The sequence below is a fragment of the Ammodytes marinus genome (genome assembly GCF_949987685.1).
Source record: "Ammodytes marinus genome assembly, chromosome: 18".
Taxonomy (NCBI): domain Eukaryota; kingdom Metazoa; phylum Chordata; class Actinopteri; order Uranoscopiformes; family Ammodytidae; genus Ammodytes; species Ammodytes marinus.
The window spans coordinates 8,634,046-8,777,016 of record NC_137222.1 but is presented as its reverse complement, the minus strand read 5'-3'; the positions used below and the strand labels follow the sequence as shown (position 1 = coordinate 8,777,016).

The 142,971-nt window shown below is 40.8% G+C and overlaps 9 protein-coding genes across 11 annotated transcripts; 2 read left to right on the top strand and 7 right to left on the bottom strand.

Annotated features, from left to right (window-relative positions):
* Nucleotides 1-6,732: 6,732 nt before the first annotated feature.
* On the bottom strand, nucleotides 6,733-14,584 carry smad7 (SMAD family member 7; the record flags this gene model as incomplete). The annotated part of the gene is made up of 4 exons (XM_080046599.1): nucleotides 13,104-14,584; nucleotides 11,988-12,041; nucleotides 8,059-8,130; nucleotides 6,733-6,839 (listed from the first exon to the last, which is right to left on the bottom strand). Exons 1-4 carry the CDS (start codon nucleotides 13,567-13,569, stop codon nucleotides 6,733-6,735), a joined length of 699 nt encoding a protein of 232 aa, XP_079902725.1. The 5' UTR covers nucleotides 13,570-14,584.
* A 13,760-nt stretch (nucleotides 14,585-28,344) lies between these two features.
* Nucleotides 28,345-72,451, bottom strand: dym (dymeclin). Its single transcript, XM_080046898.1, has 17 exons — nucleotides 72,251-72,451; nucleotides 69,523-69,731; nucleotides 68,624-68,676; nucleotides 68,378-68,471; nucleotides 67,037-67,173; nucleotides 65,886-65,958; nucleotides 63,477-63,602; nucleotides 61,684-61,820; nucleotides 55,845-56,030; nucleotides 55,532-55,710; nucleotides 53,843-53,968; nucleotides 53,596-53,709; nucleotides 53,103-53,197; nucleotides 49,649-49,748; nucleotides 38,088-38,270; nucleotides 36,003-36,116; nucleotides 28,345-28,754 (listed from the first exon to the last, which is right to left on the bottom strand). The coding sequence occupies exons 2-17, from the start codon at nucleotides 69,660-69,662 to the stop codon at nucleotides 28,605-28,607; spliced, it is 2,007 nt and encodes a 668-aa protein (XP_079903024.1). The 5' UTR covers nucleotides 69,663-69,731; nucleotides 72,251-72,451; the 3' UTR covers nucleotides 28,345-28,604.
* A 483-nt stretch (nucleotides 72,452-72,934) lies between these two features.
* c21h18orf32 (chromosome 21 C18orf32 homolog) lies at nucleotides 72,935-75,029 on the bottom strand. Its single transcript, XM_080046250.1, has 3 exons — nucleotides 74,918-75,029; nucleotides 74,034-74,229; nucleotides 72,935-73,481 (listed from the first exon to the last, which is right to left on the bottom strand). The coding sequence occupies exons 2-3, from the start codon at nucleotides 74,211-74,213 to the stop codon at nucleotides 73,416-73,418; spliced, it is 246 nt and encodes an 81-aa protein (XP_079902376.1). The 5' UTR covers nucleotides 74,214-74,229; nucleotides 74,918-75,029; the 3' UTR covers nucleotides 72,935-73,415.
* A 54-nt stretch (nucleotides 75,030-75,083) lies between these two features.
* Nucleotides 75,084-77,747, top strand: rad1 (RAD1 homolog (S. pombe)). Its single transcript, XM_080047274.1, has 7 exons — nucleotides 75,084-75,116; nucleotides 75,610-75,811; nucleotides 75,985-76,093; nucleotides 76,225-76,382; nucleotides 76,546-76,646; nucleotides 76,916-77,014; nucleotides 77,108-77,747. Exons 2-7 carry the CDS (start codon nucleotides 75,617-75,619, stop codon nucleotides 77,283-77,285), a joined length of 840 nt encoding a protein of 279 aa, XP_079903400.1. The 5' UTR covers nucleotides 75,084-75,116; nucleotides 75,610-75,616; the 3' UTR covers nucleotides 77,286-77,747.
* Nucleotides 77,748-77,880: 133 nt separating this feature from the next.
* Nucleotides 77,881-82,434, bottom strand: bxdc2 (brix domain containing 2). The gene is made up of 10 exons (XM_080047273.1): nucleotides 82,248-82,434; nucleotides 81,266-81,377; nucleotides 80,797-80,840; nucleotides 80,640-80,710; nucleotides 80,499-80,548; nucleotides 80,338-80,411; nucleotides 79,402-79,452; nucleotides 79,170-79,271; nucleotides 78,876-79,004; nucleotides 77,881-78,498 (listed from the first exon to the last, which is right to left on the bottom strand). The coding sequence occupies exons 1-10, from the start codon at nucleotides 82,383-82,385 to the stop codon at nucleotides 78,247-78,249; spliced, it is 1,023 nt and encodes a 340-aa protein (XP_079903399.1). The 5' UTR covers nucleotides 82,386-82,434; the 3' UTR covers nucleotides 77,881-78,246.
* Nucleotides 82,435-83,088: 654 nt separating this feature from the next.
* On the top strand, nucleotides 83,089-89,102 carry dnajc21 (DnaJ heat shock protein family (Hsp40) member C21). 3 transcript variants are annotated; one of them, XM_080046223.1, is made up of 12 exons: nucleotides 83,089-83,493; nucleotides 83,897-83,990; nucleotides 84,120-84,243; nucleotides 84,462-84,593; nucleotides 84,801-85,105; nucleotides 85,201-85,361; nucleotides 86,187-86,280; nucleotides 86,794-86,961; nucleotides 87,063-87,111; nucleotides 87,229-87,380; nucleotides 88,286-88,376; nucleotides 88,495-89,102. In XM_080046223.1, the coding sequence occupies exons 1-12, from the start codon at nucleotides 83,397-83,399 to the stop codon at nucleotides 88,654-88,656; spliced, it is 1,629 nt and encodes a 542-aa protein (XP_079902349.1). In that variant the 5' UTR covers nucleotides 83,089-83,396; the 3' UTR covers nucleotides 88,657-89,102. The 3 variants fall into 3 exon arrangements, with proteins under 3 accessions (XP_079902349.1, XP_079902348.1, XP_079902347.1); XM_080046222.1 differs by having other exon boundaries at nucleotides 87,226-87,380; nucleotides 88,289-88,376; XM_080046221.1 differs by having other exon boundaries at nucleotides 87,226-87,380.
* Nucleotides 89,103-89,508: 406 nt separating this feature from the next.
* Nucleotides 89,509-97,446, bottom strand: LOC307265028 (alanine--glyoxylate aminotransferase 2, mitochondrial-like; the record flags this gene model as incomplete). The annotated part of the gene is made up of 14 exons (XM_080046598.1): nucleotides 89,509-89,610; nucleotides 90,136-90,234; nucleotides 92,204-92,353; nucleotides 92,606-92,694; nucleotides 93,325-93,457; nucleotides 93,652-93,744; nucleotides 93,893-93,993; nucleotides 94,308-94,401; nucleotides 94,818-94,911; nucleotides 95,028-95,122; nucleotides 95,213-95,336; nucleotides 95,439-95,629; nucleotides 96,043-96,131; nucleotides 97,350-97,446. 14 exons carry the CDS (start codon nucleotides 97,444-97,446, stop codon nucleotides 89,509-89,511), a joined length of 1,551 nt encoding a protein of 516 aa, XP_079902724.1.
* A 6,232-nt stretch (nucleotides 97,447-103,678) lies between these two features.
* LOC307265027 (alanine--glyoxylate aminotransferase 2, mitochondrial-like) lies at nucleotides 103,679-112,846 on the bottom strand (the record flags this gene model as incomplete). The annotated part of the gene is made up of 14 exons (XM_080046597.1): nucleotides 103,679-103,780; nucleotides 104,447-104,545; nucleotides 106,441-106,590; nucleotides 106,734-106,822; nucleotides 107,057-107,189; nucleotides 108,150-108,242; nucleotides 108,450-108,550; nucleotides 109,217-109,310; nucleotides 109,511-109,604; nucleotides 109,989-110,083; nucleotides 110,171-110,294; nucleotides 110,437-110,627; nucleotides 111,725-111,813; nucleotides 112,750-112,846. 14 exons carry the CDS (start codon nucleotides 112,844-112,846, stop codon nucleotides 103,679-103,681), a joined length of 1,551 nt encoding a protein of 516 aa, XP_079902723.1.
* A 3,874-nt stretch (nucleotides 112,847-116,720) lies between these two features.
* Nucleotides 116,721-138,305, bottom strand: prlra (prolactin receptor a). Its single transcript, XM_080047195.1, has 9 exons — nucleotides 138,139-138,305; nucleotides 131,200-131,293; nucleotides 130,930-131,062; nucleotides 129,945-130,114; nucleotides 119,613-119,779; nucleotides 119,384-119,525; nucleotides 118,633-118,729; nucleotides 118,318-118,387; nucleotides 116,721-118,166 (listed from the first exon to the last, which is right to left on the bottom strand). Exons 2-9 carry the CDS (start codon nucleotides 131,273-131,275, stop codon nucleotides 117,087-117,089), a joined length of 1,935 nt encoding a protein of 644 aa, XP_079903321.1. The 5' UTR covers nucleotides 131,276-131,293; nucleotides 138,139-138,305; the 3' UTR covers nucleotides 116,721-117,086.
* Nucleotides 138,306-142,971: the final 4,666 nt, after the last annotated feature.

Below are 142,971 nucleotides of genomic sequence, written 5' to 3'. Positions count from 1 at the left end.
TCCAAGTGCAGGGCTCATTTAACTGAATTTAAATTTTTAACATGATCGTGCGTTTGCGTGCGAGGTGTCTGCTGCTGGCGCTGCTCATGTTACGCCTGACACTATTTCAGTGTGCTTCGTTCTCGCATAGGTGTGTGTGTCAGACGGTGTCGTCGGAGTGTCTGCACCAGTGTCCGTCTGTCCTTGGGAGAGCACTTGGCTGTGTTTCCGTGTCAGCTCCCAACCAACCCCTTCTGAAACACTTACAGAGCTGTCTGCAAGCCTCTGGTCTGTACATCTGTCTGTCTGTCTGTCTGTCTGCCTTTTTCTGGATGTCTGCCTATCGAAGCATTAGCCCAGTCTAACCCCCACCTGCTTGTCTGCCCTGTCGCCTTTCAGACCGTGTGTCTCTGGGCTTCTCCTCCTTCGCTGGAGATAAGCGGGCTAGCTGGCAGCCTGAGGCCATCTGTCACTCCAGCCCCCTCTCTGCTCTACTCAGTCAGTCAGTCAGTCAGTCGTCTGCTGCTGCTAGGCTGTCCCAGTCTGGTTTCGTCCCATGGGGCCCACACACGTAAAAAAAACACCCCCATCCAAAAAAATATAAATAAATAAAAAGCTAGACATGCTAGTCTATTAGGATGCATCCACACAGCTGAGAGCTAATGTGTTGATGGATCATCATAGCTAAACTGTACATCTATGTTTAAGTAGCTTTTGAGGTCGGTAGATAGTAAGAACTAATGTGGACGTTAGCCGTCAGCAACACTATACAAACAAACACAGCATATTGCCTCCATGCCATGATTTCTAGGTATTTACTGGAAGATATGCTTATGCTCTCCGAGGTAGGGGGTGGGAGGGTGTGGGGGAAGGGACTGTAAAAATATAAGTGATTAAATAAACCCTGCAGTGTCCAATGCAAAAATGTTTAAACCATAGCACAGGGAGGGGGGCAGAATCGTTAAGTAGACAACACACTGCGATGCACCACCCGTGGACTTTAATGGTCCGACGTCGTCCAGAGAGTGGACCAACGCTAGCTGAGACAATTGGACTTGGTGGAGGTGGAGGGAGGGCGGGGGGGCTGACAGTGAGAGGGGGAGGGGTGACGACAGACTGGGTGCTTCTCTCCCAGAGCCAGAAACACAGTCTGGAAAGGTTAATCATTACCTCTGTCTGACTCCACACACACATAACACACACACACACAGAAAAGTGCACACGCTCACACCAGGTCCCGACTATACTTAAAAGTCAACACAGCCACAGAGTAACGCACACACACACAAACACACATACACACACACACACACACACACACACACTTTTCAACCTTCACTCCTGGACACAACACTATCAACATCGGTAAATAGTGAGGAGGCTCCTGAGAACGGTCTCATATCGATCCCTGTGAGTGTTTGTGTGTGTATGTGTGTGTGTGTGTGCGTGTGTGGTTGCGCGCGCCTCTCTCAGCTCAGACATGTAATGACCCTGTCGTCATCAGACACACACACATGGGCTGAGGAGAGGAATGGGGAAGACATGAAGGAAACAGCTCGAGGGGGGAGGAAGGACTCTTCACACAGCGCCTTATTTTCTAAGTCAACACCCTCTCCCGAGCCGGGGGAAAGTCTATTCCAAAGGTCAAGGGTCACCCTGGAGGCATTCCTTTTGTTCACTCTGCCATGCCATTTATGTTCAGCCCTGTCTGTGTTTCTGTAATGGAAGCCCGCTATGCATATCTCTCTCTGTGTGTTTTGACAAAAATATAATTTGGCTTCATTGATTTTCTTTTGTATTTTTGTTGTTGATGAGGTGATACAGGTTAGAAGCCTTGACAGTGGGGGGCTTGTTGCCTGTTGGGTTCAATGTCTCTGTGGCAATAAATGCAATGAGCAACGTCTTGTAACAGCTTTAACATTGGATTCACAATGGACAGCTGAAACGTCAAGGTCTATACTGTTTTTTTTTAGTTCCACACATTGTTATTCCTTGTTACAATCCAAGCACCTCAATCACCCACAATTCAACTCCACCACAGACTGTTTCGGTTCCGAGACATGGCCTGTAAATACACTTTGATGTGTAAGAATTGGTGCGGTTCCCCTTGAAGACGAATCATTAGCACAGCCATCTTTGGCAGTTTTGGTTGTCTGTCAAGCAGTAAATTGCCTATAAGTGCATCCTTAGCAAAGCAACAACTTTTAAAGAAGAAAAGACGGATTGTTTTCCGTCCTAGCAGGGCGATAAATAGACAGGCAGATAGATGGTGGAGGGATTTAGTAACCGACAGAGGAAGTGCCTCTTTAGGGTGGTACGTTACGTAAGAAGATGTAAAGTCTCCCCCCCTCCACTTCAGGAAACCTAAATAAGCCCTGATGGCAGGAAACCCACACAGGGGAGTGGCACAGTTTTGCTATCTACAGATCTGACTCTTCGCAGAAAAAACAGATAGAGAGCAATGAGTTGCAGACACGCCATCTCTTAACATGAACCATCCGGCCCACGAAAACCGGGAGGAGATAAGGAGCAAAGAAATGGCGCATGTTTTCCCTAATGCCTCCATAACACATACAGTATAATTTTCCTCCGAGTCGAAAGCCGCTGCTATAATTACACCATCCACATGTCTTGATGTCGCTCAGGCATGGTGCTCTTCTCAGTTTGAGATAAAAAAAAACACAGGGAGCGTTTCAAAATGAATTGGGCAGCCATGCATCTTCTGTTTAGAGCCACATTATCGCAAAAACTCTACAGCCCCGCATTTTTTTCACCGAAGGACGTTTTATTCCCTTGTAACACCTCCTCTTCCTTGCTCCTGCTGAGTTATTATGCCAACACTTCATCACGCTGACCCTCACATGTACGCACACACACACACACACACACACACACACACACACACACACACAATGATCCCCCTCGCAGCCAAGATTTCCCAGGGTGAAGGGACGAATAAATACAAGCTAGTTTGATGCTAGGTGCCAGGCAGGCTGTGATGATGTCAGCTCACTTTTCAAGCGAACACACAATCAGAAGATCACTTGCAGACTCATTATCACTAATGACACACACACACACAGGGCGCTACGGACAGATGGACAGACAAGCAGAACAATCAGACACATTGTTTGGCCGCTAAAGACACTGCGGGAACAAAATAATACAAACACACTGCAAACAGACGAGGCAGACAACCAGCAAAGCCAGTTGTGTTCGGCTGGAGCTTTTTGTTGTTGTGTTCTTCTTGGTCCGCTGTTAATAATTATGGACCTCTGAACGTCTGTGAATGTGTATGTGTGTGTGTGGTTATGCCAGCACTGTGGTCTGTGATTGGGATGTGGCTACTGACTGGGTTGTTGCTTATATAAAAAGACACACACACGCAAGCAAGCAAGCAGACAAGCAGACACACACACACACACACACACACACACACACACACACACACACACACACACACACACACACACACACACACACACACACCTCTACAGTCTGGGTACACAAAAGACAAACTGGCTACATGAATGAGCAGACGGGAGGGTGGAGGCAGCAAGAGTGTGTGTCACATAAGAAGTCTGACACACACACACACACACACAGGTTTACAGGAATGCGTCTGCACTTATTTCCATTTCCGTCTTTATCCTGCTAACTGGGATTTCTCCCTACCTTCCCTCTTTCTCCAGCACACACACTCTTTCATATCTTCATAGATTGAGGTTATGTCAAAATCCACTTCCACAGAGTGACTGCAAACCAAAACGATGTTCATCTTGTTCTGGGCTTGACTCCAGCTCTGGTCTGGTGCCAAACCTACATAGCCTATACCTTTCAGTGGCCTGCCTGGCTATGCTAAGGTAGGCCAGTGTTTTCAACAGAAAAATGCTATTTTGATGCGACACTAACAAAACAAATCTTCAGCAAAAGCAAAACGCATGCAAGCTATAGGCTCACTAGCTTTCCTCTCTCCTCTCTCTCTCCCCCCTCCCACATCCTCTGCTGTCTCCGCATGCTGTTTTTTCGATTTGTGCAGCATAATGACACAGGGTGGGGAACAGAGGACGGCCAAAACCAAAATGAAGTCCCTTGCCAAGAGGCGGCTTGGCTGCCGCGCAAGGAGAGGAAGTGGGGAGTAATGAGAGATCCTGGCCCTGCACAGAGCGGGCCCGGCTCCGCTCAACTCTCTGGCTGAACACCGAGCCTCCAAATTACAGAGAACAGAGCAGAGCTGCCGGCCATCTCTCCTCCACCCAAAGCCGCCATCTTCTCTCCCTCCTCATTCCTTCCTCTTACTGTTGGAGCAGAAAAGGAAAAACTCAAGATTGAGCCGAAAGCGGGAGGGAGCGGTTTAATGGGCTTTAAAAAGTGTTCATTTGGTCTTAAAAGAGTTTCTGTGGCGAGTTGACCAGGCTGTAACAGGAGGACCCATACACGTTTCTATCTTTGTAGAAGTAAAACAAAATTTGTCATTTCTTTTTCTTCCTTTTTGATTTACTCCCTCCTGCTTTCTGGTTGGTGCACCCCAGTGTTTGTTTTCTGTCAAGAAGAGGCCTCGGCTGCCTTCGCTGTCCGCTCGCCTTTTCCTCAAAGACATGAGGTCATATCCTGTGCAGCCCTTTTCCTTTCCCTGCTAACCCAAACAAGGCAGGAATGCAGAGAAAAAGACGAGAGGAGGGAGACTGAGGGCGCTCTGTTTCCGACTCGAGCTTGCTTCCCAAAAGAAAAATTATAAGATTGCTTCTAAGCGTTGGTGATATGTAATTTAAAGCTCACTTCCTGTAAACAACTCAAACAAAGTCAAAACAAAAACACAGGCCTTTTTTTACCTTTCCTAGCTGGGTTTGCACCAAAAAGTGGGCCGTTTCTTCAGGGCCCTTCAGAACCTAGTTTTGATTTAATGAGCCGAGGTGCCAGGACTAAATTTAATCTCCGCCAGAGAGCCCGTTGATGAAGGTTATACATCCAGCCGATTCACTGGATGACTAATTGACTGACTGAAGGGCTGGCCGTCTGTCTGTCGAGGTGACTGGCTGGCTGCTGGTATAAGAATACAACGCAGCCTAAATTTAACCTGCAGTGGGAGGAAGCGCCTGTGTGACAGTCGGCCGTGCGCCAGGGCTCGCACCAGGTCATCCTATCCGCCTGCCTGTGTGTACATGTCTGTCTGTGTGTGTGTGTGTGTGTGTGAAAATGTGTGTGTGTGTGTGTGTGTGTGTGTACGTGTCACCACAGCCCGACTGGATCCTCTTACACGCAGGCACTCCGGGTCAGTCCCCTGATGGCACCAGCAGGCACGCCACCGACACACACAAACACACACACACACACACACACACACACATACACACCGATGCTATACATTCAATGAAAACGAGGCACGAACAGCCGTCTGTTGCTCGCCATTAAAAGAAGAGTACATGCATGTACACACCAGGCTGGGTATTGATCCTCCATACTTCTATGTCAATATTGCAGATAAACAAAAATAAAGTATATTCCGATTCAATATGCTGTTTAGATACTTTTTGATCAGACTCTGTCAGAACAATTTGAAATTATACCAAGCGCTGGTACACACACACACCAAGGCCACACTTTGTCTCACAGCTATGTCATGTCAAGCTTACAGATGTCTTTTATTCAAGAAAAGCTTCTAAAGAACTTGCCATCTTTGAGTTCACATGGGTGCTACCCATGAGCTGCTCATAAACTCTCACAAGTATAAAAGATGACTCAACACTCCAGAGATTTATAACCAACAATCGTCTCTCTTAAAAGCTGAACCGATCTCCCCGTTTCCAGATCTCTCTCTCTTCGACTCCCGGATGAACCTAAAGCACTGATCCAAGCCCTCGCCCAGGATCAGCACCCGAACACCCAGCCATCGACCCCCTCCTCCACCTCCTCCTCTCCTCTTTCCTCCTCTCTTCCCTCCCTCCCTCCCTCCTCCTCTCTGCCCTGTTCCAGGCTGATGACGCGGGCCAGCGAGAGGAGCTTTGGAGCTGCTAGCCTGGCAGGCAGCCTAGTTTGCATTTGCGCTTGTCGCTGTCGCAGCTCACTTAACTCCTTCCAGCCCGGATGCTCTTGGCCTTTTCCAAGATAGATAGATGATAATAATTAAGAAAAAAAAGGAAATATGGAAGAGGAAGATGTTATTCTAACCTCATCTCATAAGCTCTATCTGAACTGTTTTCCCCCCCAAATGACTGGATTCCTTCGGGGGGATTTTCCACTCTGGCTAAAGGTATATAAGCTCCATAGCAGGGCTCCTTTTACCAACATCCTCAACCACAAACGTCAACAAGAAGTTGATTATTCTACTACAAGGCAAAAAAAAGAAAAGTAAAGGAGAAACATTATAGGCTACAACTCTTGCAGACTTCCAAGTCTTTGCCTCCCTCCTCCCCTCCTCTCACTCTCTTCCTTCTTCCCCTCTGTAAATATGTCTGGAGAAGAACATAAAAAGGGCAGAGTGAGTGAATTAGAAGGTCAGCGGCGGGCCTCTGGGAGAGCCATGTTTCTTTTGTCAGGGCCCCAGAGGGAGGGAGGGAGGCGAAAGGAGGGAAGCAGGGAGAGAGAGAGAGAGAGAGAGAGAGAGAGAGAGAGAGGGGGAAGAGAGTGGGAGGAGGGGATGCCTGTTTTTCTCTTTTTTATTTTGGGCTTGCTAGAGGAAATCATGAGGGCAGAGAAACTTCGACCATCCCAACCCTGGCCTCCCCTATACTACTGTACCTCTACTGCTTTTTTCTACTGAGGAGGCCCATTCACTGAAGCGCTGGCCAACGCTGCCATGTCACCCTCGCCAGGAAGAAAAACAGGGGAGGAAGAGGAGGAGGGTAAGAATGAACGCCTCGCTGAGGGAGGAAAAGGAGTAAATGAGGGAGTATGGGGGGATGTCTGTTAAGACTCCAGTTCTTGGGTTTCACAGTTTTGAAGCGTTTCAGGTCTAAAATGTGTCTTTAGTTAATGCACACGGGATGGACTTTGGTGTCCACCTGAAGGAGAGGTAGAGGAGGAGAAAAGAGGTTGATTCTTGTAAGCTGTTTCCCCCTCCCCATCCAAGGACACACACACATGCAGGCAGGCAGGCTAACCCCCCGCCCACCCCCCCTACCACCAAACAAAGGAGGGGGGAAATGGGCAGCCAACATCACCGACTGACATAAAACAGGCTTTAAAGGCCCAGTAATGAGAACCATCTGAGGCCGAGGGAAAGCAGAGAACAGCACACACAACACACAGAGCAATCTCGGGCCAGTGGAGAGCAAACCATTTCTCTTTCGAAAAAAATAAAAAAGCCGTACTTTGCAGCCTGCGGACAGGGCTGCCGGGGCAAGGAGAGCAATGGTGCCAAAGGGGATTACGGGGAGAAAAAGCTCAGGAAGGCCCCAAAACACGTACTGCATATAAGGGATGCATGGAAGACAAGAAAAGGCGCCTGTGTCTGCATCCTTGTCCACAAAAACCCAGCCCGGAGGAGAGTGAACACACACAAACACCACCAAAAAAACACTTGCATACTAGTTGAAGCCTGTTTTTGAAGCTTCACCCTCACACACTCACACACAAAGACAATACTGCACGCACAGAGCATATTCTCCTTCTCCAAACAACGCTTTCATCGTGTTTGCTGCTCCATTACAACAGCACAACACGGAAAAGGGATGAGAGGAACGGAGAAGAGGAAGAGGAGAAGAGAGAAGCCAGCAAAGAGGAATTCATGTGGATGTGGGAGAAATACACCACCCTCCTTCGTCTTTTTTCTACGTTTTATTGCAGAGGGGAAGCAGGGGCCCCCACAATCACTGCCTGATCATCACAAGTATGGAGGGGGAGATGTGTGTGTGTGTGTGTGTGTGTGTGTGTGTGTGTGTGTGTGTGTGTGTGTGTGTGTGTGTGTGTGTGTGTGTGTGTGTGTGTGTGTGTGTGGTGGGAGGAATGCACAGACAAGGAGAAGGAAAAAGAAAACAGACGAGGAATATAAAATGACCGGGGGGAAGAGGGAGGTGACGGTAGAAAAAAGACAAGAAAACTGCCGGTATAAATAAGTAATACACTGGTAGGAATATTTACCTGAAAGCCCCACAGGGGCCGAGTATGTCGTTCCCCCAGTATCACTGGATGACGGTCCAGAGTCTGGAGAATCTAATGAAAAGAGAAAAAAGAGAGACTTTGAATTAGCACTGTGTGTGTTCCTCCTGTGTGTGTGTGTGTGTGTGTGTGTGTGTGTGTGTGTGTGTGTGTGTGTGTGTTAAGGGGAGGAGGCAGGCAAAGCAGCAGCTGTGAGACCGTCAATCACTCGGTGAAATCAATGCCTAATGAAGACGCTGACGACGAGGCTCACACTCTTACATACACACACAAACACACTAACACACACACACACACACACACGTAGAGGAGAGGAGAGTTTCTTACACCCCTGATAATCCCCCATAATCCACTGCTTCAGGAGGAACGTTAGCCTTGCATCTCTGCATAGACAGACAAGCTGCTGAACTGGTAAGAGGAGTATTCGTTTCTGCTAATGACTGAGGCGAGGGTTTGGGGCTGGAGACCTGTGATCCCTACTCAATAACCACATACAGATCAAACTTTAGAAGACTGAGATTGCAATGCTCTGTGTGCTTGTTCTCCTCTTTTAATAAGACTGCTCTGATAATTGTCTCTTGATATGATTCCCCCTCCTATACTTCAGCCAGAGAAACAAGCTGAAAACATCCCATCATGTAACTCATTCAGGCTGAGGCGTAAACCAGAGTGGAAAAGGTGCATCAGAAATGTTTCTACGTATTATGTGTCTGTATCGGTTTGTGTTTATTTGTGTGTTTTCGCGGCTACCTTGGCAGACGGACCATGGAGAGGCCTTGAAAAGCCGTTGACTGGAAGTTTGCTTTGTGTTGCACTGTGCGGACAAGAGAGAGAGAAAAAATAATTCTCTCTCCCTTTCTTTGCATTTGAACCCTTAACTCCCACGAAGACTTTTAAATGTGGACTAGTTTCAACACGACACCTGAATGGAGAGCCTTAGTGAAAAATAGCGCTGTGTTAGTTGAGCGAGGCAGCAGCACACCGCTGGGAGAAAGGCTAGCTCTGCTGCAGAGCTGCTTCTGCTGGTAGCTTGGTATTCGCTAATGTTACATTCTTCTTGCTGCACGTCAACACTGCGCTACACCTCAAATACATTGAGCCACAGTGGTGCGGCGCTGGTCACCACCACCCTGACTGAACTATGACTATAAAGTGCAGTTTTTCTGATGGTTACCTGCAAGCCGTGCATAATGGTTGCATTTAAAATCGCTGAAAACTTGTCGATGAGCTGGCGTTGGTCTAATTTGGCTGGCAAACTGAAAAAGGGGTCAGCATGCGTATGTTATGATCTACATATTTCTGTTGAATACTTCCACTCTCCTGCTAACAGCTATCACTTTCTCACTGGCCTCCTGCTTTGACCTGGCATAGCCGCAGCAGCAGCAGCCGCTATGAAGTAATAAAGAAACAAGTGACCAGAGCGGTTTAAACAGCGAGCCCTCCTCCTCCCTGCCCTAGTCCGCACACGCCCGTGCTGCTGTGGTCTCAGTAATGAGATGCGCGGGCATAGCCCAGCGTGCCTGGCTTTCATTGGCTGCCAGCCGCCTTTGCCCCCGCGGTCTCCCGGGCAACAGTTCACAGCTGACCACAGGGCTGAAGGGGGCATCAGAGAGAAAGAGCTAAACAGTGTGTGATTTATATTCCCCAGAGCTGAAACAAGGTAGCGTTTTACGTCTCGGGCCGGCTTTCATATTGACCGCCACCGCTGCTGCTGCTGTAGCACACTGACACACATAACCTTACTTCCTGTTCACCGGAGTCATAAAACCAGCATCATATAATTCCCTGTTTCTTCCATTTCATGAAGTTTTTTTTTACGGTGTTTGATTGCCTGCTAAAAGTTAGTTAACCATGCTGATTTTCTGAGTGTCATGATGATTTAACACAGTCTAATACAAAGCTAAATACAGAGAGCACTATAGAAAATTGTAACAGCCTCCGGTAATGGGAAGTAGCTGCAGATTGACAGCTCCTTGAGACCCCTGTCTTTCTGCATGATCAGCTCATCTGTCCTCTGTGCTTGCTTGTGTGTGTGTGTGTGTGTGTGTGTGTGTGTGTGTGTGTGTGTGTGTGTGTGTTGCTTCCATTGTCCTATTAATATATGTTGTCTTGCACCCTCTTTCGCCGATACACAGAGATACACATAGACAGAGTTGCCTTTGATTAACCACAAATGCAGCTGCACCGGCTGAAAGCTATACCAAATGAGGAAACAGCTTGGCAGTTACGCACTTTTACACTTAAAATAAGACTTTAGAGAAAGGCAATGCAAAACTAAGGCGAGACAGCAAGCGGATGATGCTTCCTTTTTTCTTGTTATTTTCTTATTGGCAGCATTCAAGTCCCACACAGTTAAACAAATCCATTTTATTTTTTTTCAATTTGCACTAAGAGAGAGAGAGAGAGAGAGAGAGAGAGAGAGAGAGAGAGAGAGAGAGAGAGAGAGGGGAAACAAACAGGGTGGTCACATAATTACATAATCATTTCCTTTGTGTGCATCCAGCTTGCATTTCCTATTTACTTTCTTGTTTTCCTTTCAGCACTGGAATGCTTCCAATTGAACTCAAGCATAGACATTCTAGCTCTGCCCAGAGACAGGCATCACACCAGAAGAAGGTTGGAACATTGGGAGGATTATTTCACAGCTGATCATATTTGTTTTTAGCATTATTGATCAATTCTGCGTGCACGTGTCTAAAAAAAGTCTCTGGGAAATGCTTCTCAATTAAACCTTGGTGAATATTATAGACTGTATTTAAAGGTGAAGATAGACAGATGAAGAGAGAAAGAAATGGAGGTGGAGGAAGAGGGTGAGGTGGGGAGCTTTGTAGAACCACAGCTGCAAACTGCAATGACTTCCTATTGTTTTTCCCCTCTCTGAAAAGCCACTTTCTCCTTTCTCATGAGTAGAACTGGCTGGCTGCTCGTCGGCTGACCGGTCATTGTTTAACTCTTTTCCTGCACTGACATACAGCACATAAGTGAGCAAAAATTTAAAACTGAGTCGTTATAATCGCGCCACACTTGCACAGACTGCACATTTGAATAGCTCTGTCACCCTCTCTGTGACACCAATACACTATTCTGGCTGCAGCCTGGAAATTTAACACACTTTCAGAACTGACTTAACAGGCGATGACATAACCTGATGCCACTTTTTCCGGCACCGGCGAGTAGAATGACGAGCACAGCACAGCGGCATGTGGCGTCTGGCACAGGCGGATGGACCAAACAATTAGGTGTAAAAAAATAAAATTAAAAATAAGCGTGTGCCATACACAAAACGCTCTCTCTCCCTCTGTTCCTAAAACAAAAACATCCCAAACAGAGATGTGGGACAGTGACACCCCCACGCAAGTCCTCAAGCCTAATCTGTTGATTCATTCAGATGATAATGGCTGGCTGGCTCCAGAGACGACGCTTGTCTGCGCTTGCTATTCACAATAGATAGCTGGACACACAAGCAAACACCCATACAACTATCCCCCTACCCCCACACACAAACACACACACACACACACTATGCCCCCCAGTGACGTGCCAGTCAGTCTATACTAGCTGGTATCTCAACTTTGTGCTGCTTTGCCCTGGCTGCCAGCCATGCTAGAACTGCCCAGCCAGCCAGGCGTGCCACTCCACTGCTATCATAAATCACAACATAACACGGAGCCGTTTCCTTCACACACACACACACACACACACACACACACACACATAAATGCACTGCAGGGGTTGTGTGTAAGGCTATATGTGTGTATGTAATATCAGACTGACAGACAACACATAAACATTCATGGATACAAGTTGGCATTTAAGATGTGTCTGTTGTGCAAAAACAAATGTGTTTCAGAAAATGAGAAATATAAATACATGTATGACTGTAGTGTACAGTATGGATGTATCAAGCTCACCTGGTGGTTTAAGATAGTCCATGGGATAGCGCGAATATGGAGGAGGGGGGGACTCTGCATGGAGGAGAGAAAAAAAACAAAAGGGAAAAAAAAGGAAAAGAAAAAAGCAGAGCATGAGAAAATAAACAAATGAGAGATCTACACTTTATGATAAGAGTTGTCATTCTTCAGGGAAAATGGGTTTGTGTCTGTCAGCTCAAGCTGGAGAGGCAGGCAGAGAGGCCAGCCGGGCAGCTATTGCCTTTCATTGGCAGGCAGATAAACAGGGGGCCGCCTGGCGCCAGGAGGGCCACTATCAGCGTCTAGGACAAACTGAGATACGGGCCTCTTTTGGCCCGGGACGCCAAGCAACCACACACACACACACACACACACACACACACACACACACACACACACACACACACACACACACACACACACACACACACACACACACACACACACACACACACACACACACACACACACAAATACACACAAACACACACACACAAGCCCTGGAAACTTCACCGTGGAAAGACTGTAAAGCCCGGGATGAGTCGCTTTGCACTTTGGAAATGCCAATTGTGAAATGTTGAAATGCCAGATGGGCTGTTTGTTTATAAATGATAAAGTCAAAAATATCCTAATATATGTCGGAAAAAACAGCTCCAAAGTGCCAAAACAATGATTAAACTAACAAGAAAACCTGTTTAAGTCTGGATGCTGTCTAATTAAGACGTCGACATATTTAGCATTTAAAAAGGCACAATGGCGACGTGACAACATCATGAACAAGTTGGGGGACATTTTGAAAATATTATCTGCTGTGACTTTTTAATTAAAACATTCAAAATTGAATGACACCGAAAGGATGAAGAAGGCCACTTGGTACGCTTTCAACATCGGTCAAGTTTTACCTTATGGAAACTCAAGACAACTGTGCCAAGAGAGGTGATGTCATTTGAATTAGGCTAATTACCCCCTTTAAGAGTCTGGTAATTCTTTGACACAATGACACGGTGTCTGAATGTGTGCTTTCCTTCAAAATTAGGCCCCACCACCAGAGAATTGAAAGGCAGTTTCAGAACTTTTTTTTAATATGAGGTTTATTATCATATTAATCCAGCTCACCGAGTTCACAAAGTCTGCTCATGTGGTGCGGGTTGCAGCAAACGAGCTCTGGGTTGGTTTTCCCGTAGGATTCACAGCAAGACAGCCTCTTGAGCTCCGAGGAATGCCTGAGGTCCGGCCACCTGAACACTTTGTAGAGCAGCATGGGGAGAGAGTAAGACTGTTGACCCACTTTGGTGTCCACTTTGCTGGGCAAGAGCAAGCAGGGGCTTCGGGCACCCCCCTTGGACTCCACCGCCTGCAAAAGCACCTCTAATTGTTTCTCTTTGATCTTTTTCAGTATCGAGTGGGTCAACGCCTTGAGTTCAGCCTCCGACCCGGCGTTGGACTTGGCCACCTTTGTCGCTTTGCCCATGCAGCAGCCACCGGAGCCATGCGTCCCTCTATCCGCCTCCCCGTCGCCCTCCACGGGCGCACGGCTCCTCCAGAGTCGCCGGACGAGCCCCGATCGTTTGGTCCTAAACATGCGGGACGAAAAGAGGGTTCCCCGGCTAAAAAACGAGCATGGTGTCCGCAAATCATGAAGATTCCGGGATCCGAGTCCAGGCAATGACAAGCAGCCTGAGAAAATCCGGTGGAAAAACTGGGCGCTGGGTAAGCAGAGGGAGTCTGTAGCATACGCCAGTCTCTGTCGCCGTCTCCTGCAGACTTGGTCACCGAAAAGCAGTCGAGGTTCGCGGCACAGTCAGCTCTTCCGCCGGGTATAAATCACCATCACTTCCAAAAGGCGTTTAACACCAACGTATGAAAAATGATTCTAGCAGCGTTTTACACCAGGACGGCAGCATGTAGCCTGCATGTGTTAGAATTATTCACTTGGTGATGTGCAGCGTAGGCTATAGCGCCGTGAACTGACCCCTTTAATAAAAATACACTCACTCCGTGCCGATTATTCAGCATACAAACATTGTCAAAACATCTTTCGATCTGTGCGCATTTAGCCCGGAATGGGAATGAGACAAACTGGGGCCTAATTATGCCTATAAAACGCGTTCACAATTATCCCATGAAAACCGAAGCTCGCCGCCGTGCCCTCAAGAGCATTAATCCACAAAATCCTTGATCCGACTGCACAGAGTAGGCTATAGGGCTCTCCGTCAGGGTAGCGGAGGCTTTTTATTCTATTTTTTTTTAGTATCCGCTATGTCTAAATATGCCAGCCGTCTGCAGAGGATGTGGTCCACTGACAAGAACGAGCCTCGTCCAAAGAGCTTAGGAGAAAAAAAATCCGGGACTGGATCTCTAACCCGAGTTGAGTTGCGTTTGAAAAGCCTGCGAGAAGAGCGAGAGAGACCCTCGGGTTTACGTCCACGCACCGAAGAGCCTTGCAACCTATTTTAGTAGACGAATCCCTTTTCAAGATACAATAATCCAAGCAAGCTCGTATCTCACACGAAGTTTCCGTGTCTTGAGAGTGTGTGTGTGTTGAAGAAAAGCGAGCCGACGAGTGATCTCGAGGGGGGTAGTTCGGCTCTCTGTCTGTAAATGAGGCGGATGGTTTGGGTGCCCTTGCTCCGTCTCCAGTCTCCAGTGCGCATTGACGCGCCCGGTCACGTGTGTGTCTAGACACCCTGTCGCTTAAAAGAAATGTGATTGTGTTGCGCAAACAACAGATCAAGCAGAGCCCACAGCGCACACTCCCGCAGGCACGCGCACTCTCTCTCTCTCACACACACACACACACTCACGCGCGCGCGCAACGCATATGCACACAAAAAGTAGTAAAGCAGGGGTAGGAAAGTTAACATTTCACACAAAAAAGTTGACAACGTGTAACGTGGAAGGGTTGGGACATTATGACAGTTAGTTCACAAGTTATTTATTTTAAACTTAGGCTAAATAAGTGTGAATAACATATAATAGAGGGAAATAAATATAGTGCTGGCCATCTTCGTGTTAAAGCTTATTAAAGCTTTGCAGGGGTTACATGTGTAATGCAAGGGTAAATGTGAGCCTTTTGGTCATGTTTGTGCTATTCATTTTTCATCAATGTTCTATTAGAAGTCCATATTACATCGAGCACATAGCCTACTAAAAGTGTGTGTGACTGTATTTGGAAATCAACCGAATTGATATGTGGACGTCAACAGTCCCTTATCCTATAATAAAACATTTTGCTATTATCATATCATGTTGATCAATCAGGATAGTTATCCCTTGAAATATATAAAGTTAGTTTGCCCTGGTTTTACCCTGTCAGGCAGCACGTCCGCCAAAATGAAGCACCAATAATAAAATAGCTATTCAAGTTTGTGTTGGATCTGGTTCGATTAAGGGTTTAATGTCTGTAACTTGGGTGTTCTACTTCAAGATTGTACGCCAGGAGAGAGGAGTTGTGCCTGCAAGACTAGTTTAGGGCAAACATCTCTCAAATGACCAACATTTCCGAAACACAGATGAGAGCGCGCTGCTGCCGCCCTCTGGGCGTTTATCTTTCAGGTGGGACAAACCCAATACAGAGTCCTTTGAGTTTGTCTTAATTATCAACACAACAGTTTCCACCCTTTCTCTATTTATCCAGTGAAACGGTCCATCGATCGAGGATCAATTTCCTATTCTTGCCTGACAGTAGATCTGTAACAGGATCTGCCCACTTTATTTTCTTTATAAGGTGAATCCATATTTATTAGGACAGGATTTTATCAATTTACGGTAGGCCTATTATGAGACAAAGACAGAGAGAAAGACAGACAGTTTAGTTTGTTTTCCTTTTTGATTCATGGCTATGTTACCAAATTAAACACAAAGGTAATGCTTAATAATCTTTTGATTTGACAAATTCAAATTGTAGAATAGGCTACGCACACTTAACGTATACCATATAAAACGCACCAAACCGTGCTGATAAAATACCATTTTCAACAACAGACCCACAACATCTGCAGCCTTTCAGGAGAACTCAGACACATTGAGCGGCATTAGCATGATTGCCTTTTTTCCAATATGTATAGTGTGTGTCTCCTACGCACCCTAATTGTGTTCTAGACAGACAGTAGTCCGGGGGAGGAGGTGCAAGCAGCAGCAGTATGTTAATGTGTAATGTGCCAGTGAGCCGGTGTCGCTGCAGGGCAGGGGGGTTGGGGGTCTGGCTGATAATGATGCGTGTGTGTGTGTGTGTGTGTGTGTGTGTGTGTGTGTGTGTGTGTGTGTGTGTGTGTGTGTGTGTGTGTGTGTGTGTGTGTGTGTGTGTGTGTGTGTGTGTGTGTGTGTGTGTGGGTGTGTGTGTGTGTGTGTGTGTGTGTGTGTGTGTGTGTGTGTGTGTGTGTGTGTGTGTGTGTGTGTGTGTGTGTGTGTGTGTGTGTGTGTGTGTGTGTGTGTGTGTGTGTGTGTGTGTGTGTGTGTAGGGGGGAGGTATAGAGTCAAGTCAATAGCTCATCCCCACATTGTCCAAGGATCCCCCACTGGCGCCGCGCAAGCGCGCAACGCAGGAGCCCAAACCGTTCAGAGGACTGCGCCGCTTTTTAACGTAGTCTGGAAGCAATCAGCCAGGGGGGGAAAGGGTCTGTCTGAGCAGGGATTGTGGAAGTGACTGTAGACGCATGCCGTCCCCTCCTCCCTTTCTTTATTTCGCTCTCTCTCTCTCTCGCTCTCTCTCTCTCCATCTCCCTGCCCTTCCGTTTGTGTGTCCGACTATTCTCCAGACTCCAGGAAGTAGCCAATTTTATCTAACCGTTTTTCATTGCAGTCAGTCAGTCTGCATAAAGCTGCAGGACGCGGTTTTAATTTTCCATTTTTCATCACCATCTTGGAGCCACAACACGTTTCTTTACTTACTTCAAACCCTCACATTCATAAAACATACAACAGAATATTGAATGCTGCTGAATTCATATGCATTACCCATTCCTAAAGTGCTGTGTTTTTGAGCTATGGGTCTTGATCCAAAAGGGGTTGTTGATCCCCACTCTTTGTGGGTCTCTGATGTAGGCCTATACTGTACACACAAGGGGCTGAACACATTATGATTCCCTTTTTGTGCAAAAGTAAGGCCCTGTCCACAGGGTAACTTATATTTTCTTTGAACCCTGTTAATTACACATTCCCATTCCTCAAACATGTCAAAATAAAATAGCTGTTCAATTGGTTAAACGTTTACACCAATATCTAAATGGAAATTCTTATTTCGCCTCTAACAACAAACACACAAGTGTAAGTCATTTTTTTGAAGTAATCAAATACAAATGTTGGATAAGAACAAAACAAAAATGGGCCTGGATGATGTGACAGAACATTCTGTATGGAAAGTAGCCTTATTGCACTAGGGCTGAAAATCAACCAGTGTGCTCCGGGCTCCTTTTATTTTCCTTTGGAAGGGAGATGTATCCATATTGGATCATGCAAGTGCATATCTATAATTAATTTAAGATGTTATATTTTCATTGATTTAAACAAGTTGTTTGTCAAGTGACCCACAGATATGACTCAGAAGAGGGCATGAAATAGAGTAAAACAGCAATATATGGGGGGAAAGGATGATTAATATTCTAGATAGCAGTACTGGCCTTTACTAAAATGTATTGACACTGACTGCTTCCAGACAAGGGGTCATGCATATGCAATTAAATATGCTTATACTGTCTGAACCACAGGGCTCGGAATCGGGGCGAGGTTGGCACTCGGGGAACTCTTCCTCGCTATAAGATAAGAACAATAAAAATAAGACAAGTTTAATTAAAAAAAGATAAATGCACAAGTGAAAAAAGAAAAACACCCACAGAAAAATTATCATTATGTCAATGTCTTCGACGGTTGTTTCACTATAAAAAAAGAGAGAGAGAGAGAGAGAGAGAGAGAGAGAGAGAGAGAGAGAGAGAGAGAGCTTTGTCTGGTGGAAAGCTAAGAGAGTTTTTATATTTCAATCAAAATATATAGTTCCCGGAAGTGAAAATGAGTCAAATATATTCACAATAATGAGATGCCACCAACATCTTTAGATCTGCCCCATGATGGTCTATAAAGCTTCTCTCATGAGTTGGCAAAGTGAAAGCTCCAGAAAAATATTGGAAAATGATATTACACCTCAGGGTGCATGGGGGAGACAGATACTATGGCTACAAATCACAGAAATTGTCTCAACAGCAGGGGAGGCATTACGAGAATAGCAGTAGGGGGTAATGATTACTTTCATCTTCGATTAATCGTTTGGTCATTAAAATATTGTGAAAAAAAGCCTATCACAATTTCCAATAGGGGATGTTAAATGTACTCACATTGTCACAGGAACACAGACATTTTGTCCAATATCATTAAAAAGGAGTAAATTGTAATGTTCAACGGATGATCAACATTGCATGCTGACAGCATAAGTTTTATTTCTGAGTAAAAAAAGAAAATAAAGATATACTGTACATATATTATGTATTATTATATAGGGGAGAGTGGGTTGAGTTGTGCCAGCAGGGAAGTAGTAAAACCCCTATTTCTAGAAAACCATAGAATAAATTGGAAATGTGACCACATAGTTAAGAAAAGCCATCCATTTGACTCATCATATAAAGAAGGGAGACGCATGGAATAAGATAAAAGCACATTTAAGCGAAAAAAAAATAAGTGTTTTGCCTTCCAAGTAAAATTTCTATGATCAAGGTTTTTTGATTATTTTGTCTGAACAATTATAGACAGTTTGAAAACATTTGACACATGTTTTAGTGCTTTGCTACACTTTGAGTCTATACAGTTAGCACAAATCTATTCCTAAACTGCTGCATCATGCTAATTATCCAAAATGCTGGGATTGGGTAGCCTGGCATTCCCAGACCTGCCACTAGGCGCTGGCAAATTAAATTTGCTGTTGGTCTGGAAACTCTCCGTTGAAGCTTTTTCAAAAAGACCAGAAATCTGGGCTCACGTTTCAATTGGTTCTATCTAATATTGGCGGGCCAGAGCCCTTTGTATGGTACTCTGGGGAGGACGTAACCGGATGACGACAGTGACGTGCATGCGACGTCGAAGCCGTGATAGTAAACATCAAAGATGGCTGCGGATATGTTGTGCGAGTTTGAGACTGCTTTGGCCTCGACCCTTTACGATTTGGAAGATGGCACTCAAATATTTAATTAGCAAGTAAGTGGAATGTTCTGTTTTGCCGACCGACCACGGCAAACGTTTAATTTAACAGTTTAACAGCTGTTCGCTAAATGAACGGGGCTTACGTCACCTTGTGCATCGCTCTGATTGGTTGTAGTGCTATCCAACTGCGTGCAGTGGCATTTGAAATGCACGAGTAGGAGCCGCCCCTTGAGTTGGAAATTACTATTGATCGTGGCCAGACCCTCTATCGTTCAAGATATCAGGGTCTGGATTTCCAGGCTAGGGATTGGGGTGATTTGTACCAAAGGGCCTGGGTGAGTTATAAGTAAGTAAGTAAGTAAGTAAGTAAGTAAACATTTTTTATAAAAGCGCATTTACAACAGTTCACACTGACCAAAGTGCTGTACATAGTGCATTAAGTAGGCAACAAATTAAGGTAAAATAACAATAACAAAAATAAAAGACATAAAGCCCAGACATCCACATATAAACAAAGATAGTAGTGCAGAGGTAAGAGAGTTAATGGAGGAAAAGCCAGGGTGTACAGATGGGTTTTGTGCCTTGATTTAAAGGCAGAAATGGAGGGGGAATCACGTGTCAGGTGGCAGTTGGTTCGGGAAGCACGGAGCAGCTACTGTGAAGTAAATTTCTGAGAGTTGTGCCAGTAAAAGCTGGTCACCAAAAAAAAAGTGATTGTCTACAGTAGCTCAGAAGAGACTGACATCTCTATTCCACTTAATGTCACCATTGATGAGAGTTGAGATCGCCAGAAAGATGATGATGGTGACTTTGTCATTGTGAGCTTTACAGGTAAAACCACCTAGATCTGCTAGGCCTTGTTTAAGAAAATTTACCTTAAATCTTTGTAAAATATTTACTTTATTTACTTTAAATAAACCTTAAATTAGTAATTGTCTAATGGATTTGTCTTACATTACAGTTTATGAGATATATATCAATGGCACAATTTACCCCATGGTATTCTCTCAAAATGCACAACAAACCCCGCACTGGGGGCAAGTTGTTCCACAAGGCAACTTTTTTTCCAAAAGCTATATTTCTTAAACAATTTATTTCAGATCGAAAGTTATTGTTGCCGGGGATGCACCACATCCTGAAATATACGTAGGGGAGAGTGGCCTAAGTTGTGCCACTTTTTACTCAAAGTAACTAGTGAGGCTTTGACAGTAAAGTCTCCAACTCAAATATGTACATATATTTCAGGGTGTTGTGCATCCCTGGCAATAAAAACTTTGGATCTGGAATAAACTGTTGAAGAAATATAGCTTTCGGAAAAAAAGTTGTCTTGTGGCACAACTTGCCCCCTGTGTGGTGTAAGTTGTGCCACAAGAGAGAATACCATGGGGTAAATTGTGCCATTGATATATATCTCATAAACTGTAATGCAAGACAAATCCATTAGACAATTACTTATTTAAGGTGTATTTAAAGTGAAAAAAGTAAATATTTTACAAAGATTGAAGGACAATTTTCTTAAACAAGGGCTAGCAGATCTAGGTGGTTTTAGCTGCTAAGCTCACACTGACAAAGTCACCATCACCATCTTTCTGGCCATCTGAACATCAGTGGTATCGTTAAGTGAAATGGAGATGTCAGTCTCTTCTGAGCTACTGTATACAATCACTTTCTTTTGGTGACCAGCGTATACAGCCATGCCAATGGCACAACTCTAAGAAATGTACTTTGCACTAGCTGCTCCACCCTTGTAGAATCAACTGCCACCTGGCATATGCGATTCCCCCTCCATTTCTGCCTTTAAATCAAGGCTCAAAACCCATCTGTACACCCTGGTTTTTTCTCCACATTAAATATCTTACCTCTGCACTACTATCTTTGTTTATATGTGGATGTCTGGGCTTTATGTCTTTTATTTAGGTTATTGTTATTTTACCTTCATTTTTTACCTACTGAATGCACTATGTAAAGCACTTTGGACAGTGCAAACTGTTATAAATGTACTTTTATAAATACATTTTACTTACTTACTTATAACTCACCTAGGCCCTCTGGCACAAATCACCCCATCCCCAGAATTTTGGATAATAAGCATGATGCAGCAGTATAGGGCTGACATTGTGCTAACTATATAGACACAAAGTGTAGCATACTAAAACACTAAAACATGTGTCAAATGTTTTCAAACGTGTCTATAATTGTTCAGACACAGTAATCAAAAAACCTTGATCATGGAAATTTGACTTTGAAAGGCAAAAAACAGTTTTTTTAGCTTAAATGTGCTTATATCTTATTCCATGTTTCTCCCTTCTTTACAGGATGTGTTAAATGGATGGCTCTTCTTAAATATGTGGTCACATTTCCAATTTCTTCTATGGTTTTCTAGAAACAAGGTGTGGCACAACTTCCCCACCGGCACAACTTAGGCCACTCTCCCCTACATACTTTAGTTGGAGACATACTGTCAACGCCTTACTTTAAAGTCACTTTGAATAAAAAAGTGGCACAGCTCCCCCCACTCTCCCCTACAGTATTTTCTTTTTTGCAACTCAGTCCGACAGGCAACATCCCTCTTTGCTTAAACTCACGACTCAAACCTACACCTAATGATAAGAAGTTTTAAAGCTACACTATCATTTTTGAAAGAGGAAATAACACCGTATTCAGCATACAAATAAAACATCACGTGATGAGACTTTTCTTCTTGTGCTACTAATACACACATGAACAATTCAATGTTTTACATTCACATTTCTTTAGTCTGGTTTTATTCCGGTATCCAATTTCCATCATTATCAGAGTAGCTGGAGGCCTCGGTGACCTACTTCTCTTCATAGGCCATTAATGCGAAACAATTTTGATGATCTGCATACATGTAATTGGTCTACACACACGAGTGCCAAGGCCAAGCAGTGATAGCAATGTCAGGCGGTCTCATTGTCCATCCAGCACTTATAATGTAATGGTGAGATGCTTCTAAATGGGCTAGATGTTAATGGGTCCCATGAGAATGTTATCAGTGGTTTTGGTGAACTCCTAAACATTCCTCTGGCTTCACCATCATGAAGAAATATATCTACTGGTACACAAGAAAGATCAAAATGTACTTGGCAGCTTTCCATGAAATATAACAAGCACATACATGCTCCCCAGAGGATAAACCTTTCCCAATTTGTAATACAGGCAAAAAGGTCAAACGAAAGTTAGTGTGTTGTTCGTTGAGAAACCTTGTGGGCCTTTTGTATTTTCATCATGTTAAATTAAAGTTAACACAATCTTGAGCTAAATTCAGCATGCTAACACAGTCATACATACAGTCCCCTACAAAAGTATTGGAACGGTGAGGCCAATTCCTTTATTTTTGCTGTAGACTGGAAACATTTGGGTTTGACACCAAAATATGAATATGAGACAATCAATCCACATTTCAGCTTTCAATTCCAGGTATTAACATCTGGATCTGATTCACAACTGAGAAGATAGCTTTTTTTGTAAAGGAACACCACATTTTTAGGTGAGCAAAAGTATTGGAACAGATAGACCTAAAATAAATTAAAATTAATAAGACTTAATATTTTGTCACAAATCCTTCGCTTGCAATAACTGCATCAAGCCTGTGACCCATTGACATCACAAAACTTTTGCATTCTTCTTTTGTGATGCTTTTCCAGGCTTTCACCCCAGCTTCATTCAGTTGCTGTTTGTTTTGGGGGGTTACTCCCTTCGGTCTCCTCTTTAGCATGTAAAATGCTTTAGCGTTTAAGTCTGGAGATTGACTTAGCCAGTCTAAAACCTTCCATTTCTTGCCCCTGATGAACTCCTTTGTTGTTTTTGCAGTTTTTTGGATCATTATCTTGCTGCATGATGGAGCATCTTCCAACCAGTTTGGTTGCACCTTTCTTTAAATAGGCAGACCGAATGTTTCTGTAGACTTCTAAGTTCATTTTGATGTTGCCATCATGTGTTACTGTGTTGTTGTCAAGATGAACCTTTGCCAAAGTTATGGAAAGGCTAAAGTTTGGAGAAAGAAAGGATCTACTCATGATCCCAAACATACAGGCTCATCTGTGAAACACGGTGGAGGCAATGTCATGGCTTGGGATTGCATGGCTTCTTCTGGGACGGGCTCATTATTCTTCATTGACGATGTAACACATGATGGCAACAGCAAAATGAACTCAATGAAGTTTACACAAACATGTTTTCTGCCAATTTAAAGAAAGATGCAACCAAACTGATTGGAAGATCCTTCATGATGCAGCAAGATAATGACCCAAAACGACAAAGGAGTTAATCAGGGGAAAGAAATGGAAGGTTTTAGACTGGCCAAGTCAATCTCCAGACTTAAATCCTGTAGAGCAGGCATTTTACCTGCTAAAGGGTTGTAACCCCCAAAAACAAACAACAACTGAAATAGGCTGCAGTGAAAGCCTGGAAAAGCATCACAAAAGAAGAATGCAAAAGTTTTGTGATATCAATGGGTCACAGGCTTGATGCAGTTATTGCAAGAGAAGAATTTGCAACAAAATATTAAGTTTTATTCACTTTAATTTATTTTATGTCTATCTGTTCCAATACCTTTGCTCACCTTAAAATGTGGTGTTCCTTTAAAAATATTGCTATCAGATCCAGATGTAAATACCTGGAATTGAAAGCTGAAATGTTGATTGATTGTCTCATATTCATCTTTTGGTGTCAAACCCAAATGTTTTCAGTCTACAGCAAAATAAAGGAATTGGCCTCACTGTTCCAGTACTAATGTAGGGGACTGTAGCAGGAGCATTCACCATGTTCACCATCTTTAGTTTAGCATGTTAGCAGGCTAACATTATTAGAACATTCACACAGGCTAACATCAGCACATTCGCATTCCAGGGCAATTCATACACTAGATAGTTATTTCACACATATTTCAGTCTGTGAGAAGTCTGACCAAGAGGCTAACATTGTTAAGTGTCTGTAGAACCACGTTGCTATAGCGCTTTAAAGATGGACCTATTATATTTCCTCTTTGCTCAGCTTCTTCATTCCCTGTCTTAGACAGCTGCTATCTTGTGATATGTTTTGCAGTTCCATGTAAACAGACTAACAACTGGTGACCTAGAAAGAGCTTAAGCAAAATAATTTGATAGCTCAAAAATAGAAAATTATTTCAGTGTAACATATAAACAAGAGATAATCTACAGTTGAGGTATGTGACTTTGAAAGTATTTCCTAAGGTGGGAGGATGTTTACTCCCTGTAGCCTACTAAACTTAGGTTGGCCGGTATCTTGCAGACATCAAGGGCATTACACGATAGTCTGTCTGTCTCTTCTTTATATCTCTTTGTTTTTCCATTGACAGTCCAGCCCATTGGAACTATGTTTTCATTCCACTGAAGATTTGTAAGAAGTAATGGCAGTGGGTGAAACTGAACTCTGTTGATTTGTATGTTTACATCCAGGCTCCGAGTGCTGCTCTAATGCTGTGAGCGAGCGTCCCTTGTGCTGTGACCTAATCCTAAAACCGTTGAGCCTAACGACCTTCCATCGTTACCGTGGTGATCTGTCATATTAATGAGTTTTGTGTCACTAGGGGCAACCAGTACAGAGCCACTTCAGCAAACTGGTCTCCTGTGCCCTATTTTTTACCTCACACAATAAAAGTTGATCCAGAGAACCTCCCCACACTGGTAGGCCTACCCAATCCCACCTAGACCTTGAGGGAAGGCCTGTAGAAAATATATTTAAAAAAATAGAAAACTACCCATCCTAGAATCCCTTGCTCCATCCATCTTCCAGCTGTCCCCTGAAACTGGAGCCCATGGTAAGGGGACCCTAGCGCCATGAAGGAACAAGGAAGGCCATGTCAAAATGTGAAAACCTCCCCTCCACCATCTGGCATCGGGATAATAGAGCTGGAAGCAGGTGAGAGTCGGTGCAGAGGGAGTGGAAGAAAGCCTCAGTTTGGATGGTTTGTCCTCGAGCGTGCGGTCTTACTGTAACCTACCGACGACCCCGCGTCTAAAATGGGCCATTCTTTACATCAAATTGCATCCATTATAATGTCCTTGAGAATGAGAGAATTTCAGGCATGAAAATCAATACAATAGAAGCCAAAGGCATGAAATTCTCTAGGGAAGTGGGAGCGCCAGCAACACAGTGGGTGCCATTGTGCCCTAAACTTTTCCCCTCAAAGTGCTTTCATAACTCTGCCTCTGCAGCTACGACCACAACAGGCAGCAAAAAGACAAGAGAGACACATACAGGGCTAACTTTTATTAATATTCTGTGATGCAGATATACACAGCATTTGACAGTTGTCATTTTGCAGGATGAATTTTCTGTTGTATTTGCTGTGCAAGGAAATACATAACTAATAGTTAAAATGAGCCAAGGAAGCACTGATTAAGTGCAAAATAAAAAATATAGCGATGTGTACAAAGTACAAACTCTGTTCTGGTCAACTTACCGTAATAGAGTAACAGAATTATTTCTGACTGAAAAAAATCAATTTCAATATCATCCAGATAACCTATTAAACACAGAATGAAGCTGTTTGCAGTAGTGGCTCACAACCAGGGGGTTGCAAGAACAATGTGCAAGGTTGTGAGATTATTATTAAGGTAAAATAGATAGGAAAAAAACTAAAGAACACCATTCATGCAATACACTATGACGTTTCCCAAGAGTTTTCTCTTTTGTTAATTGAGGCCTCTAGACTACAACTTTCTGAAGACACTCACTCAGGTTGAAGTAGCCAGCACACATCAAGGAGTCACCAACATATATTGCATTTCTTTAAAGGAACGGTTGGGCATTTTTCAGAAATACACTTTGCTTTCTTGCAGGGAGTCAGCTGAAAAGATAACTCTACAGTAAATATGAACCTTGACTTAACTAAGCATAAAGACTGGAAGACAGGGGAAACAGCTATCCAGGCTCTTTCTTAAGGTGAATAAATCCATCAACCGGCACCTATAAAGCTAACTGATACCCCTTTTCCGACTAGCTCAGCCGTTGCACAATCAGGAACCAATTATTTGCTTTTCCACCGCGACTGGTTCCAGAGACGCACCAACTCTTGATGGTCTGGAACTGGGAAACCCTTACGTCAGGAGCCGGGGGCGGGATTATCGTGACCAACCAGGCCAATTTAAACTTTTTGACCGCTATATTTAAAAACACAGCTACTACGAGACGTAATCAAAGTATAATCCCAGAATTTAGCGATCACAACGAGCGGTGCAAATACGCTCGATGCATGTTTGGCTAACAAAGCAAAGCCAGAGGCAAAACCTGTCTAAAAATTATGTATCCGCAACGGTTGTTGTTGTTGTGCCACAAGGTAGCTTGTTAGCCAGGAGAGCGGCAACTGCGGACGACGTACACAGGCGTTTACAGTGACATCAAGACTTGGCTCTCCAGCCCGTGGAAAAGCAAACCGGTTTTAATAGGTCCCCAAGTTGAACTAGCTGCTAACCAGCACCAGCACCGGAAGTTCCGGAACAGAACTGGAACCATGTTCGCATTGATGGAAAAGGGGTATTGCTTGTTTAGTCTGTTCAAAAACCAGCATAGTTCTGGGAGTTACTGTAAATGCTGGGCTATTTCTCAGCCAGGCACGGTGACTTCTTGGAATATCCACTGTAAAACCTCACCGTAAAAAAATCTTGATATACTCCAAATGAGATAGAACATGTTGAATTAAATTTATGTAGTGCTAGGTGGATTATTGTTACCTTTGGATAGAGCCAGGCTAGCTTTCTTATGCTAAGAAAAGCTAACCATTTCAAGGCTGAAACTTAAAGTATTTCCCAAAATTTCTATTTTGCTTTATAGGTGGTGAACTGTCTAGACTAGAGGGTCACATTACTGGGAAGTATGAAAGAGAGATGGGGCAATTTTTGCTTAAGTTCAACAACAACAGGGAGCAGAGGTAGACATTGTTAGGGACACAAAATAAAACCTTTTTGTATAAACTTAAAATGTGAAGTTTGTTGTATGTATGTATGTATGTATGTATGTATGTATGTATGTATGTATGTATGTATGTATGTATGTATGTATGTATGTGTGTGTATGTATGTATGTATGTTCTTGCCTGAATGGAACATTATTTCACTGCTCAATAACAATGTGACACTGGTTGCTTTGATTTCATATTTTTATTTAAACTCCTATTTCAAAGTAATATTTGCCACAAAATGACAGCTTTTTGTCATATAATATGTAATAATATAAAGCCAGTTTTCCACGTGGGAAGAATCAAAGAATAGTACCACTTATTTTCTGTCAGTAGTAGATGCATTTCAGTTCTACCACCGTTTACATTTTGGAAGGGGAGTGAGTGTATATAGATATATAAAAACAATATACAAGAAAATAAATAATTTAATACAAAGCCTATATTTAAACATGCAAATAAAGTAACAAATCAAATAGACAACTGTTATTAAGCACAATAGAACAGGAGGTTTAATGACTTATCCTAGTTTTAGTTTAAACTTGCCTTGGGTTACCATGGAAAAATGGAAACGACAAAGACAAGTCAAAGGTAAAGTCAAATAAATGGCCTGGAAGCAACAATGAAGTCACATGAATCAGAACGATGTGGTCTGCTAATATTATCCAGGGACTGAAATGAAGCATTAATTAAACTGTAATTCAATTTGGGTGATTGGAGGCGGCCATTGAGCAACACTAATGGACATTTTTTTGTGGTTTTCTTTCTCTTCGCTTTTTTTTCCTTTTAAGTTAATTTCACAAATAAAAATCTTTCATACTATCCCATTGTAGTCAGCGTCAGTCAAAATAATATGCTATTTTATGAGATAACGCAACCTAAAACTCAATATCATATCATTTAATGATGAAACAATGTTGCAAGACTTGTGGCCTGAACATTTTCGTGGTACTATTTCTTAGCTTTCATTGCAGTTGTAAGTTAAAGTTCACCAGAGCAGTGTAACACTTTGGTGCATGTGTTTTAATTGACCTTTTTTTCTTTGAAAGCAAAAAAACAAAAAAAACGTTGGATTATCCATCGCCCATGTCCTGAGCTCCTCACAATAACAAAATGCTTCTATAGAAGAGGTGTAACTCGGCGTGTGCTGTGGAACCAGGTGAAGCTGCTCAAATGTTAAATAGTTTTTTTGTTACAGGACTGACTGTACATGACTTGGTGAACTGTAAATGTACAGATGAAACTTCACAGTGTAGAAGCAGGGGAATTATTATGATACGAGGGTTCGGAAAAAAAGAGGTTGTGCTGCGTAAAAACAAAGAAAACCCCTTTCTGTACAAGGTCGAGGCACTTTCAAAGCAGCGTGCACATACTATAAAGGGCAATGCGCACACGCATACACACACACACACACACACACACACACACACACTCACTCGCTCACACACACACACAAACACAGACACACACCGTCAGTCTTTTTTTTTTTTTTTTTTTTTTTTTACAATGAACGGGGAAGAAGAGGAAGGTAGTCCGCTGCAGCAGAAGTTTCAGCCGGAGTCCATGCTGAACAACTCAATGCCATGCGGGCTCCAGTTGAGGCCCACTCCAGAGTTGAAAACCAGGGACCACACGTATGGGATGAAGAAATCCTCGGGCTGGTCCTCCTCCACATACTTAAACTTGAGCTCTGGGAATTTCTATTCACAGACAAAGAGAAAGAGAGATGCAAATTGAAGTTGGCCATCATTTATTTTTTATGTTTTTTACACCTTGGTTTTTGCTACTGTGAAAATGTATTCCACGGAAAAGATCTACTGTTGACCACAAGTCCCTGATTTCCATTTTTGAAATAAGAAGAAAACTGAAAAGGCTAAAGCATTCGCTCTGCAGTGGGTCATTGTGTTACTTCAAGTTCCATTCAAATGATGAAATACGATCCAGGAACATACATTACATAATATCCATGCATTCTTAGGGCTTGTTAGATGACCAAACATTTCACAACGGTTGATAATAATAGAGTAGTTCAGTAGGAGGGGCAATTTCCGGCACTCCTGGGTGCCAAAAGTTCTCATTCAGATTTCCCATAGACAATGTAACATAATTCATCGTTGGAACATTTCTAAAGCATTGCCGTTAAGCACTCCTTGATGAATCATCCTTTTTAAAAGGTTAATAAATGTGCTGTTATTCTTTGATAGAAAGCCAAAATGTGCAATTTGTATAATTGAATAGCTTCCAATGAGCTTTTAAGAAAGAAACATTCAGTCAAAGAGCAAGAAATTGTGTCCAGTGCGTTGACCAATGATGCTACATTGCGGGTTTTTTCAATGTTACCCCTGCAGCATCTCATTGAAACTAACTTTGCCTAAATGTAGACATGAAGACAAAGAAGACATTATCCGCATCCACATTGGATGTTTAGAAATCTTCTATGACCCTGTGGAGTGACATCTCCGTTAGATGTGTCATTGTACAGGTAGGTTAACAATTTCAGTATCTATTCTTAAAGACCTACTTCAACGGTTGGAATATGAAGGTGTATTGAACTCGGAAATCCTATGTAGTGTAAATGTGCAAAGAAAATTTAAATCGGATCATCCTAGCCTGAGAAAAGGCAGATAGAGTGTTTTATGGTCTCACTGTCTAACCCTACATTTTCCTTCTTGTGACATCACAGTAAGGGTCAGGATTAACAGGACAGCTGGGCCAAGGGAAGACTGAGGAAAGAAAAACCTCATTCATTATATTATAATAGTGATTTTATAATGATAGAACGCTGGTTCAGTATGGGTGAAGTATTCCTTTAAGGTACAGTAGCTCAATGGCAGGTGTAAATCGCATACATGTTTTAAAGGTACAATTGCTGAGCGCTGCCTGCATGATAGGTATCCCACTGTGGTTAGGCCGCTGACCTCTTAAGGACTGGTTAATGTTCTTAAGTCACCTCCAGACCCCGGCAATCGGCTGGATATTGACAGCTAACTGTTTGGGTGAATAAAGCAGCCGACTGTCACTCATGGCTTGTTCAAGAAACGATCCGTAAATGAATGAAGAAATAGCTCCGTTACAGAAGGGAGTTGATTTGCCTGACATCAATATAAAACAAAGTAAATACATAAAGAACAATCGGTAATAAACTGGTGGGTGTAATTTTACAAAGCTAAGCTGACCTTATTTTTCTGAAACGTGGAGAAGTGCTGAGTAACCCGATGACTTGGAAATAGCCAGTGGACCTTCGAAGCCTCAGCTTGTTTTGACATGGCTTGTTAAACGGACAATACACTCACTGAGCTGGACCGGGACAAGCGATCAGGTTTATACTACCGGGCCTCAGTGTTGAGTATGTCTGAGTGTAACTCACACAGTATAAAAGAGACAACAGACAGCTCAAGCTGTGGACTTTTTTTTTTTTTTTTTTACAAAAAACAATTTTCCATGGAGCAATAGATAGGAATTTTATTTACAGCAACTATTTTGATAGGGAATGAATTGTTTTAATTTTTAAAAAAATTTTTCCCTTTATCCTCTATGTTATTAATCAAACATGTTTTGGTTTTGTTATGCTGGTCAGACATTACCATCAATTAAGAAATAAGATAGCTTGGGCTCTGGAGACCTGTGGGTTGGAATCTCTTTTTACTACTTACTGACATTTTATGAATCAAACAATAACTCAAGAAAATAAATAACTGATAATGAATGAAAGAAAATAACTTTTAATTCCAGCCCTAATGAGTTTCTTAAAATATGCTTTTAATTCTATTCTATTTATTTTTTTAATAAATAACCCATTTACAGTTCTTTGTTCTGTGGATTAATTATCATTATACCTTAAACTAAATAAAATAATAGAGCCTTATAAACAGAGCTTACCAAAAAAGAAAGACAAAAGGAGAGAAAATCTATATTAAAATCTATTTTTCATTTGAGAAAAAAAATCATCGCCTAATAATTGCAGCACTATTTGAAACAAACCCCCCTTTTCATAATATATTGAGCTCCTCTGACGTGTGTGCGCATAAGACATACTAGAGTAATTCATTGCAGAACCCTGCTGGAAGCAAACCCAAGCCCACCTAACAGCAGGTAGGTAGCAAAAAAGAAGAGCATCAATAATACAGGGGCTACCTCATTATATCCTCCTGTCTACATGCAAGTATACGCACACAGGGCAGCCAGTCATCGGTCTGCACTGAAAGACAGACGCTGAGGGCCTTTATGCGACGCTCCCGGCGCTGTCTATTGAGTCCCTGGCTGGCTCTATTCACAGTCACACTATCTGTATCATTATGACACAGACTGAGGGGCTACGGGGTCACAGGCCATATGCCAGGCTACTGAGGCTAAACCGCTACGCACACGCCAACGCCATTGTGATGGCTAGACACAATACAGGAGCTGTATTATATGGCTGGCATTTGTGTGTAGGTGACTCTCTCATAGACAAGCTTACCAACTCATCAAATGTTGATGTGACACCAATGCTGACAGTTACTCAACCCCGGGCACACTTTTACTAGCTAGTAATAGTGTAGTGTAGTATCTTTTTTTAATTCAGAAGCACAAAAGAAAAGAAACGCATAAAAGAAACATATTTCATCTTTCAAAGAGGCAGGTGCCTACTGTAGAAGAAACTATGAACCTAAACTGCAGGAATATACAGTCCCCCGTGCACTTGCGAGCGCTTTCACTAGATCATGAGCACAAAAATTATCCTTGAATCACAATGGCCAACATTTTTCTCCTCCTACGTCTTTATTGCACGGAGCCACCAAGATATTTTTCATAAAATGAAAGAAAGAAAAGAAAGTCCCTTCCATGCTGCAGTGCTTTCTGGGGGAAAAAAAATCAAGAGCATCTCCGGAACTGCCACATCTCTCCCCCTATTATTATTATCTCTGTCCCCGATTCTGTCTATACTGTGGCTTCCTCTCGGTACATACATCTCCTCTGGCGTTCTGTCGCCTTCTCTCCTTCCTCTGTTTTGTTCTCGGTCTGGCAGCTGTCTGGGCCCACTTGGCCCGGGCTCATATCAGTTAGTTATTGGTCCTGGCGGGTCGGGCCCTCGCCCCTGAACACAGACTGACTGGCTGGCCTCATATCTTCAGCTCAGGACTCTGTGTTCCCTTCACTCCTCTGCACGCCGCTGTGCTTTCAGAGCTCGGGCCAGACAGAGAAGAATGCGGCTAGGGAGCAAATATGAACTAAACACACTCGCGCAAACACACACACATGAAGACACACACACACACACACACACACACACACACACACTTAGCTGCAGGTACACACACAAGCCTTGAAAAGGTTATATTCGATCAAACTCATGATGAAATTACAATGTGTTGCTGTATACAAACTTTACTGCAATAGTCAATCCCTTGTAATAACTTCAACTAGTGATTTAAGGCCATGTTTTTCTCACTGTGTGATAAAGAAAACCCACCCTGGATTAAACCCAGGGGTCGTAGATCAGTTTAGACAAGTTGCATTACACACCCATTGACAGCCTCTCAAACGTGTGTGTATTAAAGTTAAGTCCATTTGTCTGAAATTGGCTTTAGAGTGAGCATATGCGTGTAAACTCAGTGTTGTCAGTTTGTGGTAGAGTAGTGCTGACCAGCCATCATACATAAGAAGGCCCAGGTACTGAGTAACAGCTGGTGAGTCTTGTCCAAATCCTCCCCACCCCCTCCGTCTCATCCTGAGGAGCCATGGGGTCTGTGGGCTATCACTGTTCAATGAGGCAGATTTCAGCTGGTCAGGCTAAACAACACATTCCACAGGCACTGCCCATGAGAGCCACTCAGCACTCACACACCCTGAAACAACACACACACACACACACACACACTGAGAGGGAGACAGTTGAATGACGAAACACTCAAAGGGTCGCCCCCAGGGCATTTACCACCTTTCTTCTAACCCTTTCTTTCAGTTGGAACCTCATTTGCATGCCTGCTCGTCATTGTGTAAAATGCTCTTAAATCCTTAATGGTAAACAGGCTTTGTGTACTCTTGTGTCTACAATGTTTCCATCGCCTAAAAAAACGACATGGTCTTGTTTGGTCAGTTAAATCCAAGAAAAATTGTTTACGTTACAAACTGCTGGCTCCTCAACAAACGGACCTCAAGGAAGCAAATGTGAGCTGTGTCGAATTTTCTGCATGCACTTTTGTCAGAAGTAATTTGGTCAAGACCTATGAATGTTACCAGTTGACAAAGGCTTAGAGTGCATCCACATAAGGACATCAGACCTTTGTCTAGATTTTATTGACGTTTTTCTCACCCCACAATTGAGCTTTCCCTAAACTTTCTCAAACATTCATGGTGATTCATGGTATACAGGGGAAACAGTGCTTTTGAAAAGTATTACATAAGCTTCCCAGTGAGGGCTGGGGGCAGTGTGCGAGGGAACTGTCCGTCACCTCTAACGTTCTTTGTGATTAATCACTTTAAACATCAATATAGCCCAACACACAGCGCAGCTGTCATCACCAACCTGTATGATCTTATCATGGCAGTTTGTGTACGCCGGCTGGTTAACAGGTAGTATTTATGAGCAATGGCCATGTTAATATTTCATGCTCGCTTCAATGTTTGACTGCAGAATGATAGCACAGCTGCTGTCATTAGCGCATAGTTATGTTATTTTAGCAGACAACATCACCACCGTTAAAATAATAATTTTGTCATCTGAGCTGCCTGTACCATTAGGGTGTTGGCTGTGTTGTCTCTTTATTGTTTCACAGCTGAAGACGTTTGTATTTAATGGCAAATGGACTGCACTTATATAGCTTTTTTTTTTAAAGCACTTTCCAAAAAGTTTCACATTGTTTGTCTCATTCACCAATGCACACACAGCAGCAGCTACAATGCAGGGTCCAAGCTAAGCACTGGGAGCAAATTGTGATTCAGTGGGGACACTTCGACAGGGAATCGAACCGCCCAACTCTGCAATCAGTGGACAACTGCTCTACTTGCTTAGCAAAGCCGCTGATGACAATGTCAATGTTGAGTTATTTTATATATTTGTGTCCAAGTATATTTATGTGGATATCTCAAAGAAGATAACCAAATATCTGTGCCATCCACACTACAAACCAACACGAGCGTTTCACAATTGGCCTTCAAAGAGCTCAGGTTTTGGTCGGGAAGGTTGGAGGGCCTAAACAGACATAATAAGAAAAAAATTTATAATAAAAAGGGAACATGGCAACAACTTCAGGAATTCAACACACATTATCAACAAAGGACTTGTAAGAGTAACCATTAAAGTAGTAGAATTAATGGAATGGAATAACTTCACTAATGAAGGAAAAAAAACAAGATCCTTACAACTCTTTCTTGTCAGCAATCTTCATTGCACACAAGACTGATGGAGGCTCCAGTACTTCTCGTAAGAGCTTTACTGAGTAATTACCAACTTGTCGATGATTCCACACAACATTAATCCAACCTATGGACTGTCGCGTTGGGAGTTGAACTGCGGAATGAGCTCACAAGATGAAAGCAAGCGAGAGGTAGAGAGACGGCGGTTTGTTTGAGTGATTGTACCATCAATCGACGGGGATTCTCCCCGAGGAGACATTGCCCAGATATTGTGGTTGCTTCATGTCACAGTGTAGAGCTGAAACACACTTGGGCGGGGTTTGGAGAGTCAACTCCAGACAACACAAGAATGGCACGAACAGGCTGCACACTTCTTCGCACGAACGCACGCGCACACGCACACGCACACACACACACACACACACACACACACACACACACACACACACACACACACACACAGTTACGTGTGTAATCGCATCAATACACATACTCCAACTACAGCAGGCTGCATGAGTGTGTGTGCTCCAGGTAAAGCACCCTTGCTGAAGGACATATCAGGGTTAACCACATGGGCTCCGTGTGTAATTCTATGGCCCTATGGTCGATGCATTAAGGCCTTTCCAAGGTGCAGAATGAAAGTGCACGTGGACTGGCGACCACGCATCATCCCTCTTTTCCCACATCGACTAGCGAGACAAATGCCTCGCAGCCAGCCGCCAAGTATAGAACATGAAACACATGATGAAACATGCAATTAAGAGCTTCTAGCGCTGGTGAGGAGACCGCCGGTTACATATTTCCTTGCTGATTAATGGAGGAGTATGGGAAGGGCGGGGGTTAGCCAACCCGCCAGGAGTGTTGGGAGTGTTGGGTAACGAGGCACAGTGGCAGATTTATGTTACCCCACCCTACCCTGCCCCCCCACACAGATCGTATGTGCCCATGACAAAGTGCCCCCTAGTCCCCCATCTTATCTCCTTGAAATGTCATTACATGTTGCATGCAGCAGGCCAGCAGAGATGGAGATGGGCAATAATGCTGATGAGAATTGGGCTTTAGCCTTTTGTCTCATGGTCTCCGTGGCTTTTTCCATCTTTGGCCACAGTCCGCATCCCTTTCCCATACCTCACTCACCTGTCCAGACAAACTAATCCACCTTCCCCCTAGCACTGATCCACCACACCCTTTGAAAACACACAAAGGAACCTCAATATCCAAGCCTTTCTTGAATTTTGTTGGTGTTTTTTAATTTTTATAAATGTATTTCCTTCATGCTATTTTTTTTGGTTATAGTTATGTGTATATGTGGTATTTCAGGGGTCAGGGGATTGTTTAAGTTTGTTTGTCTTTTCTGTACAATGTGAAGACGTATAAAAGGACCTTGATCAATATGTTCTTCGCCTATTTTTTTTCCTGCAACCAGTTTTATTAGTCATTATTCCTCGGCTCCACGCGCTCCCCATTCCATCCGTCCCCCCTGCTGTGTGTCTGTGCAATAGAGATAGAGAGAGAGAGAGAGAGTGAGAAAGAGAGAGAGAACAAGAGAGAGAGAGAGAGAGAGAGAGAGAGAGAGAGAGAGAGAGAGAGCGAGAGAGTGAGAGATTTACCTTGAGTCTGTCGGTGGGCAGCGCCTGTGCTCCTTTTATTATCACCTCCTGAACCCTCTCCACTGACAGGTCACTTCCCGCCTGCTCCAGACGCTGACTGAAGAAGCCGATCACCTAAAAGGTGACAGGAGACAGAAAATGAACCAATCACAATAAAGAACCCAAAATACATCTCTTCTGATGCAGATGATTTGTAATGCAAGGCTTAAGAAGGAACATAAAGTTAGCTCGTGTTATAATTTAGAGTAAGACAATTCAACATTTATACAGTATACACACAATGTTATCGACCAATATTGGGTTATGAAAAACATTTAATAAAAAGAAATTCAATTGCAGAGTAGAATTGAATGTGTTTCTCAATTGATGTTGAATTGGGATGTTATATTTTATGGACAAATATTATGTATTTAAATTCCTCTTTCTGAATATACAGGATCTCACTGAGGTTTGATATCAACTCCCAGTCGTGTCATGAAGCTCCATTTGACTCTTTTAATCCTGCTGTTTGGAGCCGTCACATTGAAATTGCAGCAGCCACACCCTATATGATGACACTGGATGCAATATGGAGATCTAAGTTAGAACAATGTGGCATCATGCAACATATAGGGGGCTTTCATTCTGTAAATGATGCCACTGGTGAATGCTACAACATTATGGGTCGTTAACCTGAAGTGCTGTGAACTGCGAAACATGCAGGCTTGAGCTGTTTGATTTGAGACCACATTTGGTAACTTTTGCATGGGCAGCCATAAAGACGTATCCATGGATTGTCCTGTTTCATAGCAATAGTAAGTCGCTCTGAAAATGGTGCTACATACTGTATAGTTTAATTTATATTCATATTTATATGTATGTCACTTATTGAGAATCTTTCCAAATGAGTGGAAACATGTTGATGAAATGGCTTTAAATCTGTGTGAATTCTGCTTTCAAAGAGTAGAAATCACTCGCATGCTAGTAGGTTCAAGAATCAAGAAATACATACATACAGCCTATCCGATTACAAAATTCAACATAGGGCTTGAGCATGTTTCACCCACTTATAAATAAGCACCTCGCTGGAGCTCAAATTATGTGACGCCTTCAGGGTAGCCCCCCCCCCCCCTAAAAAAAACAGGGGGGCTAGGTTGTTCCCAGGAGAGATGTTTGATATTTGATAATTAAAAAACTCTTGGTATTACAGATTCTTTTTCATGCTCTTTTTTTTGTCAAACCAACAGTGAAAAATGCTTCTGCAGGCTATGTTTTCTCTCTGCTGGCGTTTCTGTGCGTCATTGCTGCAGAGAATTCAAACACATCAGAGCCTGTGTGTGTGTGTGTGTGTGTGTGTGTGTGTGTGTGTGTGTGTGTGTGTGTGTGTGTGTGTGTGTGTGTGTGTGTGCGTATACATCTATCTAATACTAATCACTTCATTAACTCCGGAGGCCTCCCATATGGGGTTAATTTAGAGGGGCAAAAAAGCAGGCCTTCATCCTGAATCTCATGCTCACACTCACGGATTTGCAGGCACGGGGAAGGCTTGGGAGAATCGCCTCGGGGAGACTGACTTAACTGAGGGATTCTAGATAGCATGCTTTCCTCATACTTATGGATAACAGCAAAGCCCACGGCAATGTATGCAGCAACCCCCCATCCCTCGCAAAATACAGTACACATACCCATACACACACCAAAGCATCCTTTCCTCCACTGTATAGGACGAGCGCAACCATGAATGAAAGCTTTCCCTCGCTCTGTTCCTTCCTCTTGCCCCATACACCAAACACTCTCAATGAATATTTCACACGAAGCCTCTTGACACAAGGGGACTGATTAATACATCAATACTACTTAAGCTCACAGAGAACTCTAGCTAGCATGCTGTACAGTATATGACTGCACATCTATTGCTAACGATGCAGTTCACATATGTTCCGGCGCTGCATTGCCTTGCCTTCTTAAAACTTGCAGAAGTAAAATAAAAAATAAAAAATCTGTATAACCTTGATATATTGAAGAATAACCACAAGTAAAGCAGCTCGCTATCAGGTTGGAGCTTATCTTATTCTATTGGGGGTGGGTTGGGGGGTTTAGACTGACCGTGTCTAGGTTCTGCATGATGTCCTGGAAGCTTGGGTGCGTCCTGAACTGCTCAAAGAGTTCCCTCTTGTAGAGCAGTGCGTACACCAGGTTGGGGTTGTGGTGTAGAGAGTTGCTCAAGCAGGAGTTGATGATCTCGAGCATCATGCGGATCACTTCCTCGATCACATTCAGGTCCTGGGCCTAGGGGGGAGAGAGAGGGAGGATGTTAAGGTTAATTGTTTTTCCCACTACACTGGTTTCACTTATTATGGTGTTTTTAATGTGATTGCTTCCTGACAGATTGAATAGAAGGGGGTGGAGGGGTAAGAGAGGTGTGTGTGTGTGTGTGTGTGTGTGTGCGCGCGCGTGCGTGCGTGCGTGCGTGTGTGTGTGTGTGTGTGTGTGAGATGGAGGAAAGAAAGTTAGGAAGGAGGAATGAAAGATGTTACTAAGTTGTCAGCCAAGGTCTTACAGTGAGCGACAGACCGGTGACCTTGTAGGCCACAGATCGGGTCGTGTCAGTGTTTGTTTCCTCTCGGGGTAAAGACAACTGTCGCTGGTGACAGCTGACAATATGGGAAGAGAGAGTCGTGGGAATGATGGTTGAGTGGCTGTTTAACATGATGACTTAGTCACAAAGTTCTTCACTCTTGACAGGCTTGTCAGAAATGAAAACCAAAAGTTCATAACTTGGCTGTTCAAGGCAGGTATTTGCCTGTGGCGTGTTGTAGTAACCAAGGATAAACCCATATCTCAAAAGGTACTTTAAATAAATAATTAAGGAAAATACACATTCTCAGACCATTCAACAACACTTCCTTCCAAATCATCTCAGTGAGCCAAGTCTATACATTCCAATGGAGAGAAAGGTTCCCTGTGGAATATTGTAGTAACATTTGCCTGTAGGGCAAAAATTTACAGTATTTTAAAAATAGAGACCTGATCCCAAAGGGACCAACGACAATCAGACCTGGTTCCAGACACAGTCAGACTCCAAATAGTCGACCCATACAGAACCAAAAAGAGGAAATCTAAGCTGATAGATATTTTTAAATCTAACCAGACCATCTGCTCTATTTTGGGAACTTGCAACGTAAGAGCAGAAATTCTATCATGCATTGTCCTTTAGTTACTGGGTTCACAACAATGTGTCTCTAGACACGGACAGACAGGCAAACAGATAAATAGATAGACAGACGCCAGCGTGATGAGATAATCTGCCATTTTCTATGTTTGCACAGAAAGGAAATGGAATAAAGACTGTGGGAAAATGACTTATCTTTAAAAGAGATTATAAAAAAACAGGCAGCAATGAATTGGCGATAAAGTGCAAGAGATGATATGTTTTCCCACGGTGTGACAACTGTGGGCAGAGGTTTGCAAAATCCATCATGTACAGAAGGTATTACAAATAAGATCCTTTAATCAGGCGGTAAGTTTTAAAAACCAAAACAATTGAAAAGGAGCATGCTATTTTCTCAATTAAAACAAACAATGCTACCAATGCACAAGGTCTTGTTTTTATTTTCCAAAAAGCTAATAATTATATTATGACTGCTATATCATTCTGTCCAATATATTGCGACAAGGTTATTTTGAAAAAAAAAAAGCCTACCACTAGCTGCTAAGAAGCTCAGCAGTGTATCTATGTTGAGAGAACAGCAGCTATGAACAGAGCGTAAAGACAAACAACTGCTAAGACGACGCTCAGACCAAAATACAGACAATAAGAATGCAGGAGTCAAGAACATTCAAAGCCGCTTAGCTTAATGCCATGGTCTACTAATGAAATAAGTCCACTGGTGGAATGACAACACTGTAATGCCCATGGCAAAGATTCAACATCTTGATCCTGGGTCTGTATGATTAGCAGAAAAAGCATTTATATTTGTTTTGTTTTTTAAATAAACACATGCCGTTAACAATACAATATTGATATGCACTTTTCAGGACCAAGTTAAAAAACGTACTTGTAAATGCGTCACTGTTTTTTAAATGACCTAAAACATCATTTTGGCATGATACTTTTAACCCTAAATAAAAAAAATAAAAGAATAATTAGAATAAATCGACCGCCTTGTTTGGAACTCATCAAAAGCAGACATTTTGACTTGTCATAGTAGGAAAAGCACAGGGGTTACCAATAATATTAATGATCCTACATTCAATTAATGAAAATCATTTTGAGGCTTTAGGTTGTTTCTAATCTAAAAATACCCAAAACATCAGATCCTAAGAGAAGAATTGACATGAAGTAAGTATTTTCTTTTGCATTCCAGGCAACATTGTGCCTTTTTCTTCAGCTCTGCATTAGAAGTCCAGTTCAGGAGACTGCATGATTATTTCTTCAGTTCAATGTAGATGGATGGCTTTCCCGCATTGCGAGAGTATCAACTTACATGCAGGCCAACGCTCTTCAGCTACTACAAAAAAAGAGCAAGACTGTGTACAATCGATCAAGATGTGGCAGTAGCTCAGATAAGAACTGAATACCAATCATGGTCCGGGACATTTAAAAGAAAGTTTAAAAAACGCCATCTTTGCCTTACAGGAAGCCTCGCCTTAGACAGTACTCATCAGCAACTTCCTCTGGGGTTACATCCTGCCTCATTTCAGGCTTCAAATGAAAATAAAAGTGTATTCCCCTGGAGCTATTGCAATTCCTGTAAAATACATTAGAATAACGGGCTGAGCAAGCCAGTTTATTCTTTAATGTATATATCCTTAAATCAGTTTCTCAAGCTCTATGATAATAAAAAAAACACATTTAAAACATTAGAGAGTATAATAAAGAATATCAGTTTAGCCATATGTAACAGCGAAAAAATAAATGTATGTTTGCCATAGCAGGACTTGTCCTTAAGGCTTGATTTTCACGATGAACATCATTGTTTTGATGATGACCTCTTTTGAGTTTTTGATTTTTTTTAATACCAGCTAAGACCAGATTCTAATCATCGGTTCAGCGAGACTGCAACGGCAACTGAAAGCTGATTGGAAGTCGAGATTCCACCTCCAATCTGGGCTAACCATCTCAAACAGAACTGCATGTGGCAGCATTTTATATTCCATCTTCGGTGCCCCTGCTTCGGAAACAAGTCCTTATCTCATAAATAACTTTGCTTGCTGTGTGGCCCTTTTTCTTTTTTTTCTGTAGCAACAAATACACACCATCACATGCACACACACACAATCACCCTTTGAAAGTAGGCATGGGGATTAGGACGATTGCATTCAGTATTGCGCTGTGCGTGGACCATGAATCACAGATGTAATAATGCTTTGCATTTATTTCCACAGGCCGTCGTACGAATGTGTGTAGCTTTAACATGCAGACCTGAAGAGGCAAGTGGAAAGGCTGGGGAGCCCGGCTATAATGAAGATTGATAGTACGCGTCTGGAAGCAGATGTGGCTCTCGGGGCTCGACTCCACTGCCTAGCTAGACCTGCTCCACTCTGTTCTGCTGTGGCAGGCCATAATTAGACAGAGAGCTGGGACAGATAAGACAGACAACTGAGTAGGAATGGAGACACCAATCAAAATGGAAGCGTAGAAGGAAAGAGTTAGAGGGGAGAAAGTGATCGTGATGAAGGGTAGACAAATGGAGAGGAGAGGAAGGCTGAGTAGGAGTGAGGGATGCCTAGTGTGTTTGTTCTCTATAGCTCTGCGCCCAGCTTAATGAGATTAGCCTGGCAGGGGAAAAAATGCCACACTGGGGAATTCAGGTCACATGAAAATAGGCTAGCTAGACGTCTGCCTGGCAGTGTGTGTGTGTGTGTGTGTTTGTCAAGTGGATGAGATTAAGGAGGTCCTTGGTCTACTTGAAACCCAGACAGGATTTAAATATACTTGGTCCTCCTCTTCCACTTCTCCTCCGTTCTATGCACTTGTTGTTTTCATCCCCAAAATGTATCCGCTGGATAGTCATAAAAACACCTGAGATGTTCTTGTATGGCTGCATGAAATCATTAAAACCTTCCCAATCCTTTCTTTCTTTCTCTCTCTCTCTCTCTCTCATTTTTTCCTTCACTCCCCTCCTGTTCTTTTTTCTGGCTCCTTCTCCTCTATGTCATGAGCTATTTTCCAGCCTCCCGCATTGTCATTTAGTCACAACCACTCATGCCGCTATTTAATGTCTCCTCTCCACCCAGGAAAACATAGGCCTCAGACATGAGCTATATCATTAGTCTCAATGATCCTGCCCCATTTGACTTGTTTTACCCTCTTTCACAAACCTTGCGGGAAGGCTGTGAGTGTTTGTGTGTATGGGTGTGTGTTTTTGTAAGCTTTCCATCTTTCTGATTGCCACTAATACACACACAAATGTGTTATGTCTGCAGCAGGCATGTTTGACCTTTGCTATCTATCTGACAAGGAAAATGATAGAGTTTACAGATGTAATCAGTATCTGGTAAAGGACAGTGCAGGCAATACACTATTAATGTCAATCTTCTAGACGTCCTGTCATACTCATGCATGTTTTATCATTATGCAAGAGTGTTTTGTGTGGACAGGGTGTTTAGAGACACAGACATGTAAATCCCTGTAAAGTAGGAGTTGGCATCATTAAACCAATAGCTTAGTGATTCCGTGGCTGGCCCCGCTGCTCACTGCAGGGCTTGTTGCAGGGCAGACAAAACCAGACATATCAAGAAGGAGTCCAGACAAAAGGCAAGGGCACGCAGATAAACACAGACAGACACACGGAATGACAAACAGTTAACAGTCAAGAGCCACACTTAAAAAGACGGCGTGAAATCGGCTTTCACAGCGTCAGAATAAACAGAAGAATATTTATATATTTTATCCTTGATGCGTTATGTCGTAATGAGCAAAAGGAAAAGAGAGAAGGTTTGAAAAAAGAAAGATAGATAGAATGATGCATGAAGAGAAGAAAAAAAACACGACACCATACCACGTGGACAGACAGAGAGCGTCAGACTGGCTCAGTAGCAGAAGCCTTCCCTGTCTTTTCGAGATTTTTTTCCTTTAAAAAAAAATAGGTCATTGTCTGACCTGCATTATGGTGCCACAGGCGTGTCATAATCACACCATTTTGTTGAGCGTTCTGCCCAGGTCAGCCTCTTATTACCCCATAGCCTCACAAAACGTCCTTTGTTGCACACACACAGACGGAAGGAGGCAAAAAGACAGTGATGGCCCCCAGAACTACAGCACCAACAATGCAGTGAGCCAGGCCTGATCCGTTTAGGAAAGACTGTGTTGGACAATCGCCGCATCACAATTTTTTATGTGGAGGGGAAGTGCAGCAATATTTGCAGACAGACACCTTATTATCAGCTTAAATAAGCACACTACCTCACCCGAGACTTGGCAAGTCGTGTGAACAGCAGGGGGACTGGTGGGGGGGTTTGCAAAAACAGCAAAGATGTCGGTGATCATGCGAGTGTTAATGATTAAAAGGATGATGCCAACGAATGAAACAGGGCTCTGGCAGAAAGGTGGGCAGCGCTAATTGATCCGCTGCCAGCTGTGCTCAGATGTGCTGCTGTGTCTCGATCAGGAAAAGATCAGGGCACAGCGGGACTGCCCCAATTACCATTTGGAAAAAGCAGACAATCATTAGGAACCCCAGAACACCTGCTGCCTGCAAGGGGTGGCGCACTCCTACCACTACCGCTGAGCATGAACACAAAAAGAGTCAGGGAGAAAGATGAGAGAAGAGATGAGGCTGACAGATATACAGGAGAGACGGGTTCACAACTAAACTAACCACTAGGCCTAGCAACAGCTTTACCAGGGCAGGTGAGGTGAGAAAAAAATAATTCTGAGGAGACTTAAAAGAGACTTAAAAAGAGGGGTCATGGAGTGAGTCAGCTCTCAGCGGGATACTGCCTTAATGAATGGAACACAAGGACACAGACTTGACATAGGGAGCTACAAAGAGGGAGAAATAAGTTGTAGAGGTTACTTAGAATTCATAAATGTCTACCTCATTATAGACTTTCTTCAGTGTAAACTTTTAAAAAGACAAACCAAAGACTGGATTATATTAACATTGAGTTTGGTTCATTTAGAGCAGGGGAAAGCGATGGCTTTATCAGACAGCATCTGTCAGGTCCAGTTTGAAGGCAAATAAAATAAAATAAAAATCCAGCTCACGGTTCACTTACTTTTGCACATACAAAAGTTGGTGAATATTTTGTTTTATTTTAGTCTTTTAACTAGAAAATTTATTTCCGGAATTTTTTTTTGTTGAATTCATAAACACCTGTTATTTAATATAAAAAATGCTGGTATTGATAAAAATGAATAAATAGTGGTTAAACTAAATACAATTCCAAAGGGCTCAAAAGGTTGACATATTTTGAAGCAGCACTGTATATGAGGAAGAATTTAGCTTCTCTGGAAAGTTATCAGAATTGCAATCATTTAATCTTTCTTCTCAGCATTAAGTAAGTCAGAGAAAAGCTCACGTGAAAAACAGGATAATGTAACATTCACACTTCAATCAATCAACTCCTTCTTTCAGTTTTGGCACGTATGAAGACAGACCCTGATCCCTGCCTTTGCGTATGATGTTGTCCAAGAGTCTCCATCAGCACCGTGGAATAAGATTAAATACACACGGAAGAAAAGTCAGCATAAGGCCAGAAGAAAAATTGCCATGTTTAACAATCTCAGAGAAGAAAAAGTTGAAAATACATAAGATTCCCATTTGTGATTTAGCCGTGTGGAGGCTTTTTTTAATATAAAATTGGCCGAAGACACAAAAATCAGGAGAGGACATTGAAGTATGGGAAAGGTGACTGGGAGTGAACCCTTACACTATTCTAGAAACATTAATACATTTAACAAGTAAATCTCCAGCGATGGCAACAAGTTACTTCAAATCCCTTGATATGACATTCATAGAACATTAAAGCTGGGGTATGTGATTTCTGATTGGTCAAAGTTAACATGAGCTGTACACTTTGACCAATCAGAGCGAGGCTCCGATTCTCTGTTCTTATTGGCTGTTGGGACTGTCCATTCACTTTGGCACGACTTTGTTGGTGTTGTAGAGTGTGTCAGGGAGGGACCATAGGGGAGGGACCAAAGAGAACAAGTGGAGCGGTTGAGGTATTTGGATTCAAATCTCTATCCCAACTGCCATTTTCTCCCCAAATCCTCCACCCCAGCTTTAACAATATAAAATGGTTAATCAAAAACTATAAAGTAGACTTAAGCAGATTCAAGTGTTTACTAATGTATCATTATATGTGTTAACAATGCATCAACAACTGTATACAGTTGATATTTAATGTAAACTAATAACATAAACAAAAATCTTGAAACAGCAACCTTAGTACATATGACCTCGAAGATCTCAAATGTATAGGCAGAGGCAGAGTACTGTATGTTTTAGTCCTCAACTGACAATGTAAAACACGCTTAAGGCAATGAAAAATAAAGCTGTAACACAGTAACATAAAAGATGATCTGGATGTATGCCACTATAATAAATACAAAGATAAACATAATAATTTTCAGCACAAACATGAATGTCACTTGATCCGCTAACCTTCAGAAACTGCACAGAAATCTAGGGCTGCAACTAACGATTATTTTGATAATCGATTAATCTGTCAATTATTTTCTTGATTAATCGATTATTAATCGATTAGTGTTTTGGCCCGTAAAATGTCAGAAAATGGTGAAAAATGTTGATACATTTTCCAAAGCCCATGTTCACTTCTTCAAATGTATTTTATGTCCAAAACACAAAGATATTTCAGTTTACTGTCATATTAGGATTAAAGAAACCAGAAAATATTCACATTTGAGAAGCTGAAATCAGAGAATTTGGACTTGAACTTGAAACGATTAATCGATTATCAAAATAGTTGCCGATTATTTTAATAATCGATTAATAGTCGATTCGTCGATTAATCGTTGCAGCTCTAAAATCAACACAATTTTTTGTCGAGTAAGACCTACAGTAGCATGAATGGAAAACTGTGGATTTTGCTAAACAATTTTGCGGGCAAATAAGTAAGTGGCACATTCCTGGACGGCCTGATGATAAACAGAAGGCATAATGTTTATTATCTGTTGATGTGCCCCTGGGCTGTGCGTTTTCTTTAAACAAGAGGAATTGTGCTACAAAGCTAATGCATGTGTCTACTGTGGCTATTAAAAAGAGATCACAGATTGTGACTCAACTAGCGCAGATAAACACATAGACAGGGTGGTCCAACATGCTTCTGGGTGCGTATGTGGGTGTGCGTGTGTGTGTGTGTGTGTGCACACACGCTTGGAGTCTCTTTCCCAGAAATGTGCAACAGTAAACAGACTGAAAGGCAGAGAAGTAACATTACCACTGCCACTGGTTGGGAGCATAAACACTGACATACAACGCAACTCAATGCAACAAAGCACAGCACATACTTCCTTCTTTTTATGTTTGTTTGTTTGTGCGCACGAGCCCATACTGCATGTCACTGCACATATCTCAAAGGGCAAGAAAAAAAAACCCCATCTGCAATCAGAGGCTGAAGAGATCAACCATGGGGCCCCCTGAGAGTTGCCCCTGCTCGGACTCAGAGCCTCTGGCTGTCCCCTGGGGGCTCAAGGGGCCCTCACCCTTCACTCTTTCCTCCCTGACACTAACCAGACACAGCAGCAGAAACACACACAAGCGTGTGTGTGTGTGTGTGTGTGTGTGTGTGTGTGTGTGTGTGTGTGTGTGTGTGTGTGTGTGTGTGTGTATGTATATGAGAGAGAGACAGAGACCAAGAGGAATACATCAAGGGGGAGAGAGGGAGGGAGACGGACGGGGGAGGAACGTAGAAAAAGAGGGAGACATTAACACATAAGCAAAATGTACTGGGCTTTAACCCACAGCTTAGAGCATTTGACAACGTTTTTTCTTCTTCGTCATATCCTCCTCTCAGTCTCTCCCTCGTAAAGAGAGCAATTACATGTCCAGGACAATCCCACATTAAACAAACATTAGTTCTCTCTCCAGAGCCAGACTTCCAAGCCAAATTACATTGTTTCCAGATGCCCGGGCCGTCGCGAAACCCACCCTCTCTCCAAACCCCCCTCCATCTCCTCTCCTACTACTGCTTGTTTCTCCTTTTTCCATTGTTCTGTTCCCCCTTTTATCTCTCCATTTAGTTCCCTAAACTTCCTCCCTCAGCAAGTTAAGATGAGGGGCTGTGGATAACAACAGAGCAGGCTGTTTTCTATTACACTACTACTGGAGGAAAAGAAGAGAGCCAGAGGTAGAGAACACATCATCTACAAGCTCATTCCTCCATTGATATGGACAAATCAGACAGATATTTGCTTAAAGTCTACGAGCAGGGATAGTTTAAACAGCTCATTGTTGCAAACAAACATTAAGACATCATGCAGTGTTGCATCCAGAACAGGATCCAGAAAAAATATATTGTGATATTTTCATTATTTTAGACTTTTATACAAATTATTGTGACAGAAAAGATTTCTGATTATTTTTGTTTTATGCGATGTGTTAATTAAATATCTGTGGGTTTGTGGAGTGTTACTTGGACAAAATGAGCTATGTATAGATGTCAAGCAAGTGTATTGTAAAATGTTCTGACCTTTACAAGGCCAAACCATGAATAAATACCCTAAGAAAATGCAGAATAATTGATGATGAAAATGAATTTTGAGCAGAATCCGCGTTGACCAGGACTACATTTGAAACCCTCCATTGATGCCATACTTCTATTAAACGTATGCCGACATTTGCATCCTGTCATCCACACAATGACAATGCTAACATGTTAAGCAGGTTTCACCATCTTTAGTTTAGCATGTTAACAAACAAACGTGTGCTAATTGAGGCTAAACACAAGGTTTTTTTTCAAACACTCCAAAACACCACTGAGAAAGATCAATACGTTTACTACCAAAAACATGGGAGAAGCTGATTGTGCACTTCTGTGTGAGCTCCCATGAAACTCACTTTCTGTCCTAGACACAGTAAGCTGATTGTGATGTATATTTCTAGGTGGGTGTTTTTGTGCACATGATCAGGACATAAACAATACAATAAGTTCCTTTGAATCAAGAGATGTTAATAACTGTGCGCGGTATCCACGGGAACCAATGTCACATTGACTTAGTATAGTCTAAGCTCAAGGATAACAGTCGTATCAGAAAATTTGACCAGCTCAGTCTCAAAAAGTCTATGACCCAGACTGGAAGTCAGACACTATTCTAGGAAAAAAACACTCAGTGTGAAATTCCCATGAAATAATCATACTGGAAATCTGGCTTGTGCCCTTGAGCAACACAGTGAAACTCTGTGACCTCTCACTGTGTGCGTGTATTTGTCATCTGTCATTATTTGTATCTCGTTATTTTCTGTCACTATTATTACATTCAGTCTGAGTGCACTCTCTGTGGAAACAACTGGCAGGATTGACAACTTTAACAGAAACATAATCCAGGCAAAGCAATCTCTTTTAATGTTTTTTTCTTTCTCCATGTTCAGTGTTATATAGACGGCATTAATGCATATGTGCAAATAAGCCAGAACATTAAAATAAGCCCTGAAGGAAGGAAGCATCAAAACAAGCTGAATAATTGCATTTTATATATGTTTTTATGGATGTGTGCATATATGTGTGTCCACGGATGTCTGTTTGTGAGGGGCCTCATCAGACAGTCGCTACACGGTTGAAGGAGCACTCAAATACACTCACGTTCCCCAAACACCTAGGGGCATCTATGGGGACCTCCTAATACATCTCCAGCCCCCCCCCCCACACACACACACACACACAAACACAAATATGTTTACGCACACACACTCTTATCTAGGACTGTGTGCAAATCTAATGAGATAGCCAGACAAAGCTTGAGGCATAGGTGTCTGAAAATAAATACAGACGTTTATAGAGTACATAGTCAACAGAGTACTTATTGGTAAGGTGTGGCTAAAAGTAAGATCCATAGAGACTCGATTGCATTATGAAAGCATCATGATGAATGTAGTTTAAGCCTCTCCACTTTGTTAAGATTTCAATTTCAGATTTTATAAACGCTCAATACTTTAATATGTTTTTCTACTAATGGAGGCTCAATTTTCAATTAAATGTGCCAGCTAGGCTGGCTCCATCCAAAGGTAACATAATCCGTCTATCAGCACCTCTAAAGCTCACCCATTAAAATATCATATCTGTATGAAAAAACTGAAGTTTAAAAATGTCTTTAAATTGTATGGTGTTCTGAGCTTCACACTTTTTATTGGGAAGGAGATCTTTTCACCAGGCCAGAAATAGTTCTGAACATAAGCAAGAGCTAGCTGTTTCCAAAGGTTTCCAGGCTTGAAGTTAGGCTAACTGGCTGTGGCTTCATATTTTAAAAAGGACCAATGCAAGTGTGGTATTGACAATAACTTGAAGACAATATTTCAGGATATGCCAACTACTGATAAATACAATACAACCCATTCATTGGCCTATTGATAACCTTTTTTGGGCACAGTCTTACGTTGAAACGTTTAAAACTTGAAAATATAAAAGTCAATATTCATGCAACATCACACTGCCATAGTTTGGCAACTAATAAACAGAGTGAGTGAGTGGGTGTTACTCACATAGTCTGGCAAGGCTGTGTTGTCCCCCTGTCTTCCTCTCAGAGACTGTGTTGCCTGCTCCAAAACCTTGTTGTGCTTTTTGGAAAGCAAAGCAAACAAACTGCACGGGAGACATGGAAAACACGAGAGGAGTTAGAGCAGCAACGACAGATGAATGATACACTTCTACAAGGACCAAAGAACCTAAAATATGCAGTCGTCACACTGCAAATGTTGACCAGTAATTGATGTGCATTAAATAGTTCCAGCAGTGACCTTTGCTCAGCTTCACTGAAGAGAGAAGCTTTTATTGAAGACAGGTCATTATTAGAGCCGGGCCTGTTTTGCTTTCATAATGAGGCCTTAAAAATAATTAATAATAATTAGTGTTGGAATAACAAAATAATCATGAGTTTGGCAGGAGACACTTTTAGAAATTCTGTGTCAAAGTACTAAAAATGATGCTTCATTTACCATCCATTTTACAATCCTGACTTCTCCTGGCTTTTTATTAGCCTGAATTGGTCACATATAAGACACAAAAGGTCCTCGTTAAGTCCTCATACATTCTCATACATGTACGTGTTTGCTGCCATTGTAGGCGACAGTCTGCCACTTGACCCGCCGGGTAACTGACTTGCTTGGCCCTTCTTGTGTTTGTGTGTGTGCGGTTGTCTGGATGGGATTGCGTGATTGCATGTGATGGCTGGACATAGACATGCATGGAGAGTCCCAGAGTATGCTTGAACGACCTTGGGTGGCAATAGGGTGGGTCAGTACACACAAACACACATGCACACGCTAGCACACACCACAGTCAACCGATTCACTTAACATGTGTTGTCACGCAAGAAAACGTTTATTAAAAAAAGTTTTTCTGGGTTCAGCTTTGCAAAGAAAAACTTGCTGTTATCGGGAGTGATTTAAAAATAGTTTTTATAACAATTTGAGGTATTATATTATTATGTTGTGTTACCGTTCTATAAAAAATAATAAATTCTCCTGCTCATCTCTTTATTACTATCTTTTACAGAGTTTTTTCTTAGAGTCATGAATCTAATTTATTGCGGTATTTATTATCATAATTATTAGGGAACTTTTGTTTTAATTACAACTTTTATGGGGGAGCCTAGAGAGACTTAATAGTCTTTCAATGCCCCTAAAGGTGTTGAATATTTAATTTGTGTGTCAATCAAGAAAGAAGAAATTGCAGAATAAATTAAACTCAATGACAGCAAAGGACTAAGGAAACTGAAAGGCATTAGAAGAGCTCAGCTAAGCCCCTTAGAGCTACACCTGTCCATCTGTCAGCACTGGAAACCCCCCCCCCCCCCCCCCACACACACACACACACACACACACACACACACACACACACACACACACACACACACACACACACACACACACACACACACACACACACACACACACACACACACACACACACACACACACACACACACACACACACACACACACACACACACACACACACACACACACACACACACACACACACACACACACACACACACACACACACACACACACACACACAGATCTCTCAGCATTGGTTATCCAGGCTAATTGGTCAAATGATGGCTGAATGGGGATAAGTGAGCAGCTTTGAGGAGGTCTACTTGTTATCTACAGACCCAATGTCAAAGGCCCTATTAGCCCTGACTAGCTAATAGGACCTGTTGTACTATCTAGTCCCTTCTTTTCTATTTCAAATGAGGGACCACCGACCGAGTTTCACCTGGGACTTTTGCCCACAAGAAGGAGCCTTGACTAGCTGCTCTGTCATATCCCTCGTTGATGCCGAGGCAGTGATGGACACGGCTCAGGAGAATGGGGACACAGAAGGATTTCCACACTGCTGGCCTGATCCCAAAATCAGTTACGAGGCCCAAGTAATGACAGACATGGTCCACCCCGACACATTGATGATGTAAAAGGTGCCCCTGTCTCTTCCAGTTCAAAAGGATTCTTTTTTGTATCTGGACACACACAGTGAGTGGTTGTATTTGTCATGTTTTTATTTTTTAGGCAGATTCTCTAGTTTAAGCTTCTCAAATGCAAATACCTTACTTTTTTTTTGGTATATTACAGTGTTTTTGGCTTTTGGTCAGACCAAACAAGCTATTTTAAAATTTCTCCGTGGGCTCTGGAAAGTGGAAACTTATGCTTTTTTTTGTTGCTATTTGCAGACATGTCTTTGCCCAACCAGTTAAAGAGACTGTGGATATGGAGAACACAGTTGAAAGATGGGGAGGAACCGTCCAGCAGAAGGGGAATATTGATGAGGATGAATGGAAATCAGGAAGGAAAGATGCAGGTGGGCGATTTAAAATTCAAAGCCACTCCTGCCTGTAAATTAACAGCACCAACTGTGCTTCTCCCTGGGACTCAATTTTGAGGAGCAGAGTTCAGTATTGCCTGGCAGACATTTGGAAATTCCTGGCAGGAAATTCCCTTTATCTAGCCAGCCAGCGCGCCAGCCAGTTTAGCCCAGCCCTGGCCATCATAGTCATCATCATTATCATTATCGTCAGACATGGAGTCAGTTGCTGCACATCAGTACATGGATGGCAGACATGTAAGCATTCACAGACAGTGTTCCTCTCTGACTCCAAACAGCAGAGAGTCACAGATATTGAGAGGGGGCGCAGGCCGGGGAGATAAGAGGATCCTTGAGTGTGCGTGAACGTGTGCACATCTTGTGCATGGGAGGAAACATTCCCTTCCCGTGTGCCTGGAGTTCACAAACAGACATGAATGACTTGATGGTTGCGTGGTTTGGACCTTGTCCTCTTTAAGTCTTCCGTCTCATCGTTGGCCTTTTAGCTCATGTTACAAAATGTTCTCTTCCCTACACAGGCACACTACTTACTATGTCAATATTTCAGTTCCTAGGTTCCTCTGCTGCAGCCACTGTCATGTTGCTATAATGGTAAGCACTTCGTCCTGATTCAATATGATTCATTGTAATGAATGGGTGTGCTTGTGTGTGAATAAGATTTTCCACTCTTGTCTTTTGGCGTCTTTGCTTGCCTCACTCAGGTGAAGATTGCCTCTTACTTGACGCAGTAATTAAAGAAATCAAAATACACGTCAAGTCAGCTGCTAAGTGTGAAACCCAGTACTTATGCTGTTGATTACAGTAGATGAAACAACAAGAGACTTTCTACAAACTGGTGCTTTGAGGAAGGTGTGCCACCATTTCTTACTCTATTACCAAATTGATATTTTGAGCAGCCAGTTCCTGGCTCTGGAATGCACCCTTGTTGTCTTTTTTATTTAAATTGTCAGTCAGACAAGGGAAGCAATTTCAGCACAATTTAGAGTGGGAAAATAGATAGGCAAAGAGAGTCTACTGTAAGAGATGTCGCCACACTGTTTATTCCTGCGGTAGTCATTATTTAAAATGATTCTTAAGTGTATCTAACCTACACCTTCAGTATGTCCTTACCTGATGATCCGTTGGGCAGCGTACTGGTGGAGACATCGAAACTGGGCAGACATGTTGGCAAGTGCAGCCAGACAGTTGGTGTGGAGGTACTTATCCTAAGGTGGATCAGAACACAAAAACATATAAAAAATGTCTGATGTTAGTGTAAACAAAGATAATCACCCTATTATTAAATGTTTTTATTGTTCCATCATGACAAATGACACAAAGCGAATGTGATTATTAGTCTTTGGGTAGCTAAACGTGTCTACAATTGATGGATTTCTCAATGATTAACTATTGCACAAACAGTTTAAGTGTGTCTCTGTGTCTGTGTGTGTGTGTGTGTGTGTGTGTGTGTGTGTGTGTGTGTGTGTGTGTGTGTGTGTGTGTGTGTGTGTGTGTGTGTGTGTGTGTGTAGGTGTGTGTGTGTGTGTGTGTGTGTAGGTGTGTGTGTGTGTGTGTAGGTGTGTGGGTGTGCGTGTGCGTGCGCGTGAAGACATGTCAAACATACCCTGGTCCGAGTCATGTTGAATTGGATGGTGCGGATGACCACCAGGATGAGCAAACTACCGAGTGAGATCTCTGTTAAGCATCTCTCTGTGTACCATGTGACATTCTTTAAAACCTGTGAGAGTGATAGAGAGACACAGGAAATCAGGAAGGATTTCACAGTTATCCTCAGGCCATTCCAAGTGTTGGATGTATACAGTGCTGATACCCTGCAATGGCAACTGTGTATTCAAACTGTGTCTACTCACCACCTCATGGATAGAGCGATTGAAGGCATCGTCCTCTGTCAGAATGAGGAGGATAATGAGGGCCATGTAGACGTGGTGAGAGTTCCTGTCCTCCACGTGGTAAAGGATCTCCAGGATGGGCAACACCTAACGAGAAGAATGGCAGAGTAGAAGGAAGGGCTGAGCATTATGGGTAAGATGTTCATTCATTCAAAATCCTACAGGATTTCTCTGAGAGGATCAACCATTGCAGTGTGTGCATTGGTCAGAAGATGAAATTAAATGTCCAGGCTAAACATTAGCACACACTTCTAGACTAACTGTGTTGTTTAACGATGCTTTTCTTTCTTTATTCCCTTGTTGAAGTTTTTAATAATTATTAATTAATTAACCAATGTTTTTGTTTCTCATTCTGTTGCTTATGACTGTGGAGTCAGAATGTGTGGAGGTTCTGGCAATTTACCAGGGGGACAATCTAACAGGATGTGGGACAACCTGCAGTTCACAACAGTGAACAAAAATGTAAACATCAATCATGCATCAGATGTCACTGAAGACCAATTCTCCATACCAAAGTATGCACATTATTTAAGTAAGGGACTGTATCAACTATCTGAATTAAATCATATAAAGCCCTGATACTATAGCAGTATTTCCACCTATAGTGCAAGACAATAAAACAGGAAACGCAGCATTGCAGATGCCATTTGAGCAGCCATGATAATTCTACATTATAAAGGGCTGCATTAATATAGGCGGAGGGCGAGGCAGATGTTATACATTCAGATAAATGCAGCACGGATAGTAAAACGTGATCAACTAATGTAACAAACGGTGTGTGAAACATTTCATTCTCGGATTTATACGGTCCGAGTGAACACGCACAGTTGCAGTGTCAGCTCATTACGCCGTGGTGGATTGGTGCTTTACTGCTCAACAGATAAAGTGGCCAGACTCATTAGTAGCCCTCTTACATAAGAAGCTCAATCCAGATCGGCTAATGAGGATTTTTTATTTTTTATTATAGCAGCTACAATTGGGGAATAACACCAGGGATCAGACGTTAAGGGATTCAATTGATTTGCAGTTTCCAAATGACTGTAAATGTAAGTTGTTTCCTTCACATATTAGGCTATCGTCATGAATTTGTAATGGTGTTACGTTGCCATTAGATTAGATGTCATTAAATGGAGTCTCTTTTTAAAGCTGGTGCAAAGGATAAAAAGATACATACTGCTTTAACTCCTACTTCGATTTGTATCCAATGTAAACCACATCATTTTCTGTTACACTGTGTGAAAAAGCCTTACACATGACTGTCTTCAAAACTCATATGCGATATCATCTGACACTCTCAGCGAGAGACTGATTTTCATTCACTAAATGCATCGGTACATTCACTCTGCTGTAGGGAATAACTGGCACTGGCCCACATGGACAGAATAGCACCAGCTGCCACTGCATACATCCTCACTGTTTACCGAGCCATAGCATTGGTCCTAGATGAAAGGATTTCATGGCCTTACCCAAGTATGTGGAGGAAGGGCAGCATGCATAGTGTGTTTTTTTGAGGATTAGCCAATCACACTTTGATTTTTACAGAGGTCTTTGCTTTTGTCCACGAACTACACAAGGATATGAATAATTAATTTGCATGCGTCTGTGTAGCACACTCTGTAAATGAAATGCCTTCGATGTGGTCCTACCCACCAGATTGTCCATGTCCGTTCTGGAGAGCATGTATGTCCTCATGTTGGCGTTCTGATGGAGGAGGGTGTACAGTAGTAGTGTGGCCTGGTCAGAGCGCTGCTGCTCACACAGCGCTGTGTACAGGCTGTTGAAATTGATCTGGAAAGTGTGAGGTTGCTCCACTGGCAGCGACGATGTGTCTACATAGGCAAGAGGGGTAAATAATACCAGGATTATAATTTTATTACATCACTATTACATTACCCTGCGGAATGTCATACACACGCACAACTTCTCAAATATGTAAAGCGGATCAAAATAAACAAATCGTTACCTTGTGTGTTTCTGAAACAAGTGATAGCCTGGCGGTAGGGGTTGGGCCAGTCGGGCCCGTCTGTCAGATTGGCTAGGACGAGCAGTAACAGAAGGCTCTGGTTGGACAAAGGTAACGGGTTGTGTTCCTGCTCTACACCAGCTTTGCTGCCAGCTCCACCCAATGTGAAGACACTCCATAGCCCACCTGGAGACAGACACACAAATAGTACACAGATAAAAAATAAACACATGCCACTCAATAATGTGTTGATTGCTCATAGTTACTTCCCTTGGTTGATTGAACAGACTGAACCAAAACAGTAACACTATGTGTTAGACAATTAAACAATGAGCTGCAGATTTCAGGTGATAATTGTCTGTAGGATCATTCCTACGTCGACCCCTTTTACAATATTTTCACATTTTCGAGTATCAAAAATACTGAATTCAGCCGGTTTAAAAAGGTGGAGTCAGCAATTCTGGAGAAAAAAATTGTCCGTCAAAATCAGTGAATATCTCCTCAGGATCGACTACCTGTACTGTGTGTGCGCTGGAAAAGAATTCCAGTGGTAATAAACAGCCTAGGCTCTGCAAACTGGCATGTTGCTAGCTCTGGTAGGCCCCCTTTGTTTACATATCCTTTGTTTACACACCGATTTCCAGACCCTTGGCTGTGTAGGAGATATTCACTGATTTTGCCAAAACAATTATAATTTGACAACAAGCGTTCTCCAGAATCACTAACTCCAACTTTAAGCTCAGCAAACTATTCATGTCTATCTTCTGTAACACGTCTCTCCTGGTGTTCTCTAGGTCAGACTGCACCCCAGAGAGTTTCAATACAACAGATGGGTAATCTGTGCAGGATCCAGTAATGAAGAGCAGTCAGGTTGTGCATGTCAACCTTTTTACAGAAAGCACCAGAGTATTCTCACAACTTGCAGCTCTTTAGCCTTATGACTGATTTATGCTTCATAGGGAAGTGGATGCAAAAGAGTATGTGCAGTCAGACTGATGTAATCAAGGCCAAAATAGGCACAATGGAGTCACGCACGGCGCTTTGCGGCACCTGCAATTTGAAACAACATAGACGGCGCCACAGAACAAAGAGAAACTGGAACCACTGGCCAACCAGAATGGGGTTCCTTTTTTTTATTTTGTTGGGAGACAAGAGGGAGCTGAATTTCCTAGGGAGCCGCTGAAGTGCCGGTGCTTTCAGGCGTCACGAGAAGCGCGAGAAGTATGAAACACCAAAGTACACACAGATGACAGTCTCTGGCTCCTGTGCGTCTAGCCACACAGAACGCACCAACCAGAGCACAAGTGAGAGATAAGTGTGAATGTGTTGCAGTTCCACACGGATCAGCCTACTGGATTTGAGGAGAAGCCGAGTAGATTTGTTGCCATCTAGTGGTGGAGGACGGAAGAGCCGGCTCAATTCTCTGACCCGAGTACTGCCAAAAAGCCATCTTGATCCTTCCAACTATGACACACTGACATCATCTGTTTACTTTGTCGCCGAACCATAAAACGACTTGAGTCAAGCGGTCAGGGGTACATTAGTTCAAAACATTATATGCGTGAAAGCCATCATGCAAACACTGACCTACTACATAGAAAAATGAAGTCAAGGAGAAAATGGGAGATCACATCTCTGTGTCTGCTCCTTGTTATGAAGGGAGTGGGAGAGAGAACAAAGGAAAAACTGGTGATGCATAAAGATCCTGTGAATTTTAAATCATTATGCATGACTAAATACTTTCCTCCTTGCTCTGCCGAAGAGCTTCTTCTCAACAAGTTCTGACAGTTTAAAAACTTCAGAAACATCCACGGTTTATATGTTGGTTTTCCTGTAAGAGCTACTCCAACACTATGTGGGCATACATGTGTGTCTAATTCCAGTGAGGAGGGGAATTCATTTGTTTATATTTTGGGCAGAGGGACATCAACAAACTGCATCCACAACAAGTCAAAACCTCTAAGAAATAAATGACTTCATTTGCAGTGGTCAGACTGTCTCTCTCTGTCCACACAAATGATACTGTTCTATCCTTCTACTGCTCAGAACAAGAAGGGAGTGTGAGAGTGTAAGAGAAAACATGATCCCAAGGGGGAGAGAGAGAGAGGGGGCCAAGTTGTGACGGAGCCCTGTTCATCTCTTCACTGGCACCACAGTGACTAGCCCAACAGTGTCAGCGAGCCGGTCTGGCAGCCACATTTCCTGCACGCACACACACGCACACAAACACACACGCTCAATTTTACCTTAGTGGGTGCTGTTTGTTATCCGTCTGGCTCGGTTCCCTCTGCCTGTCTGCCTGCCCACCACATAAACCCAATAATGCTACGCTGCTTAGGCTGCTCCGGCTCTGGCCGGCCGCCCAGTGGAAAAAGAGGAGGAGGAGGACATGAAGAGGAGGAAAAGGGAAAAGGAAAGGGGAAAGTGAGGAAAAGAGAAGGTCACGCATGGACACAGACGCAGGCACGTCGAAATCAGAATCCGGGCTTCGGGAGTTGGTGGCAGCGAACGCATCACACAGTGAGACACAACTGCACCCGCAATGTCTTACTTTACTTCTGTACAATCCTGTGCCACAGCAACCCTTCAAAATGTATGGTTTCATCGCTTAAAAGTTTTCACGATCTACAAATGTCAATTGTTCCCAATATGTAGATGCTTATCAAAACCATTTAAACTGGCAGGAAAAACAAGTCTCTGAAACAGAAGATTAGCCTCAAGTCTTTCACTAAGCATTGGGCTTAGGACAGAAGTCCAAATTGTTATCTTAATAACGTTGGTACGTCAATTTCTGTTTTTCAAATTAAAATATACCACCACACAATCAAATATCTGCAGAGAATGTTTTCTGACGCAGGCTGAAAACCAATCTCCTCTTAATCCCCCTGACATCTACTTCACCCCAGCGTGACCCCATGCCAAATCCAGATTCATATAATGGGTATCATCAAACAAACACACATGCGCTCCAGTGAGGCCCTTAATGATGCCTCTGTTATTAGCCTGTTGATTGGGGAAATATTATTACTTCTATTACGGCTTGCACTGCAGTAATTCCTATTTTCAGTCTGAATAAGGTTGGTACGTACCCCGTTAATATTTGAGGAATGTCATTTCATTATTTTATTACTTTTATTTCTACGATGCATTAATTCACTCTATGCATCTGCTAAAGTCACAATACATTCTCAATAACAAAGAATCACAACTGTGTCTATGTTTGGTTCAAAGTGGTGGACCAACATTGCCATCAATGCTAACAAATATACCGTGTATATATATATCCACATCATCAAAAGAGTTAAAACCTCTGTAAAATACATGAAATATCTGCTCTTCCATTTCACCTGTGCCAAATGCAACATAAACTTGAACACCATGTTGAACATATCCTGACACGGGAGGCAGGAGCTGAGGTCGGAAATATTTTCTCAAGTTTTATCTCAGTGCAGACAGAGAGATGTGAAAGCCCGCTGAACAGAGACAGACAAAATGTGCTACTTACTTATTTACTTGCATAACAGTGAATGAAATATGACATCAGGGCTTCAGGCCAATGCCTTGGCCAAGCACGCAAATAAGTGCACGCACGCACGCACACACACTTGTGATGATTATCCAGAAATGCACATGGGGGAAACATGCCGAACAGACAATAAACAAACACACTATTCTGATAATCTCACACAAATCCAAATATATGCACAAAGACCTTTTTTCCCAAACCCCATCCAAAATCCTTCTTACATAAACACATAAAAAATATGAGAACATTCCACAGACTTACAATGATTTAGTATCGAACTATCGTAATGATAATAAAAAAGATAGGGCTAAAACATGAATCTTCTAATACCCTTTCACAGTGTGGCCAAAAAAAGGAGTGTAGGGTAGAATGAAGGATATCAGGATAATGGGAGAGGAGAGGAGAGGAGAGGAGAGGAGAGGAGAGGAGAGGAGAGGAGAGGAGAGGAGAGGAGAGGAGAGGAGAGTTTTGCCAGTCTGGGTGATAATCCCCCCAGCAGACACTCGCTCAGACTCAGACGGCAGTGTGAAAAAGTAGGAGAGGAAGAGACTCCCTATCTCTGCAGATATAGAAATGGCGATGTAAATCTAGCACCATTTTGCTCTGCCAATGACAAGCATTTGGTTCTGTGTATTAAATGTAGTATTTTTAGGACAGATCCAGGCAGCCATTGAGTTCCACTCAATATTTTCAATATGTTGTACTAATACCACACAGAAATGTATGGAAACCAAGGATAGAGAATGATTTTTTAGACCATTATTTTATTAACGGTTGAACGGCAACATGCAACTCATAATGTTGGGAGACTCAAATTTAAAGAAGGGCAACTGCCACAAAATGCAGGATCCTACATTTCCTATAATGCAACCAATAGCATCTTTTTGGTTTTCCTTCATTGCCTTATAAATGCCCAGTTGCTAACACAGGATTTTCTGCTGAGATAACCCTAATGATACTATAAGGGGTTATTATCCCATTCTTGACAAAGCTCCTCCATTATACAGATGTTTTCACTGGCGTAAAGATACAAACCATTGACCAGCAACAGACCTGAATGTGTACAATGGTTGGAGTTTCCCACTCAACACAATTAATATTTGCTCAAGGTGCAAAGTAATAAAAATGTAATTCAACCTATATTTACTTTTACTTTGGAACAGCAGCCTCCTTTTCAAGATTCAAATGAAAATGTACTTGTCTGTGTCCTCGGTCTGTGTGCATACGAGACAGAGAGATAGAGAGACAGGGAAAGAAAACAAGTGTTGTTTCTGGGCTGCGAGTATAAGAGAGCTTGTGTCTTTGTTGGTCTGTGCGTGTGTGTATAAGGGAGGCGGCTGCAGACAGACAGGCTCTAGGGGATTACAGAACAGGACAGGGCACCATAACTCATCAGACCGATCACTGGCCACAGACAGACAGGCTGGGTTTGAATGCTGATGGCTCACTGATAGGAATCTGCCACCAACAACCGACAAAGAGCATTTATCTGAGGGGGGAAACCCAGCCCTATTCTCACACTCAAACAAACATGCAACACACACACATCCACACACACACACAGCCCATTACCAGTCTAATTCACACATACTAATTTTTGACTCATCATCATCATCATCCACACTGCGGTTGCGGTCGGCATGTCTCACACTTTCATTTCTCAGATGAATCATGTTTCTCTCGCTCGTTTTCTCCAAGGAAAAAAAACAAAAAACAAAACAGACACTCTTCCTAATTTTTTTGGTTTGACCTCAATTCCTGTCATTTCTGATATTTTTGTTATGGGGGATGTACATGAGAAAGATTAAAGTCAGACCCTTGGTTTCACCATATGCTCTAAGCCAATGGTTCCTAAACTTATCGTGGCACTCCGTATGGGGGTCCAAGATACATCTAACAGGTCACAATATCTTTAAAAGGGTAAGGAGCTTGTGAAATACTGGACTTATTTAATAATTTTTCTTTATGTTTATTGCTGAGGCCCCTAAATTCATCAATCAATTAAATTGAACAATCTTAGAAGAAAAGGAAATAAAATAAAACAATATTTGATTAAACTGCATAACAATCATCTCCACACTAAGGCCATAAGTAGACATTGCTTCATTTGGGTGTTGAGTGTTTTTTGAGATGTCAAAAATGCTGGGATCCACTGATGAAAGCCAAATAGTTTGGACGAAAACACACATTCTGCAGACATAGAAAAATGCCTATTTTAAAGTCATCCAACGCAATACGAAAAACGGATGCTGGGTCTAAGGTTAACTGTCTTTATTCTAGTTTTTATCTTAGTGTGAATGCGTGTACACGTACTTGCCACCCCTGATGCCAGGCCGTAAAGTAGTCCCCCCTCGTCTTTGGGCTCAAAGATGTGTGTCGGAGGTGGACATTTCTCCTGCCTGATGAAGTTATAGAGCAGCGTCTTCACCAGCCGACTGGTTAAACACAAACTGGGGGAGAGAGAGAGAGAGAGAGAGAGAGATTAAAAAAAAGACAACTAAAAAACCCTACTTCAGTTCAATATTATCAAGAATGTTACAACATGTAAGTAAATATATGTGGCACTTGAAAAGTCACATACAATTTCTGATTCGGTTGCACTTAATTTATAAGATTTCTCTGAAATCTTGCACCACAAGGGTAAACTGTTTCACATTTCTGAGCAATACGTTTCATTGCTTGCTTTTGGGTTCATTGCCTGGTCTACACGGTGACACACTGTCTAGAACTCTTCAGTGTGACAAAATGTAAGAAAACGCAGCAGTGGTTTTAGTTTGATCCAAAACTGATCAATACATGTTACAACTGCATCCTTTATATTAACTGATAAGTGTTTTTCTGTAGACTTGCTGAGCCACTGAACAACAATTGTTTTCATTAATATAGGGGTTAAGGGAAAATCTCTTGGTTTCTTAGGACATGCTCTTCGGAGGAGGTATTACCATATATGTGATGTCTTAAACAATTTCCGGAATTATTTGAGTGTTTATACATTCCAGAAAAATAGGGTGCAACACAAGTGCAAGCTCAGCTGCAAATATTCACAAAATAAAAAACACTAATGTACACGCAGGGCTGTATGTGTATGTGTGTGTGTGTGTGTGTGGTGTGTGGTGTGTGGTGTGTGGTGTGTGTGTGTGTGTGTGTGTGTGTGTGTGTGTGTATCCACTGGTGTCACCCTTTCCTCATCAAACCTCCCAATGAGTGAAATACAAGTAATTGCTGGTGTGTATAATATCATTGCTTTTCTACTTTAGACAGCCTTGCTTTCTCAACACGCCAGATGGTAAAACCATTTTAGATTGCCATGTTATCTGTCCTCCAAACGTCAGCTACTTGGAAGCGTTTCTTCAGCTCAGTGGCAATTAATCCAAAGTGCTCTCGTTTGGCTCTTATGCTGCGAGAGCCCTAAAAGAAAATTACTTCCATCCTCTGTCGACCCATCTCAATTTGCACTATTAGACCGAAAATACATGTGTGTTAAAGCATTTCTCTGCATTTAGTTATATTCAAAATGACAATGAATTAAGAAAAACAGGTCAACATCAGAAGGCTGGCAGGCTTGCTGGTTTACTTTTTCCCACGGACTACTAAGGTCACAGTAGAGACGAAAGGTTTTGGTCGACTACATTTGTTTACTTTTTTTCCTTCTAGTATCAACTAAATGCCACATGAGGACATGTGTTTGGAACTAGATGAGATTGACTGGAAGGCTAACTGTATCAGTCTGGATAGAGGAAAGGTAGTCTGGCTCAGATGGTGTCACATTGGATAGAAGAAGATCCAGATGTGATGAGCTGAGATCGGTTCAAATCAAAATCAACAGGTTGTGTACAGCCCCAGTTTCAGAAGCAAGTGAGGGAATATCATACAGCAATTTACTTAATAATTATTCCAGTTATTCCATCTGTTACACAAGAGTATGTCATTTGTACCTCCGTATGTTAACTTGAAGTTTAGAGTAAATGTCTTTGTTAACAAAATGGTTAATTTTAATTGTTTTTTAATTGTTATAATTACTGAATGGTGTATTACATTGAAAACGGTCTTGTGTGCGCGTGCGTGTGCGTGTGTGCGTGTGTGTGTGGGCGTGTGTGTTTCCTCACCATCGTCCCTTCATGATGTGCTGGTAGATTAATGAATCTCGGAGGATGTCTTTGTGGAAGAGCTGATAGGAGAAGAATACCAGCAGCGTGGTCACTGCTTCAAACAGGATGCTGTAAGTGATGTCACTACAGGGGAAGAAGGATGCATTTTCAATTTGTCTAATATCCCAACTTCAATAGGTATACATGATAAGACAATGTTTAGATATGTTCATTCTGTAAGCAACAACATAAAAATGATTGATCTAAAAAATGTGCATTACACATTGCATTTTTGGGAATTTTGGGTCATACTGTATGTCACTTGCAATATAATGAAGACAATGTGATTCCTGAAGTGCCCTCACTGCAGGCGGGTATCCTTCCGGACACCTGAACACTCGGGTTTCACTCAAGTGACCGGACTTAAAAACATGTGTCAAAGATGATTTCCTTTCACTCACTCACACAGTCACACACACACTGAATGGTTATAACTCGACTACATATGACACAGATGCACACATAAACTATACACACTCTACATAATTGATGAGAAAAACGGAACCATCTGAGATTTGAATATCAATGTGCGTCAGCTGCCTACATAATACAACAAACTACCACAACTCTATCTTTCTCTCGCTTTGACACATCTCCCTTAATGCATTCGTATAGGCCCTGTTTGTGCATGTGTGTATCAATAATAACAACAGAGTGAACAAAAATTAATTTCCAATTTCTCTTCTTCTTCCATGTATAATTAAGGGTTCCTCTCAAGGTTACAAGTGAATGCCAGAAGTCTGATTTTGGGGAGCTGTATCAAATGATCAGTAATATTTCCATCTAAACCAGGAGCACGTACAGAGGAAATGGGCCCACGGCCACAGAGCGGCGGAGGAAAGAAAAACAGGTAGACCCATGAAGCTCAGAGCAATGAGTATAATGTTGGAGTGCTGAAAGCATTCACACAAGAGCCGTGGTTTAATGTCCGCAGACAACAGAAGACAGACAGAGAGAGAAAAGTTAAAAGATTGTGCGTCAAAGAATGATGGCAGCTGTCAGTCATGTTTCTGTGAACGTGTTTTGACACTGCAGAGACTATATTGTCTAGAGAGAGACGTACAAACTGTAGACTGAGATTATTCTACCATTGATAGGTAAACACATAGACATTCACTCATTATAGCAGTGCAGAGTGCGTTAGCGTGCACACACACCGCCCACTGTGAGTAATGGCTTATACCATTTTTCAAATCATCGTGTTCCCTTCCTCTCCCACTCACTGGCACCGCTCCTCATCCACCTTTTTTTTATAATTTCAAGCCTTTCTTTTCTCTTCCAAACACTTTCTCTCTCTGTCTTTAATCCATGTAGTCATGTCCCCTTTTTTCATCACGTAGCCGGCTCACTGCTCCAGCATGTCATGTCTGGCTGAGGAAGTGAAACATATGGACATCCGAGCCCATCCTTGTTCCATAATGGATTTCAGATTCTCTGGGTTAGCGAATAAAGGAGCAAATGAGCCAACGGCACACGCAAAGAGAGAGACAGAGAAGAGGAGAGTCATACAAATACAAACTGCTTTTCATTAGCTGCTCAATGACTAACATCCTAGATACTTTGACAACCAACAAATAGCAATAAAAACAAGGAACTAACTGGTGCGCTGGGCTGAGAAGATGCATAAAAGTCGCCAATACTAAATGGTTTACGTAGGGGTGTCATCGACAATTTCCATAGTTGCATTTGATTGGTCGAATCTTGCCTTAAGTCGACTTATGTCATAATCATATATATTTTTAGTTTTTTTGTTTTTTGTCTGCTCTTTGATCCATATTCTCATTTTTGACATTGGCTTCCATTTTCTCACACCAGCCAAAAGGGCTGAAAGACCCAATTACAGTTTGTCTTCTTGACTTGGCATAATAATTTATTTTATTACGGCTTAGTCTTCTATTAGCAAACACCAGGAATATTGATTCAAAGCTCATGAGTTATTTATCAGGATTTATAGGGAGAAACTGTCAGTCATTCCCCCTCATATAGCGAGAAAAGAAAGATCCTTGTTTTCCTTTCGACTGCGAGAATGGCAGTCGAATCGGACTCCTGTGATCGAATCGCTAAATAGTCGACAATTCGGGGTCACCCCTATTCACGAGAATATTATGCTGATAACATAATGTCAAACAAGTGAGCTTGAACAATTAGCACTATGACATTAACACAATCAGTGTGGGGGCTGTGAGGACATCCTGACTGTGTAAAATGGCACTTTACAATATATCAGAATCAGTCTTGTATGTGTGACCTTTTTATTGTATGCAAGGCACAATGGGGTGTTTAACTCAACCTTTCTCCACACAGCAACAAATGAATACATACATACTGGGATATATACACACACAAACAAACAAGGGAGATACTTACAGCAGGGGCACTTCAACGATCAGGTGAACGAGGTTAGACAACAGCTCCTCAAGGAGGTCCTGGCTGCCGGTTTCTACACAAGGGGTTTGAGGGAGTTATTATTAGGAGACATATATGGAAGCTCTCTGTTAATTATAATCAACAAGGAGCTTCCAACTCCCACTGCACTTATCCCTCTCTCTGTCCTTCCCATCCTTATTATTCTGTAGGCTTCACCAAGTTAACATTTTTTTTAAAAGGTGCAGTGTGTAATATAGGAGTATTTTGCTGTCATCTAGTGGTAAAAGTAAAGTGCAACGCTCCGTCTCTACCCATCTTGTTCACAGACGCTACAGTGGCCTTCAAGGACAAGAAGCTAGTTACAAGTATTTCCACAATATCAAGTGATGTGGTGAAGATGCATTTAGTTATTCATTCTATAATACTTTTTCCTCTCGTCTTCCCACCCATTTTATCTCAAATCTCCTATTTAGATATAAAATGCTCTTTCCAAGGTTAAAAAAAAATCTATTTTTTTATTTTCAAGCGAAAATAAAGCAATTAACAAATACTGACATGCTTTATATTATTATGCAACACATTTATACTTTTTTAAATACCAAATAGAATGCAAGTTCTAGAACTGTTACAAAGTCTTACTGTGTAAGTAAGCACCAGAAAGGAATTATGTTTTACACATTTATCAACGTAGTCAAGAGTGTTTATCTGGGGCTTAGCTCAGACAGGGCCAGTGTTTGAGGCCAAAAGCAAAAGTGCAGCCGGTGGAACCAGACTTTTATTAACAGAGTCTCTCGGAGTCAGCTGATCCAGGTCAGTAGCCAGGGGTATCTGTGCTCAATTAAAAAGACAATTTCTTGTCTCTCTATTAGGTATGAAGGTAGGTGTTACACAACTTACCCTTGTGACTGTATTGTAATAACTCACATAATATTTATATTTATAATATTTCGATGTAGGTTTTGTCTGATAATTCGGAACTGACTTAAAGCACTTTTATTTATGTCCAAACAATTAATCTTCTAGTCGCTCCAAAAGCACAACATGAGAGTCTTGTGAAGCTGAATCCTTTCTGAAATGTGTGGCCCAACAATATCCACCTTCCCTGAGACAATCCTTCCTTTTCCTAAACATCAATCTGTGATGAAGCTCACCTCCACAGGAGCCTGGCGCCCTCTCCTGGTAGGAGAACTGAAGGTGCAGCTCCTCTTCACTCATCTCCCTGATGAAGACCTTGAGCAGGCAGCGGATCATGAACAGTGCATTGTGGGCCTGCCAGATAAACAGCTGACTGCAGAAGAGAAACACCAAAAACAAAAAAGGCTTCACAATGAAGGTGACAGAATTCAAGTGCAATGAAGTGGCTGGCTATGTGCCATCCGCAGTTTCATTATTTTAAAAGCTCCACAGGATAACTACTTTGAATGTGACCCTCATTCAGAGCATTCTCTACGGATTCTTCTCACTCAGCAGCCATCAGCTGAGGATGACGATTACAGTGTGATAACTTTATGCTTGATATGTACATTGCCATTAGGGAAATTAGTTTTAGGATCCAATTTATAATTTCAGGAGGCAAAATACACAAGGGCTTTGTTACCAGCCTCGTCTTGTTCAAACACGGAAGTATGCTGAGCAACTATTGAAAAAGGATTTGTCAGTGTCGACATTTAAAGCAACAAATTAGTGAAGAACATACGTGGTCCGCCAAGCTTTCCTTGGTAAATTTAAGACATTACCCCAAACTTCACAAAGGGTTTTTGAGTTACTGTGCATCATATATTGACTATTTAAAATTATGGTGAAGGAAGAAGTTAAAAAAGACAAGCACAAGTAAGATAATGGTTGTTTTCCCTGTCCAAAAATCTTTCAAATTATTTATTGATAAATGCAATACAACTCTTACTTGTGAAGAAAACGCCTTCCCCGTAGCCTATAAGGATACAACCCTCAGTACTACCCGTTTTAACAGAGACAGAATGGGGACAGAGTTGGTAAAAAACAAATTAAGAAGAAAACAAGAAATTATTGGAACCATCCAGTGCAAGCCACAATGTTTCCCAACCGCTAAACGGCAACATGGGGGCGTCTAATCAGTCCCACAAATTGATAATTTGCACATCCCAATTATGTCACGCCGAAAAAATGTCGGTGTTGTTCACGGGACAAAATCTGTTACAAAAATGTGAGAAAAATCAATGGGAGTGGATGGTGGGAGAAATAACTCCTAACCTCTAATGAGGTTTAATAGAGAATGAGGTGTTCCATCCCGAAACGTTTTGGTGACTTGGGCAGGGTTTAATCTGTGTGGAAACGGAGCTTGGCAGTGAGTGCAGGGATAATGCCACATGTGTTGATGGTTATACCTCAGCAGTTTTCTCATGGGAAACTAGGACTAACTAAGGATGCCCGTGATCAAAACAATGACTAGCAACAGGGTCATTACTGAATCAGCCATCCCTGTTCATTCTCTCCTCTGAAGTTCACATACTCACTCTTGGCATTCTGTGGAGATTTTCAGCTCTTTGGTTCTTCCCAGGAAAATTCTCACGAGAGCGCCAAAGTTCCCCGTTCTGGGATTGTTTTCAACTGGGATGAGGGACAACAACAAAAAAAGAGGGGAGAATTTATCAGCAGGATTACAAACCCACAAAAACATCTATAACATTCTATTCATTGATTGTGACCAAGGTATTGAAAAACGTATATAAAAAAGCACAAGGCATATTAAGGTAACGTACTGAGGAGCTTGGCCAATGGGATGACAGCTTCTTCCAGCAATTTGGAGTCTCCACTATTTTAAAGGGAAAAACAGAGAAGAAGAAAGTTAGAAAGAAAAGGAGAAGGCACTAAAATATATGGAAGGGATGTTGGTTCAGAGGAGCTGACCTCTTGTATCATCTGTCTCTGTTGTCGAACTTGAAAACTGTATAATCAGACACTAAAAACATTCAAATAGTTTGCATCTGTAGGAACGGAAAATCAAGTCTTATAAATGGCGGAATAAGTCGCAATGCTACTTGGATCCATAAACGTTACTTGACAGCACACTGCTAACTATTCAGATCATCAATGATATCGATTGTTGTAAATATTTTTAAAGCAAAGAAGTTCCGGCTTCTCCATTCTCAATTTCCTATTTTTCATTATTTCTTTAATGATGATAATTCAAATATCTTTAGGTTTTCTAGACTGTGGGTCAAAGAAGACAATATTGTCAACTTTAGCTCTTGGAACTAGTTATAGGCAATAATTGGCAGATCAATTCATCCTCAAATTCGTAAAAAATTAAGAGAGCAGAATAAAATGGACATATTTGTATCATATCAGAAAAGCATAGCTCCATGATGAGCAGAATCGGTGCTAAAGTGCAGAAGCTTTGTTAACAGCTAATAAATTAAACACTCCTACAAGATGAGTGGATTATTAACATCAGTCACCTGTCTTGCTGTGAGAGGGAATGCAGTGTGTGAACTCTATTAAACTTTAACTTTTACTGTGTGTGTGTGTGTGTGCGTGTGCGTGTGCGTGTGCGTGTGCGTGTGTGTGTGTGTGTGTGTGTGTGTGTGTGTGTGTGTGTGTGTGTGTGTGTGTGTGTGTGTGTGTGTGTGTGTGTGTGTGTGTGTGTGTGTGTGTGCACCTGCTGGTGGGACTGATGAAGGTGAAGGAGATGAGCTGGTTCCAGAAAGGGTCATTCTCTGATATGGACTCGGTGCCCACCAGAGCCCTGAGGCTGGGGTTGTCGGACAGGTCGCTGACCTGGCTGGTGTTGGCTCCCATCTCTACGGGCTCCACTCAGCCAGACTCACCCACTCTGCACTGCGTGCTCTCCGGGCATGTGCCCAGATCCTGGGGAAGAGGAAATGCTGCAAACTTAAGTTCCATATAGAAAATGGCTATTTGCTATGTAGAAACAAGCCATCAAAACAATCAAACACTGATGACCATTTCCTTCTCTCCCTAGTTTGCATGTTATCTCTCTCTCTCTCTCTCTTTTTCTCTCCCTCTTTGTGTTTGTCCTTCCAATATGTGATAATGTTGTGTTTCCTTTTTTCTATGGTTGTGTGATCGGTCCTCCTCTAACCAGGTCTCCATGTTGGAGAGGAGGCTATGTGGGTCAGGTCCTACCTATTTGGCTTAACCTGATGTTGTTCAATGTTGTATCCATATTCATCACACGTAACTGCAATGTATCATCCTAACTTGTTCATGACTAGGGTTGCAAAGGGGTGGAAAGTTTCCGGTAAATTACCGGAAACTTTCCGGAAACTTTCCACGGGAACTTTCGCTCGGGAATTTTGGGAATATTCAAAATTGGAAATTATAGGAATTAACTAAATGTCGGTAATTTAAATTTTTTTTTTTTCACATGCAAACATAAATCTAAACATCTAAACACTATGTTTGGTCATAGACAGACATCCATGCAAAATAATACAATTAAAAATCATTACATTTGAACAGATTTATTTGTAAGAACTTTATCATGTTTTGATTATTTTATGAACAATTTAATTTCACTGAACAACAACAAGATGAATGTTGAGTTAAATATTACTCATCTGTCTGACCCAACCTATTCAATAAATAAAGTCAAATGCCCCCCATGTGATGGAGGAATGCACAGAGTATGTAGAGGGCATGGCTTCAGTACCCCTGCAGTAGGATGTGTGCTATGTGCAACTTGCCAAGGTTACTTGCATAAAATCTGGTTATTTTAGTCAAGATTTTGCTCAAATATATTTTCCCCAACTATATTTATAATCACTGTTTAAGCCTCTGTAAACCTGGTCTAGTAAAAATCAATATATGAAATCAAGTTGGGTGTCTCAATAAACTTAAAAAAAAATCTGATTTGAAATTAAATGTTCATAAATATATAAAAACTTAGTTGAAAAAACTGCTTTTTACTCTCTAGAACGTTTGCCAGGACTGAAATAACATAGTTAGAAGGATTTAGTGCATTTGGTTTGCTTTAAATTGAGTAAATTCCCGTTAATTCCCAAAATTCCCGTTAATTCCCATAAATTCCCGTTAATTCCCATGGAAAGTTTCCAACTTTGAAAATTCCCGGAATTTTGCAACCCTATTCATGACTAATTTCTTATTGGTCTATTCTGTGAAGACGACAGCGGTTTCTTCAATTTTTCCCCCAGGTCTTCCTTTGTTTTTGTGGAGGGAATTCTTCCTTATCTGAATCAAGGGTCTTAGTCTGCAGCGTACATATTGTAAAAAAAAACCCTGAGGCAAATTGTGATTCCTCATATTGGGATATGAATACAAATTAATTAAAAGGCCAGTAGGAGTTTTAACTGGCACAGAAGTTAAATGTATAATATAACATGTTATTCTTTAAATTATTAATATGAACCATTTATTTCAAACCATATTATTGCTCTGAGCTCATTCTTACCTCGCCATTAGCAAGACATTTATTCATGACAGACGCTAAGTTCCCTACAGGATGACGCATTAAGAAACAGGATGTGCACCTTGTATATTGAAATGGCACACCTTTGTCACACAGGTGTAGCCAGCTTGGGAACATTTGCCCAAGTGAACTGGAGTGCATTAGAAGCAAATTAGCACACAGATGTAAATTCTAAAAGGACAGAGAAAAATTTGGGAATGGTTATACAGGAAGGGGTCAACCCTTAGCTAAGAGGGGGATGTTATGTACACATGCCATGCCACCAAATCTGGTTTTTGACTTACAATTTACATCCATACATATACTGCATACATCTTTCAATTACAATTATATCATGTTATTAACATTACATTCTCTTTTATGTATACTTAATAATAAACTGTCTGCATTTAAAATTATATTTGCATTCTGTCTTTGCACTATCTTTGTTTAAGTAGGTCCCGGATTTCTATCTAACTGGTGTGTTACTTGCATTGTTACCACAATGACTGCTCTTTTACTGTTGAGCACATGACAAAATAAACGATCTTGTCTCTTGAATCCATTTTTCTTATGTTTGGACGGTCACTGGTAAACAGACTACTGGGACCTCGCCCGAGCAGAAAGGTAAGTTCACAGGTGCCGTGTGCAGGTTGATGCGACTTCATCTGCATCTTATCTTAACATGACTTGCATACTTGTGTCTTCTGCTTCACTTCAGCTCAACTTACACGACGTTTTTAGCTAGCTCGTCTTGTTTCAGGTGCAGGAAGTAGTATGTACCTCGGCGGCTTTGACAGCCAACACGTCAACACTGCCAGTCCTTTAAATAGCATGGAGTCACAGCTGGGCTAATAACTGATTCACGCGCGTGACCCATGGTAAAATAACTCGCTGTCTGTCCAGAAAGAAGCTAACGTCCACTGCTTGTTTGCCATCAGCTGGCCGCTCGGCTTACCTGTCAGAAAACGCTTCTCGCAGTTTCCACAGCTCTCCCAGCTTCCAGGACCGTTAATGGACGAACGTATTATTATTATGTTGTTACAAGTATTAGCAGTTTTGTAAAATGTGTTTACCAAGCGTAAACTCCAAACGAAAATACTAGATATTGTTAGGAATTCGAGACCATTAAGTTTACTCTACATACTCCTTGCGTCCATGTTTTCCACGTCGCCACCCCTCGCGTAATGACGTCGTATTGGCGTAGAATACGTAGGTGACGTTGCAGATAGAAATAGGGCCGACAGACCTCAAAGTGCCTGATCTAGTTTTTCATTTTCTATCAAGTATATAAATAAGAATAAAGAAAAATTATGTATCCCCCCACCCCCCTCCATAAATTATAAAGAAATTTGAACTATTAAAAGAGACCCCTTGCTCTAATTATATTTATTTTTAATTGTATGTCTTTGTTTGGTTATCATTTGTAAATAGTTTGTGCTCCATTTTGTAATGAGCCCAATACTTATACAATGTTTCCATATTTTGTTTTATGATTTATTCTTTAATAAAAACAAAACAAATTAAACAAAGTTTAAGTCTATATTCAAGTGTATTCTCTATACAAGTATTCTGAAGTTATTAAGACACCCCAGGGGCTTACACATGCACATATTTTTTAAATATTTATATAAGGCTAGTCATGGCAGCCACAAGAACATTCATTGTTGAATCAGTCATCATATTATAAACCATTTTTTGATATGTAAAAAAACGCAGATAATCAGAATTATTAAGTAGCCTGTTAATCTTTATGTATTTAGTACAGTTGCATTGAACAACACGTGAATACTTACAAGTACCAATAACTAAATCAAAGGTTAATTAAAGGTTTCCTTTATTTATTAATTGAACTGCAAGTTTGACCTAGAAAAACTTTTCCATTGAGAATGAATATACAATACAGTTAAAGCTTGTGTTCTTGATTAACAGGGGAAATATATTAGCAATTACAAATTCATTAAAATTACTGTAAGTTAAAAAATAAAAACAAGTTGCACACAATGTGGAAGGTCATTAAACCCACTCCATCCAAAGAAGACTAATAAGTTAAATTCATAGTTTCTCGACATTATATTAATGGAATATGTACACTGTTTTAGATGCGTTAACATTTGGAGCTGTCAATCCGTCTTCTTGTCTGCTACTGTTGTAGATCCATTGGCAGTGATATCACCATTGCTTTCAGGCTGAAACAACAGAGAAAATAAGTATTTAAAAAATTCTATTATGGACAAAAATAACTTACAGAGATAATAAGCATGATAAATGTGAAATGCAAAATTAAATCCTTTTAAATCACATTAACTATGACAATATAATGGATCAGCTGTGTTAAGTGGTTCCTGTTAGGTGAGCTGTGTGGATATGTTATTTTTCTTATTTAAGCATTTATCGGAAATCCCTGCACTAAAGCAGGGAAATATGATTAAAATAAACATCAGAGATATTAAGATATTGATATAAAGTATACCCTGTTATCGCAAATGCATAAAAGAGTGCACAAAAAATATGTTCACTGTTATACTTTTCATTAGTCCACACACCCTCTTTTAGACTAATACAAAAACCTCAACCATTCATTTTCTTCAATTGAAACGGAGTATGATCATCACAAAATAATTCTACCGATATTCAAGATACAATACCGAATGAATAAATTAATTAATGATTGAAGGATAAATAATGAAAAGGGGGTTTGATCGTTAAAATATAAAATCATTGCATTTCCATTAACTTACTTTGCAAGTTCCGTTACTCATTTCACTAGCTTTGGGGTCACTGGCGGCCGTCTCCTGCACCGCCTTCTTGGTCCAGAATGTGTTTATGATGGGTGAAATGAACGGGTAGAGATACGGCTCCAGGAACCTCTTGTAGACCCACAACAGGACAGGAATCACAATACAGGGAATGCACACCATGACTACAGCTCAGGACCTGAAGAAGAGAAAGGAGACAAGAGAGTTTATTTCTGAATCCATATTATGTGATGTTTAGGATTATACACTAAGAGCCAAAAGACGCGAATTAGCCTAACACATGATAATACATCCAGCAGCCAAACCGATTGCCATGTTGACAGATCATTACAGGGGGGCAACAGACTATTTTAAATCCACTTGGAATGCAGTTAAAGAGCAACTTTACTATAGCCTAACCAAAACTGTAGAGAAAAACAATTTCAATGATTTGGGGTTAAGGACATGTTTGCCTAAAACATGACTTCTTTGGTAGAGTAAAAAGTAATATACCATGTTAACTTTCCCAAACGAGTACACAAAGCAGCAAGGTTTGTCCAGGCGAACTGACAGTAAAACAGTAACAATACAGTGAAGCCGTAGCAAAATAAAGACTGTTTTATCTGCTAGTTGGCAACTTTTAGACCTAAAGTTGACTTAGTTACTTAAAGTTTTTTTCAACTTTACTGATTCTCCATAGCCTTGTAATTGACCTGTCTCGTTACTGATCAGCTTGAACCTGAACCATAATCTTTACGTCACCAGAGCATCAGAGCTACTGTAAGCCAACGCTAGCTTCCTAACATTGCTCGTTGGTGAACGTAACGTATGACGAATTATATGCTTATTTTTTAGTCATGGGACTTACACTAAGAAATAAGTCTCACCTCTGTGGATCACAAAAGCCCACTGTCGTCTCGTAGTGTCGATGTAGAGCGGATATTTTCCAGGTGTTTTGGACCCTACTGCTCTAATGCTGCCAAGTCTCCGGAATGAGACGACTGCACATGCGCAGAACACACTTCCGTGGAATGAAACGGAAGTTGTTATACACCGACCGGGGGCGCCTTTCTTCAAAACACCACTGTAAGATTTTCTGAATTACTACTTTTTAGGGGGACTGAAACAAAGTCATGGTCACAAGTGGCATTATTGTATCAGCGTATTCACCGGGGACGCTAAAAACTTGCACTACATGGCGCTGATATTAGCGGTTATTTGTTATTTACGTTGTTTTCAACTCTAGCAAGCTACATGTGAGCCGCCTAGCGTGTAAACAACAGGCAGCTAATGACAGTTTTGTGCCTGCCTTGTATGGGAAAGATGGACCTCTTCTCGCAATGTGTATGGTCTTCGTTTAAAAATTAAGGGATATATTGAAAAGGAATGAGACATACTTTAAATACATTCGTCAACACGTTTCTTGTAAACAGGGTTCCTACTGATCCTTAAAAAGTAGTTGAAGGCATTTAATAAGTGAAAGAAAACCATGCCTCGCATTCTCTATAGTTTTGGTCATTGTCAAATTGGTCTTTGTGGCATTGTGAAATGTGTAATATTATTTGTGTCTTCTTTTCAGCGCCACGATGCCTCTGTCAACCCAGTCCCAACCCGACGATGAACAATACGTTTTAGTGGCCAGTTTGGATAATGCTCGTAATCTGTCCAACATATTGAAAGCCATAGCCTTCAAGGATCATGCCATTTTCAGCGCCACCCCCAACGGCCTGAAGGTCACTGTGGAGGACTCCAAATGTCTGCAAGCCAATGCCTTCATTCAGGTGTGTTTGCTTTACATAGATAATCATCATCTATGCCCCTATTTAGAGTATACACAGAATAAGTGATCTAGTCGAATGCAGTAAAGTCGTGTCTTACATTTTAGTTACTGGTTAATGCATCCCCAATGATGTTGATACTTGAGAGAACCGATTTATCATCTTTTCAATTCCAGGCTGAGATCTTCCAAGAGTTCACCATAAGAGAAGATTTGGTGGGTCTTCAGGTCAACCTCACTGTTATGCTGGACTGCCTCAATATATTTGGAGGAAGCACATTGCCAGGTAAACACAACGTTGAAACCAGATGTTATTCTATTATAATCGTTGTTCTAATTTGTTTAAAAGAGTATAAGAAATTCAGCCACTGTATTATTATCCATCCAAGTGACATGCCTCTTTTTGTAATGTTGCAGGAGTATCAACAGCCTTGCGAATGTGCTACAAGGGATACGGTTATCCTTTGACCCTGTTCCTGGAGGAGGGCGGGGTAGTGACGGTGTGCAAGATCAACACACAAGAACCAGAAGAGCCCATTGACTTTGAGTTCTGCAGCACCAACGTCACAAACAAGGTGGACTTTTACTCAGTTGTGTAATTGTACAGAAACAAACAGTAAACTATGTATATTAAATAGGAATCCTTCTCGGTAGATGCTACACCACTTTGACAGTAAAAAACACCTTTTTACTAGTACTTAAATGATTATTACTCAATAACTCTGGCTTCTTTCAAAGGTGATTCTGCTGTCAGAGAGTCTAAAGGAAGCTTTCTCTGAGCTGGACATGACCAGCGAGGTGCTACAGATCACCATGTCCCCCAGCCAGCCCTACTTTAGGTGTGTTGTCAAAACTTATTCAAAAGTTTTTTTTTTTAAACAGTCAGTACTTGTTCTACAGTATAATGTTTGCAGGACATTTGGCTCATGATCAAGAACCATGTGTATTAAAACATTCATCCTTTCAATAATATAAACAGTCAAATCTATCCAGGGTGAAGGAGGCACTTTCTCCAGAATTCTTGAGTTTTATTTTATGTACTGTAAATATTTCTTACGGACACCTACCGTTAAGCTCCATTGTGCTTTTGTTTGTTTCTGCATTTCAGGTTGTCTACATTTGGAAACTCTGGAAATGCCCATTATGATTATCCCAAGGACTCTGACATGATGGAGCTCTTCAAATGCACCAAGACACAAACCAACAGGTCAGAAATCAGAGAAACTATTCCGTTACAACGCTGATGTGGACCAGTGATAATGTTTTATGAAACCGCTGTTTTCTTTCTTAACTGTGACAGGTACAAGATGTCCCTGCTGAAGCCGTCCACCAAAGCCCTGGCTCTGTCCTGTAAAGTCTCGGTGAGGACAGACAGCAGGGGCTTCCTCTCTCTGCAGTACCTGGTCAGGAACGATGACGGACAGATCTGCTTCGTGGAATATTACTGTTGTCCTGACGAGGAGGTGGAGGAGGAGTGATTACAGTTTAATCCTTTAACTTTAGTGGCGGCCAGTCACTTCCAACGAGTGCAAGAGCATCTGCCAGAGGGAGGCAGTGCAGTCTCGAGGGGTGCACATAGGAATAATATGAATGCTGGACTTCAGTGGCAGAATGGATAATGGTGGATCACAGTGGGGGGAAAGTTGCCAATAGTCACATTTGAGTGGAGCATGGTCACTGGACTTGTGGAAAGATGACATGACCTACCTGGTTTTATGTACCCGAGTGGAATTTGAACACTGACATACTGAGTTCATAATTTCATAGATTTGAAATTATTGGTTTGTTACTATAGCCAAGTATTGAGTCAGATGTCCCTGCACTTTCAAATAGTGCCTGTAACTTCAGCAGTCTAGTCCTTGTACAGTATTTGATCTTGTGTTTCTGCTCATCTTCTCCTGATGTTTTTTTTTTCCTTTGATGCATGCAATTAGCTGTTTGACGGTCTAAAAAATAAGACGTCAATACATTTTCCCCAAGTCATCTGGTGTAGTGTGTACAGTGTATACTCTGCGGCACTGCACATACATTGACAAGCCTTTGTTTAGAGTATACATAAAATTATATTGACAGTAAGTTTTAATTATTTTATTCCCATGACATATACAACTGTCATTCAATAAAGAAGTTTATTTTTTTACACTGATGGAATATTTACTTTTATCAAAAAGGACAAATATTGTTTGCGTTGCAGTATTGTAAAATTCCGAGGCCACTAATAACCTGCACAAACCTCTTGAGCGAGGGAGCAAAATATATATATACCGAGTCCACAAACTTTGAACACAAGACATTTTTCTCTAGTGCTGACAAACGGGATAAACAAATGATGTGTTGCACAGTCTCATAAAGTTGGACCTTAGACCACATTTTCTGAAGACAACTGAATCATGGCAGTAGTAAGCCATTCGCTCAGCTGAATCGAGTCAGTCCATCTGGTTACAAGCGTTTCTTCATCATCATCCTTTGTCTTCTGAGCGGTTTGTGTTTGTTCTTTCCCTCTTTTGGTTCAGGGGCCTCTGTCTGGATGTGAACAGCGTTGGTGTTGTCGGCTGGCGTCTGGAAAACGTCGGCCGTGACGTCGTTGCTCAGATCCGGTTTAGCTTCGCCCTTCTTCAGTTTCTGTAGCTCCTTCACCATCTGCTTCTCACGCACCCTGGCCGCTGCCGCCAGTCGGATCTCTCGCCGGTGCTGTGGATGTGTGAAGAGAAAGGTTACTGACACGATCCGGAATTGTATGTATAAACATGGTCATGTATCATCAGGCCCATAAAAAAAAATGGAGTCAGCCATTCTAGAGAACGCTTGTTGTCAAAATCAGTGAATATCTCCTCATGATCCACTACCTATCCGTACTGTGTGTGCTCTGAAAAGAATGTGGTGTAAAAAAACAGAGTCTAGTGACTGTAAACTGGTATGTAAACAAAGGGGGCCTATCGTAGCTACCAACATGTCGTTAACCATGGATTTTTTTTTACAAGCATTCTCCAGAATTGCCGACTCCACCTTTAAATATGAATTAATGACATCAAAAACTTAAAATGTAAACTTCCATGCACTGGATTTACCATGTTTGGAGACTGAAAGTCTGGGTTTTCGTAGAGCGTGGGTCCTCCAAAGCTCCCCTGGAAGACCTTGATGAGGTTGAGCACAAAGCGAGGCCCGATCTCCACTAGAGCTGCATCTTCCTCCATGATCTGAATGGAGCACAGAGAAAATTATTGCTTAACAAACATTGCAAATGGGAATAATAAAAAAAAAAATCTTAAAAAAAACTGAAACCACAACCTTATAATAATTGCATATGTACAAAAAGGCTAATGTATGCTCGGAGGACTTTGACCAGAATAGTGAAACATTACCTGGTAGTTTCTAAACCATATCCTGTTGTCTGCAATGGTGAATGTGAAGACGTGATCCACAAAGGGCTGACTCTTTGGGTGGTAGCGTGGAGTGGAAAATGTCTGCAACAGGAGAAATGAAATGAGTACCGCCTTACATTTTTTAATGTAAAGTCTAGACATAGCTTAGTCTTTCAATCACAGAAAGCCTGCTTGGCATGATGTCATCAGGATTAATGTATGCATTACACACCTGGGTGAAGAGCTCCTTCAGTAAAGCCAAGTGAGGCTCCGAGTCAAATTTCTGTAGGAGCAGAAAACAAAGTTTAGCTATTTTTCAGGTTCTGACATTCGTACATTTACTACTCATCATGCAGACTAATGATAAGAAACCATGTACCAGGAGGGGAAAGAGTTTGAAGGTTTGTATTCGCACACCACAGTGGGATAAGAAGCAAGTTTGTCTTCTCAAGTTTTAAATGCATTAAATATATGGAAAAAGGCTGAAAATGTGCTACCGTGAAATAGAAAGAGTCCTTCAAATATTATGATTCATCCAATTATTAAGTGTTTATCCCATGTCCTAGCATTTTGACTTGATAGCTATAGGTTTAATAATGGATTGGATTTTTATAGCGCTTTTCAAGGCACTCAAAGACGCTTTACAGGGTTCCAGGTTCCATTCATTCACACACAGTCATACTGGTGGTGGTAAACTACCATAGTAGCCACAGCTGCCCTGGGGCAGACTGACGGAAGCGTGGCTGCCATTCAGCGCCTACGGCCCCTCCGACCACCACCTCAAACATACAGCAGTCATACACATTCACACGAGGCAAGATGGGTGAAGTGTCTTGCTCAAGGACACAACAACCATGACACTGGTGGCAGAGCGGGGATCGAACCGCCAACCCGCTTAACCACCTGAGCCACGGTTGGTTAAGGTTAACATCACCTTGGGAATTTGGAAATGAGTAATTTCATCTTTTTTCCCCGTTTTGTACATCAAGGAAATTTCAAATCGTTAAATTATAATTAGTTGCAGGCTGCCATACCTACTATTTAAATCATCTGGTGTGATGTTTGGATGGAATAACAGGTCATTGAAACAGCAGCCTATAACTGACGTACAGTTCTAATATAATTACATTATTGACAGTGTTACTGATGACGTGCCAGTGCTACTCACAGGATCGAACGAGAGCAGCGGCCTGGATCCTTTGAGGCAGTTTCCTGTCATCTTGAGCTCTGCTAGTGTATGAACTGTGGAGGAGACCATTATGTATTATATACATCAGTTACTCTTGTGGCATGTGATTTTACTGAACTATATGGAAAGAAGCAACTCACTGTTTTGAACCAGAAACTTTGCAGAAGGTCCATGAGGGCTGTTTGAAATCCTGCAAGACAACAACATTGTTATATTTACTTAAAGTATTCCAAAAGGCAAACTTAAAAGTTAAGATAATGTAACAAAGATCAAATACTGACCACATATAGAGGTCCTGCTTCTTCTTGGCCTCGAAAAAGAGGCATTTGTTGCAGTTTTTGATTTCACAGACCTGGGAACAAATGATCATCGTTAGACACAGTGTAATGCATACAATTAAATAGAGTATGTGTCCAAATTTCAATAAAAAAAACTCACCTCGTTTACAACAAATAACTTGTCCTTTCTGTCCATCTTTGTATCTGACAAATGCAACAAAAAAAAAATGTGTCATTATCTCTGCTAAATATAAGCAACAGCCCACACATGTGCTTGGGTGAAATGATGCTGTTAAGGAATAACACTGTACTGACTAAACTATATATGATTTTATAGTGAATCATAACACAATATGTGATGAATTTCCATTATTAAGATAATTGTGAATATTTCCACAAGTTAATTTTAAGAAGTTTTTCACTTAACAGGGCATTTACTCAAAGGAATTTGTGTTTTGCATTATGAAAATTTGTTTCGTAAAAAAAATGTAAGGTAATGCATGATGTTAGAGTCGAGAGCCGTTTTAAGAATATATTGATGATTGTTGGGATACTATTGTGAATATCATATTTTTCTGCCAGGATAATCGTGATGTGAAATGTTCATCCCATGCCTCCACGTTACGTACCTGCTTTTGAATGAGGCATCATGGTCCTCAGGTCTTGCATCAGATGCCTTGTTCTGAAGTTGATGCCTCTTGAGGAGAAAATGAGAACCCTCTCCTTGTTGGTCCATTTGCCCTGTTCCAAGAGAATGTATCATACATCATCAAAACAAACTTAAAAATGCATGCTGCTGATATGAGCTTGTCATTCAGGTGGCCTCTTCTTATATATAAGTATAGCCTGAAAGATTGTGTCATTGGATTGGATCATCACTCTGATCCAGATACAAACTTAGGAAGGGAACAGATAATACAAATATCCTCTTGCATTTAATTATTTGTTTTGTGTCAGAACCCTTAGTTGACCCACAATTATTGAATAAAAATAAACAAATATAAATTACTCACAATTACATGGTGGACATTTAAACAAACAAAAAAAGAAGCTTAGTCACAAAGATGGTTGCAAAATCGTGTTTACTTTCCTGTACTGAAAAGCTTACTACAATTTAATTTATCTATGACTGTAACAGTTAAATCAAGTACAAAGTATGATGTATTTTTTATCAAAGGTTTGGTTTCCCAATCCTAATAAAAAGTTATGAACAACACATACTGAAGGTTTTATCCAGATCAAAACCAAGATCCAATTCAACAATCCTTTTACCCACTTCTTTTTCATCTGCACTTCAATTTTTTTCGGATTTGCTCCAATCCGATCACATCATTGTGAACAACCATGGAAGTACTGAGAAGCAAATCAAATGTTGCTTGTCTTTATTTGGTGAATGTTGAATCTCAATCTCTTTGTATTTTCTCTCGTTACCAATTTCACACATTGAAATACACCATCATGCGTGCTTATTATAGCTGCAATGTGTAAGCTGTTTTAGTATCACAACTATATTAAATAAATTAAATAAAATATACCCCCAGTGTATTGGTAAACTTAGGTTAGCTAACTGGCTAAAAGCGTCAGTGGCTAATAACAAGCACGAGCACTTACCTGTGAAACTGGTGCTGGAATAGTAACTTCATGTATTTCTTCCTCTTTAGGTTCACCTCCACCTGATACAATCTTTGCTTTCTTTGCCTTTTTATTAGAAGAAGCCTGTCCTCCACGTTTTCTCTTGGCTGGCGACATGTTTTTGGACCGACACAGATCTCGTGCAGCAAGAAGTCGAACCGTCTACACGTGCGAACAGACCAGCAACAGAGACGCCTAGTGGCTCGGAGGAGGCACTGCAGGCACTATACTGGCTGCTGCAGCTCGATACTATTGGCTGGTGCTTTTTCTCGAAATAACAACCGCATTCTACTGTTGTTAACACATCTTGACTAATAAGCATAGTCTGTCCTATGTCATGGCTTTTTTTAGTTTAAATTTGAAAGGAGGTGAGGGGCCTGACACACCAACACTGAATGTTTACCAGCTGCAATAATACTGTTTTTTCAAGTACATCAATATCACTGTTCAACACGTGCATCTGTAGACCTGGAAATTAAAGTCAAAACCGTCAAAACCTAAGACTGGAAGACTGACACTGTGAACAAGGTTTATGTAAGATGTGACAGTAGCCTGGGTAATAATGTGGTACAGCTTTGGCCATGTATTTCTAAATTATAATGTCAGCCACACATTACTTCAGAATGAAAGGGAGAGTCTTTATTTTGTTGAACTACATTGGTCTTTCCTTGACGGAGCAGGGCCAAATAATATATAATTTATAAATTAAACAAGATATTTATTTAATTTAGGACGGTAGAGGGCAGCAATATGCGATGATAACTGCGAATCTGCCCCAATTATAACGTGAATAAGACCAACTCTCGCGAAATATAGCGGAACCAACCGGTACACAAATATCCATAGTTTCTAGTCCAGACAACCGGTACAGTTTCTAAGTCGCCTTTAGTCAACGATAAATGACACCGGACCCATTTGACTATGATATAAATTACAGTATTTTCCGCTGTAACCCGAGAAGTCTGAATCATTTTATAGATAAAGTAGAGAAGATATCTGGTTTCTAGCATGCTGCTGTTAGCTCCGCGCTAAGATTAGCATCGGCTGGGATAACGTGAACATCATTTCACACAGTATTTTAAATCGTATTTATTGTATAATCCAGACTGTATTCACAGTCAGCTCACCATGAAGTGTCATTATGAAACATTGGGCGTGAAACGAGACGCAGGAGACGATGACTTGAAGAAAGCCTATCGGAAATTGGCCTTGAAATGGCATCCAGGTAAGATCACAGTCTATCCATTCTATAGCCTAGTAACCTGATGGATGGCAGCATCTCTGATGTAAACGTGTCAGTATCACAGTGGGGTAATGTGTGTAAATGAAGAATTGACTTACTGGTGTGACATTAGAAACAGTTTTGCTACAGATCCTTAACAATGTATTTTAAGGCATTGGATAATGTTAACCTAAATGCGTAGTTGGATTTTATCAATCTATTATGTTTAGGGACCACATAAGCCGCTGTGCCTTTGAAATGTGTCATGTCTTTCTGAGAAAATAGTATAGTCAAAAGCGTGACACTGCATGTTGCTAGTTAATTCCTTCTATCAGTTTTTTTTATTCCTGAAACAATCCTACAAAGTTGTCTAACACCAACTGTGATTTCCATCTGGAATTCCCAGATAAAAACCTGGACGATGCCGACGATGCGGCGGAGCAGTTCAAGCTGATTCAGGCCGCATATGAAGTCCTAAGTGATCCACAGGAGAGAGCTTGGTGGGTGCATATTTCTTTCACAGTTATTCCTTCCTCATAATAATACCTACCTTACATGTTTTAGTACCAATTGTCTGTGTTGAATTTGTCATAGTCATCATGTTATCTCTGTGTCCCTCTGTTTGGCAGGTATGACAATCACAGAGAGGCTCTGCTCAAAGGAGGGCTGAGCGGAGATTATGAAGACGACAGCATTGACCTGGTGCAGTTCTTCACGGTCACCTGTTACTCCGGCTTCGGAGATGACGAGAAGGTTAGTGAGTGTGTTGTTGTTGTTGTTGTTGTCAAATGAGAATGCCAGTAGAAACAAGATCTCAATCAGCCAAAGAAACGTCTTTCATACTTCCCCATTTTGTGGAAAAGAGTGATGTTAATATTTCATGCTTGGTCAACTTCTTGGAATATTTATTTTCTCATTTCTTATTCCTAGTTGTGTTTATCCTCTCTAACTCTGTCTCTCCTTCTCCCCAGGGTTATTACACAGTCTACAGGAATCTATTTGAGTCCATCGTGAAGGAGGAGAAGGAGCAAGGCAAGGTGGACGATGAGGAAGAGGACGGGGATTTCCCACCCTTTGGGGACTCTCAGAGCGACTATGATACCGTAAGCCAACCCTAACACTTCAGAATAGTTGTCGGATGATGTAAGAGTGCTTCATGCATTTCAATTGCGACAGTGGAAAGCCTTCTCTTCAATTGCGTTAAGAAGATAGTAAGTCTGTCTCTGAGTAAAACGAACACTGAAGTATAACGAGATTAAAAATCCTAATGGTAAACTAGTAAAAAAAACACCTCTATTCCCTTATCCCAGGTGGTGCACGTGTTCTATGGCTACTGGCAGAGCTTCTGCACTCGTAAGAACTTTGCCTGGAAGGAGGAGTACGACACGAGGCAGGCGTCCAACCGCTGGGAGAAGAGGGCCATGGAGAAGGACAACAAGAAGACCAGAGAGAAGGCTCGCAAGGAGCGCAACGAGCTGGTCAGACAACTGGTGGCCTTCGTCCGCAAGCGCGACCGCCGCGTGCTGGCCCACAGGAAGCTGGTGGAGGAGCAGAACGCCGAGAAGGCCAAGAAGCAGGAGGAGCTTAGGCGCCAGCAGAAGCTCAGCCAGGCCAAGTAAGTAGGAGTGGATGCTGGAGACCATTTAAAAAAAATGTATTCCATTTGGACCTCATGGTCATAACCCTCGTTTTACTGTATGTCCTTACAAGACTGGCGGAGGAGTACAAGGAGCAGAGCTGGACGGCCATGTCTGAATTGGAGAAGGAGCTGCAGCAGATAGAGGCTCAGTACGGGAAGGAGTTTGGAGACACGTCAGAGAGCGAAGAGGAAGAGCTGGATGGGGAGGAAAAGAATGGGGAAGAGGGAGGAGGTCAGTTTTATACATTTATAAATATGAGATGAAAATATTTCACTGTTTAAATAAAGGAGAAAATAAAGTAGAACATTTGTGTTTTGCTGTTGACTGTGGAATACTTTGATATAAATACAATACAATAGGCTGAGCAGCTTAGATATGGCACGTGCTTAAAATGCAGGTAGTGCTGTAGGAAATATTATAACATTTTAGTTGCAGTTAAAATGTAAACATGTTAAGAAGTACTTTGAGCAGCTACATGTGTTCGCTCCTGTAGCTTCACAGTAGCTGACGTGCATCCCTTCAATAAATGTGTCTCTGTTGCCCTGATATGTAGTTACAAAATGGGAACTGTTAAGAACTGTGCTTGGACAGGAGCTGCATGTCTTTTCCTCCTACATGTTTCTGTTGCTAGTTGAGATTGTTGCAAGTATAGACAACTTATTGTCAGCTTGAAAATGTCAGCCCATCATTTTCTTAACACATATCTAGGAAAGCCCTCTCAAATTCCCACCTTTAGCAGCCATTGCCCTCTATCAAAGGGAATGAAACGACGTACTATGACGATTGCACAGAATAGTCACAAACTTAAGTAATGAGAGAAGGCTTTCCACTGTCGCTTCTATCACAAAGTGAATGCAAACAAGTAAAATATACTGTGGGGGAATATAAAAGCACTACACATGCTTCAATGTTATTTTGAATGAATTATCCCAATGAAAGCAGTCTATTATAAGACATAAGTCTATTATAAGACATAAGTATCGTAGGTGTAGTATAAAGAAACTGTCTTGTGTGATGCCTCTAATTCTCTTCCAATGTCTAAATATTCCTCCACAGACGCAGATCAGCCGGACGGAGACGAGCTGCCAATGGACTATTATGATGATCTGTACTGCCCAGCCTGTGACAAATTCTTCAAATCAGACAAAGCGTAAGAGTAACTCCACCTACTCCTTCTCTCCTTCTGTGTCCTCTGGCCCTGCACCATTTTTTAGCAACGATTATTCAGCACAGGGTACAGATGCAGTGGTAACACTTATTGATTTCTGCAATGGTTTTTCGGAAAATCACACCAAGCTTATTTCTCATCTTGTGTGATGATCTGATGTAAATGTCCCCAAAATAAATGTAGCACTAGTTAACATTGTGTTATTTTCCCCAGCTAAATGACTGCAGATGTGGGCTTTTTTGTTCCTAACAATCCATTTGTACAATGGAGAATTTTTTTCATGTAAATTTGCTGTTGAAACTCTTGTTTGTCTTTTGTTTACCCACTTGTACTGCACGCCTCACACAAATACCACGTTGATGATTCATTGCTGTGGGTTTCGTTCATCCATTTAGTTTTTCCGTGGAGAATTGCCAATCATTATTTTTAAAGCTTATGTTAATACACTTGTTGTTGCTCATAGTACAAATGTGTAAATCCTTCTCCTCTGTACAGGATGAAAAACCACGAGAAATCCAAAAAGCACCGGGAGATGGTGGCGTTGCTGCGGCAACACCTGGAGGCGGAAGATAAATCCCTGGGTTTGACTGTGGATGGAAAGGAGGAGGAGAAAGAGGAGGAGGATGAAGAGGAAGAAGAGGAGGAAGATAAGCCGAGGCAGAAGTATGTCGCTGGATCTTCATAATGGACAAAAAAACTTAACCTTTCCCTTGGTTGTCAGGGTGGAATTTATTGAATTTCTTTTTCTCTTCCCGCCTACACAGGTTGTCCAAGAAGCAGAAGAGGAAAAAGAAACAGCAGAAAGTAGCAAATGTGAGTAATATCTTTTCTCACTTTCAGCGGCTGTGCTTTCTTAAGTGAACTCTTAATTAACCTTTCTGAAAAGCCTTTCTTTTAATCCCTCTACAATACTTTGTTCATCCACAGCAGACTGCTCCAAAGGAGGAAGAGGAGCAGGAGGAGAAACCAACGCTGACCACCTGCGAGGAAGACGCCTCCGAGAAGCCAGCGGAGCCCACACAGCCTACAGAGCCTACAGAGCCTGAGAAGCAGGATGATCCACCTCCCACAGAAGTCAAGAAGTCAGTTCAATATTAGAATTAGTGATATTATTATCTGCTATGTCCAGATCTGTGAAGGCTTTAGTTTATTTTTTATTTTTGCTGAGCATTTTGATGCTACTAATAAGACCAGAGTATAGTCCCCTCTAGTTGGACTGAAACCAATTTATATTATGGGGCAGTAAAAAAAAAAAAATTGGCTCTGGTTAGAAAAATTATTCTAACTAAATTTACTCAGAAGGGACTAAGTAAAATGCCAGCTGGCTATAGTCGTACTGGACATTTACAGCTGCATTGATTAATTATTTTGGCCACTTGGGGGCAGCAGAAGAACCTGAAAACAACTGACGCATCAGACATACAGTTGTATCAATCTGGAAAGTTGTTATGGTGACTTTGTTCAGAATCAGTTTTTGCACATCCAGCACACAGAACAACATTAGCATACACAAGGAGTTGTGTTTCTATCACCCTGATTAATATATGTCCAATATTTACTTTTTATCTCATGAGGAAAATATGCGGTTGTCAATGTCCATTGTTTGCGCAGCTTTACATACTGAAATTTAATCACTTAATCCGTATGTAGAATGAGATTAGAGCCAGAATATCACCATGGGCGTTTTTTTTGTTGCCGTATTTCATGTTAAAGAAAAAAGTCAAGCGTTCTCACCCAGTCTTTGATTTGACCTTTTTGGAAAAACTTTTACCTCGTCTCATCAAAGATTATAAAATCCTTTCATGTGAACAAACGCTAGTGATAAACGACTCCTGCTCAGTAAGAAAAATAGTAGATGCAACAGTTATTCGCCAAATAAAATAAAGCAGCATTAAGTTTAAAATAATTTGAGAGTTTTAAAACAGCAGTTGTCTTGCAGTTTACAATCAGATTTGTATTGAACTAAATGATCTTAATGTCGCCTCAGCAGCTCCGGGAAGCCGAAAGGAAAGAAGGGAGGAGGAAAAGACAAGCCCAAGATTGTCAAGTCAGACACGGGAGGAGAACAACCTCCCGAGGTTTGTGAAGTAGCATGTCACTTTAAGAGGATTTGAGTTCTTTTTATTTACCATTATCCATTTAGTAATCAATGTATATTACATGCATTAACCTCATATCCCCCATTTCCGCCTACAGAAAGAAGTCATCCTCCGCTGCCTGAAGTGTGAGACAGACTTCCCCACCAGAAGCAAGTTGTTCGACCATCTAAAGACCAGCGGCCACGCCTTGGCCCTCTCCTCCGCCGCTCCTCACAGCTCCACGGGCAAGAGCAAAAAAGACAAGAAGAAGAACAGATAGCACATCTTTCCTCCGGCCTGACCGACCTGAAAGAGTTTTGACACGGCAGGGAAGCAGAAAAACAAAACGCTCCGAGAAGTCTCAAGAGGGAGACTTAACTAGGAAAAGCCTTTTCAAAAGTGGACAATTAATGGACTTGATTGGCTTGACCGAGAGCAGTAGGTTGTTTTTTAAAATTATAATTACACAATAATCATGTCCGTTGAGACATCTGTGTATGTATGAGGGAGTGAGACTCGTGTGAGTCTCCCGGATTAGAACTTTTTGAGACCCTTTTCTGTACCCTTACCACTAATTTATGAAAGTTAAAACCTTTATCCCTATCGTCTGATCCCTTTACCGTTTTGGGATTCGCCTCCCTTGTGCTTTGTCATGAAGATCTCTGTATTGGCATTACTGCATCATAAAAATAAAAGTGATACCGCATGTTGGTATTTATACAACTGTGAAAAGATTTGCTTTAATGCTTCAAGCAAGGTTAACAAACTACGGCAGGTTGGAACCGTCTGTAAAGAAGCTGCACCTGTACCTTTTTATATGCTGCTTTTATTGCTCAGACGAAAGAAAATTGGTACATTCAGTAAATGTGGTTTTATCAAACAAGACTATTATTAGGTTCTGGTATATAATCAGCTATGGTTTCGTTACAATGTTGATCAGTATATAAACAGCAAAATGAAGTTAAAATGTATCATACAGATGTGTATTACATTGATAAAATGTGTTTCCATAATGATAACATGCAGAGTTTAGTGATAAAGGGGTGCAAAAAACAGTGCAAAATGATTTACAATTTTAACATTTCAAATGAGTTATTTAAAAAATGCAGTACATTGCATTACTCCAACATGCTCATTTTCTGTTCATGTAGTTGTGAAGGGCCTTGTTGAAAACTGCCAGGAAGAAATCTACATCCTGCTTTGTGATGCACATGGGGGGTTGGACTCTGAAGGTCTGAGGGGCAGAAAAAGACAGAGATACTGATGACAGCGAAAAACCTGTGCAACCATGTCAGGTGCCTTTCTTACTCATTTTCACAAACTAAAAGCATAGCAAACATGTTACATATTTATGGCACGTTACTGTACAAGACACTGAGATAAGGATATTCATAGGCTGGTAAAATGTTGTAAAATGCTTTAGAGTTGGCACTGAATTCTAAAGGGGATTGCTGACTTATTCATTGTTGCTTTGTGAATAAATCAGAACATTTTCACATACAATGATGTAATGGACTTTGCAAAAAGCATCTGTCCCTCTCTTTAGATTGTCTTCTAGTATAGCACTTATTTAAGAACAGAAACAAAAAAAAACAGCAGTATTTTATTCTCCTAAACCAGTTATTTAGCCAGTTACATAGTATAGTCCTCAAAATAGTATAACTTGATTCTTTAAATCTCAAGAGTTTTCTTGTCTGGAATTGTAGCTAATCTGCACTGCAAGTTAACACAGTTCAAGCTTCAAGGTGTGTGCTGTTACCTGTCCGTACACTCCTCCTTTCCCTATAAGGACTCCCATGTCCTTGATGTCCTCAAAGATTTCACTCATTGCCTCAGTAGACAGCGGGTCTCTGCTGGCCTGCGTGAGATAGAGATGGTGTAAAAACTGATGAGTGTGGCAGTGTCAGCCTGTGATAAACATTTTTAACATCAGATCTAGCACAGCACAATCCATTTGCCTGTGTCCAAGAAACTAAGCTAAAGCACTTACGCTACATGGCCCTACATGCTATTAGATCTGTAATTTCCTGGATAATATTAAACAAGGTCAAGGTGTAAAAAGCAGGCAGTTAAAACCAAGTGGCAGAAAGTGCTCCAAATAACAGGAATGCATTAACACTACTAAGTTAGTGTGACGCTCCTATTTTTTTCGACTACATTTTGCTAAAGTGTTCATTCAGCGATTGATCATATTTAAAGAGGACGTTTGAAATACTTGACCAACTTGAATCAGTCTTGACTATTCATCCTCTTTGCTAAAAGGGTTATCCAGAGATCAGTGGCGATTCTAGGGGGGAGGGGGCAGGGGGGAGCCCCCCCCCCCCCCCCAGTTCGGATGTTTTTTTTATTTATTTATTCCTGATATGTAGCCTAGTTCAGAGATGATATGTATTTATTTTTTTCTTTCTTAACTTTTTTGATAGGTAGTTGCCACGTTCATCACACAAACACTCCAATCCACTGATATGAGATCAGTTTGCAATTTTCAAGTACTAAATTAATGGTAGGACTGTGGCCACTAGAACTGGTCTCTGGTCAGCAAAGGTCTTGAAAACAGCAGAAGTGTGCTTGTGACACGCATGCCACCCATGCACGTGTATGGGCACATGCCCCAGCAGATTTTTGAAATCTGAATAAAAAAATTAAAGTTTGTAGTTAGCAAGTGTAACATGTTCTTAGTGAGGGCAGAATTTCATATATAAAGGTTGATTTTTTTAGCAAGATATTTGGTCAAAAGCTAGTGGTCATCCGTCCCTCTGTCCAGTTGTTAGGCATCTGGCTGCTAGCAAGTTATGTTGTCTTGCTAATTTTACTTTTCATCTGAACTGAAATAAATGTTGACTTTTTCCTTTATTCTCTTCGCCAGAATGCACCAGAATGCTTAGATTACATGTTAAAAGCACAAAAAAATCTTCTGGGGGGGTATGCCCCAAGACCCCCCTTCAGGGGTTTAGTTTTCTGACAAACATTACAATGGATAGTAACTTGATTTGGGCATTTGGGATTATAAATCATCTTTGAATTGGTTGTACAGCATATCACATGCTATTCATTCAGGTGTGCGATGGCCACCCCACTCTAGCTCTGTGGCCCACCTTGGCCACCCCAGTCAAAATTTCCTGGAATCGCCACTGCCAGAGATTCATCCAGGTAATGTGTATTTTTGAGATCCCTCTGCTAGCTACGTTACAATTGTGCAGTGTTAACTACGGGTGAAGTAGCACTTCTAGTAGGGATTACCGTTAAAAAAAACACAAACACAGCAACGTGAGTGAATATGACTCACGTGTGACCTAAGGGTTTCTAGGTCAAAATTAAGCGGATTATGGGGCTAGAGAGGCCAGACTCTGCTGCCTAGATTGCTGCTGCTGGTAGAGCATTTATGAACGCCGCAAAATAATGCAATGCAGGAAAGGAAAGGAACAATCTCTGAAAAAAAATAAACATAAACATTAGCATTAGCAAAGAGGAAAAGTGTTCCAAATGTTACGTAGACCCTAACCCCTAATGACTGAATGGCACAGTGCTGCAACATTCAAAATAAAGCTGGGACAAATTTGAACATTACCATCTGCACTAAACTGGACTTTACTGCAGGGCAACTAACTACCTGCTACTTATAGCTGTTTAAAAAGCATATGCAGACTTCAGTAAGTACAACGTGTGCTGCAGCAGAATGTTTTGTTCACCATTAAAAGACGTGGTCACTGCTTCTTGGGCTAATGGTTAACTGAGGACCTGCTGAACCATGCCCTGGGGGGCACAGAACAGACACAAAAGAGGAGAGAGGAGATGTGGCTGTCACTCCCGTATCAAAGATAAAATACCTTGTCTTTGACCATTTCCACACCGATCTGAAAGCCTTTTCCACGGACATCACCGATAATCTCATACTTGTCCCTGAGTTTTGCCAGTTCTGTCATCAGATAGGTGCCCACATCAAGAGCGTTCTGCTGTATGCCATCCTCTTTGATAGTCTGTTGAGTAAAACTCAGATTGAGTCCAACTGAAATTACATGTAACAATTTTACATTTTTTTTTTTTTTTAGCAGACACAACATTTTATTTCAATTCACTTAAAACGTAAAGGAGGTATAATTCATTGCACTTCAGTAGTTTTGAACTTTCCAACCTAGATTTATCAAAGACTGGATTTTTGACAAATTAAACTCTTATGCACTAATCTAATGCATAGGAACTGGATGTGGAAAGAGAAGATTCATCCTTACGTCAAGCACTGATGAGGCAACGGCACAGGCTATAGGACTTCCTCCAAAGGTGTTGAAGTGGGAAGCTTTACCAAACGAAGCAGCGATTTCTGGAAAAACACAAGAATCAACACAGATCTAACATCTCCATTGAATACGACTTCAAAATAAATCTCAACAACAACAATTTTCCTCAGACTACATGCACTGCAAATGAGTAGGATTTCCCAGTGAAATGAAAAACATCGGGGCCTGCTACAGCTGGAAATGTCCCATGTTTCAGAACTATTAGCTCAAAGTGACACTGCACTGTGGAGCTGCAGACTCTATTAAGACCAATATAATGGTTGGAAAAAATCATTTCAATGAGTAACTGGAGGGAGCCAGGTGAGGCTTCTTTCTAGGAATGTATCATAGAGTTGGCAGAGAGAGCTATGGCAACTGGCTATATAGAAACAGAAATAGATGTAGCTTTTTCAAGGCTCTCACACTGTACTACACATGTATTGTGTATATTGTCATTATGTCCTTCATGTTTTTATTTTGGTGCATTTATGATTAAGAACAACTTAACTCAATTAGGTAGCGAAAACACACATTGAGGTATAAATATATAATTAGAACAAATTGAAAATGTTTTATATACATACATACATAAACATTTGAGCAGACCAGCTAGAGATCATCATTACACCTCGTCTTTTGTTTCATCACTGTTTGATAGGTGTTTGTTCTCTCACCCGGTGTTGTAACAACAGCTCCGATTGGGAATCCATTACCAATGCCCTTCGCCATTGTAACCATATCAGGAAGGACATCGTAACCTTGGAAACCCCAGAAGTGGGTACCTGTTCGCCCAAATCCAGTCTGAACCTGTCGTGTGCAAAAAAAAATAGTTTTATTTACATTTTTAAAATTCTAAATGTCATGATCTATGATGCAAGCATTAGTGCTAAGGATATGGAAATGTACTATACTAAATGAAAACAGTCATCATCATGGTTTCACATTGACTTTAGAGCCGTATAATAGTGGCAAAAAGTGCAGATCTGTGCCTTGTATCTAACCTCATCAGAAATGCAGATCCCTCCTCTCTCTCTCACAAGTTTGTAAGCGTCCTTGAGGTAGTTTTTAGGGTACTGCACAGCTCCTCCCATTCCCTGTCATAGTCTCATATTAATTGGCACAAGCAGTCACATTTAACACACAATGATTAATCGATGGATTCATATTTTTGACTTTTTGTTAAAATAACTCACATCCATGACATACTATCATTAGTCATGTAAAGTCAACAGAATATATCACCTGAATCGGCTCTGCAAAGAAACCAGCAATTCGACTTGGGACACTGGTAGCAAATGTCTCTTTGAGCTGTCCAATGTATTGTTCATTTGCCATGCAATGACCTGTGGGATGAAATTAAATGCCTTTGGTCACTGTTATCATGACACAATTAAACAATTTTAACAATACTGACCATTTCCAGGTGGACTCTAGTTAAAACACTAGCAAAACACCTAGAATTCCTGGATAATTGTATAATGTTAAAAGAGGTGAACAGACAAAATGAGAGTCCTAACTCTACACATTTGTCATCTTAACTGCTGTCAAAACATGTCATGTCAAAAATGTTTAACGTCATGGACAACGGCTGTTTATTTCCTATTGATGAGAGCAGAGTAAATGTGTTGGGACATGGGTACATCCTGTGTTTGTTTACCTTGGGCGCAGCTACATTCTCTGATGGTCTGCACAGGAGAGTCTCTGCAGTGGCTTCCTCCCCACGGACCTCGGAACACATCAGGACACATGGTCTGTTTATTGGAGAAACCTAGTTAGCTGGATCAACCTGAGAGCAATAGTCACTCATGTACAGTATACATCAGCAAGACATCGTAATGAATCTTCGAATGCTCCAACAACATTATTATTTATCATATCAAGCCAGTGAGAGGCACAGAAACAATCCTTATCTGATAACTGGTGAACTAATAGGCTGTTGAGCTATTAACCTTATGTGCTTATTTTGTTGCACTCTGAATGTAACAGCATTGACTAGCAACAGACTCGACATGCTACGGAACTAAACCTTCAGAATCAGCACTGAATGTCAGCCCACATGAAGAGTGTTGCATTCACCTTAGAGATGTGCAAACTGACTATGCGTACACAATGCTTTTTATGTTGTGCATTGCTGCGTATGACACTGGAATACATCATGCATACATACATGTGTGCAACCTGAACTAGTTGCAATAGGATATTTATATGACGAGTTGGAGGTAAGACCCATGGTCTGTTGGCTGCCACCATGGTATGACCCTCTGGAAGAGAGAAAACAAAAAACAGTCAGAAACACATTGAACAATTTTATTTCTTTATTTTTTCTTAAAAAGTGTTTTTGATTTTCAATTATGAATGAATTTAGGATAAGACTTGCCTGAAAGTGAGGATGTCATGGTTGCCTGTGTGAAGTCGGGCCATCAGCATAGCCAGGTCATTGGCTTCTGAGCCGCTGTTGGTCAGATATACCACCTGGACAGGGAAACACATGAGAGAAGAAGTTTATTAAACGTTTGCTTAAATAATAATCTGCCCTCCGGGTGATTAAATCTATCGCAGTACCTTAAGAGGATCCGGTAAAAGGGAGGCTAGTTTCTCACAGTACTCATGGAGAGTAGGATGGACGTAAATGTTTGTAGTATGCCACAGTTTCTTTAACTGCTTTATGGTGGCTTCAGTCACCTTCCTGTAAATAAATATTTCTATAATTTTTTTGTTTTGTTTTAAAGTTTGTATCACAGTTAAAACTGTTAAATCTACAACTGTGCAACACAGCAAATGCGCTTACGGGTTGCAGTGGCCCACACTGACAGTTGCCACACCAGCAAATAGATCCAGGTATCGCCTCCCGTCCACATCCCAAAGCCACTGCATGTGTCCCTGGTGGATGAACATTGGTTTCTTATAGTACGTAATCTTCATGGTCATGGGGTTGCAGTTTTGTCTACGGATCTCCATCATCCGCTCTTTGGACATACCCTGAATAGACATAAATACAGAGGGGAAGAGTTACAGATTAGAGGGGTCATGACCTTTTATTTTAGTACTCTGGACAATAAGATGGATTGCCATGAAATGTATGGCAGACTTCCAAGGTCCAGACAAGATTAACAGTGATTATTAAGTTTATCCCCTGCGTTTTAAGGTAGCGCAACCAGCACATCAAGGTTCTCTCAAGGACCAGTACCACCAGCATTTAAAATGGCAAAATTTTGCAGCAAGAAATAATAATAATTCAAATTATATTTCTAAAGGACCTTTAATAACTATTAATTAATTGTAGTTTGTGCACTGTACTATAGTGGATTTTCTCTAATTTAATTTAGGGTAATGTTACTGAAGCCATTTTAGAATACAAAGCCCAACACTGATGAATGCTATATAACTCTTACCTTGTATTCCTCTGGTTCCAAATCACAAGAGGGCATCTCTGGGAGGTCTGCGGGACGGTATTTCAGAGCTGATTTCTGACATACTGCACCTGTAAAAGGGATTGGATTGAAAGTTAGAAAGAAAGGTATAGGAAACAGTTATTTTGTTTTTTTGAAAATCTCTATGAGCCTTACAATGACATTTATTTGACTCTTCTGAAACTCTTACTTTCTTTCCATAGTGTAGCCTGAAAATAAAAATTCTAAAATGGAAAGGACCTCTGTATTTGGCTGAATTCCTAACCCCTAACCCAGATGGGGCTGTCATATGCCATTTACTCAAGAGTGGCTTCCGTCTAGCCAATCTACCATTAAGGCTTGATTTATGGATAGGCTCTGAGATGGTCCTCCTTCCAGTATGTTCATTTCTAAAGCTTTCTTAGGCCGAGATCCGGTTGAAATAGTGAAATGGTCTGAATACTTCCTGGAGCCGCAATATGTGTTCATTATGGTTGTTTTCATTCTTAACAATCTGGTAAATATTTAATCCGCTTACAACCCGGTTGATGGTTTAACCACATTAACCTTTACAATATGCAACTGAGGAAGAATAAAATTTCCTAACTTGTATGTTCATGTAAACAGACTAGTATGCATGAACATACAAGTTAATTTATCAAGTTAGACTAAATGAACCTTTTTGAATAAAATGTCCTGTTTTTCCAAGTCTACTACTGATTGGAAAATGTAATATGGTACTGGTATGACAGCATTATATTATATGATCAAATAGAATTAAACATTTTATATTATACAAATATAACATAATTTGGGCAAAAAAACAATCTTTATAACTCAAACTATGCACTATTATATATATATATATATATATATATATATATATATATATATATATATATAAATACTATTTAACCTCTCATGTTTTAAATGTATTATATGATTAAAAAATGTTTACCCGCAGAATTACATCTTTGCAACATCATTTAATTTGATGCAGTTGCCATCATTTTGAAACATATCAAGTCAACACTGTTTTTGTGAATGTATAACCTAGTGTGGTGCATCAATTTCTGCTGCAGCATACGTAGTTCCACAGTTAAATTAATGGTTATCTCTGATTCCGAAGTTGTACACAGACTACATATTATCTTGTCCTACAAGTATAAAAGATAGTAAATTAACCAACGAGATAATAAAATGTACCTGTCTTGTACCCCACTTATTATGACAAACAATAAGGCTGCATAATATAGGCCTTCCTTCTGTACTTGCTGTGTAAAAAACATCAACAGACCACGTTAACTCACCACTTCCCAGGTGAAATTTGGCCAAACTGGGTGAAAAGCAGGACTCTCCAGTGAGACCTGCACAGCGGCCGATTAAGCTGGATACAACTTTATGCATGTTGAGCAGGTTAAGGAGACGCACAGCTATCCTTCTACTGTCACTGTCTTGACACCCAGCAGGAGGTTTTATATTTTGTACAATGTCACAAGGATGGGTGGACGGTGCCCAGCCAATGGTACCCTGATCGCATCAAACAACAATGATTTATAACGTCATTCAAATAAATACATAACCAGAGGCTCCTTGTCACTAGATTTCCACCACATGATCACTGATTGGGAGTATGTTGGGTCATGGCACCGGTTCTTTCCTGTTGGAGTCAAGAGAGGATGCTAGAAGTGAGTCTGAGGTGAGAGGGAGTTGCATAACCCTCCCTTCTTTCTGTCTAACGAAGCTTGTCATTCGGTTAAGCCAGAAGATGCCACATAGTCTTTGGAAAGCATCTTCAAGGAATGCCTAAATGCTTTTCGTATCGACTTTGGTTTCCAGCCGACATTCATAACCGTACATTAGGGTGGACTTCACATTGGTGTTACTAGAAGGACCTTTGTATTAAGGCTACTGCTAATTGGACACATCAAAGGGGAGAAATCTGGTGCCAATCGAAACTAAAGCCCACTAGTGTGTGCAACAACCTGCATTAATCACAGCGCTCTAGTAACACTACATTGTCATCGCAAGTCGATTAACATTCTAAGGAAGAGGTTGAATTGGATTATTCTCATCTTGATATGGACACATATCAATTCGATAAATTGTTGGTATTGGTAATACAGTCCCCTCCAATAGTATTGGAACGGTGAGGCCAATTCCTTTATTTTTGCTGTAGACTGGAAACATTTGGGTTTGACACCAAACGATGAATATGAGACAATAGCTCAACATTTCAGCTTTCATTTCAAACTTACCTTTTCAAAAGGTAAACTACCCTTTTTAAAAGGTAAACTAACCTTTGAAAGGTAAACTAACCTTTTTAAAAGGTAAACTACCCTTTTTTGAAAGGTAAACTAACCTTTTTTGAAAGGTAAACTTACCTTTTTAAAAGGTAAACTAACCTTTTTTGAAAGGTAAACTTACCTTTTTAAAAGGTAAACTAACCTTTTTTGAAAGATAAACTAACCTTTTTTGAAAGGTAAACTAACCTTTTTTGAAAGGTAAACTTACCTTTTAAAAAGGTAAACTAACCTTTTTAAAAGGTAAACTACCCTTTTTAAAAGGTAAACTAACCTTTTTTGAAAGGTAAACTTACCTTTTTAAAAGGTAAACTACCCTTTTTAAAAGGGTAACTACTCTTTTTTTGTGTACCTTATTGTAAAGTGTTACCTTTTTAGTTTTTAAACCCCTTTTGAGTAGTGCTATCTAAAAGGGCCAATACATTCTAATCATTCAAATCTCTGCAGACGTGTATTTCTTTTATGGGGACCATTATCGGACAGTTGGTGCGTCTTTTTCTCTTCTACCACTTAGGCTATATTATGCCCGCACCCCCAGTTGGTTGCATTTCAGAACAGCAACACGTTTTTTTTAGTAGCGATTTTTGAGTCAGACCTTTTTTTCTTCATCTATGTAAAGAAATGGCGACATATACAGTCATATGAAAACGTTTGGGAACCCCTCTCAGTCGGCATTATAATTGACTCTGCTTTCACAAAAAAAATATAAAAGTGGTATGTCTTTAATTTACCAGGAACAGCTAAGTACTGGGATGTTTTCCAAACAAAGATTTTTTGAAAAGCAGTATTTGGTTGTATGAAATAAAATAAAATGTGAAAAACTGGCTGTGCAAAAATGTGGGACCCTTGTGGTTTTGTTGATTTTAATGCCTGTAACAGCATGTAAAACTGATGACTTTAAACACAAAGTTGGTTGGATTATGTTGTTAAGCCTTGAAACTCATAGAAATGTCTGTTTAATTATGAGAAAATGTATTTTAGGTGCCTAAATGCAAGTTGCACTTCTCTTTGACTCTCTGCTGAAGTGAGACAGAATGGGAACATCAAAACAGCTCCCAAAAGATCTGAAAAACAAAGATTGTTTATTGTCATGGTTTAGGGGAAGGCTACAAGAAGCTTTCCCAAAGGTTTCAATTGTCAATTTCGACTGTAGGGAACGTTGTCAGGAAATGGAAGGACACAGGCACTGTGGCAGTTAAACCCAGGCATGGCATACCAAGAAAAAAACAGGAGCGGCATAGGTGGAGGATTGTGAGAATGGTTGCACACAACCCACAGATCACCTCCAAAGACCTGCAAGAACATCTGGCTGCAGATTGTGTATCTGTACATCGTTCAACAATTCAGCGCAATTTGCACCACTAGGCGCTGGCAAATTAAATTTGCTGCGCCTGTTGGTCTGGACACTTTCCGTTGAAGCTTTTTCAAGATGACCAGAAATCCGGGCTCACGTTTCAATTGGTTCTATCTAATATGGGCGCGCCACAGCCCTTTATATGGTACTCTGGGGAGGACGTAACCGGATGACGACAGTCAGGCCTGCCCACACAATTGACTGGGCCCCTGAAAACCTCCAGTCAATGACCCCCCGCCCCCCTTACCCATTACTCCTATCAATGAGTGTGAGTGCGCTCATCCCTCAATAAACACATACTTGTATTTGCAGAGAGACTAACTATCTTATCAACCAGGGACTTGCAGGGACAGTTGGGAGAGCAAGGGCTCATTATTATTTTAAAATAGTAGCACATTTATGACTTAGCCCAGCAGACCAATTTATTTTGATTCCCACTCACACAATTGTTTAACAGATCAACAGATCTCTACAAAATAATCAGTTCACACAGAGACATTGTTCTTCTTTAGGATTCACTAAAGCAAACAGTTTTTTCACAATTTGCACGTTTTCTATGCTACTAGTTTCTGGTATAAGATACATTTACACTAATTGACTGCACCAAATATTGCACTTTTTTGTATTCCTGCACATGACATTAAATCATTTGAAATCTGTTGGTGGTATTGTTGAAATAAATAACAATTAAAAAACACATCAACAACAAATTCTTCACACACAAATGAAAAAAGGCGGTTCTCTACATGAATAACCAAACCAACCTACCCTCAAAACTATAAAGTTGGCCTATGTTTGGTTGCAACATTTAGGCTTAGTTCATTCTGCTCTCATCACTGCAAAAGCACTGAAATCATTACAAAAAGAGTTCTTAATCTTTGAACTCAAATCTGTTCCTTCAATTATTTCCAACTTCTTTGTGCCTTGTGTCTTTCTTTGCATTTTTTAGGTCTATTTTTATTTTTTATTTTTATAAACAATACAGAAAGCAGGATCTTGGTGGTTACAATAATTAAAACAGGATGATGCTGCTCGTCAGCTTCATTGTGGTAGGACCCGGCTGGTTGGTCGATTGGCCAGGTTTGTGAAAAACTGGTCAGACCTGGCTGGCCGTGTCAACCTGAAGACTCATGTCAAAGCCTTTAGAAGTTATTGTCCCCAAAGGGAAATTCTTTTTCACAAAAATTTACTTTATGGGGAGAGAGAATTTAAACCTGTTTGTAGACCCAGGACAATGACAGAGTAACTAGCCTGTCCTGTTTATAAGAATGTAGAAGAACTACAAAAGGTACCCAACCTGTTTTTTCATGGGGTCCAAATACTTTTCACAGCCACACCCAGACACAAGTAGCAGGTACATGTGGAACGACTCAGGAAATATAATCCAGACAAAACTGTTTAATATCAAAACCCAATCTCGTCACCATTTGGCACACAAAGGGTTTATATGATGGATTATGTTTGAAACAGTTACACTCTGCTGTGCTCAATCTGAAACATTTTGAACATTTCTGCTTTTCTGCTGCTTTTTAAATGGCTGTAAGCAGAGCCGCGGCTCTGTGTAAACACCCAACTCTGAATAGATATGGACATACATATCTAAAAATCTAAAAATAAAGGTTATCTAGGTTCTTGGCTTCCAAATACCATGGGCCCCCCAAGTGGCTGGGCCCTAGAAAGCTTTCCCACTTTCTACCCCTTATGGGCGGCCCTGACGACAGTGATGTGCATGCGACGTCGAAGCCGTGATAGTAAACATCAAAGATGGCTGTGCATCACCTTGTGCATTGTTCTGATTGGTTGTAGTGCTATCCAACTGCGTGCAGTGGCATTTGAAATGCACGAGTAGGAGCCGCCCCTTGAGTTGGAAATTACTATTGATCGTGGCCAGACCCTAGCCTGGCTCCGCCCGCCCGCCTACTTCCGGACAAATTTCATTTTCCCTTAAGTAGTCAGTCTGGGTGTACAGTGCATTTCCCAGCTTTCGCCGGAGAATCTACAGTCGTCCAACTTCGACAGACACCCGCCTCCAAGTGAGTGAACGTTTGCCAATTACAGCACTTCCAGACCTTCTGTACAAATGAAATGAAGTACGATGGTCTGGTTGGACCAGGCTAGCCAGACCCTCTATCGTTCAAGATATCAGGGTCTGGATTTCCAGGCTACAAAAGGATTGTTCTAAAGCACACAAGCAGACATCGTGGCGACATGCCTTGCAGGTCAGAAGATAATGCCGTAAGAAAGTAGGCAGTGTCCAGTTAGTTCGAATTCACCAATCAGACTGATTAAGGGCAGATTTTAGCGAGGGAAACTGACCAACCAGGAGATCACATTTTCAGGTTAAAAAGGAAGCACACACGGATAGAGGGGAGGTTGGGATAATGGAATTGGCTAACCGGGCATGGCCAGCCTGGTCTGACACAGGCGATGGGTTATTTTATCCTAATAAAATACTTTATCCACTTTATATGAGTCATTCCTGTCTCAGCAGTCTCATTTCTATTCTTCAAACTAACACCTTTTGTGAATGGACCCCAGAAAATATACTGCAAGCTGTAAGAGGAATTAATCCTATAGTAGAAAAAGCAAGGAATAAAAGTACATCTCTCAAATGATTATGTTTTTCAAAAGGAAGAAAACATTTAATCAAATCTGGTCTGATTTTTCTGTTGAAAGAGTGTCTTTTTATAGAAGAGTTGGAAGAAGCCCTTGTGCTGGAAGGGAATATGAGCCATTAGAGTTTGGTTATAGCTTTATCTATTTAGCTATAGATGTATCTTAAAGTGAGCAATTGTAGCTTCATGAAGCTGGAAACAGCTATTGAAAAACTGAAAATCAGTTTGGTCATCCCTGTCCCGTGTTCACAGAAAATAACCCAATAAATCATTTGGGCATAGCAAAGCCAGATACTTTGTAATTGATCTGATTTTGATCCAAAACCTAGATAAGGGGATAATCTTAGAGGAAGATTACATGATGACCGGATTAAAATAAGGATTCAAACCACAGTCTTTTTCAGTTTCTGTTCCTCAAATAAGTAGAACTTGTAAAACAATACCTGTAGGGGTCAGTATGAACAGTGTGTAACAGCACAAATGGTTCTTACTCAAGGTTACATTATAATAGTCTTTATTATTACATTCACATCCATAATCAGCTACAAGTATGTTCAGATATGACAAATTGTAAAACGATTTCACAACCTTACATCCAAGCATGATTCAACAGGTTACAAAAAGAGCAAAATTAACTTCAAGTTCATTGTTAGTAAGGCACTGATTCAATTAATGAGGTATATTGGGTGAATTAAAGGTGAAGTAAGCGGTTTATTTATCTTAATAGAAGTGTTAAATCGCTCTTTATTCATACAGTGATCACTTACATAATGTGCGCGTTTCATAAAGCCGATCTCTCAGTCAGCTGCTCTGCATGTAATCGGCAAATAAACTTTTCGGCGAAACCCAAAATTAATGTTCAAATGTAATAGGCTATATTGTTCTGGGCTCCCGGTCAAACCATAACTTATCGTCCTAAGTCCTTAGCGACACCAACACTTTCCCATAATGTGAAGCTGACGGCAATTTATTGAAAAAGAAAAGGCACAATGCTTCCTGCATTTGGGTCGGATCGAGTCCGGACAAATTCACACCACAAACGAACTGCAGCAGACTGCGTTTGGAAAGCACTTGTTTTGTTCGCCCCCGAGTGCGATTGCTGTATTCACACCTGCCTGAAAGATGCGCACCGAAGGCGGAAGTACACCTGAGTTTGTTTCAACCGAACTAAACACGGCAGGTGTGAATACACCCTAAGTCTCTAACTCAACATAGTTTAAAAAATAATATTTTTTTTATGTATGTATGCAAAGGCATGGGGTCTTCTTCAGAAAGGTAAAAAATATTAATACTGAGATTCTTAAAATGTTAATTGATGTACCAAAAGTCCAGGTTTGGTCCTCAGGATTGAGCAATCCATCTGACTTTCATCTTCTTTCCATATAGTTGTGGATGGCCTTGTCAAAAACTGCCAGGAAGAAATCTGCGTCTTCCATCGTGATGCACATGGGGGGTTTGACGCGGAAGGTCTTAAGTGGTGAGAAATACAGAAAAACATTTAACCAGGTTAGGTGCCTTATGCCCGTGACATACAGTACTGACTGAAGAGCAGGCACTTCCGATAATTCTGATACAAAAGTTAAGCAGCAGAAATAGCCATATTTACATTATGCAGTGGGAGGTTCTTAGCATGACTTTGGTTACTGCAGTCAAGTGGGGAAGTCACTTCATTTTACTAGATTTAGTTTGGCAATTTTGAAATTGCCCATATAGCCATCTTTATATTTGTAAATTATCAAGATAAGGAGTGAATTATTCTGGCAGGGCATTTAGACTCTTGATGTAATGTTTTATTAGGAAATCCAGTATAATCAACCTGTTGTGTAATCATTGTCAGACTGCCATCGTAAATAGCCACCTTGACACCAAAATTGTCCGAGAGATAAATGATCAGCAGAGAGAGGCAAAATTACATAAGATGGTCTTGCTGGAAGGTTACAACAGCTGACCCCAAAAAAATACAATTTGGTCCCAAAATATTCTTCAGTATATTGTAGTCTAAATGTGCTATTAGAGTGAATCATTGTGTTACACAAATACCAAGAGTGAGCTCTTGTATGCTCAGCAAGCAGCTTCATTTAAAATTCAAGATGAATGTTGTTTCTGACAGAGGGACAGAAGGTGAGTGCTGTTACCTGCCCATAGAGTCCTCCTTTCCCTATCAGCACTCCCATATCCTTGACTTCTTCAAAGATCTCACTTATTGCCTCAGCGGGCAGCGGGTCCCTGCTGGCCTGTTGATATGATAATACACACAAGAAGTGAGGGGATGAATGCTGCTGGGTTTGTAACAGTAACAATTGAATTTAAAGTCAATAACTACATCAACAATGTCAAACAACTGCTAATATTTCCACTATTAGTCAGCCACTTCCAAAATACCCAGGCTGATTACTGAATAGATGCTGTACAAGGTGGGATTTTCCCCCTTAATCTATAAATCTAATTTCAACATAACCTTTTAAAAACTTTTATCTTAAAAGAATATAGTGTTTTGTATAATAATTAGAAATTTGAATTATGGAGCACCGCAGGGCTCTGTTCTTGGTCATCTGCTTTTCTCTTTATACATTTCCCCTCTTGGGCAAATTATACGCAGTTGTACAAGTTATTTCCAATGCCATGCTGAATCTGCTATATGCATGTAAAGGCAAATGACTATGCTGAAAAGTTTTAATTTAGAGCCCTGTTTGTCTGCTTTGAAATCCTAAATTCTGATAAAACTGAAATGCTGGCAATTGGCACTGCTCAACATTGATGCCACTTTGATCAACAACAGCTGCGTTATCTCTCTGTAAGTTTAAAGGCAAGAATCTTGGTGTAACCTTTGATCCTTTAATCTATTTTTATCAGCACAAGGAATCACTGAGATTGCTTTCTCTTGTCAGATCAGACTTTAAGGTGCTTCTTATGACTCACCCTTCATACTTCATAATCCTTATATACCATTTGTGCACTATGCTCTCAGGATCCAGGGATATTGTATGTCCCAAGAGGTAAAAATAAATCAGCAGACTGCAGGGCCTTCTCATATCCTGCCTCTTTCCTCTGGAATAACCTGCTTGTTGACATTAAGCTCACTCAGTTGAGGCCTTTAAATCTACAACTCATGTTTTAACCTTAATAAACCTCACTCTTTGCACCTGCTACCATTTTCCTTTGAAAGAGTTGGTCTCATTATCAATGCATCTATTAACCTGAGTACTTTTAATCCATGTTTTTCCTGCGTAGGTATCAAAAACAAAAACAAATTGTTCTGATATCCAAGCAAAATCGAGGAAAATCCAATTACCTTAATTGCTTGCACAACACAAACGAAAAAAAATTATGCAATGTAGCCAAGTCCTAGAAGACATGCTGACATATGCCAGACACAAGAAGACGGCAACAACACTGACACAGCAGGATATTTGGAAAACAGCAATGCAGTTAACTAAAAAAATTACAGACTTTATTTAAAATAGTAAACAAAACTGAACCCAAAAGCTTCTTGTTTTGTCTCTCCCTGTCTTTCTCCAGCCACATTTACCTGTCTCCCTCCAGCCTAATTTTGCACTGCCAAATATCAACCATCCACTGGGTGCCCTCATACTTTCCATCCTTTCTGCATCACATGACTATGTGCTGCGCATCTCCACACCTGTCCCCACTTTTTCCTTATCAGCTCCCCAATTTCCTGGACTCACACTACATAAACTGGGAGTTTTTTCCTCCCCATCATCTTTGTTTCCTGTGTACATGCTTGTGAACCTGTCTGCCTACCTGGCCATCTGTGCCAGCCACTAAGACACTGTTCTCTATAAATCATTGAGTTAAACCTGTCTGCTTGTTTGAGTTGAATCCTGGACTTCAGTGTAATAAAACGTGATTTACTCTCAGGCAATGGGCTCCTTTTTTCGGTACATTATCTGCTTTTATCAACAGAATAAAAACATGTCAGAACTTAAGGCAACAGTATGCACACTACAGCTGGGATTGTTTTGTTTACAATTACAGATGGTCACAGCGGCTCAGACTAATGGTTAACTGGGGCATTGCTGCACCATGCCCCAGGGGGGACAGCTCATACACACACGTTGTCCAAGCATGTGAGGGGAGGTGAGTGTCACTTCTGTTATAAGCTCAATACCTTGTCTTTGACCATTTCCACACCGATCTGAAGGCCCTTTCCACGGACATCACCGATAATCTCATACTTGTCTCTGAGTTTTGCCAGTTCTGTCATCAGATAGGTGCCCACAACAAGAGTGTTCTGCTGTGTGCCTTCCTCTTTGATAGTCTGTTGAGTAAAAGTACATCAAGACATGTTTGAATTATAATTCAGTGTGCTTCCATAATTAAGAAGTTTTAGCTTTCAAATGTTATTATAGCAGCTGCAATAATAATAAGCTTCACCAATGTACAAAGAAGATGCATTCTTACATCAAGCACCGAAGAAGCAATGGCACAAGCCACAGGATTTCCTCCAAAGGTGTTGAAGTGAACAGCCTTGGCAAATGAAGCAGCAATCTCTGGAAAACACATAAATAAACATGCTCACACCTCCAATCAGTGTAGCATGATTTCTGGTGCTAGCATGGTCTTCAAAATAAAGCAGTATGATTCCTTGGGAGAAACCAGACAGGTGTTAAAATCTGTCACCATGCATCTTGCCAAGACCTTTATAGTATGCACACGCTTTGTAGCTTTACTTATTCTCTTATTAACATAAAAGCAGATTTTTACATCTTGAAGTGTTTTCTCACCTGATGTTGTAACAACAGCTCCCATTGGATATCCATTAGCAATGCCCTTTGCCATTGTAACCATATCAGGAATGACGTCATGACCTTGAAAACCCCAGAAGTGGGTTCCTGTTCGGCCAAAACCAGTCTGGACCTTTTAGGTACAAAAAATATGATTAAGTTTACATTTTGCTAAAAATATGGAAACATGGTAAAAGAAACCAGGGCAGTCTATTTACAATGTGTATTGCGTTGTGTACACCTTTCTATTAGGCATAGCAACGTATTCATAGAACTGTAAGCTCATGTGTATAAGTCATTATCTTTCAAGATAAGTACTTCTGTCAAGATGTTTTAGAAAGCCCACTACTAATTGATCCAATGAAAAGTAAGAGATTTACTTTTCTTTAAGCTGCAGTGATATTTGGCCCAAATCTGATTGAAATAAGCTAAACATTGCCACCCATTTACGAATCAACTCCTCAGGAAATCCAGTGAACCTGACCATAGTAGACTTAACATGTGTCAGAAATATCCACACACAGCACAAACTTTGAAATTAATTAGTCTATTATTTATTTGTGTACTACTTGGCCAGCACCAAATAGCAGACATGTAAAAGTTAGCAACGAGCTGGAACACTTCTTGAGAACACAGCTTAAGATCCAGATATTTCCCTCAAGAGTTGGTAGAAATTAAAACAGAGGTATAATATTGTGAATATTGGACTTACATTCACCAGGCGGCCAAATACACATTTCTAAATGAATAATAATGGTGCTATGAAGCTAATGGATGCAAAATAGAGGAACTGTTTGCTAACATATTCACCATATCAACTCTGTGGTTTTGATAATGTCAATAATGTGTGCTTGTTTCTGCTAATCCCAATATGCCAAACAAATCAATTCATGCAGGTTTAAAATAACAAAATTATTACAACAATTATTATGATATTGGTATTAATTCACTATTTGACTAGACTGGGTAAAATGTGTTATTTATTCACCATATTCAGTCATATTCACCAAGATAAAAATGTATATATTTTTTAGGATTATTAATGAAAATCCATAACAATATTAAAAAAATATATTTAAAATGTGTGTCAAACCTCATCTGCGATGCAGACACCTCCTCTCTCTCTTACAAGTGTGTACGCCTCCTTGAGGTAGTTTTTAGGGTACTGCACAGCTCCCCCAACTCCCTGCACAAATCAAACACATTCACATCCCTCAGTCCCATCTTTATTATCACAAACACTCAACAAATAAATAATGAATTTGCTTACATTAATGCAAAGTCAAATATGTTGTTTTTGCTGTGACAAGGAAACATATCTAACATGTAAAATAATTTCCATGATTACATTAAGACTACATTTCTTGTTTGACTCCACAACAGAATATATCACCTGAATCGGCTCTCCAAAGAAAGCAGCAATTCGACTTGGGACACTGGTAGCAAATGTCTCTTTGAGCTGTCCAATATATTGTTCATTTGCCATGCAATGACCTGTGGGATGAAACAAGAATTCCTTTATTAAGCTTAGACGTACATTAACATGCGATTACAAATGGGAAACTCCCCAAATAATTCTCATCTTCTCTAGCACTACATGGTTCAGGCAATGAATGATATTTAAAGCATACCAAAATCAGTCACAGTGTGAGTTCTTTAATACTTAAGAACTATATAGCTACAGTAACTTCATCTAACGTACAGCCGCAGAGCTCTCATTGACTCATATTGAGATTATTTTGCAGCATATTGTTTGATTCGTGCAAACACTCATAGGCTAACGTACTGTACTAACCATTTCAAGTAGACTGTCTAGCTGAGAAGCATGTCCTACTATAGGCCTACGGCTAAAAATTCCTGGAAATTGCAAAAGGTCAAACAAGGTAAATGATAAACAGCAAGAGACTTTGAACTTCATACAGGCAGTTCAATACTAAGTTAACTTAATACTTAAAAAAATACAAAAAAAGCACAACCCCCAGCATTTGCCAAATTTGAAATCACTGTGCATGAACACAACACAACACATTCAATGAAAGTAAAGTTAATGTTTTGTAGGAATATTGCATAATGCTTAATCTAATGTAAAACAGTCTAGTTTTTTCCTGTTCATGAGAGCAGTGTGAGTGTGCTGAGCCGTGAGTCCATGTGTTTGTTTACCTTGGGCGCAGCTACATTCTCTGATGGTCTGCACAGGAGAGTCTCTGCAGTGGCTTCCTCCCCACGGACCTCGGAACACATCAGGACACATGGTCTGTTTATTGGAGAAACCTAGTTAGTTTGACATAGCCCTCTGAGACGTTCATCTTATATACAAATACATGCCTGTCCATTTGTGTAACCATATTATATATTCACATTCATTCAAATAAAAATGTATGAATATGTTAGTATTACGTTTTTTATGTGATATGATAGGGTATACGGCATTGCAATACATATATGCATACATACATTTGTGCAGCCTAAACCATTGGCGATGGGGTATTTATATGCTGCATTTGAAGTAAGACCCATAGTCTGAGGGCTGCCACCGTGGTATGACCCTCTGGAGGAAAGAGATCAATCATAAGTTTCTCCATTAAGTTTCAGTTTATTTATGTTTTACACCAATCAAGCTTTCAAGTTAGGCATTTTGGTACATGCTAACTGAAAAAAAGAATGTAAAGACACAAGTTCACAAAGAATATTTTTTCAATATTCCTGAGTCAGAGCTGGAGTCATAAGCCTTGTATATCGTGTTTACTCAAACCGTGCTGCGCCATGAAAGGATCTGTTTTTGTACAAATATAATCTTTAATTAATGGATGAAAAAAGCATTATGTTATTTGTTTCTAAGATTAGGTAAAAACAAAAAATTATTTTGTATTTTCTTACACTTTTTTTTAATTATAAAGTAAATCATTATCATCAGTTTGCAAAAAACTTGAACCTGAAAGTGAGGATGTCAAAGTTGCCTGTGTGAAGTCGAGCCATCAGCATAGCCAGGTCATTGGCTTCTGAGCCGCTGTTGGTCAGATATACCACCTGGACAGGGAAACACAGACGAGCAGACATCTAAAGTTTAGCCTACATACTATCTCCCTCCCCCCCATCCCTAAAAAAAACAGGTACCTTAAGAGGATCTGGGAAGTAGGAGGCTAGTTTCTCACAGTACTCATGGAGAGGAGGATGGACGTAGATGTTTGTTGTATGCCACAGTCTCTTCAGCTGCTGCTCTGCGGCTGCTGTTACCTTTCTGCATTCATAGATGTCAGGAATCAGATACAAGAACACTAATGATTGCATGAAGGATTATTATTACAAACTGCATACCAGAAAGAAAGAAAAAAAAACGCGTCACAACTCTGCAACACAGCAAAGGACAAAAAGGACCTTACGGGTGGCAGTGGCCCACACTGACAGTTGCCACACCAGCAAATAGATCCAGGTATCGCCTCCCGTCCACATCCCAAAGCCACTGCATGTGTCCCTGGTGGATGAACACTGGTTTCTTATAGGAGGTAACCTTCATGATCATGGGGTTGCAGTTTTGTCTACGGATCTCCATCATCCGCTCTTTGGACATACCCTGAATAGACATACATACAGAAGGGAAAAGTATTAGTAGTATACTAATAAAAGTTTTCTCTAGAAAGGGCTTTTCAAAGAGCAACGCTGTGTATACTCACCGGCCACTTTATTAGGTACACCTGTTCAATTGCTTGTAAAAACAAATAGCTAATAAGCCAATCACATGGCAGCAACTCAATGCATTTAGGCATGTAGAAGTGGTCAAGACAACGTGCTAAAGTTCAAACCGAGCATGAGAATGGGGAAGAAATGGGGTTTAAATTACTTTGAACATGGCATGGTTGATGGTGCACGGCAGGATGGATCCATACTTTCATGTTGTGTATGCCAAATTCTGACCCTACCATCTGAAATACGCAAATGAAATCGAGAATCAGACCAGGCAAGATTTTTCCAATCTTATATTGACCAATTTTGGTGAGCCTGTGCGAATTGTAGCCTTAATTTCCTGTTTTTAGCTGACAGGAGTGACACCCTGTGGGGTCTTCTGCTGCTGTAGCCCATCTGCTTCAAGGTTGGTCGTGTTTTGCATTCAGAGATGGTATTCTGCATACACTGGTTGTAACGAGTGGTTGTTTGAGTTACTGTTGCCTTTCTATTATCTCGAACCAGTATGCCCATCCTGCACTGACCTCTGACATAAACAAGGCACTTTCGTCCACACAACTGCGGCTCACTGGATATTTTTTCTTTTTTTGGCCATTCTCTGTAAACCCTAGAGATGGTTTAGAGTGAAAATCCCAGTAGATCAGCAGTTTCTGAAATACTCAGACCTGACTGTCTGGCACCATCAACCATGCCACTTTCAAAGTCACTTAAACCCCCTTTCTTCCCCATTCTGATGCTCGGTTTGAACTGTCCAGGTCTACATGCCTAAATGCATTGGGTTGCTGCCAGGCTGATTGATCCGCTGTAACTTGTAAAGTGTCTGGTGAGTGTATATTCATCAGTGCAAACGTAATCTGTGGGTGTGTATGTGAAAATGACATGGTAAATGAGATGTGTGTATGTACCAGTATAATGATATCTATATGTTGTCAATCATTACCGAGGTGATTACAGAGTACAGAATGCCGGAGAACATTGCTCTTATACCTTATATATTTCTGCAGTGAAATTGCACGGGGGCATCTCTGGGAGGTCTGCAGGAGGATGTTTGAAGGCCGATTTCTGACATACTGCAACTGTGAATTGTAAAATAATTGCACCTCAGGTTTAGACTGTGAGATAAAAGGACACCGTTATTCTCCATGAGTTGACTGTGTTACTTAGCTGAGGCTGATCAAAGCTTCACTATGACATTTCTGTGATATTTATTGTTAGTAATTGTGTGTCTGCAAAAGTGACATTTTACCCAGAGGTCATACAACTCTCACCTTTCCTTCTATGTCCTTGTTATCTATAGAAGACACACCTTAGATCTAGACAGGGACCTTCTCGGATCAGGTGCCTGGCACCCTTTTAACTTGTATTTTTTTCATTAAATCACCCCTGGATGTAGCTTATATTTGGATATGAGTTTTGTGTTTTTAATGGTTTTCATAAAACTCATAATGTGTAGGGGGTTCCTGTAAAAACTAAAATGAGACTCTAACCACAGTAAGTTAACCTTAAGACCACACATTCGCAACAAAGGATAAAGTCTTCCTGACAACCCTTGTTGTTAATAGGCTTGCACTGTGGCAACTATTCATTAAAACATATAGGCTATAACATGTGGACAGAGATTATGTGAAGTTCTACAGTAGGCCTATGTGCTTCTCTATTCTCTCTTCCTATGCAGCATAATTGAAACTTACTGATTTTTAACATTGACATAAACTTGATAGAGATGCATATATTTTAGGTCACCCTATCAAATATAGCCTACCTAATATAGCCTACCTATAGCCTATATAGGCCTATACATATTTTTTTTACAGAGCTGTATTGTTGCATTGCACTTTGAGCTGCATCTATAAAAGATGCAAGGCCTAGGCCTATACGAAAAAAGTTGTAGGCTATAACAATGACTTTTTCCTTCTTATGACAAACAATAAGTTCCGGTTGTGTGTGCAACACTAACAGACCGTAACTAACTACCTTAGTGCTGAATTATGTCCGTTTCTATGGAAACTCACCACTTGCCAAGTGGAATTTGGCCGAACTGGACCGAGAGCAGGTCCGTCCAGATAAAACTGCACAGCGGCCACCTAGACTGGATACAACTTTATACATGTTGAGCAGGAGCAGAGGACACGCAGCTCTTCAACTATCTACATGCGACGCTCAGCAGCAGCAGCATTCAAGCTTTTCTTCTGTTAAAAGTCTCATGAACGTGCGGTGGGCACCCGCTTTCCATGAATTGACACCTCTGCAACGTCACAGGATGCGTGCGCAAGTCGTCTACACAAGTCGCGTTTGTAACAGATTTGTAAACAAAGTGTCACGTCGATAAGGACCTCATAAGGATTATTATATCAGCTAATGGGAAACTGATAATTCATAATGGATGAATGACTAAGGGAGAAAGGGTGAGATTAAATAGGCAAAGTTATGTATTTAACTTTATTGTAGCCTACTTCATGTTTTTAGTTGCTTGGTCCATCAACTTTTTGCTGTCAATCTCTGTGCTGTCTACCAACCCTTAACGGATTCAAGGCCTGCAAAATGCAGATTGTTCATCCCGTGTCCACGAAAATGTAGGCCTACAATAATTTGTACATTAAAAATGTACACTTTTTTTTGGTTCAAAATAAAGTGTAGCTAGTTAGGTTCTTGGCCTCCGAAGGCACACACAGGCACAGGCATTTTGTGAGAAAATATGGGTGGACCTCTCAAAAATTGCAACAGAAACCATTTCAACTGGTTTTGACTCATGAATATGTAATTAATAACATACTAAAAGTCTTAAGGAATCCAAGTGGTGGAAAGTTATTTTCTAAGGGGTTTCTTAACCATACCTTTATGTCAATTTTCGGCTTCCCAAAGTACTGTTTAATGGTAGAGGGGATATGTGCAAAATTGTTAACCTTTTCAGAAAAGCTTGAAACTTGGTACACTTATACAGTTTGGGGCTCTGAACATTTTCAGATATTAAGCCATTGCAAAATGTAATCATGGTTGCCATGGAGACCATTTTACTTTCCGCCATAGCCTAATTATGCATTTTTCATCATAACTCCTGAACCAAACATAATACCACATAACTAGTGATGTCTAACCCTATGTTTTCATGGTCAGGGATTACTATGATACCACATACAACATCAGAAACAGTGAAGGTCAGTAGTTAAGGGTGAATCCAATGTTAATTTTTATTTATTTATACATTCTTTTCTGATATCCACACAAATCGTTCATTACTGTCCAAATCAACCGACAACTTTGTTTAACAAGAGGTATGGTACAATGCATGTGCAAATAAATGATTAACTATGAAGTCATAATATTCATTTGATTTAACTTTCTTGCCATAAATGTATTAAACGTTTTCAAGATAACAATGTCAAGTTATTTTTGGGTAATTTTTGCCTTTATTAGTTAGAGAGAGAGAGATCAGAACCATATGACCCGACAGCAGACCTGGAACTCATATGGAAAACTGCCATCCTGTTTGTCTCACAAAGGCCAGCATGGTCTAGTATGATGCAATTTGCACAGCATGGCAATCACCTGGGGTAAACATCCTTTGTGTTTACCCCATTGGTTGATATGAGACGTAGTGACCCTACATGCATCTACTCCGCATGTAAGTTCCTATGTGAACATGCCCACTGCCACAATTCCACCCCAATCATCAAATTTTATCAACCACTGGTGGAAGGCATTTTCTTATGAAAGCAGCTGAGCCAGAGGTTAGTGACTTGGGGGCTTCCACACTGATATGAGTTGTTGGGGTCCATTGGGCATGTTATGGTTGATGCTGGGAAGAGGAAGTGGTAATGATTTTCTATGCAGCCATTGTACACATTATGACAGGGAAGATGTTTGGATGGGATTTGCATTGAAAGAGTCCTTAATTGTCTGATTCTGCGTGATGCACTTGTTGTAACTCCCCATTAGCTGCAAGGAGATCCAAAATACTATGATGAAGAGATGTCATCAGCAGATGATACCTGCTGGAGATCGTTTATAAAACTCTGGTGTCAATTAAGTTGCTGCAATATATGCAAAGCTGATAGACGATGTCTGCAGAGAAGGTGTGCCATTCTGATGTGATTCTCAGAATAAGATGACTTCTCAAATGCAAAACTGAATCCTTAAAATACATTGGTAGACATATTTTGCAAGTTTCTGAGAATTGGGAACTTCACCTTGAAACAATATCAGAAATGCTTCCTTTCATGGCAGTATCAGGGCATAATCTCTACACAAAATCAGCTCACATCTACAGTATGTGCAGACAGGGCCGCCCATAAGGGGTAGAAAGTGTGAAAGCGTTCTAGGGCCCAGCCACTTTGGAAGCCCATGGTCTTTGGAAGCCAAGAACCTACCTAGATAACCTTTATTTTTAGATATTTATGTCAATATCTATTCAAAGTTGGGTGTTTACACAGAGCCGCGGCTCCGCTTAAGGCCATTTAAAAAGCAGTAGAAAAGCTACTTGTGTCTGGGTGTGGATGTGAAAAGTATTTGGACCCCATGAAAAAACAGGTTGGGTACCTTTTGTAGTTCTTCTACATTCTTATAAACAGGACAGGCTAGTTACTCTGTCATTGTCCTGAGTCTACAAACAGGTTTAAATTCTCTCTCCCCATAACATACATTTTTGTGAAAAAGAATTTCCCTTTGGGGACTATAACTTCTAAAGGCTTGGCCATAAGTCTTCAGGTTGACACGACCAGCCAGGTCTGACCAGTTTTTCAGAAACCTGGCCAATTGACCAACCAGCCGAGTGATACCACAATGAAGCTGACGAGCAGCATCATCCTGTTTTAATCATTGTAACCACCAAGATCCTGCTTTCTGTATTGTTTCTAAAAATTAAAAATTAAAATAGACCTTAAAAAGTTCTTAATGCAAAGAAAGATACAAGGCACAAAGAAGTTGGAAATAACTGAAGGAACAGATTTGTGTTCAAAGATTAAGAACTTTTTTGTAATGATTTCAGTAATTTTGCAGTGATGAGAGCAGAATGAACTAAGCCTAAATGTTGCAACCAAATATAGGCCAACTTTATAGTTTTGAAGGGTAGGTTGGTTTGGTTATTCATGTAGAGAACCGCCTTTTTTTTCTTTTTTGTGTGAAGAATTTGTTGTTGATGTTAATTTTTAAGCGTTATTTATTTAAACAATAACACCAAAATATTTCAAATGATTTATTGTCATGTGCAGAAATACAAAAGAGTGCAATATTTGGTGCAGTCAATTAGTGTAAATGTATCTTATACCAGAAACTAAACTGGGCCCTAGAAAGCTTTCCCATGTTCTACCACTTATGTTTGCAACGACAAAATAACCCAGTTTAATCTTCTCACTTTTATTAGGTCCATGCTTTTGATTGACAAAAAGATCATAGAACATGTCTAATTAATTCTAAACAAATATAAAAATAAAAAGATAAAATTAAAAAAAATTATGTTTAATACTAACTTAATTTAGCATATTTAACCCCCAGTTTACTTTTTGTACTTTCTTCTTAAGATTTAATTTATGATAACTGGAAGAGAATTTCCCTTTTTGCATGTATTTTGAGTTTGTTTCTGCTTTTCTTCTGTTAAAAAAAACAGTGACTAAGTAAATCAGTTTGCATGTTTTTTGCCTGATCACTGATAATTGCTCACATGTAAAGGTATTGAGCATATACTTATCCGTACTCTAGTAGACACAAATTGGAAAAATAAACATCCCATTACTGTGTATTGTAACTTTATTATCAGCATGTTTTTATAGCAAGCTTCCAAGAGATATTTGATTGCTGTTTCAAATTGCATTATGTATATGGACTATCTGCTAGTTCATAAGGATAGGCCTACATATACACGCAAAATAAATGTATACAATTAAATAAATAAAGTTAAAACACAGCAATTCATCACAACAGAAACCGATTCACTTACGGTTAGTGATCCATTGACATGCCTATCAAGTATCATGCAATTTTGATTTTACACATATTTTTAACAAATGCATTACACCAGTATACATACAATACATACATACAATATATTTCATGAAATATATTTAAAGAGTTCATGAGATGAAATATGTGCCTGTGACTGAGGAAAAGTTGTATGACAGACATTTACAGTAATTCATCAACAGAAAATAGAGCCACATCATTTATACAATCATATTCTTTATAAATACTATAAATAAGATCATTCAATCAAATTCTTTTGGATTATCAAAATGAGAGTGTCACTGCATTGGAATACATGAAAATACGTCTCTTACACCGTGTTTTTTTAAACACTTTTCTTGAGTCGCGCAGGTCTTGCAATGTCCCAGACCTGCCAGTTGGGCTTATGGTACACCTAGTAAATGGGCAGTGTGCATGTGTTGGCAGGGTCAACATAACCATTTCCTGCCAGTACCATTTCCCCCTGTGGCATCATGGCAGCGTGAATACAGGCCATAGGCTTCTGTGATGTGGTAATGGCGGACGACGTGTAGCAATTCTCCGCCACTCCGTTTGTTTCCTGGTCCTCGCAACTTGTGCACCGCTCTCTTTCCGTCACCTCTCTTTGGAGCAGCAGCACATTGTCACTTTCCACGCCTTTCACCTTGCTGTAGTCTACCCCACGGAGCATCTGGGGGCAGCCATCGACAGAGCCACTGCCCAACACGACGGGCTGGAGAAGCACCATATCCTCCTCGTTGACCCTCTGGACTTCCACGTACTCGGTGGACCGGAGAGCGGGTGACTGCTGACCCTGCAGACCGATGCTGGAGATGTTGACGTCGCTTCGGGCCTGGAGTTGCCGACGGGCCTGGGCCTGCGTCGGATGGAGTAGATGAGGTTGCTGGTTTTTGCTCAAGCGGGACTCCCAGTAGCTCTGCCCGAGTTCCTCCTTGCCGCCATGGCAAGGCTGGATCAGGTAGGAGGACCTGGACAGGCAGTGCTGTTTGACCATTTCAAGAGAGCTCTTCTTGTTCGGTGCGCTGGAGCTGTACTGGGGCAGTGGAGAATATACAGATGGCCAGGTCTTCACCCTCCCGCCGGGCATGTGAGGGCCGACCATGTCATCGCGGGCGTAGGTCAACTCTTTGGCCTTCCAGTCCTTCTGGTTGTGCCTGGTCTGCGCCTCACACGTCACCGTTAGACCGCCCTCCCGATCCGTTTGCCTGTCGTCTTCTTTGGCCTCTCCACACTTGTCCATCAGCAGGGTGTGGCTGTCGCAGCTGCCCCTGCCGGAGTCACTGTCGCACGTGGAGCCCTTAGATTTGAGGCAATCATCGTGCAGTAGATCCTTGCTCTCCTCCAGCATCAGCTCCTGCTCCTCAGGGATGTAAACCTCTAAGTATTCCACCAGCAAGTCATCGTAGTAAGATGACGCGGTCGGGGGGAAATCGGACACCACAAGAGCACTGAAGATCTCGTCAGACTTGCCATTCTACACACAAAGAGAATAATTCAGTTGGAATACAGTAGTGGTGCTACGTTCAGTCCAGAGGTCCCAATTCTTATTTGAAAGAGATTTATTGCAGAAAGTTATTAAAGTTATTGTATGAATCCAAAACATTGTTCCATATATTTGTGCTCACCTTGAGAAGCTGCTTATCAAATCCTTTGATCTTAGGACCAGGGATTGGTGGCAGAAGGCAATGCTTAAGACTTCACGCATCCAAAAGAAAAAGAGATCAATGTCAGAGCTTGTGGGCAGTAGATGAAAATCAATAAATAGGAATAAATACACTTCTTGCTGTATACTTCAAAAGCCCAGGGTGGGATATCTTAATAAGATAACTAATGATTAAGTTGTGATCTTGAGGTAGGTGGTGAAACTAAAGCTGCTCTGGTTATATGTAGCATACAGCACGTTTCATGTTCTCATCTTAATTTTGTTTGTGTTGTTCTACCTGCTGCTGTTTATGTGAAGCAGCCATGTGAGGATTAGGAAGATGAGGGCAGAAAAGACGGCAATGAGGATCCACACCGACTTCTCCCGATGGAAATCTGTAAAACACAACATGCCAATTAGAGTGCGTCAACACAACATACAACCTTATACTGTCTTATTATATATTATCTTATTGTTATTATCCTTCCTATGTTGATAATTAGCAAAGGGTATTACCAACATCTAATGCACACTTAAATAATTAACCTAATGATTATTTTAAGGAATACGCTTGTGTTCTTTTCTTGCTGAGAGTTAGATGAGACGATTGATACAACACTCCATCCATTTGTGTTCGTATACAGTATGAACGGTATGAACGTCTGTATGAGGATAGCTTAGCTTAGCTACTAGAAGACTATGTGAAAAAGCTGGTCTGCTTTTGTCCGTTAAAGCTTAAGAGGTGCTGCATATTTGTTTTTACATTTTGACCTAACCAGGCTCAGTTTGCAATCATTATGCTGAGCTAACTCCATAATGAACAGACCAATATGTGAGCAGTATTGATAGTCACATCTTATTTTATTTTGGATATACCTTTATTGATATTTTGATATTTGATCATTTGATCTGCAACTGATGAACAACAATCAACTCTCCGCAAGAAAGTCAATGAGAAAAAAAAGATCCCTTTAATAAATGCATTATAGCCCATTTTAAAAAATATATGATATATATGTACTGCACAACATTGTTGGCAGATGTCTTACAGTCTCGAACTTTGATGTTGGAAGTTGAACTCCATTCACTCCAAAAGCCATGATCGGGCTTACAGCGCACCTGAACAAGGTATGTACCACCTGACCGCAGGCTGAAAATGTTAAACATCTTCTGCTGGCCTGCAAGGTGCATCTGGAAATAAAACACACACACAGGGGTTCAGTGTCCTGTTCAATAACCACTTCCTCAACTTTGAGGCACACATAACAAGTTATCTACCTCCCAGTCATTTTCCCCTTCTAACTTGACACGAAGCTCATAGATGAGGGTAATCCAGCCAGAGCGGGTGTCAGCCTTATGCGGCGGTTCCCATGACACCCTGAGGAATGGCCAGCCCTTGTCCTCCAGCACAGTCACGGCTACCCTCTCTGGGGCATTTGGTTTGACTGGAGAGGCAGACAGAAAACATGCATGAGAGACAATATGTGTGTGTGTGTGTGTGTGTGTGTGTGTGTGTGTGTGTGTGTGTGTGTGTGTGTGTGTGTGTGTGTGTGTGTGTGTGTGTGTGAGTTAAACAGCAGGTTGTCAATGTTTCTTTTTCCTCTATTGATAAACCAACACACACCTCCAGTGGACGGACACTGTCATTGCAGGGGTGACTTCACAAATATTTGTTGATTTGTCTCTGAGGACATGGCTAGGATAAATGTTAATGTTTGGACTTGCTTCCTTGAGATACATTGTTAACAATTGGGAGGCAAGGCAAAGAAGTCATAGGCAACTGATAACCAAATCAGAACAATCTAACTATAAGCAACAAGAGGAACGGAAGCACTTTCAGATAAGCAGCCTCAAGGGCAAAGCAGATACTTTTAAGTCTTTTAATCTAGGGGTTTTCACTCCCTTTTGAATATTTCATGAAGGAAACATGCTTTTGTATCAAGCAACATGGCAGGATGCGACTATAAGAAGAAGAATACATTACCTAGGGGAATAAAGTACTAGGGCCGATTATAGTACATCTCAGCCTGAAATGCTAAGAGAGGTATAGTTTTTTCTCAAATGGTGGTGGTGGGGGAAAGTGAGCCTAATGCTGTGGGGGAAAGTGAGCCACTGTCTCACTTTCCCCCACCATGAGGCACACGTTAAGTTTAGTCTTAAACATATTTTAATGTAGTATTACATAACATATGTTTTATTTTAATGTCATACACATTGTGGAACAGCCATCATGCCAAGGAAATACACCAGGAAGAAAACCTGGGGCAACCACACGGAAAGAGCACCTTCTCATCTTTCCCTGTAACCTTCAGGGCTGAAATGTAGAGTAGGCCTCGTTGTAGAGTATGACAGGCTGAAGTTATAATCCAGTTGGGTCTTCTCCAGTGTTCTGAGTCCCAGGCTGTTCTCGCTGGTTCTGATTTTCCTATGCTTTGACCCCCAGACACTAGCTGGCTCTAAGGGTCCTGTGTTCTGACCCCCAGACTGTGTTCTAATCTAACTGGTTCTATCTTTCATTTGAATCTTATTAAAACCATTTGAATTATAATATGTTGTATTTGAATTTGTTCAGAGTTACTTTCAAGTGTTTATAAAATTTGCTTTGCTTAATTGACCAAACCCCATCATTCTTTTACTAGTCTGACATTAGTTCTGGAATGTGTGGCTAGCTTTCAGGATTCTTACTGTTACAATATGTGTTGTTATGGTAGTTTCAGAGTGGAAAAAGTAGGTGGATCAGTTTACCCCACAGCTGGGGTAAAGTGAGCCACATGACAACTTTTTTTTAAACAATCATATTTTCACTGCCCTTTGTCTTGAAAAAATTCTGCTAATGCCCATTTCTAGGAAACATCCTGAATTAATGGGAAATGTTTAAATTTGAGTGATAAATCATTTTAGCTCCCTTAGAGGGGAGCAAATATAAAAAAGTGGCTAAGATTACCCCGTTCTCCCTTATATATAAGGGTTCAAAAAAGTAAAATTTTTCAATATATATTTTGGGGATTTAAAAAAATAATAATCGAACGATTTAATCGATATTGTAATTTTTCTCTGAAAATAATCGGCATCGGCACTAAAAAATCCATATCGGTTGGGCCCTATAAAGTACGTGTTTGTCCTCTTAGGATCAACATGCAAGTTTATTTTGGGTTCAATTTCCCAAACAATATTTATATATTGTTACATAATTTGACGCAATAATATCATGCAGTTTCTTTATTTAATCAGATGTCAGATCAAAGGAAAAGGCTGTAATTATTCTAAATGTTTTCTTGCTGACATCAAATCCCATGAAAAGACCAAAACTGCCAGTAGGGCCTACGTGTTAGTTAATCTTAAAGTACATTCATACGTCTCTACCCTGTGGCCACAAATGAGTATTTTCTGCTTAAAAAAGATATCTTCATAAAACAGTGAGGCACTGTAGATGTCAGAAGACTAGAAAAAAAATAGCGCAATTGTTGGGGACTATTTTTAGAAACGGATTAAAGTGCACTTGCTGACTTCCGGTTGGCAAATGTGGTGAGCGGACCATGGACAAAGAAATGGACACCGTATTGAAACATGGCGCCCATTCATTCCTATGAAAGCTGCTCATAGGCGCAGAGAAGCAACAAGGAAGTATAATCCGGAAATTCCATGCGGCCCAAAGCATTACGTAGCATGGACGTAGCGGCATTATGGACCTATCAAGAAAGAGGGCGGCAAGCGTACCGGACTGGAGGCGGGTGTCTCGTTCTGTAGCATCTAGCCTGGCGAAAACAAACTGAAAGCCGTTAAAAGCCGTTGGGCTAATAAAACGCTTGAGGTGGCGTTTTGAAATGAGAAAACTTACATTTTAATAGTATATGGTCTAAAGATAAGTATGAGCCTATGATTGATATCCAGAAAAAATGTGCAGAGACACAATCTTGTTCGCTGCTTGTACTATGTGGACAGGGACATCTGCCTACGGGCCGCATGAAAATAAGCTCCACCCCTTATCATGCAATACCAATGGGTTGGCCACATGTCCATGCTGGCTGCTCGGAGAAGGCAGCATCCTGGGGGCCTGGAGCGGACGCACGAGAGAAGGCTCCCAGTCTACTTTTTGCTATATTCGCTTTTATCAAGCTTTCTTCCCAGTGCTTTTGACATTAGTGAGTTTTATTAAGTGTTTCAACTTAAAATGAGCAATTCGAAGTTTGCTAAATCAGGTTGCAGTGCACAAACCCCAGCTACACGCGCTGCTACTAGCGCCGCAAGTAAGCTAGCAACGTTCTCAGCTAACAGCCCTCCGACAGCGACAAAAACTTCAGGACCGGGAGCAACCATGGATACCGCTGTCATTTCTAAGGATCAACTGGCTGCAGAATTTGCGAAGCAGAGAACCACACTAAGGGATGATGTTTCTCTTCTGATTCAAGAATCTACAAAGCCACTACAAGCCTCGCTGGACTCACTCCAAACAACAGTGAACACATTCCAACAGCGCCTCACCTCAGTGGAGTCTGTGTCCGGTGATAACTTTGAACGTGTATGCGCTGCGGAGTCTAGCATTAAGACGCTCCGAGCCCAAAACCAATCTCTCTTGACTCGGCTCGATGACCTAGAAAACCGATCGCGGAGAGCCAATCTCCGTATACTACACATACCAGAAGGCAGCGAAGACGGCAAGGACCCGGTTAAATTCATGTCTGAGCTGCTGATGCAGGTGATGGGTCCCGACATCTTCACTGCGCCGCCCGAACTGGAGAGAGCCCACCGGTCCCCGACCTTCAGATCTGGACAAGGAAAGCCTCCGCGCACATTCCTGGTTTGTTTCTCCCGATTCCAACAGAAGGAAGGAAATGAATCACGAACTGCGGTACGGAGGAACTGTCATAAGGATGTTTCAAGATCACAGCGCAGCTCTCGCTAAAAAGCGAGCTGCATTTAACGGGATAAAACAAGCCCTTTACCAAAAGAACGTCCGGTTCCACCTGATCTACCCTGCCAGGCTGCGCGTGACACACGGGGACGACGTGCTCACCTTCGACTCACCTGATGAAGCCCAGAGGTTCTACGATAAGAGGATTAAAGAGTAAAAATTCAGCAGCGTTTACCTTCACTATATGGACTGGAGACGGACAGTAAATATTGCACACTCTACTGTGTACGTTGCCTTTGCAGTTATGGCGCTTTTCCACCGCAAATGTAGCTCGACTCGACTCAACTCGACTCGACTCAACTTGGTTTGGTAGCAGCACGGGTCGTTTTCCACCGCAAATAGTACCTGCTGAACGTGGGCGGGGTCGTCGTAAGGGGCTGAAAGCCTACTCCGGAGCAAAGTATTAGAGCAGAAATTGCGAGCAGTTGTTGCACTATTAACTGAACCAACCGCCAAACACACGGATGAAAAATGTTTAAGAAATACCCCCCTTGTATCTGTTTGCTAAAAGAAGTAGAAGAATATTGCTACGGGCCATTAAAAGGGATGGTTGTTGTCCCGATGTGTGACTGCCACACAGTCAGCTGTAGGGATGCGTCCCGTACATGCACGTAAACACGGGCATGATAAAGTTGACTGTTTAGTGCTTGTTTCAGGATACGTGTTTTCAAATGCAAGCCGTGTCTCAGCCTGAATATTTTATTGAGGTAATCAGTTCAGTCCGAGGCTTGTAATGTAATCGCTCGCTATCATGTCTGTCCCAGCTGGCTACTATTAGCCTAGCTGCTAGCTGCCCTACATGTCTCCTCTCGTATGATAAGTAACTTCCCCAACAACCAACACTGGGTGAGCTTAGTGAATATATGGAAAATAAATTCAGATCTGTGATGCAAATCAAATGAAAGAGAGCCAGAGAAGGCTGCACGCGGCGTAAATACACTCAAAAGTCCCGGAGAGTTGGGGAGAATAAACAACAGAATGAAGCCGGTAGTCTCTGGCCACTGATTGGCCAGTCAATAGTCTCTGGCCAATCAGTGGCCGGCCGTCTGCCGACGTCACCTTTTAGCATCGGCTCAGCTCGCTTGGAACCTAGAGCGAGGCGATACCAAAAAAGCAGCCGCTACGTGGTACCAGGTACCATGAAATTGCGGTGGAAAAGCCAAAAATGCGAGTTGAGTCGAGTCGAGTCGAGCTGATACCATGCGGTGGAAAAGCGCCATTAGTCTGTCATACGCCCTGGATTTTAAGGTACTGTGCTTTCATCCACGCTACGTTTTGGGATAACATGTTTAGAAGGGATAAACAAAAAAAAAAAAAAAGGGGGAAAAAAAAAAGTGGCCCGGATCTTGTGTTACTCTGTGTGCTACTGCTTTCATTCATGTTATGTTTGGGCTAATTAGGGGGAACAAAAGAGAAGGGGAGGGGGACACATAGCTTTTCCATTACATGGATGTGCCATATATATATTTATATATATATATATTTTTTTTACACCTAATTATTACTTTATAATATTTTTGTCCCCTCAGCCCTGCTTTTGCCTTCATGGCCTTTGTGTAAAGCTTGTTTATATATTATTAATGGGAGCCTTCTTAGCTAGAAGCAAGAAGATGATGTTCTACCAGAAGTTTTTGGAAATAGTGTTATGCCTGCAGCTTGCCTCAGGGAGAGGAACAAGTATAGGCTTAGTGTTAGTTATGTCTGTGTCTATGTCTGGGGTATGGGACAGGGTTATGGGATGGTACACCACTAGAATTTATTTTTTATTTCTTTATCTCACTCTTTCTTAATGAGGTTATCCATGGAGCTGTACACATTTTTGTTGTGACCATTTATTTGCTTTATAGTTATTATAACAATTTTACCCTTTTTCTGATTTAAACATGGAACAAAGAACTAATGTAAGAAAGGCTGATGTAAGATTTATTAGCTGGAACGTAAAAGGCTTAAATGGGCCTGTAAAAAGAGCTAGAATATTCAATCACCTTAAATATTTAAAATGTGAAATTGCATTTCTTCAAGAAACTCATTTGTTGTTGAAAGATCAAATTAGACTCAGGAAAGCTTGGGTGGGACATGTGTTCCACTCAAGTTTCGATTCCAAAACACGTGGGACCGCTATATTGATACATAAAAAAATCCAGTTCAGTGCTACCACTGTTATTTCTGACCCACAGGGGCGCTTTGTCATGGTCTCTGGGCTACTTTTCCACAAGCCTGTCGTTTTGGTTAATATATATGTCCCAAACTGGGATGATGATAAATTCATGGGTAAAGTTTTCTCATTAATACCAGACATAAACTCACAACAATTAATTTTAGGGGGTGATCTGAATTGCACAATTAACCCAATATTGGACCGCTCTAATCCTAAATCTACAGATCCTTCAAAAATGGCCAAATCTTTATCTTGTCTTATGGATCAAATAGGAGGTGTTGACCCCTGGCGCGCTCTTTCTCCACTTGGTCAATCCTACTCATTCTTTTCCCCGGTTCACCACTCATACAGCAGAATAGACTACTTTTTTATTGATAGAAACCTTCTTCCCTTTGTCACAAAAGCTGATTATTCAACCATAGTTGAAGCTGATCACGCCCCTGTTTTATTAGATCTTGTGTTTCCTCCTAACAATTCGGAACGTCCTCCTTGGAAATTAGACAAAACCTTACTGGCTGATAGTTCATTCTGTGATTTGATAAACAAAGAAATTGACAACTTTATAGTTTCCAACAAAAAAGATGACATCTCCTCCTCATTGCTTTGGGAGACACTGAAGGTTGTGATCAGAGGTGAGATTATATCATATTCAGCAAGAATCAATAAAATGCGTAGACTTGAACAAGACCAGCTTATTAAATCAATTAGCACAGTAGACTCTCAGTACTCTTCGTCTCCATCCCCTGAACTCTATAAAAAAAAGCTTGACCTTCAAACTCAATACAACCTGTTGTCAACCGGTAAAACAGAAAAAATGTTGTTAAAATCACGTGGATATGCTTATGAGCATGGAGAAAAAGCTGGCCGCCTTCTACCACACCAACTTAAGGCCCAATCTGTTTCTCAACAAATCTCACAAATAAGGAAACCAAATGGGGATTTAACTACTGACCCGGGAGAAATTAATGAAACATTTACCTCATTTTATTCTAACCTGTATACATCAGAGGCGACCAATGATAGAACTGATATGGAACATTTCTTTTGCAATCTTGAAGCTCCTTCCATAAAGGTAACGGATAAGACAAAGACCGAACTCCCATTACAACTGTCTGAAATTATTAACGCAATAATGGCAATGCAAAGTGGTAAGACACCTGGCCCCGACGGCTACCCAATAGAATTTTTTAAAACTTTTTTTAAGAAACTATCCCCAATTCTACTTGAAATGTTTATAGAGTCTATGTCCCGTGGGTCATTACCACAAACTCTCACTGAGGCATCGATTATTCTCCTGCTTAAGCCAGGTAAAGAGAATACAGAATGTGGCTCATATCGACCCATTTCCCTCCTAAACAGTGATGTGAAGATCCTAGCTAAAGCGCTTGCCCTACGCCTAGAAACCACAATGACTGATGTGATCTCTGCTGACCAAACCGGTTTCATTCTGGGTCGACACTCATTTACAAATATCCGACGGCTTTTGAATATTATTCACTCCCCTGCGTCCAGTGAGGTACCTGAGGTGGTCATCTCACTGGACACAGAGAAAGCTTTTGACAGGGTTGAGTGGGAATATTTATTCACGTGTTTAAAGAAATTTGGGTATGGTCCAAATTTTATTTCATGGATTAAACTTCTGTACAGCTCACCCAAGGCCTCGGTGGTTACAAACGGCAGGCAATCACAGTACTTCACTCTGTCGAGAGCGACCCGTCAGGGATGTCCAATTAGTCCACTGTTATTTGCCTTGGCCATAGAGCCCTTATCCATCGCACTCAAATCATTGCCATCTATAAGTGGAATTTTCAGAGGAGGAGATGAGCATAGACTAAGTTTATATGCCGATGATTTATTATTATTTGTTTCGGACCCTATTCTTAGTGTACCTCATATCATCCATGCTCTGTTAAGATTTGGTAAATTTTCCGGGTATAAACTGAACTTTAGTAAAAGTGAATGCTACCCTGTTAACAACTTGGCTCTTCAAATCCAGGATAATGTTTTACCGTTTAAAATGTCTAGAAACGGTTTTAAATATTTGGGCATTAACATCACAAGAGATATGAAAAACCTCTACCAGGAAAATTTTGCTCCTACTTGATAAAGTCAAACTAGATCTAAAGAAATGGAGAACACTCCACTTGTCCTTAGCAGGTAAAGTGAATTGCATCAAGATGAGTGTGCTCCCAAAATTCCTCTACCTGTTTCAATGTATCCCACTTTACCTTCCTAGGTCTTTCTTTAAATGTATTGATAGCGCTTTTATTTCTTTTATTTGGAATGGCAAGAACCCTAGGGTACGTTTAGAGCTTCTACAGAGGCCTAAATTACAGGGAGGCCTAGCTCTTCCTAATCTTTTCTACTACTACTGGGCTGAAAATGTTCAAAAAATAATGTTTTGGCTTCATACTCCGGATACAGACTGGTGCCAGTATGAAGCTACATCATGCATCTCAACGTCTCTCACGGCTCTGGTCACTTCCAATCTTCCCGTTTCTACTACCCAGTTCACAAACAACCCAATTGTCATCAATACTTTGAAGATCTGGTTTCAAATGAGACGGTTCTTTGGTTTCAAACAAACTCTTAGCTTAAGCCCTATATGCAACAACCATCTTTTCCCCCCAGCTCAATTAGATGCTACATTCTCTTTTTGGCGGAGACAAGGCATTTCTAGATTTAAAGATATGTACATAAATTGTGTATTTGCCAGCTTTAATGACTTATCACAAAAATGTGGCCTTCCTCGATCTAGCCTGTTTCGATATTTTCAAGTACGCCACTTCCTTATGAGCCATGACCCCAACTTTCCAAATGTATCTTCAGTGTCAGGCTTAGATGATCTGCTAGAATCCCCATTCAATTCGAAAAGGCTAATTTCTAGAATACATGATTGTATAGCTTCTCTTAAAACCATAACCATCGCGAAGATAAGGGCGGACTGGGCGGATGAATTGGGGGAAGACATGGAAGATGACATGTGGAACTGTGCTTTACTAAGAGTGAATGACAGCACTTCTTGTGCAAAATTAAGTATAATACAATTTAAAGTTTTACACCGGACTCACTTTTCCAAAGCAAGATTAGCTAAAATATATCCTGATTCTGATGCTAGTTGTAACAGATGTCATCACACCCCTGCCAATTTAACCCATATGTTCTGGTCATGCCCTGCTCTGGTCACTTACTGGTCTATGATTTTTAAAACATTATCTGAGGCGCTCAATACTGATTCCCAACCAAATGCAGCAGCAGCTATATTTGGTATCACAGATCGTAGACATTCTATAGTAAGAAAAAGTTATAAAAACATATTGGCCTTTGTGACTCTGCTTGCACGCAGAAGAATATTATTACATTGGAAATCAAAAAACCCTCCCAAAGCGTCTTTGTGGATGTGTGACCTGATGCACTTCATACAATTAGAGAAAATTAAATACTCGCTTAGGGGGTCAAGGGACAAATTCTACTCCACCTGGGATCCGGTTTTGAAATACATAGGGAAACTCAAAACTATACCTGATACCCCATAGCAATATTTCTTGCATCAGGGCCCTATATCATGTAGCGTACAGTAGTTTTTTTTTTTCCCCTTTTCTTTTCTTTTGGTTTAATTACCGATTTGGTCACTTCTGGGCCAATCCAATTATAAAACAGTTTTTCGGATAGAGTACCGTATGTATGCATGATGCATTGTCTGTGTAATTACGATGTGGATTGATGCTGGCATGTCAGCCTATAATGTAGAGTGTTTGTGAATATGCATGTGAACAAGTACATGGTGACATTTGGCACGACTAAGTATGATGACCTTGCTTACTATTTTATTTATTTATTTTTACTGTATTTATTTTTCTATTTTCTTCTTGTTAGTCTAAGTGTGTGTACTACATGTTCAAGGGGGTGGGGTGGGTGGGATACTGTTGTTCGTATGTGTATGTAAACAAAAAACAACAAAAAACTATGGATATGTCTGCTAAAATGTATGCTCAGAATATGAATGTGTTCATAAACATTTCCAAATAAAAAGAATTATAAAAAAAAAAAAAGTGCACTTGCTTCTCTAGTCACTATTCTGTTAAGAAGACTGTGTGTGTGTGTGGGTGTGTGTGTGTGTGATTAACCCGAAATAGCCTTCCGTGTTGATCATAATGAAGAACTGTGTGCCCCTTTCATGTAGCAATTGAAGTCTGTGGCACAAAGGGATAACCTATACAAGGATTGCGGTAGTACTTGAAAAATAAATATATATACAGTATATAATATCATAATCAACCTCTTTTCAGAAGGCTGGCACAATATTTTTTATTCTCACTGATTAAGAATGGTGACCTTCAGTGCACACAGTCATAGCTGGAATAAGGGTTGAGTGAGTCCACTCAGAAAGCATTAGCCCCAGTGTAACCCAGTGTGTTGTTGGAGCAGCTGTGAGCGTGTGCGTGTTTAATCCTCATTGGGATATTTTGCCACAAATATCAAGCCAAAACAAGAGAATAAACAAGAGAAAAGAAATGAGAATGAGGTAGAATTCCCTCACCAATGTACACCACGTCTATATCCACAGGGTCAGAGAAGGTGCTGCCCGCTGCGTTGGTGGCCACCACGGTGATGTTGTAGTTGACCCAGATGGACGTGTCGTTCTTGTTAAAGAAGCAGGAGTTCTCTCCAGCTGTGCGATAGTCGGGACACTCATACACGGTCTCAGAGCTGTGAGAGAGGCGGAGGAACAGTATGAAATTGTCATGTGTCCGTGTTGGCACTTAACTGTTTCATTTATGATAAACAGCATGTATTCTTCATGCTACAATTCCCGAACTGTTTGTGTGTGTGTGTGTGGGGAGGGGGGGATTAGAATAAAAATGGAGGGTTTATGTTGAGAGGACCTGTTCACCAGGGGGTAGATCTTCGGGGTAGGAATAATTCAAACTTCTATTTAGTCCATGTCCCCACAGGGTTGTTCATTCCAACATGTTATAGGCCTTACCTAATTGTGTATTTGACATTGAGACAGGATACTGTTCAATTTTAAATCTGCATTAGTAAATATTTTACTGCTGCTCAGAAGTATTTGTGTATCGTTCTGCCCTTTTTGTTGTCAATCTAGATGAACTGGAGAATATTTTGTTCTCATGTTTTATTTTTGTTGCAAACCTTTCATACAAAATAACATATTTTTGTAAAGAGGTCTCTTGACAACCTAAAAACATTAAAAGACTGAAAATATAATAGTAGTCCTATTAGCCATGTGTCTGTCCTGAAGGCAGAAACATTTGTGGGAAGCGATTCCAAACTTTTGAAATGAAGTGTATAGAGACGTGACATCATCTTTGCTTGCTGATATTGAAGAGCTCCACAATCTTATCAAAATCAAAACTAACAACCAACACCAACAAACTGGTCACGGCTAACAATCAATCCCTGTCAATTGTTCTGTTTCTCAATGCCCACCAATACAGTATAAAATACCAAATTAATTAATTAACGATGTAAATGTATCACTGCGTGAAAGCACTCACACTCACTTTTCTTTACGATAGTACAGGGCGTAGGAGGTGGGCAGTCCCCCATCAGAGCCTGGCTCCCACCAGCAGGTGAAGGTCTCTTTCTCGGGTGAACGACATCTGGTCATTGCTGGCTTTCCTGGAGGGCTGTAGCCTAAGGAGACGGTCAAAAAACATTCTAAATGAAAGTGTGTAGTATATGACAGAAACTGTTAAAACTTTATATCATAATCGAAAAACAAATTAATATATATATATTGTTTCAAAGGTTGGCTACATCCAAACACTTACGCGTTCCTTTTGCATGCAACACAAAGAATGGCAGCAACAACAGCAGCAGGGCAACTTCCACGAATTTCTCCATCATGGCACCACAAAGCCTCGGCTGTTGGATGGGCAACAACACAAATAAACAAACAGAGGTCAGCATGGGGGAACTGACTGATCCGTTTTATCAACGACTCACATGACCCACAACATTGGATGAGCTCGCCACGACAGCAGCTAAGCAGTGAACAGTTTGGATTAAGAAGAAGAAAGTAACATGTTTAATTACTGGATACATAACTAATAATATATGCTGCTGAGAAAACTTATCAGCTCTGACCCTGAACCTAATAAAAAAGCACTTGCTCTGAGAAACAATAGCCTACTGAATCCAGTCTTCGAACTTTGAACTACAGAACACCATCATCCTAAACAGACAATGGTATTACAGTAGTTTTGAAATGACACAAAATCGGACGACAGAACGCTAAATGTGTTGAACTGAGAGGAAAATAATTATTCTGAAGAGAATGTTGTTTCACTAAGGATTAAAAAAGAGCCTCCTCTCTGATTCTTTCTACCTCTACCAGCTGGCGCATGGGGCATGACTGATTGCATAACACGAGCTCGGGCTATTGCCTATAAACAACGGAGATACACACAAACATTGGGCTGCCGAGACCGACTGATGCTCGCATGACTTGAAAATGTGCATTTCCCTATAGTCATGTGCAGATGTTATTACTCTGCATGACCCTTCCTAACTGGACCCACTGAGAGGGTGAACAGGGGTGGGATGATAATGATTCTGATTTACTGATGAGTGACAAATCGTTGACTCCAGTTGAGGAGTTGGCATATCGAATAGAGAGACCTATTGACTTTCTCTACTCCATTAAGGTCAGCAAAAGCTAAAGCATGGACAGATGCATGTTCACTCTCTCAGATTCTCCCTAAGGATAACAAAAGCTCTAACAAAAAACATTTTGAATTGCCTAAAACAAACAAGAAAAAGGGATGCCAAACACTGTAATTGTCTGGAAATGTTTTTTTTTTAAATACTCCAACATTGACTTCCATTTAAATGTGTCAAAACAGAACAATGACTAGCTGCAAAAAATGCTGATGTCACAGGTAGCAGGAGATGCAATGTGAGAAATGCATTTACAAACATATAGCTTGAAGAAATGGTGATATTTTATATATTACACACACTTGAGCTTAGCGCGCATGCCCCACTTGTACACTCCTACTGTTCAAAAGGCCAGGCTATGCTTTTCAAATACACAGTTTCTTTAAAACAAAACAACAACAAAACTAAAAAAAGTGAGCTTGTGTGGAAACTAGGGCTATCAAGCGATTAAAAAAATTAATCTAATTAATTACAGGCTCTGTGATTATTTAATCTAAATTAATCACACACTTATATGACACTTTTATGCCTGTTTATAAACAACTGTAGGCCTATAGGCTACCGTTCGTCTCTCTCTCTCTCTCTCTCTCTCTCTCTCTCTATCTCTCTCTCTCTCTCTCTCTTTCTCTCTCTCTCCGTCTCTCGTAACTTCTGTCTCATGGTAAGCCCATAACATAGAGCCCTCAGCCCCTTTCCCCTGCTTCTTTCTTTACTCTTTAATCCCGTGCGGGCCGTGTCCGCAAGATACAGGTGCAGCTCCGCTATCATCTCACCTCTTTTGCACCAGGTCAAAGGGCAATATAGAAGTGCGATTAATCTGCGTTTTTTTAATCGCGTTAATTTTTCTGTGATTAATTAATCGAAATTAACGCGTTAATATGACAGCCCTAGTGGAAACATAGGAGCACTACAATAAATCCTGGGGATATACTTATGTGGGATTTTTCTCAGAATAGGCCTCGTCCACTGCTTTTGATTTTCTGCCATGTAACTTGTTGGTGCAATTACATGAGTAAGCCTCAGGTAAATCCAAAAAGTTGCAAGACTGGTCAGTAGCGTGTGGCTGCTATCATTTCAACTGATAAGCAAACCAGAATAATCATAATAAACCAAAATGCCAAAAATCCTCTATGGGCGGGCGCCCAACCCCTCCACCCCCCCTTTCAATATCTTAATGACTTTTCAATGATGACTCTTATGAACTCTTCTTCGTGGTGCCTTAATTCAAAATCGTCCCCATGATCTGATAATTGGCATTAAGGTCAAGGCATTGGATTAGCCTCTTGCTGCATATAGCTGTTTTACGTAACCAGTAGCCCAAACTGAGTAAGCTGCTAAGCCGGGAGAGGCCTCGACAGTTCCAAGCTCTTTCCCTTACAGATGATATTGGTCAGTACGTTAAAGAAAATGTTTGTAAAGAAATCTGTTGGCCCTGCTGCTGTAAACAAAAACAGTAACTTTAAAAAGGTAGTGTTCTAACTTCAAACAGTGTTTCAGGGATTCAGTTTTGCTACAAGGAAAGTTTTAAGTATTCAGTTATGAGAATATTCCTCAGAAAATGTTTACTTCTTTGACACACCCAAAGTAAATTTTGAGCATTTTATATAGAACCTTTTTTCAGTTTTAACCTCAGGAGAACTCACTCCTTTGTCCTTTTTGGGAATTACACGGTACATCCATGCACGTTCATGGTCCTGATAAATAAGGTATATACTACGAATTATGTATCAAAAAATTATATGAAAGCAACCAACGTTTAAGTTAACTAATTACAGTTTGTAAAATGTTTCATGTGAGACCAGTGAGACGAATGCCAGATAAGCACAGTATATTATTAGTCCTGGAAAATTGTCCAACAGACAAGAGAAATGGTCCTGTCGGGTCATCCTGAGACAAATACCTAAATTTAGACTAGTGGATATGAATCATTAAGGGTTTCTGTCCATCAGTGGCCCTCTCAATTACAGAAGGTGAAGGGAGTCAAATGGTGTGTTGAGGTAAAATGTGGGCAGCCAAGCAAAGTAACCCCAGCCCACCTGCATGAGTGATGAATGACAAACATTTTCATTTCTCGTGCTGGGTCACAGCGCTTTGAAGATTACCGAGGGACACAGCTGCTCACCACAGCAGCAGACCTGTGTCTCTCGTCTGGAAAGCCGGGGAACAATACTGTTACATACCGCAATTAACCACATATTATGGTTTCATATTAACTTACTCTTGACATGCTGGGGCAAATAAGATAAGCTCACTGGCCTGTTTACAACGTAATACATCCTAGTTGATTTTAAATGTAGAAAGGCAGCAGCAACTGTCAAGCTTGAGAGCTTCAGTATATAAAAAAGGATATATAGTGTCATCCGGTTCTGACTTTCAGAAACTACCACATTGTAATGATAAGGTTCGGCATGACTAGAAATGTAAAGAAAACTTGGCTAGTAATTAAAATGTGGCTCATTGTTGTAACAGTTACTAATCTGTCCTCCTGTAACAAACTATAGATAGTGAGTGAACATTACAATTTGTACACTTGGACAGTTTGTGCAGCTTGTAGCGGAGGAATGAGTAAGACAGATTTCATGAATCCACTCACACTGCTTTCCACCAAACCACAGGTTAAAGGTGCTGTAAGCGGAATGGTTCTTTTAGCTAACTTCCTGTCAGTTACTGCAGTTAGCAGTCCCCTCGCTCGTCCCTACGTCACCACATTAATGCACTGCAGTCTTCAAGCAGCGAGTTATCTAGCATCATCTCAGATCCATAAGTGTGATAAAACATGATAAAAGCCATCAAAACAGACATTGGGAAGGATTTTTACCTGCTCCGCCATTGTAGGCGCATAAACATTCACCCATCTGTTGCTCTGGCGTGCACCGGCAGTGAGACCATGAGTGAGACGGGTGTCGATTTGTATCGTTCTCTCTTAGATATTCATTTCGGGATCCCCCGAAAAGTTTATTTGCCGATTACATGCAGAGCAGCTGACTGAGAGATCGGCTTTATGAAACGTGCACATTATGTAAGTGATCACTGTATGAATAAAGAGCGATTTAACACTTATAGTAACATAAATAAATCTCTTACTTCACCTTTAAGCAAGGGCATAGAGCGACAGAAAGCAAGGTGTAGGGCATCAGGTACATTTCCGGGCAATAAAACTGGAGTTAAACAATAAATGATTGATTTAATTGACTTGATGACCTTTGATATGAAGTTTTTATAAACACTACTCAGTCAGTACCAATAGTAGGGGCTTTTAGTGGAGATTTAGATTCTTGTTTTACTTGATCATTAGTAAATCCAACTTTAAGCCCGGACACATAAAAAATCAGTACAGTTAACATTTCTACACTTATTTAAAAGGAATACTGCAGGCAAGCCAGGAGAAGTATGAAAGCCAGGTAGTATTATGATTGTGAGGGAATTTCTAGCTATTATTAATACTCATAATTAATATTACACGTATTGCATGTCTTGTGTGTCCGTCTATCTCTCAGACAATAGTTCAGCTCTGTCTCCTGTTAGAACACTGTAAATTCAGCTCTACAGATTAAGTCTCATCTCCGTAGATGCCAAGGTTGTTGTTGTTCACTGTGTTTAGCTCAGACCCAAAACATTAATTTGCTTGGTGTGTGCTGAAACCAGGCAGCGCACACAATCATTTATTTCACTTGTGCTGCTGTCCTATTATCCTCAATTGAGCTTCAATAAATATTTCTGAAAACTAAATTTCTCCCAAAACTCTTCTTGAAGGCAGAGTTTACCAGCTTCAGAAAAAGTCTTGAGGAACAATTATGATTCGGGTATATATCAATCGCTGAACATGCAGGGTTCAAAATGCACATAAACTATGCTGAAAGTATAACAAATCTGCATTTGAAAAAAGAAACATACACAAGTATATGTATCGCGTGTAGAAAGTGCTCATGGCATGTACGGCAGTGCTTCCTTACACACAAACAGCCATGTGTCCACCTGGGAATAAAGTTGCCACAACAAACAGCTCTCGCTCTCAACGACAGCCAGTGTATTGTGTGAATTTGTACTTCCTCTGTTCCTCTGCCAACCTACGTATATCCTGTGCCCCTATGTCTTTCTGCTGGCTTCGAGGCCAGCAATAAAAAATATTGAAGTTAAGACAAAGGGTTATTAAAAGAAGACAAACCACTCATATACCTGTATTTATGGTAGGCAGCTTCAGCTTATTATCGACGCTGTGTTTAGGAAGGCGAAATTGGATATTCTTTCAATACAAGAATGTGAGTTGGTATAGCACTGCCTGCGTGTTTCAAAGGTGAAATAATAGATTTCTCCAGTCTTTCAGCTGGTGCTGTGAGGTATAGATTCAGTGTGGGGGACTCTGCCACATTTTAATTGCAGCTTCAGGCATGAGTCGTGGTGGAAGTGATAACTTCCAAAGTTATTTTTGCCCTTTAGGTTCAACGTCAACTTGCTAATGCACTCTCCTCGATAAAATCAAGGGGGAGTTCATTAGCACATAGGCTAATTGCCATGCAAAGCAGCTGTAAGGTCACAAGTTGGCAAAGAGTATTTATAATCATGAGTCGCCACCACAGTGACAGATTATCAATATAATGTCAATAAAGCTTGCAGGGTGAATTCCAATTCCAATTCATTTGATATTTGCCTTGTGACATGGGCTGGACATTACATGTAGAACGCTCAGGTTACAGTGCACTTTCTGTTTTCTCAAATGAGCCTTGGATTGTCGTGTGTTTTTTTCCAAAGTTTTAAGGTGCTTCAATTCTCCGAAGAACTTTTAAGAAATATCAATTCAAATAGGCTTAATACACTACGATTGATAAACAAGCTTTTTTTTTATACATAAAGCACCAGTGCAGGACTGACTGTCGAAAGAGTCATAAGGCTGCATGCAACTTTAATCCAGGGTTGAGTTGATCAGCTTGGTGCTCTAATGGCTGAAGGTCTAGGTTCAACATTTAACCTCTCAGTCCATATGGCCAATGAGCAAGCAGAGGAAAACACACCACATCACGACCAGGGAAATCCCTTTAAGCCTGTGACACCCCAGCACCATATTCTCCTCCAACCTACAGTGAAGGAGAATAACCTGCCAATCGGTCAGCTGGAAACAAGGGAGAACTTCTTCATGTGTAGAGCAACATGAAATAGAGATTTATTACACAAATTTGTTCTTTGAATTTCACGGTACAATAAAACCGTCACTGTGTTCCTCCACTTCCCTGTCATTGATCACGGAAGAAATGACATTTAGTGTATTTGTTAACTGATTTAGAATGAAGTTGATTACGTGTAGTAACAGATCATCTTGGCTTACATTTATTACTATTTCCCTCTCATTTAAAGGTTACTGTTTCACTGTTGTTGTTCTTGTTGTTCTTGTTTACAGCAGCAGAGCCCAAACGTTTTGTTTATAAATATATTCCAGTATTACCAGGCGCCTCAAAATAATTTGTTTTGTTTATGATGATATCATAATTCAATATTAAGAAATATATGTAGAGTAAATATCTAACTAAAAGCAGGCTCTTCCAATGTAAACAAATCCCCATCCTCTGAAACAACATAGTGCCCCTTTAATGTTAGGCCTTGTCAGTAGGACAAATGAAGTAGTCTGTGCGCACATATATTTAGTTTGGCTGTGGACCAATTAACTGCGTAAGAGATTTGAATCCAAGATCTACCTAAAGCTGTGAAATTAATAATGAATAGTTCATCACTACGGCTTCATGCTTTTGACTCATAATCAAGTCAAAAACAAGTTTGAACAACTTTTTGTCATTATTGTGGCATAGCAATGTTTGTATTATTGTGCCACCCAAACACACACATTCAAGCAACAGGCAACACATTGTAAAGGATTAAACAATAAACAGATTCGTTCTCCACAACATCATCTGAATAAGGTATAGGTCTATCAAATGCATTACAGTCAAAACGTGATCTCTTCGTGGCCCCAAAGCATAACACCGGCCCCTCACTCAAACTGGTGCTGATGATACAATCTGTGATGATAAGAAGTAGGTTAAATCAAATGTGTGTCTTACCAGCAGCTGACAGGAGTTTTCAGTCTCTCCCTCGGTGCCTTGGCCGTGGAGAGTCCGCTGCCTGCTCCCACTCGAGCGGATTTCCCGAATTGTTTAACTGGTTTACCGCGAGGATGGCTGGAAACTAGATTCATTAAGCGACCGGCCAGCCCACGGTCGTCCCTGCAGCGAAGAAATCCCACACCATCCTCTCTCCCCGGCGCGCGCTCTCTGTTTATCCCGGCTGCTCGAGGCGGGCGGGGCACGGGTCAAACCCCGCCCATGGTTTCTGCCACAGACCCGGGTTTGACACCAGCAGAAGTTCCTGAAAGACGTCATGAGAACAAATGGAAGGATTGAGATCATGAACGTCAGTCAGTCAGTGTCTTACCATGCAGGTTGATTTGTGCATACAAGGGTGTGTGTGTGTGTGTGTGTGTGTGTGTCTGTGTGTGTGTGTGTGTGTGTGTGTGTGTGTGTGTGTGTGTGTGTGTGTGTGTGTGTGTGTGTGTGTGTGTGTGTGTGTGTGTGTGTGTGTGTGTGTGTGCGTGTGCACGTCTTTGTGGCTTGTGGTTGTGGTTCAGGTAGGCCTAACAAGGCAAGAAGTTTTAAGGTTATTTTGTAAATAAAAGCACATATTTCTTCTGCACTGCAAAAGTAGCATACTCTGTTCAAGTAGCCTAATAGTCCTGTGCTGAAAGTTTAATCAGGAAAGTATTAGGTTAGGCTAATTAAAGCTATAGTGTGTAATTTATGTCGCCCTCATGAGGATTTTTGAGTAATTACAACAGCACTGTCTGTGCATGAGGTAAGCTTTCCGTTGTTGCACATGGATTTTTATACCTTCTGCTGTATGTTCAGGAAGAATCAACAACTGAAACATTTCTTGGGTGCGTCCATGAAATAATTTTATTTTGATTATTAATATTTTAGATGATATTTAATTTTTGTTTATACAAATTAAAATCATTTAAAGGAAAAGCAGCAAATCCTCAGATTTGAAATTAACCTTTTCAAAATAAATTTGTTGCCAATTCATCATTCATCAGCTAACTATTTCAGTTCTACCTATATTCACTCCTGTGTAGGTTTAAACAATAATGAAGCATGATACTGCACAAGCTCTTCCATTGTTTTAATGCAAAAATCGTAATATGTTAAAGTCAGATTATTGAAGTCAAAACGGACAATATCCCCATGGAGTAGAAGTTGAAAGTGGCATTAAAAGAAAAGACTGAGGTAAAGTACCATATCCAATGTGTGCTTTAGTAAATGTGCTTGGTTACGTTCCACCACCTGTGGTACCCCAGTACACTATGTCCTTACTGTGTCAGTATATTCATTGTGTTGTTAAAATATACATCTATTCTGTGGGATCATGGTTAAGTAATAAATGTTTCTGTCTCCTCACAACGCTCAACCTATGAACAAATACTGTAAAACACGTTATGACAAGGGAACACTGTGTGACCTGCTGAAGATAGTGTTTGTCCTCTCATGGGTTCCTCTTATGGGAGCTGTAAACATAGTAAGGTATCCCAGTACTTGGTTGGCATCCCTCTCCCCCTGACATTTTGTCCATTGTCCATGTAGGCCTACTCTTTCGTTGTACAATTTAAAGGTGCTGTAAGCGGAATGGTTATTTTAGCTAACTTCCTGTCAGTTACTGCAGTTAGCAGTCCCCTCGCTCGTCCCTACGTCACCACATTAATGCACTGCGGTCTTCAAGCAGCGAGTTATCTAGCATCATCTCAGATCCATAAGTGAGATAAAACATGATAAAAACCATCAAAACAGACATTGGGAAGGATTTTTACCTGCTCCGCCATTGTAGGCGCATAAACATTCACCCATCTGTTGCTCTGGTGTGCACCGGCAGTGAGACCATAAGTGAGACGGGTGTCGGTTTGTAGTGTTCTCTCTTGTGATTGGATAAAAATTTCGGGATCCTCCAATAAGTTTATTTGCCGATTACATGCAGAGCAGCTGAATGAGAGATCGGCTTTATGAAATGCGCACATTATGTAAGTGATCATTGTATGAATAAAGAGCGATTTAACACTTATGTTAACATAAATAAACCGCTTACTTCACCTTTATTATTATTCTGAAATAAAGAAAATAAATCACAATACAGAGAAACATATTGAACTGGAAGAAAGGTCATGTTGCCCTGACAACGACATTCCCACTGCAATGACTATTTCTAAAGGGATTTCGGTCTAATTAGCTATAGAAGATAGAAAGTAGATCATGTTCTTCTTGTAAACTGTATTTTCTTCGGAATGGGACTGAACTGATTAAATGGATGTTTCAAAGTGTCTATAACACAGGATAATTCTGAATGAACAACAACTGTTTGTATGAATAACAGAAGAAGGCACCCCTGCAGACACAAAACAGAGAGAGATGAGAGAGAGAGAGTTTTGAGAATAGTTTAAATAAATAAACACGCCTGTCAAATGAATCCAGCTAGTTATGCGTATGTGTAAAGCACATACTGTATTTTGATTCGCTTCCAATATCAATAGCCAATCACCTATGGCTCCTTCCATTCCTTTTTAACTGCTCCTCAGAGTGGTCTGTGTCTCTTTTTGATATTCTGTTGTCTTTTTCCTTAAACCATGTGCAGTGTTTTGTTCTCCACATCAAAGAAAAAAAACATTTTATTGCAAACTGTCGTGGAATTGAAATATCAACCTTTAAAAGATGAGAATTAGGCAATTAATACCAGATGACACAATGTTTAAATAGGCCTACAAAATAAACAGATCTTTAATTATTGCAAACATGAGTCAAGACAAACAATCAAGCAAAGGGATTGTAATGAAATGACCACCGATAGGCAGGCTTAGAGAAGTTATAGCAAAATCGAATTATGCACGAACATTTCAGCCTATGTATATAGATTTTCAGGGTTGGGGTAGTGAGACTTAACAAATATAGTTGGCGAGGAGTAGTATCCAGTATATAAAACAACCTGACTTTATCTTACACAAGACTAAGGTCAGAACAGTTTGAACGATTCCATGAAGATTCACAATTTATGATGATACAATATAGTATAAATATATTTCATATATTCACACAATAATAATTTCCCTAACAAAACTCACATCTCTTTCAGAAGAGGACTTCGAAACCTAAAAGCATGAAAGACCCTGAGTATCTGACCTTTTTGGCGGGCAATTTTGAACGGTTGAACTGCAGAGTAGCTATTTTATCATCAAAATGTAGGCTACTTAAAGTATCAAAAGTAAAACTAAATTGCCCCAATGTATTGTAGCACCAGACATCCTATTATTGATAAATTATTACATTACTGATAAATGTATGTGTAAATTGAATTTTAATTAATATTTATGTAGCCTGTCAGTAGAATCTGTAGCAATAGATTCCATTTTATATGATCCTTACATATTTTAAATGTAAAATATGAATCTATAAAAAGAAAACCTGCAACATTTCAATGATTTCCCCCCCAGTGTTTTATACAGTATATGTCTTATTATGACTATAAACCTTGGTGCATGCTTTTACTAATGTCTGTAACAAATATAGCTATTTGGGAGTAGGCATACATTGCGTGTTGTGTGAATGATGGCCTTGTATCAAGTGTGGCTTGGGAAATCTCTGTCCCTCCCCCTTTCAGCGCTGCTTAGAAGCAATAATGTTACATAATATGGCCATCTGCTCTTCACATTGATTTAAAAGTCCCACCATGCGACACAGCCAAGGCGAATGCCTGTGCACCGCTTGATGGATCGATGTCCTCATATATAGGCTAGTTGAAGAGTACCCACCTCCAACTTTTATTTTATTTTTATTTTTTTAGCATTGAAGGATTGTATCTATCAGACATAATAAACGTGTTTTTTTGTCGAAGTGGATCTGTGTTGGTTGATTCTGGTATGACAGCTTGCATGTTGGGATGCTGAGGCTGTTGCAGAGGACGAGGACTGAAGCGGTCAGATAGGTCATTCTCTACACATTATAAAAGTGTAACGTGTAACTCGGTTTGTGTCCATGTGACATTTGATCTCTCGTTCGCTGGACATCTGGAATCAGTAGGATGTAAGAGAGATAACCAGGACAAAAGAGGACGCGATCACGACTACGTGGCGACATCTAGCGGCGCTTTTAAGAACCGATTTGACAAAGCAATGAAGATGAGTGGTCTTATTTGCCTTTGACAAAGGCCTGCCTTTTGAAATACATCGAATTAGCTGCAAACTGATATGATATGTCATCAACTTTCGCCTACAGAGAGGAAGAAAAACTGAAAGAAAATAAAGAATACACAATATATGATGATGTATGCTTTTAGTTTGGAAAATGCAGCCTAGTAGACGTATGGGCGGCGCCGCGGTATAGGACCAGTGTTGCGTGTCCTTCAATATGATAGCGAGCTATGAATGAATGAATAACTTAGTAATAAAAAGACATGATCAGTGTGATTCATACTGCATTTAATGTGCAAGAGCCCAACCACTATTTTTAAATTATAAATACAATAATACAAATGTTAGTCTTACTGTTACACATGTATTGGCCTACAGATTTTAGAATGCCATATAAATAATACATTGAACCTATATGTCTTACATAGGCTAATGAATTCTCATGTTTGCTTATGGTAAACCAACCCTAATCGAGCAATACAATAATTAACAAAACATAAATAATATTAATAATGTTAATAATAACCTTTGAATAATGAAAAAATGCCTAAATTGTTATCATAGCCACGACACTGGCAATTAGATTGATACACTTGATCTATTGATGTGTTATTATTATTTTTCTATATAAATCCAGGTGAACATATTTTTCCCTAATGTTACGCTTTAATGC

Bases quoted from the DNA above. Each gene is read 5' to 3' on its own strand.
- dym (XM_080046898.1), bottom strand. From the start codon at position 69,662: ATGGGAGCCAACACCAGCCAGGTCAGCGACCTGTCCGACAACCCCAGC. The intron at 61,821-63,476 runs GTGAGGAAACAC...TCTCTCCCCCAG, and splicing joins CACATCATGAAGGGACGATG to TTTGTGTTTAACCAGTCGGC. The intron at 53,969-55,531 runs GTGGGTAGGACC...TCTTCTCGTTAG, and splicing joins GAACGGACATGGACAATCTG to GTGTTGCCCATCCTGGAGAT.
- c21h18orf32 (XM_080046250.1), bottom strand. From the start codon at position 74,213: ATGGTGTGCATTCCCTGTATTGTGATTCCTGTCCTGTTGTGGGTCTAC. The intron at 73,482-74,033 runs GTAAGTTAATGG...CTGTTGTTTCAG, and splicing joins TGAGTAACGGAACTTGCAAA to CCTGAAAGCAATGGTGATAT.
- rad1 (XM_080047274.1), top strand. From the start codon at position 75,617: ATGCCTCTGTCAACCCAGTCCCAACCCGACGATGAACAATACGTTTTA. The intron at 76,647-76,915 runs GTGTGTTGTCAA...TCTGCATTTCAG, and splicing joins CCCAGCCAGCCCTACTTTAG to GTTGTCTACATTTGGAAACT. The intron at 77,015-77,107 runs GTCAGAAATCAG...TAACTGTGACAG, and splicing joins ACCAAGACACAAACCAACAG to GTACAAGATGTCCCTGCTGA.
- bxdc2 (XM_080047273.1), bottom strand. From the start codon at position 82,385: ATGTCGCCAGCCAAGAGAAAACGTGGAGGACAGGCTTCTTCTAATAAA. The intron at 79,453-80,337 runs GTGAGTAGCACT...CTGCTCCTACAG, and splicing joins CGCTGCTCTCGTTCGATCCT to AAATTTGACTCGGAGCCTCA. The intron at 79,005-79,169 runs GTAATGTTTCAC...TGCTCCATTCAG, and splicing joins TATGGTTTAGAAACTACCAG to ATCATGGAGGAAGATGCAGC.
- dnajc21 (XM_080046221.1), top strand. From the start codon at position 83,397: ATGAAGTGTCATTATGAAACATTGGGCGTGAAACGAGACGCAGGAGAC. The intron at 87,112-87,225 runs GTGAGTAATATC...GTTCATCCACAG, and splicing joins AACAGCAGAAAGTAGCAAAT to CAGACTGCTCCAAAGGAGGA. The intron at 87,381-88,285 runs GTCAGTTCAATA...ATGTCGCCTCAG, and splicing joins CCTCCCACAGAAGTCAAGAA to CAGCTCCGGGAAGCCGAAAG.
- prlra (XM_080047195.1), bottom strand. From the start codon at position 131,275: ATGATGGAGAAATTCGTGGAAGTTGCCCTGCTGCTGTTGTTGCTGCCA. The intron at 119,526-119,612 runs GTAGATAACTTG...TTTTATTTCCAG, and splicing joins AAGGGGAAAATGACTGGGAG to ATGCACCTTGCAGGCCAGCA. The intron at 118,167-118,317 runs GTGAGCACAAAT...CTTTGTGTGTAG, and splicing joins TTGATAAGCAGCTTCTCAAG to AATGGCAAGTCTGACGAGAT.